This window comes from Diorhabda sublineata, chromosome 10, assembly GCF_026230105.1.
Source record: "Diorhabda sublineata isolate icDioSubl1.1 chromosome 10, icDioSubl1.1, whole genome shotgun sequence".
NCBI classification, from domain to species: Eukaryota; Metazoa; Arthropoda; class Insecta; order Coleoptera; family Chrysomelidae; genus Diorhabda; species Diorhabda sublineata.
Window position 1 is genome coordinate 17,332,503 of NC_079483.1, and position 144,179 is coordinate 17,476,681.

Here is a 144,179-nt window from a genome sequence, read left to right on the forward strand (position 1 = left end):
TTCATTACGCACACTGATAAAACTCACGATTTCAATAAGGAACCCTTCTTGAAGCATATTATCATATAAAATATTTTCAAAACTAGCTACACATTTTTTTAATGTATAAAATGATCTTCAAACTAGGTAAATATATAATTTAAAACTGTAAACATCATTGTCCGTGATATTAAGCATATATTCCTCTACCTAATTAGTTCCGCTTTTTCAATGTTTTTGTTTTTCATCATCTACTAGAGCATATCTTATAATGTTTTAGTTAAACAAGATGAAAGTCGGGAATTATTTCGAAAATTTGAATCAACCGCTTCTCACACCGTAGCACACATAACATACCAAAAAGAAGGTCAACTTGTATGTAAATATCGGCAACACAAATTTAGTTCTGCCACCTACCATTCGTGACGCTAGTCTAATAAACATTTGTCATTACTGTCAATGTCAATATCGTGTTTTTGACTGTAGCTCTCAAGTTTATATAGTGACGAGTTGGAAGCAAGTCATTGCCTATTCACATACAATACAGACATCTGCCTTGAGACAAATTATTCTTCATGTGATTCAGGAGCTACAAAATATAAATTTGAAAGTTGTTACTACAGTTTGTGATCGACTTAAATCATTTAACGTACTTTTATTAACATATATATGCATTAACAAACTTTTTTGTGGTTTTTATAACTTTCCTTTGATTTTTCTTCAGTTTCTTAGCAATTTTCTTCAATATCGAAACAAAAACGTTCATCCTTATATACGCTTCCATACCCATTAATTCCTCTCCATCAATTTTCTTTTACATCCATTAATTTTCATGGGTTTTCATTTGGTTTCTGCGGTTTTTATAGCTTTCCATTGATTTTACTTCTGCTTCTCGTTAATTCTATTCAATATCAATCAATTTTCATCCATTCTCATCATTTTATACTAAATTTTCATGGGTTTTCATTTGCTTTAGTTGGTTTTCATGGCTATCCCTCGATTTTCTTTCAGTTTTTCAGCAATTTTTTTCAATATAAATAGATTTTCATCCATTTTTATCAGTTTTTACTAAATTTTCATGGATTTTCATTTGCTTTCGTTGGTTTTCATGGCTATCCTTCGATTTTCTTTCAGTTTTTCAGCAATTTTTTTCAATATCAATAGATTTCCATCCATTTCCATCAGTTTTTACTAAATTTTCATGGTTTTTCATTTGCTTTCTTTAGTTTTCATGGCTTTCTTTTGATTTTATTTCAGTTTTTCAGCAATTTTTTTCAATATATATAGATTTTCTTCCATTTTTACTAAATTTTCATGGGTTTTCATTTGCTTTCTTCGGTTTTCATGACTATCCTTCGATTTTCATGACTATCCTTCGATTTTCTTTCAGTTTTTCAGCAATTTTTTTCAATATAAATAGATTTTCATCCATTTTTCTCAGTTTTTACTAAATTTTCATGGATTTTCATTTGCTTTCGTTGGTTTTCATGACTATCCTTCGATTTTCTTTCAGTTTTTCAGCAATTTTTTTCAATATCAATAAATTTCCATCCATTCCCATCAGTTTCTACTAAATTTTCATGGTTTTTCATTTGCTTTCTTCGGTTTTCATGACTATTCATCGATTTTCTTTCAGTTTTTCAACAATTTTTTTCAATATAAATAGATTTTTATCCATTTTTATCAGTTTTTACCAAATTTTCATGGAGTTTCATTTGCTTTCGTTGGTTTTCATGGCTATCCTTCGATTTTCATGACTATCCTTCGATTTTCTTTCAGCTTTTCAGCAATTTTTTTCAATATAAATAGATTTTCATCCATTTTTCTCAGTTTATACCAAATTTTCATGGAGTTTCATTTGCTTTCGTTAGTTTTCATGGCTATCCCTCCATTTTCTTTCAGTTTTTCAGCAATTTTCTTCAATATCCATTCATTTGTCTTCAGTTTCCCATCAATGTTCTCCAGCATTTGCTTTGATAATTTGTATACTGTCAATTTCACAACAAACAGTATATTAGAAGTTAATAATACATTTTGAATCAAAACAAAAAATTCTTCCTCATGTACGCTCATGAAATTTTGCCGATTGATTAATTGCCCTTCCAATTTTTTTTATACACAAAACAATCAAGATCTTGTGAACACCATGAATCATTAAAATTCGCGTCTCTTTCACTTTTATTAAAAAATTGAACTAAATTTTACATAATACTAAAGATCAAACGGATTTTTGTTCAATTACGGATAATTTGCTACTTTCTCCCGTGGAATAGAATCTATTTTACATAAAGAATAGGGATTACTGGAAGGAATTATTTCCCTGTTACGACTATAATCCTTATATTCGTATTCTTAACACATCGATCAAAATCTATTTCACACGATACTAATAAACAATGCTCGTAAATAAATAATAGACTTTATTCTGTTGTAATTTATCGGTTTAATCAACGTATTAGTTTTTATTTCTCACGAAGAAACGCATTATTCGATAGGGATAATTTGAATACTAATTTTTCATATGAACGTGATTTATTCTAAGTATTCAGAGTCGATGAAATCGATCTTCACCCCCACAGTAAACATCGTTAACTCAAACATTCACATTAAAGACGTTACACGAAGATCTACGGACTATTTTCGATAAAATACTTGACACCAGGAGTATACCATCAGATTGGTAAGAAAGTATTTTGATTCCAGTGCAATACAAAAACTTTTCACTAAATTTTTAGCGGAAGAAGTCATCTGGTATAACGGTTAGATCAAGACCGACAGTTAGAGTGTTTGTGTCAACAATGTTTTTAATACTTTTCATTTCGTCTGTGGAATTCCAAGGAGTATGCAGATTGAGACCACGGAATCGGATAACTTCTTACCAATGAACGAATATCCACCTTATCCCGACCCTTCTTCTTGATAATGGCTCCAAAGTGGGACCCGAAACGTCGAGAATTTTCAAAATTGCAACATTTTATTACTTTATACATATTTCTTAATTATATCTGACCATAATTCCAGTCCCAGACGATGAATACATTCGAAAGCTCGGAAAATATATCAAAGTTAGTCCACTTTGGTGTTTCCTTTCCACGTTCCCAATAAGAAGCCGCAATATATTCCAGTAGGCTGTACATTTCAACTTCAATCTCTGAAGACGATTACTTTGTTATCGAAAAATATTTAAGAGCAAATCGGTTACGGAAAATGGTAAATTTTATATTATAAAAATCGAGATCTATTTTCAAAAATCGGTTTTATTAACAAAATTTGAAAAATAATTTTTAAGGCCCACTATTTTCCAATAAAATATACGGCAACGACGCACTTTTGTTCAGTTCAGTAATTTTTATAAGAAGAGTGATAATTTGATAATAAATATTTTATTTGTAGAAATTATTAAATTTTCTCAAAAAAAAAATATTCGTGGAAATTATTTCCTTTATTGGTAGGTCAGGAATATTAAAACAAGTTTGTATATTCGAAAATTTATTTATTAAAATATCAAAGTAATAATTTTAAACAATTAAATAATAAACATTAGAAATTCAGTATAAATTACAAAAATATCTTATTACAATATACTGTATATTAAAAAAATACTGCATTTTGGTTATTTTTCTGAAATCAATGACCAGAAATGATTAACAAATGAATAGAGGGAAATATAAATAAAATAATAAGAAAAACAAAAAAACAGAGTTTAGAAAAGTAATGAAAAGGGATTGAAAGAAATAGTGATTATGTGAAATTGATAAAAAAAAGGAAAATAAAGGAAAAATTAGAAAAATTGTGATTAATGGAATTAGAACATCATTCTGCTTATTCGTTTGAAAGTTTCTGACCAGAAAAACAACTAAAGACAATATGGAAATTCAATTAGTCATGAAAAGTAGGTAAATAAAGGAGTGAAACATACACGAGACGAAAAATAATGAAAAAAGAAAGGAAAACAGATGCAAAAACCAAAAAAAACAACAAAAGGCAATATGAATAATTCATTAGCAAAAAAAATTACGGAAATTAGGGAAGTGGAATATACACAAGACGAAAACTAAGAAAAATGTGGAAACAAAAGTGAGGAAAAGGAATTAAAAAGAGCAGTAAAGGAAATAAGAAGTCGACGAAAACAGAAAATGTGAAAATAAAGGAGAAATAAGAAATGTGTGATTAATGGCATTAGAACATATTTGTACCCATGCAGATTAGAGCAGAAAAACAAGAAAAAGTAACATGAATATTTCATTAGTCAGAAAAAGTAAAAAAATAATGAAAACGGAGAGAAAACGGACACAAAAAAGGAATGAATATGAATTAGGATGAAATGTAAGGAAAATAGGCAACAATAAGAACAATAATGTGGATATTATGACCATCCAATGCTGCAGACCAGAAAAACAATAAAGAGCAACTATTAATTTCATTAGTCAGGAAAGGTGGAAAAATATACAAAAAAAAAGTAGAAAAAAAGTGGCAACAGTAGTCGGAAAAGCTAAGAAATTAATACAAACGAAATGAAAACAGATAAGAAAGTAATAAAAAGGAATTAGAACGAAAAGTAATGAAAATAAATAGTTGATACAAAAATTGGGAAAATGAAGGAGAAAGAAAGAATGTCGAAACAAAGACATTAAAATATAAATGTGCCTATTTGCATAAAATTGGTAAACCAGCAAAAGGTAAACAAGGTAAGCAACAAGACGAAAAATAATAAAATGGAATTATAATACAAAGTGAGGAAATACGTAATACATATAAAAATTTAAACAATAATGAAGGAAAAAAAGGGAAATAACAAAATAAATGTACCAGAAAAACAACTAAAAGGTGAAATGGAAAATGACTTAAATAGAATAAGCAGAGAAATTGAAGGATTGTGAAATAAACATGAAACAAAACATAATAAAAACGAAGAAAAAGGAATGAGGAAGTGTTAAAAAGGAATTATAATGAAAAATATGGAAAAAAGGTGTCGAATAGATATAAAAATTGGAAAAATAATGGAAGAAGGTGAAAAAATATTGGCGCAACAGAATCGTTTTGCCCATTCACATAAATTTGCCAGAAAAACAACCAAAAGGGAACATATAAGATGAATTAAACAGAAAAAGCAGGAAAGTTGAAGGATCATGTAATAAACATGAAACAAAACATAATAAAAGCGAAGAAAAAGGAATGGGGAAGTGTTAAAAAGGAATTAGAATGAAAAATGAGGAAAATAGTCATTAAATTGATATGAAAATTGGAAAAATAATGGAAGATGGCGAAAAAATATGGAAGCAACAGAATTGTTTTGCCCATTCACATAAATTTACCAGAAAAACAACCAAAAGGGAACATATAAGATGAATTAAACAGATAAAGCAGGAAAGTTGAAGGATCATGAAATAAACATGAAACAAAACATAATAAAAGCGAAGAAAAAGGAATGGGGAAGTGTTAAAAAGGAATTAGAATGAAAAATGAGGAAAATAGTCATTAAATTGATATGAAAATTGGAAAAATAATGGAAGATGGCGAAAAAATATGGAAGCAACAGAATTGTTTTGCCCATTCACATAAATTTACCAGAAAAACAACCAAAAGGGAACATATAAGATGAATTAAACAGATAAAGCAGGAAAGTTGAAGGATCATGAAATAAACATGAAACAAAACATAATAAAAGCGAAGAAAAAGGAATGGGGAAGTGTTAAAAAGGAATTAGAATGAAAAATGAGGAAAATAGTCATTAAATTGATATGAAAATTGGAAAAATAATGGAAGATGGCGAAAAAATATGGAAGCAACAGAATTGTTTTGCCCATTCACATAAATTTACCAGAAAAACAACCAAAAGGGAACATATAAGATGAATTAAACAGATAAAGCAGGAAAGTTGAAGGATCATGAAATAAACATGAAACAAAACATAATAAAAGCGAAGAAAAAGGAATGGGGAAGTGTTAAAAAGGAATTAGAATGAAAAATGAGGAAAATAGTCATTAAATTGATATGAAAATTGGAAAAATAATGGAAGATGGCGAAAAAATATGGAAGCAACAGAATTGTTTTGCCCATTCACATAAATTTACCAGAAAAACAACCAAAAGGTAACATGGATATTTTATAAATTATTAGAAAAATCAATAAAAAACGAAAAGGAGGAATAAATATCATAAGGAGGAATAAATATCATAAGGAACTATAAATTAAATAAATATAACTTTACAATGTTTATTTATGTACATCAATTTCATTAAATCAATGATTATGTACATTTCAACATCAAAGTATCTACATAAAATTTGTTTATACAAAAGTTCTACAATGAAGGTATAATCTATTTGGATAAAATACAATATGCGAAGACGAATTATTTTTTATAGAATTATGAAAAAAAAAAGTTTTTTTTAATCGAATAATGTTTAAAAAGTTTTAAAAATAAATGTCCCATTTCAGAAATGATAAAAAAAACGTCGAAATCAGAAACTTCGGCTGTTATCCTGAAAATGACGACAATGTAAAAAATTATCATTTAAAATGCCAACTATATACAAGATTTGAATTTACTAATCAGTTTTCTTAAGAAATAAACAATGTGGCGATTAAAAACTTCAAACAACTACCCCAAAACCAAAAGGAATAAAAGATAAAATTGGTATGATACAAAATGATCCTAAGATAATTGTTAAAATGCGGAAAGAGTAACGTAACAGAGGAAACTTCAGAAATGGCATAGAATTAAAGAAAAGATTAATACCCAACGAAAACTACGTACTGGGGAAATTCCTGGAGAAGATGGAATAGAGAAATACAGAGAACAAATGAAAAAAAATCGTCAATTCATCAATTTGGAAACAAAACAAGATCCCAAAGGAATGGAATACCAATACACAAAAAATGCGATAACACAATCCCTACAATAGACCAAAAAACATGAGAGCTACACATAATATTTATACATTCTAAAAACGCGTTTGACTCAATAAATAAACAAGAATAAGACGAATGGGAGGAGAAAATATAATGAGGTATTTAACAGCACGAAGACTAAAATGGGAAGAGGTAGACCAAGAAACACCCGAAGAAACCATTTTGAAAAAGAAACCTGCATCATAAAAGTAAAAGACTGGAAAGCAAAATGCAGAGACGGAAAGCTGACAAACGAAAACTGTAATAAAAAAAAGAGAAAAGGGAGTAATTCACCCCAATAAAGAGACGTGTAATCCAAGAGATTCATTTTTGTTTATATATTGCAATTTTAAATGATTTTCAAATTTCAGTTTTTAATAATTTTTTTCTTCTCCAAATGATAAAAATACGAATAGATGGTAATTTGAACCGAACATGATAAAAATAAAATTATCCATCATAAAAATTAATTTATCAGTTATCCAAATTGGATTATACCTTTCGTATTAATAAATAATTTTCGTATAAATAAAATAAAATGAATAAATCTTCTACGACGTTCGAGATAATCGGATAAAAAAAATCAAAAATTTCTACCATTACGCTGTAAAAAATTGATATGAAAAGACTTATATCCACTTTATATTATTTATATAATTATATTTTCACTTATCCAGCTAAATTTTTTTATACGGACGAGTTACTATTTGATCTTAGTTAAAAATACCGAGATACAGAGTTCCAAAGTTGAGAGAAAGACTTAAAGACGTTAATTTATTAGCTAAAAAATGAGTACCAAATTAAATTTCAATAAAAAATTAGTTTTCGGTGAAATTAAGTAAAATAAGAATAAAAATGAGTGATAGAATCGATTTATTCATGATTCGATCAATTCATTAATCGATTACTTGATTAAGGAATCGATAGCTCAATTAATTAATGATACAAGAAATAAATAGATTAATAAAAAACGAAAAAATAATTCGATAAATTGATAAAAATAATTATAATCTAATTAATTAATAAATAAACTGAATCAATGTATAATCGATTAGCTAATTAATTTATGAATGAATAGAACAACCAATTGATCTATAGATTCATAAATGAGGTAAAGAATCGATTGATCAATCAATCAATCAGAAATCGATCAATAAATAGAGCAATTAATCGATTAATAAAGGAATTTTCAAATAAAGCAAAGAGACGATTAATTGATGAAAGAATTGAGCATTGAATGAATCGATCCATGAATTGATAAATAGAGCTTATAATCGATTAATCATCAAAACTAATTTAATAATGAGCAATCGTTAAACCAATGAGCGATTTATCAATTGATCAATAAATTTATGATTGAAAAAATCGATATATCAATGAATAAATGATTCGATTAATCGAGAATACAATGAAATAATGTATCAGTAAATCGATTAATCAAGAATTCGATGAACTACTAATCGAAGAATCGGGTAATAAAAAGAGCGGCGAATCGATTGATGGATTAATTAATCAAGAACTTAATGAATCGATTGTGCGATAAATCAACGATTCGATTAATAATGAAAGAATGAATGAATACATTTAGTTATGAATTGAGGAACGGAGCAATTAATCGATGAATAGATTGATAAGAAAAACAAAGAATCGATTGATAGATTAATTAATCAAGGAATTCGATGAATCGATTATGCGATAAATCGATTATTCGATTAATGATCAATTCATGAATAGATTGAGTTATAAATTACGTTTCTTTGTTGGGATAATATTCGGAATAGTTCGTTTGCGCTTTCCTCTTGGACCACTTGCCCGTCGTTACCTTCGAAGATGAGCTTATTGGAATTAAACGGATTCCTTATATGCCTGTTGACAAAAAAAATTATATTATACAAATCCGGTAAAAGAAACATTTTTTCTCGTTATATTTCCGTATCTGTACGTTTTAGGAACATAATGAAACACATTTGTTTATCGTTTTCGTTGTTGTTGAATCCATTTATCGAGGTCTCAAATGTCAGAAATTAGTACTTCTACTAATAATTGGATTAGTTGACTTCCAGTTCGACTTGTTGAACCGGTTTTATGAATCGAACAGGAGTTTTTTTTGGGTAGGAGGCTCATTTTTTCAAGATGGAGACTTGGAACATGATGAAACACATTTATTTATCGTTTTCGTTGTTGTTGAATCCATTTATCGAGGTCCCAAACGTCAGAAATTAGTACTTCTACTAATAATGGGATTAGTTGACTTCTAGTTCGACTTGTTGAACCGGTTTTATGAATCGAACAGGAGTTTTTTTTGGGTAGGAGGCTCATTTTTTCAAGATGGAGACTTGGAACATGATGAAACACATTTATTTATCGTTTTCGTTGTTGTTGAATCCATTTATCGAGGTCCCAAACGTCAGAAATTAGTACTTCTACTAATAATGGGATTAGTTGACTTCTAGTTCGACTTGTTGAACCGGTTTTATGAATCGAACAGGAGTTTTTTTTGGGGAGGAGGCTCATTTTTTCAAGATGGAGACTTGGAACATGATGAAACACATTTATTTATCGTTTTCGTTGTTGTTGAATCCATTTATCGAGGTCCCAAACGTCAGAAATTAGTACTTCTACTAATAATTGGATTAGTTGACTTCCAGTTCGACTTGTTGAACTGGTTTTATGAATCGAACAGGAGTTTTTTTTGGGGGGAGGCTCATTTTTTTAAGATGGAGACTTGAAACATGATGAAACACATTTGTTTATCGTTTTCGTTGTTGTTGAATCCATTTATCGAGGTCTCAAATGTCAGAAATTAGTACTTCTACTAATAATTGGATTAGTTGACTTCCAGTTCGACTTGTTGAACTGGTTTTATGAATCGAACAGGAGTTTTTTGAGGGGGAGGCTCATTTTTTCAAGATGGAGACTTGAAACATGATGAAACACATTTGTTTATCGTTTTCATTGTTGTTGAATCCATTTATCGAGGTCCCAAACGTCAGAAATTAGTACTTCTACTAATAATTGGATTAGTTTACTTCCTATGCGGTTTTTTTATTTGTATTTAATAATTGAACGAGTTTTTATATTGGGGGGCATATTTTTTCAAGATAGTGGCTAGGATGGAAAAGGGGAAGATACTATTGTTTTCGTTTCTATAAATTTAACCTTTATTAACATCCTACAGAGTGATATAAATATTTATTTGGCTATACTTCCGTATCTGCTCGGCTGATAAACATACCAACACGTTAGTTTACCGTTTTCGAGTTCGAAGAATCCATTTATCGTGATACCAGATAATAAAATTAGTAAGTTTTATCAATAATTGGATTGGTCGATATCCGGTGCGGTTTTTTGAAATATATTTATACAGTGAACGAAAGTTTTTATATTGGGGGACTCATTTTTGGGGGGTAGGCTTGTATTAAGAGGGATACGACACTGTCGTTCCCATGTTTACCAAATGACCTTTCAATTACATCAGAAAATGTTCTTGTTGTTGTTAAAGACTCAGAGAAACACAGGTTAAGTTATCTTAATTGGTGAAAAAATATTTTTCTATGAAAAAATTATTAGTAAAACAGGAAGTACTAGATTCTGACAACCGGAAATGGATTGTGCGACCCCGAAAACGGCAAATTAACGTGTTTTTCCCATTTATTTCAAAGTTATCATAAGAACTGAATAAAGCGCATTATTTTTCGAATAAATTCAAGTTTTAAAAAATGATTTTAGAAGCAGTTTCGTTCATAAGTTATTTTTAGATACGGTATCGTTTAAAAGTTATTCCGTTTTTCAATTATTAGTAATAAAATTGTTACTTACATTAATTGGGTGTAAGGAATTTCATTTTTGTATATCCATGCTATCTTCCCTTGTGGTTTCGCGTTAAATCGTATATATAAATGTAGAAACTTGGCAACTCCTTGAAAAGCTTGACTATTATTGGCGGTAAAAAGCAAATAGACCGTTTTATGAAACTGAAATTGAAAAAGGATGTTTTCCTAAATAGCGGATCGTTTCAAAAAAATTATTTCATTATCTAAAACAAAATACCCCGAAAACGGTATACAGTATGAAGTTTTCCTTTTGTTGGTGTAAAATTGAATAATTTTTGAAATTTAACTGAAAACTTAACCTCAAAATCAGTACGTTCCACCAATTAGGTACGAATTTTATTACTACTACCCTCTATACATAAAATATCAAAATTTCACTTCAAAAAGTTTTGTAGAAGACTACTTGGTACGAAACGTGTAACTAACGCCCTCTATACACAAAGTATAGAATTTCACTTGTTTTTCACGTCAATCTGGATAATTTTTGGTTTATTTCAATTCCACTCCGAAAAATTCATAAGAATCAATCAAGAAAAAGAAGATTTTCCATAAAAATTGGATCAGAAAATTTAACCTCGAAAATTTAGGTACAAAAATTACTTGATGGAAGCATGTAACTAACGCCCTCTATGTCGAAAGTATTGAGGTCTACTTGTTACACGTTAAACTGAATTATTTTTGATTTATTTTAATCCTACTCCTGAAAAGTTATGAAGATAAGGCAAGAAAAAGAAGAAATGTTACTTAGAAACTAGAAATTAGATTAAAAACTCTAGTCTCAAAAAGTTATGTACAAATTTACTGGGTACGAAATGTGTAAGTAACTGAAAAATCACAAAATCACGAAGATAAGACAAGGAAAAGAAGAAGAAGAAGTAATTCTATAGATATTGGATTAGAAAATTTAGCCTCAAAAAGTTATGTACAAAACTACTGGGTACGAAACGTGTAACTAACTGAAAAATCCCGAGGATGAGGCAAGAAAAAGAAGAAGTGTTTCCATAGAATTTGAATTAAAAACTTCAACCTGAAAAAGTCATATACAAGACTAGTATATAGAAACCGTGTAACTAACACTCACTTTACTCAAAATAATATTTTCGTAATTTATTCAATGCAACTTTTGACAAGCCATTAGGCTACAACAAGAAAAAGAAGAACAAATTAGCCCAACCTCGATGAGTTTACGTCGTTAAGTTAAGGAGTTACCTCCCGGCCGAATTCCCAAGAGATGGCACGAAAGCTGGACGTCCACTTCTCAAAAGGCTGAATAGTAGAAGAAACAAGACCAAATCTTAAGAAAAGAGAAAGTAGCTGAAACACCTGATTTAAAAAGCTAAACCATGTTTAGTCAAAATGGTATCGCGTGACGCCTGTAAACCAGCGTCAAACGTCAACGTGAAATTCGAATACATTTTTATTGGAAATTCGAAATTTAAATATGTAGTGATAGTAACATAAAATTATTTTTTAAATCATTTTGAAAAATGTAAAAGGCCACAGCAACCGGTTGGTGGTATTGACAGTTTAAGCAAACTACTATTTTGAGGTTAGAATGACTGAAAATATACGAAATACATAGAAGGAAAATCTCACGATATCGTTTAAAGAATATAAGAAACAAAATGTGATTTTTTCCTTGAATAATAAATAACCAGTTGTAGATTTACCAGCAGGCTGAGTGGGCTGTAGCGTAGAGCAAATTTTTATTCCGGTACATTATTGCTCACACTGAAAATTGAGGTTTGAAGAGCAGAACGTGATAATTTTGGAAAAAAGACAATGGAATTGAGCGTATAGAAAGTACGAACTAGATAAATGAAAAAAATTTTATTAAACACTTAATGAAGATATTGGAATGGCTGCTAGTGATTTCTTCAGAGTTAATATCCTAGTAAGTGAAAGAGATTTATCTAGAAATTCTCATTTCTTATAGAATTGAAGTAGAATCCGAATTAGCGAAATTGTTCATACCAGAGAAGTTTTTCTGGAAAGATTGAATAACTTAACTATCGACTTTGAGTCAAGAAATACTTAAAGTTTTAGCTCTTTTTTGCATAGCACACTAAAAAGTTTTCAATATGGCAATATGATTAACGATTTTGATGTTAAACTGTGTAATGAAAAATATGCATCACCTTACTACAAAAGTAATGCATGATTCAAATTTGCTAAACACAATGACTTTCAATAATTCTTTCCAGGGAAAATATTCAAGATTCAAGGTTTTAAAATCGTAAAAAATTGTTTTGATAAAAAATGCAACAGAAGATTAATAGCCTACAAGGGGCCAATCTTTAAATCAGTCACTATAAATAACACAAATGTAATGGATGAAAATGTAAAATAATGAAAATATGATCACAGCATATTCACTAGAAAACTGCAGGTGTTTTATTGTTTTGAATGCTACATTGAATAATGTTAATCGTGCTTGTGACATTATTAACAAATTAGATCGTGATTATGTAAGTTACCTACATCTAACCTTGAGGAAACCAGAAACTTACAGTTGAAGATTGTAAAATAATCTAAATTGTCTTAATTTTAGGTCTCTTCTGTTTCAAAATTAGTTTTTTTTATGAAAATTTGACGTTTCAACTACTTTTCAGTCTTCATCGAAATATTAAGATAAGAAGGACCCTTTGATGAAACTCTTGAAGTTAAGTTTCTTATACCAAATAGAAAGATAAAGAATTTCTTCATCTATCCCATAGTGAATGTCATTATGCATGATAAGTTTGGAACAAATTGTGGAAAAACTGCTTTAACCATATAAATCGTGATGAAGAGGCTACGAATTTCCATTGCAAATGAATCTAAAATCCTATGAACTTTAAAATAAAGGCAATTTCTAAATTTCATTTTTTTTGTTCCAATTAACCCCATTGCTTGACTTGAAATAGTATTTCGCCCCAAAACAGGGTCAATCAATTATTATTATTATTTTTAATTAATATAATCAAATCAGATGCTTATCCAATACATATTTCAGCAGCCTTATTGACTACGGTCACTTCCCATAAATTTTAATTTTTTTCGATAATTTTACAAAAAAAAAATATAAAAATCATTTGAAGGAAGTGGAATTTTTTTTCGGATTTAACGAGAAGTTATATAGAGATAAAATGGAAAAAAAATTGTATTCACCTTTGGATAGAATTATATTAAATTATATCTATACTTACTGCAATAAAATATAAAATCTTCTTTTCGGTATGTGGAGCAAAAACCCATTGTCCCGTTTGAAAAGCGATTTCGATGCTCGACGTCTGCGTCGGTTTGATCAGCAAGAAAATGTTATTAGCATCAAATAAAGCCAAAAGGTCGTCAGATTTCCATGGGACATATGATGTTGGTAACGGTAGTTCAGGGCGTAAATTTAAATTTTGAACGGGTGCGGTTAATGGGTTTGGATGACAGTTTGCAATTGCCTTCAATAAAAAAAAACTACTAATTAATCAAAGAAATATTAAATAAAATGTCACTCAAACGAGACTAAAAAAAAATAATTTTTATCGAAGGCGTTGTGTTGTAATTTGGAATTTCTATAACTGGTCCTTCGAGCCTTCATATACGGCTCCAAGTACCAGAAAGATTAATAATGTGAATGTTGATGTATTAAACAGTATTTTCAGGTCCATTTTCATTGATTTTTGAAATGTACTGTACTTAATTCAAATATAAATAATTGTTCAATAGTATTGAAGTCTAAAAAGTGAATCAACTTTTATATCTTCGTTATCCATAAAAAATTCCATTAAAACTTGTAGTAAATAGGTAAAAAGGTGCTTTTATATCAATGATTTTGAAAATATCATGTTCAGATCAGACTGAAAACAATAATATTTGCAAGAGGAATCATTTCAAGGTATACCAAGGAACAAGTAACCTATCAAAATTTAATATTAATGGAAATAAATATTTTAAAGTCGTCTCTATTATTGTCGAGCCTTCTGCGGAGAGTTGGTTCATATTATCCGGCTCAAAGGACCACACAATGTAATTTTGAGTGGTAAAAAACAAAGTATTCAATGAGTTTATAAGAACTTCAAGTTTGGACATTTATAAATCATTCAATACTACCTTTGTTGATATTTATTCTGAAAACACTGTTTATTATATACCACTACACTCACAATTACATTATCTGGTTCTTCAAGCCTCACAACCCGACTCGATGGACCAGACAGTGTTAAGTGTCGCGGTATATCTCTCCAATTAACACCTTGGAATATTTTTATGGTGTGAAGAGACGGAAAATATCAATATTGTAGGAATTTTGGAATAAAATGTGATTTGGGATAAATTAACTCGATAAGGTAAAATAAATAAATATCGATACAAAACGTTACTATAGAAACAACAATTAACAAAACACGTTTATTATTCTTAAGAACTATCAATACCAAAAAAGGTATAAGACATTAAAACTAAAAATGTAATAATTTACAAACTATTTCTTTTTTGTCCTCCAATCTATTTTATTTCGATTAATCCAATAGGAACTACCTACCTCGGAGGGAATTCTTCTCGTAGTACCGGCATACGATCCGTACTCGCTCCTGTATTGGTTCTGGTTGCTCCTAGGAGCGTTTTGGTTGCCGTGAAAACTTTGATAGCTGCTCGAACATTGTCCAGTTTGATTACGAATTGGATTCCTGTTTGGCTCATTGTCGCGCCAAGAACGTCGTTGAATACATTTTTGCGGTAAAAAGAATTTCGGTCTGTCACCGACATTATCGGGCATTCTCAATTGCGCGTAAGTTTCTTCCGATTCCAAAACGTTTCTCAACGTTTTTATGGCTAATTGATCGAAACTGCTGTAGACGTACCAAGGTGTTGACATTACTTTGTTGACGATAAGATCGAGAGCGTTTCTTAAATATATAACGCTATGATCAGGGTATTCGAAATCGACCCAATCGTCGATGTTTAGAACGTTCATGGAAGGAGCTACGACGTCAATGCCGCAAACCAAACCGATCTAGAATAATTAAAAAAATAGTATTTTGAACAACGCTGCCATAAAAGAGTGGGAGTGAAACTTACAGTTAAGGTAGTTACAGCAGAAACACCTCGTATGAGAAGACCATTACGATGTTTAACCATTTCATCGTAAACTAACCAGGTTGTAATTTGTTGATTAGCGCACGCACTGCTCAAGTGAATATTCACTTTTTTCTCCCTCCTAAAAATCAAGTTCTATTAATTTTTTTTCGATAATAATGATTGTTTTTAGATAAATCCATGTGACAAAAAAAACAATACTGTACAAGTGTTTCCTAAATCATCTGAAATATTGTGATTCCTATAAACATGTGTGATAAGTCTTGTCGTTAAGGGTATTGATTTGTTTGTAATAAATGAAACCTGACTGTGAGTGAAATTTATACAACGTACAAACTAACGCAACAAACGAATCAAAAATTTTTATCATAAGGATATTTTGTGTTAAGTTAGCGAATGGTAATGCCTTAGAGGCTAGACGTATGTATGTCCAGCGTTATGCAAATAATCGTTTACCATGTTCTACGATTCGATATGATACGTTTACTAAGAAACATATTCGTTTTTTTGCTAAATCGAGAACTTTTCTTCTTACAATGGAGTGACGTAGCGCCCACTACAATATTTTGGATTACTTAGAAAACACCCTATATATTTTCGATAAAAAATACCAAAACTTGGAATATTACAGCAAAATTCAAAATAATTTTTAGAAAAAAGTTTCAAATCACGTAACAACTAAATCGTATTTTTTTAAATCGTAAGATAACAAAACCCTTTTTTCAAAAACATTACAATAATCAGAAAAGAACGAAACATTATAGGTATGAGTAGTATTTTATAATTTTCATTATAATAAAAATTTTTGTATTACCTAGTTGCCAAATTGTTTTGACAAGGATAAGCGAGATTTGGATACGACCCAGTACAAATAATAGCTTTAACCATAGGCCAACAATTGGCGTGTTTGTTAAATTCATCCATGTTACTATTCTGCGGTATGAACTTAATGGCTCTAAGCTGACCTAGTAATTGACTTCTAGTTTCCAAAATTAGATTCATCGTTGAATTACTTACGAAATATTCTTCACAAAATCGCGTTACGTTTCCGGATGTCGACATTTCCTGCAACGTAAATTCGATTTAGATTTACAGTAGAAAAATCAAAATTGGCGCAATTTCATTTTGCTTAAAAATAATTCAGTTTCACAGTACAAAAATCAAAAGTATCACAATTTTATTTTGCTTAAAAGTTATTTAATTTACGGGATAACACTATGATAATAAAATCAGTCTGATAGGTTACACTGATAACGCCTTCTCGGCCTTTGTTGGGCTAAAAATCTCATTAGAGGTAAAACTAATTCATTGGAATGATTTTGAATACAATGAACATACTTCTGGGAGGATGGAATCTTTTTTCGTTAACAATTTCACTTAAAGGTCACAAACAATAATGTTATTAGGTATGTAACATGAAGCATTTATCTTTGACCCACTTTTTCACACCAACAAGAAAAAAGAACGAAATTGATATATACATAATACAAATACACTTTCATTCACGACATTATCCATCCTTCAAACGTTTCCAAAATTTGAATCAAGTTTTAGTAGAAATTATCATGTTATTACCTGCCATTTTTTAAATACTTGTAAATATAAAACATGATCGCTCAAAACACCGTTGATTAAATTTTTTCTTTTAGAAGCTGCCACACTTTTTAAATTTGCTTGAGGAGGCAACTGGAACGGATCCCTGCAAATATAGAAATAAAGATAAGTGTCTTCAATACTTTAGCCCCTTTTATATTGTTGCTAAATTGTCTTGATTTTATTTTTTATAACCAAATGTAAGTTATTTTTATATTCCATGATTTGTTATTGCAGTTTTATTTTGTTAATCATATTGATGTTCGTTTGATCTATTTTCTAAATACTGAGATGTCTGTCTTAGGTAAAATCAAGTTATTTATCTACATACAATAAAAAATTGATGAAAAATATATTTCCGATCTGTTCAATTTGTTGTTGAGAAAATAAATAATCGATGGATTATTGAAACCGAGTTTAACTAATTGTTTAATAAATATTCTATTCCAAAGTAGTTTTAATACAAAAAATATGGTCAACCATCATTGGTTAGCGCGAAGATACATTACAATGGTCCTCAGCTAACGCATTTGCCCGAGTACCAGCCTGGAAAAAGAGTTAAAAGATGGAAAAGGGTATAAGTCATACTCATATGAATGGAGTACTGGCTAGTTTTACTAAAAGCCAAAATACGTTCCAAGTTTCCAAAATATAAAGGTTTTACTTACACTAATTGCGCTACATTCTTTATTTGAACTAGAAAATTTTCCTTACTTGTGACTTAAAGTTGCTACTAAAGTGAGGATAGGTTCCAAACATCTGAATATAATGCCATATATAAGCATTTTACCCAACTGCGGTTCGATGGTGAGTTGTGACAAATAAGCGCCCAACCTAGTCAAATCTTCTTCTTTATCTAAAGCGCCCAAAAATTGCAAATTTTCAATAGCAACTTTTATAGAGTTCGCCGAAGGGGCATCGGGGGCCAAAGAAAGGAAATTGTTGATGTTCATATCGTCCGGGGCAAGAATTTTGGCATGAAGACATAGTTCCTAAAACGAATATCAATTTAAAAAAAAAATAAACACCAAAACCTAATTAAAGTGTTTATATTTATAAATTCATATTACCTCCAAAGAAACTCTTAGAATCTCAGGTATTCTTTCAACATCCATATTATCATATCTCTGTTTAGAATACAATCTAAAACACATTCCAGGACGGGTACGACCAGCTCTTCCTTTTCTTTGATTCGCACAAGCCTGAGAAATCCATTTTGTTTGCAACGATGATACTTTATTGTACTGAAAACATAATTAGACATAAGATGTTTAGCACCGCACTATAAATATTTAAAAGATTATTTCAGGTTGTTCTACTTTGTGTCGAAACGACGGTTGTTCTATGTTATTCTTAGTTTATTCTATATTGTTCCATAGCGATCAGTTGAAAAATTATTTTTCACAGAACAATTTAAAATAAAATAAAAACCAGAGCCCAAAAACACTGCATACATGAATTTATAGATGTAAAGCTAGCTTTCGACTGGGTTTGGATTATAACTGAGACAGAGCAGAAGCATGAAAAGAAATCGAGTTAATTAATACTACTACATTGTCTGGTCTTTCGAGCCGGACATTTATCAAAGTCCTTTAGAAGGCTTGAAGGAGATTACTGCACATATGAATTTTTAGATGTACAGCAAGCGTTTGACAGGGTTTGGAATACAGATATTTCATACCTAAATGTAATAGAACTCCATATGTTTTCTGAATGAAAAGAAATTAAATTAGAATTATTGGAACACTCAACAAGGTATGAGTGTTGGGGTAGAACAATAATAGCAACAATGACATAATTTACAATGTAAAAAAAGGCAAATGGAAATTAGAATCTACTTACAGCATCAAAACATTTTTCTTTGGCTTTACCGACATCTATCACAAAAACAACGTCATCTATAGTAATACTTGTTTCGGCTATATTTGTGGATAAAATGATTTTTCTTTTATTACCCAACTTCATAAAAACGTCATTCTGATCTTTAATATTCATAGAACCATGTAAAAAGAATATTCTGTAACTGCGGCTATCAAGACCAGAATTAACGATCCCATCATTGCACAACATTATTTCATCGTAACCAGGTAGAAACACCAAGATGGAACCTTCTAATCGGCTATAATGTATGAATTGAATCAGATTAACTATCAATGCGTAATCGATCATGTCATCTGGTGTAGTTCTATCATACAATTCCAATAGGCGTTCCCCTTCTTTGGAGTTGTCTTCGTCTTGGATGTCGGAACTTCTTTTATGCTTCACATATTCCAGCAATCTCAATATATCAGGGTTTCCGTTAGCATAGTCAAACACTGTTTTGTGAAGTTTGCAGTGTACGTCCAAATTTGCACCTGTAAGCAGCATTGATAGTGGAATTTACTATATAAACAAAAAATTTTATCATATAAGTACAATTTTAAAATGAAATATTAAACATAAGGTCATAATTAATCAAGCCGGTTATTATTTGAAGAAATTGAATCAACTAACAATGTAACATTTAAATAGAAAAAGAAGTAATTAAATCAAGTAAATAAATATGTGCTTCCAAAAAAATAATTTAGTGGAAATTTTGATTTTCAATTTCAGTTCAGTTAATATTAAATAATTAAGTAAAAAACTCACCCATATTACACAATCTGCTAATAAACTCTTTATCAGCAAGATGAGCTGCAATCATCAATGCTGTTTGACCAGTTTCGGAATGTTGATAATCCACAGAAATGCCTTCAGATATAAAATACATCCCTAATTGAGCTGTAGCTTCCTCATAATGTAATCTATAGTCATAATTATCAGAAAAATTCAAATATTCTTCCAATGCCTCATCTACATGAGGGTGTGCCACTGATTTTTTCTCTACATCAGTTTCCACATTGTACACACAATTTTGGGATAATGGAAATACTTGTTCATTCTTTTGTGCTTTTATCATTCTGTCGGACATATATTTAGTATTTGCAAGAACATCTTCCAAAAATAATGTATTTATTTCGAATAATCGACCAGGTATTGATAATACTTTGACATTACCAAAGTATTCGACAAATTTATTGGTATTAATAGTTGCCGACATAAGGATAATTTTCAATTCGGGATAATGGTGAATATTCTGTTTAATACAAATTAACAAAAAGTCGGCCAGCTTATCCCTTTCGTGGATCTCATCTATTACAATATGGGTGATATTCTTAAATGAATCAGTACCACCCATTAAATGTCTTAAAAATACTCCAGTCGTACAAAAAATAACATTCGTATTTAAGCCATACTTTTGTTCAAGCTTAATATGATAACCAACTGTTGCTCCTACTCCTTCACCCCTTTCAAATGCAACCCTTTCTGCTGCAGCAACTGTTGAAATTCTTCTAGGTTGTGTACAAATAACTTTGCAAGGTTTCTTCATTACTGCTGCTTCATCTATGATGTACTGAGGTATCTGAGTGGTTTTGCCAGAACCTGTTTCTGAAGCGAGTACAATTACCTGATGATTCTTAATGGCTTCCATAATCATCTCTTTATTTTCGTAAATTGGTAAATCTTTTCTCGTATTATAAATTTCTTCTGAAGGTTGACCTAAAGTTGGTACAGCCACATGACTATATAATAATCGTCCAGTTCCCTTATATACGCTGTATGAGCTTGGCGTACACTGCAAATCACTAGGGTTGGGCATTGCAGTATCAACAAAACTGTGTAGAAACTTTTGAGAAGTTTGACTAGGCGTGATCATGAAAAATTGATTGGATAATTGTTCGCTCTTTTTTTTTATATGGAGTCTTCTGTCCGGTTCTTTACCATATGATTTTGAAATGATATTCATCTTTTGTGCCTTATAATGAATATATTTTCTTTGTAAATTATTTAAATCTGATGAAAATACATATTCGTTTTCGTCGGGATTGTCCACAAATTCTTTAAAAATGCGGTCTATCTCTATACGCATTATTTCTGGAGTACTCTCAAGACAATTCATATCGAATTCAACAGATTTCTTATTTCTAAAATGTCTCGAATTGAAACTAAATCTAAAATAAAATATTATAGAATAAATATTAGGAAATTCCTTGTGAAGTTAATAATAAAACAACCCCTAATAGTTTAATTATTGATAAAGTTATGTGCAACATAGTTGAATTCAAGTCAGTGATGTTTATTGAAAAAAAAAACAAGTAAGCGATCATAATTATTTCTTTATATTATATAAATATTGCTTGGGGTTAAGGTGAAATATGAAAACCATCGATTTTTAATGCAATAATCTATTGTATTGTATTGTTTGTATCATTTTAATAGGATTTGGTATGAGAAATCATCTAAACTAAACCTGCAAAAATTCAGGTAAAATTTTTTTCAAACTGAAAATGGAATGGAACAGTGATATAAAAAAATATTCGATACTTACTTTTTCTGTTTATTTACTGTATTATTCATGATTAGCTTCTATTGTATTTCTTTCGATATGAGAAATAAATTTTTCTTTAAGATATAATAATAAATAAAAGTGAAATTAATGTCTAAACCATTTTTTTCTTTGATTTAATTGAAAAGTAAACATGTTTTGTCATATATTCAAATCAAACTATTTCAGTCATATTTAAAAAAAATTATTTATGAACCAATGTGAAACGTCAAAAAATGCTGTTTAGTTTTGACGTATGTTGCGTTCGTTTAGTATGTTTGAAACTACTAGAGCACCTACAAGGAACTAATTCTTGAAAAATTTTCAAAAAATTTGTTATTAGATCAAATATACTGCTTAGTCATTTTTTGTGAAAAGCATTTATAAATCTAATAAAATATGCAATAACAAAAATTTTTGATTTAATTTAACTTTTCAACAAATAATAATTACTGTAATTCTTGTCATGTTTAAAGCAATTTAAAACGAATACGCATTTCCTTAATATTCTCATTATAGAATTGAGAGCTCATTTTAAATATATTTTTATTCTCTACACATTATCTTATCTCGAAATTTAAATTAAAAACTTTTTTAAAATTTTCAACGAAAAAAAAAACTTTGAAAGTGATATTTTCGTGTCAATTGTTTTTGCCAAACAATTGGGAATCGTCTGGATTGTCCACATCCGAAAAAATATGGAATGTCACGATAAACAACTTATTGTAAAATTTTCACCAATACAGAGTTTAAAATGACCGACAATAAACAGTAGCAGCAAAAGCAGGACGTGAGAGGCAGAAATCTAGCCTGATATCGAACGCCAAATACCTATAGCAACAAGATAAATGCCATTAAGTTCAAATTTTGAATTTTGTTCCAGCAAAATTCTAAAATTCCGCCATCTTGAAATTTTGCCCCGATGTTTTGATCTCTTCTTTTGACAGACCTAAATTATCAACTCACTCCAGCATTTTCAAATATCGAATAGTAATTCATTAAACATTAAAAATATTGATACCAAATAATACTATAAATATATATTTATTCAAAACTATTAAGCTACTTCCTACTTGAACAAATATCATTTTCCCCTGTTTTCACGTTAATATATATCGATTTTCTTAGTTTGGGTTTTATTGATTTTTCAAATCGATTTTTATAGTGAATCAATACAAAACGATAAAATAATATTCAAAGTAGAAATGATTCTGGTGAATACTCACGTTACCTTTTTTTTTGAGACATAATGTATGAAACTAATCACTAAACTTTTTTCAATAATGGCTACCCACTATGACTCTTATGCTATATTCGATGCCTACCCTAATAAAATCAGGGTAAGCTTTTTTTGATGAACATTTGAAAGTCACGAAACACTTGAAACTTAGAACGATAGAATTATTTACACATTTGAATCTTTGTACATGATTATCTTTGATACGATTTGCTTCCATCAACCCTACTCAAAATCGACCGGGAAATTTACGAGGATGCAGCGTTTTTCATAACCTACTTTTCCTTGGAAAATCATTGGATTCGAAAACAGCATTAAAAATAATTAAACATATATATGTATAAATTTTTTTTTCTAACAAATTTATTTCGTAGCTGTGGTTCAACTTATTCATAACATTTACCACAAACAATCGAAATTATTATATATTTAATATTTTTTAAATATATTTCTTCGTAATCATATATTAATAACAAAATAAGAATGATCATGCATTTATGATAAAAAAGTTTATACAGACTTACATTTTTCTTTCCAACAAAAAGCTTGACCCACTGACTGCCCAAGCGTCTATATGTAACTTTACCGCGTCTTTTTATTTCTGCTTCTTCCCAGGAACCAATACTCAAATTAAATCGTTTTATCACTACTAAACACCTAATCTCCAAAAATGCACTTTTTAAGAAACTTTTCGTCAATATTAACTAACGATGGATGAATATTTTAAAATTTAAATGATTCTGTTCCCTCACAAATATTCAAACTACTTTAGACAACGCTGTTACATGTTGTCAACTCCACAACGCAAGTTTCGGATGGATCAAGGTCAATTTTATACTTTTCAGTTAGTAACAAAGATAACTACATATATGAGTTTTACAATTATATGTAAGATGGCGCTACAGTCGATTGTGGCAAATGGTTAAGTTATTAATCTAAAATAACACCTTAAATTATTTTAAAAAAATTGATAATTCCATATAACTATATAAGAATTTAAGATCTCATCGGTATCATGAGTTTTATATTAAATGTAAATACAGGGTTATCCACTATACTTACTAGTCTACTATCAAAGTAAATTTTGAAAATAATGTATAAAGGGGCAGACTAAATAAAAATATTTGATGTATCTAAATCTTTTATCAGAAAATTGTTTTAATTGAAAAAAGTATGAGGTTATAACCGAAAAAATGCTAGATTTTTCACAACAAAGATTCAGAATGTCGATAAAAATACTTATTATTTAATGTGCATTCTTTTTCTACGATCAAAGTTTTTGTACAAAAAATCAGAGATTGTGGAGCTGGTTGTTGTGATTCGTAAAATATTTGTAAACTCTATATTTCAAACTCTTTATTATAGAAAATAATATCTTCACCCGGGGAGTAGAAGACCTTGTCATGGTGGTGGAGCTTGAATGTCTCAATGACCTCTTAAGCTATGCCGACGGCAGCTTATATTGCTGGTAGAATCAGACAGGTTAGTGTGAGAAGTACTCAGACAGCGCCGAACTAAGCGTCCGAAACTGACGTAGAAAAGTTTAACATCAAGAAGAATGGAGGACAGAGTGAAGATATTTATAAAACATATATAACTTCGAAATTACTGGTGTAATTCTTGTATTTCATAGCACATCATTTTGAATAAATAAACTTCAAATTTAATATTGAGTATACTGGTGTAAACATTGTCATATTATATAGTTAGTTTTATAGCTTTATAACAAAAACTATAAGTAATCAATCGATGTTTATTAAATCAGTAAATTATTAAAAAAATAACCAACTAAGAATGTTCACTCAATACATTTTTTCATGCTAACGAACTACCTATGTTAAATCTAGTTGGTTGTATACATTTCAGGCGCAGTTAACTAATTTCCTGCTGTAAAAAATATTAAAACAAAACTAATGATTAAATGCTTATGAAGTACTATTTTTTCCGTTATTGAAATGATATTTATTTTTTCTCAAAACACTTTAATTCATATAAGTGAACTTCAAAATTAATGATATTTAGTATAGGTAACATGCGCAGACATATTGTATAACTGGTTGTATAGCTTTTAAAACAATGCTCTAATATATTGAATAAAAATAAATAGAACAAAAATAAACAGCTTATGATTTATTATTTAAATGTTTATTAAATCAATAAATGAATAAAAAAGAACCAACTAAGGATGTACTATTAATACATTTTTTCATGCTATCGTAATGGCTATGTTAAATCTAGTTGGTTGTATATCTTTCAGGCGCAGTTAACTAATTTCCTGCTGTAAAGATATTAAAACAAAACTAATGATTAAATAAATGCTTATGAAGTACTATTTTTTCTTTATTAAAATTATATTCATTATATCTCAAAACACTTTAATTCACATAATTGAACTTCAAAATTAATAATATTTGGTATAGATAACATGCACAGACATATTATATAACTGGTTGTATAGCTTTTAAACCATAGCTCTATATTATTGAATAAAAATGAATAAAACAGCTTAAGATTTATTATTTAGGAGGTCCATTTTTTCTATTGACCATCTACGAGGGTTTGGAATTAGTTCGATCAGATACATAGAACGATAAAGTGCAGAGAGCAATTGAGCATTTGTTGATTGTTGTATTTGAGGTTATTTGATATGATTCTGTCCTTTAGTATTAACAATACAGGAAAACGATTTAGATTCCAGATTACACTGTCTTGCACTGCACTGGCTGAACTGACTATAGACCCAGAGCAAACAGTACAGTGAACTGGGTGAACTATTTCTCTTGCACTGCTACTAAGAACAGCGACACTAGAACGCTTTAGTGTACACTTCCTGTACTAGTTATGCCAGTGTAGCAAATAAGAACAAACCTCAAAAGATTGCATTGCATTGTACGTTTTATTGCATCATGTTAATCGGGCTTTAGTAATATCGTGTAAAGGGTTGTATAGATTCCAGGTGCTATTTCTTATTTTCTTTCACTAAAAATAAATAAAACAACTATTAATTCAATATTTATATTTTATATGAAATAAAAATATTATAATTCATCTGAGTACGACTTCATATGGTATAATTCTGCGTTATTAACGTCTGCCCATACGGATTCTGGATATAAAGATGTGGTTTTTAACAATCTAATATCGTCACTATCGGTAATATTCAGGTATGTAAGTTCATTCCCCTTTGTCGGCATCCATTTTATATTCTCATCAAATGAAGGTTCGCTGAAACAAAAAAGTAAATAATACGAAGTCCTCTGTATACGTATGTTAAAAAAGTGTAGAATTCGCTTACTCTTCGGTGATGAATGTTTCAATCAATCTCTTGAAGTTTTTTCTCATTTTTTTGTCACTTTCTGAAAATGCGTTCAGAACATAAAAACCATATGCAAAAACAGTATCATCACAATGTGAGACTCCTAAAAAAATAATTAGGAATATTTTATCGCAAATTCCTTAATCTTATTGCGGAAATATGATATTTGTTGTTTTCTCATCGTGTAATTTTTAGGTTATCTAATATGAAATGATAATATAATAGTTTTTTTAAAGGGAATGATAAGTTTTTACTTTTACCTCCTATATTTTTGGTATTGCAGAAATATTTAGAAACTTTATTAGAACTCTTATCGTAATTGAAATAATAAAAGTATACTGGTGATTCCATTGCTTCAGATTGAAGTTTCGTAGCAATTTCTACACCAATAGTGAATAATCGATGCGAAAATAACTAAAACATAAAATTCCAGACGATTTTTATCAATACTAAATATAATATAAATGATTAATTTAAATGAAAGACCTCAAATCAAGATTATAGTCAGACATTGTTGCCAATTTATAACATCACTCAATAAGTCGTGTGACTGCCACAAAGATGGCGCTGCCATTGTCAAATCCATATGACGTTTATGAAGTACCAACTTTCAAAAGACTATGTGTCAAATTTCATGACATTTCAGTAAAAAGTGACAGCCGTTTAAGTGAAGCTACTTTTGTTATTTTCAACACAATTTTGTATGTTACATTTATCATTGCTTCTTGATAAATAAATACTGTACAAGCTCAGCAACGGCTTCCAAAGTATTATCTGGACTCTGATTCATCGAAAAAAATCATTTGTTATTGGTTTGCTGAATTTGAACGTGGTCGTACAGACACCGATGATGGTGAACGTTCTGGTCGACCAGAAAATATCAAAAAAGTCCACAAATTGGTTATATTTGGTATATCTTGAAATTACGTGAGATAGCTAAGGCCGTGAAGATATCAAAAGGCGGTGTGCTTACAATTGTGCATGAACATTTTGATCACGAGAAAGCTTCTTTCAAAGTGGGTGCCGCATTTACACAAAGTCGATCAAAAACAACAACGTGTTTGGCCATATTTACACGTAATGAATCAAATTTTTTGTCTCGATATGTGACAATGGATGAAACGTGGATCCATCATTTCACTCCGGATTCAAAACGATCATCATCTGAGTGGACTGCAGCTGGTGAACCACGTCCGAAGCGTCCAAAGGCACAGCAGCCAGCTGGGAAGGTTAAGGCTTCAGTATTTTGGGATGCCCATGAAATATTCTTCTCCAGAAGGGTTTAAATGCAAAAATCAAGGAAAAACGGCCTGATCTGTAGAGGAAAAACCACTGTTTCACCAAGACAGTGCAACGATGGTTAAATTGAACGAATTACACTTTGAATTGCTCCCTCATCCCCCGTCTAGTTCAGATCTGGCCCCCAGGGACTACTGGCTATTCGCTGATCTCAAAAAAATGTTCGCCGGTAAGAAATTCAGCTCAAATAAAGAAGCAATTGCTGAAACTGAAGCCTATTTTGATGCAAAGACTAATCCTTCTACAAGCATTGCATCGAGAAGGTAGGAATGATTGTATTGCTCTTGAAGGAAATTACATTGATGATTAAAATGGATTCTTAGTGTGTTTCGTAGTTAATCACACGACTTATTGAGTGATGTGTTGAAATATCACGAGTTCCATAACAGATCGCTCTTCTTAGGATTTATGAACGAATTGATGTGTCTATTTGAGTTGGATGTCTTGAGGTTTACCACTCTCTATCTTTATCTACTCGCCGTTCAAATTAAAACTTGTTATTCTTCTCTTTTGAACGACTCAAAACTTCAACTTCAAGGACACATAATCAGAATAGAGTTAAGAGACATACACAGAGTGATATACCTGCATCTCTAATATTAACTCTATGTCCAAAAGAGATAATGTGACATCGCGATGTTGCCGCTTGTATATAACGAATAATACGTAAAAAATTCGATAATTAGACATCTTTTGCCCAAAGCGTACGATAAAAAAAATATAAAATCCATCTTACCTCAACAAGTCTATAAAAGTTTTGTTGATTTATATCTTTACCTTTACCGAAATAGTAATCCTTTAACTGAGTGGCGACTTTAGATCTTTTTCCCATCGGTAAAGTGTAGTTGTAATCGAGTAAAAGCTGAGCTTTGTCCGAGAAATTTTCATTAATTTCCTCCAAATCCTTATCTTCGCAATAATCTAGAAATAATATGCCAAATTCATTGGATCGGAAATAAAAATATTGATGATGTTTCAGTTTCAGTATTTTAGAATTTATTTTATTAACAACGGCAACGTCGGATTTTTTAACAGCCTGACCCACGAAAATTAGTTATGTCGCTGATTTTCTGGATTTATGTAGTACTGAGGGTGCTCTATCAATACAGTAAAACATCAAAATTTTGGTTGCTAAGCGATATATTTTTGTTTAAATTATCAAAATTCAGAATTTTGCAAATAACTCGAAATCTATGGCAAATTTCGGAAAAAATAAACAGATCAAAAATGTAGTATAAAAAATTTTCTACAAAAAAGACTCCTTGTGTTTTTTCCCTAAAAGCTGTCATTTCTTTGTAAAATGCGCTCAAACTTCGCAGTCGCATCTTACTAAAAAGTTTTCGCGCCGTGTAGAGTCTGACTCGTTTTTCGTTTTTGGTTTTTACTTAAAAACTTGAATACGTCGTAGTCTTTCATATGCATCTGGTCTGCGACAGACTTAAGGCAATAAAGAAATAATTAAGGTCTATTTTATAAGGTTTCATTTTGATACCTTCTAATAGCTTTCATTTTTAAAAATATTTTCATTTTCAAGCATCGAGTAATTTATAAAAAGTTTGATCATTGAATAACTTACATCCAGCAGGAAGTATTCCTTCGTCACGAGTAACAGAAGCGATCCAAGGAGCATCGAAAACTTTTTTATTTTTCATCAAGTCATAGGGGTGCTCTGGTAAAAACGGGTTTTTCGATTTATCATCAATCACCACGGCGAATGGAGAAAACGGCATATGACCGAATTCCAAGTAATAACGAATTTTATCGATAATCACTGTGGCGGGTCTCGTTTTTAAACATTCTTTAATTTGTTTAGTCGATGAAATCGAGCACCCAACATCGTCTGCTAATCTTTTCGCAAAAACCAAAGGATTTTCCTTTATTACCCATGGATTGATTGCGGTACCACTGTGAGAAATTCCTTTTGCGAAAAGACCTCGAGATAAAGGTGACAAATAATGAAGATGAACACTTGCTCCACCAGCAGAATATCCTGTCAACGTTACAGCTTTTGAATCGCCTCCAAAGAATCTGATATTATCTCTAACCCATTTTAAAGCTAGTACTTGATCTTTCATCCCGTTGTTTCCAGGTATTTCCTCATCTTCAGTACTCAAAAAACCTGAAAATTAAGTTTTTTTTGTAATATATCCAACATAGTTCATTTAATTATTTGCCTAAATTTCCAAAATTTCCATCATTAAAAATATACTTACCGAATGCACTTAAACGATAATTAACAGAAACCAAAATTATGTTTTTAGAATCCATTAAAAACTGAGAATTTGCCATCATATCACCAGAGCCCATCATGAATCCTCCTCCATGAAAATGTACATTGACAGGATAACTTTGGTTTACATCAATTGTTTTACCAGGAACGTAGACGTTGAGGTACAGGCAATCTTCAGTGCCTATAATAGTACAAAGAGATATATCAGAAACATACCAAAAGAATTTCCAGACCTGGCAATACTTCAGAAGAGTTTAAGAGAAGAAGAAAATGATAAAAATGTAGATAATAAACATTAATAAATACCTAAATATATTTTTTGGTTTACCTAAATGAAGGTGAGAAGTTAATGGGATACTAGAGGTGTTTAGAAACAAAGTACAAGCACAACATCAAAATAAATACCTTCATGTTTCAATACATTAATGATTTGATGTTTTTGGACGGTCAAGAAACTGTTAACTTCCTAATGGGGCTGAAACTAGTGACCACAGAAATCAGACAAACGCGGAAAATCTAGTACTGAAACCACCAAGGAGTTTAGGTCAAAGTCTTTATCTTTTAATCTGGTGTTGGAAAAAATTTAGCAAGATAGAAACATTCAGACGATTTAGCTTAAATAACCAGAACAAAGAAAGAAATGGAAAGAGCATCCATTAAACTAGAAGAGGCTGCAAAAAATTTGATTGTTATAGAGGAATTCATAGAGCTTAAAGATCGGATAAAAAATTGATGGTCATTGATAAAGAAAAAATGGTTGGATGCTGTTTTGAAGGATAATAGAATTAGAATTGAAGCACAAAATCACAACTGGTGGAGAAGAATTGTGAAATCTTATGAATATAAACAAAAAACGTCTATCAGGATAATGCCAGCTCCAATAAAGCACGTCAAACAGCTAAAAATTTAAAAGGGAAAAACATCGAATTATTGCTGTTGAAGACTTTCAGAACCATGTCTTTACTATATCAGCTTCGGAGCAAATCGAACTTGTTCATTTCGGCTTTAATTTGGAATTTAAGGAACCATGGTTGATATTCATCCAACACTCGCAATTACACTGTCTGACACGAGTTTCGAGAACCAAGTTATCGTCTTCGGAGACTGAAGGAAAACTGTTGTAGTGTTGATATAAACAGTGTGTTCAATACTAATTTTTTTTTAATAATTAGAAGGAATCCCTCACAGCTCAAATTTCAGCTCAATCAGAAGTAGTTCAAATTACAAATTCAAATTTTGTGTCAAATAGATATGAAATATCTAAACTAATGATTCGTACCTAGAATTGGAAGATCTCCTTTTAGATTTGTCTGCAAGCATATGTGTGTATTTGTAGCATCCCATACTCCTAACCATGGTTCAATGGGAACGGGTTCCTGCGAATTTAAAAATTATTAACACAAAGTTATCGTCGATGTAGTAAAGATTTTCCACAGAGTTGAGCCCAGTACTGTTATCTTTGGTACTCCACGTCGTTATCTGCTCCAGTGATTATCTTTCTATTCGACAGATACGATTCAATGATGCTTATTAAGCTTTCATTGATCCTTCTCAATCTAAGCTCATCGATAATGTGTTACCACATAGGCGGCGATGGGCAGATGAAAAGATTTCTGCTTCTGCAACTATCCTGCAAACCTCTTCTATGAGAGTAGTCTTCCTTTCCTGAATTCGAAGCCCAACAATTAGTTTCAAGCTTTAGAATTTTAGTAAATCACAGTTTAGTTTCTTTTGATGTACTTTTATTATTATTATTATATATGCCTTTCATAATATATTCTTCAACATAGTCTCCATTTTTTTGGAATAAGTTTGAAGGCGGCTCTCAAAGCTTTGTATTCCAAAGACGGAGAAGTCTTCCATCAATCCGTTGAGGAACCGAGTGATCTCTGCTGCTCTAAGCGTTCCTTTCGATTGTTGAGAAGGTGATAAGTGACTCCATGAGATTTGAGCAGTTCACTGTTGATCTCCTGGAGAACCGAATCCGAAACTCCGTTCCTCCTCTTCAACTTCAACTTCAGTATGTGACCAGCAATAAAATAGAGACTACTGAATGAGCCCAGAATTTAAAAATAGAATTTTCTAAGTATGTAGGTAATGTAGTATGTTTTTACACTACTAGAGTTACTGTTTATTATTTTATTAGAGTAGATAATTTGAAATATGTCAGACGTTTACATTGAAATGAGTTGATCTTACCTCAAATCGTAGTTCGCCTACTGGTGGTTTGGCAAATGGAATTCCTTCAAATGAACTGTAAGGATTTCCTTCAACAGAAGTTTTGACAGTACCACGAATTATCCCTAAGGGCGTCTCCACCTCTGGTCCTCTATCGTCACAAATACATGCTGTAAGATAAAAAAATTCTGGCATTTTCGTAATATACTGAACTTATTCGCTTAAAAAATCACTTCCTGAATTTCGCCTCATGAATTTAGAAACACCTCAATGAACTGATAATAATACTACTATAAGCGCTGCTTTACTGTGTGATTCCGAATATTAAGCCTCCTTCTGAGCTTTTCTTGAGACGTCGAGTTCTCATACTACATTTTTGATGGTCTGCTTAGTGTTCTTCGTGTGTTTGGTTTCTAGTTTCGTCTCTTTGTTTTCTGTTATTCTTTCACATATCATCACATCTTCAATTCTTGGTCCTGACTTCTAATTTTATCTCTGACGTCTTCATTTTAGTTGTCTATTATGACTTTCCTTCTAATTTAGTTGCTTTTTCAATTTATACATGACGTTCTTTTTGGCTATTTTCATCATTTTATCTAAAATGTCTTAGAAACATGTTTTCGTCTTCATATCCGTACCATCCTCCGTTTGCTTGATGATTTTTTGGTCGTTTCATAAGAATTGTTCACCTCTACAGTTCTGAAGGTCACATTAAACATGAGGAATTTACTTACAGCTGATATCGCATTGGAATATTTGGAATTTCACCTAGTTGTTTACTCTAATTATCACAAGCGATAAGATAGGAAAAAAGTTAATTTTACTGATAAGGTAAGTACTTCAAACAATTATTTTTTGTATTTACACCTAAATCCGGATACAATTCAATCTATTTATAACATACGTAGAGTTATTGTAAATACATGGATGCTATCTTTGAAAAAACATCTAAAATATATTAAGTGTGAAATATGAAGATACTAATCAGTTTTAAAAGGTTTATTAGTACATTTAACGTTAATTATCTAAAAATCACGATATATGTAATTAGCCGTCGGTTATCGTTCTTAAATTAGATTAGATTAGGTTAGGAGAGGTTAGGTTAGGTTAAGTTAGGTTATGTTAGGTTAGGTTAGGTTCGGTTCTACTCAAGATTACTATTTATACATTTTTCTGTGCTCTTTCAACACCCCCGCGATACCCCTTGATCCTTTTTTTACCCTATTATTAGGGTATTACTAAAAAAATAGTTATTGAATTTTCAATTTTTTCATATATATTTTTCTATGATAAAATAATAATTACTTATCGTTACGTCAATTAACAATTATAATTGTTCGTAATTCTACTGATTTAATTTCATATATTTTTACTATTTAGCTGTATTTTTTGTTTATATATTTTCAAATAAAATTTATAATTTGTTAACACGCGTAATTCCGAAAATGTCAAATTTAACCCTCTTTATCTTTTAACAACTGAAATAATGTTCCCCAAGTCGAAAGGGGATGATTTTTACATAATTACCAATTCAACAATTTAAAATTAAAACGAATTACTAATTTCGGTACCGAAACGATTCGGACATTGACCAGCTAACAAGCTCTATAGACCGAGCGCTGGATGAATTTGAGTATGCAAAATTTGAACTCAGAAAAGCAAATAGATTATGATTCGGAATGTTGTCGTATTGATCCCGACAGTACAAAATGGCGTCCAAGCGCGTGCGCAATCTATGAATACTAAGCGATATTGATAAATCAAGATGTAAATAGTCTATGAGCTGCACCGTACAACGTATATTTTTATGGTGGCGTTCAACTAACAACTAATCGTGTTTGGAATTTTTGTTTTTATGTTAACTATAGGTATTTGAAGTACGCTCACGCTTCAAATTATGGATATCCGGAATCAACCATTAAATATAATTTTTTTTAACGCTCTGTTAGGCGCGCGGTGATTCGTAACGTCGTTAGTCGCGCTTCATCTGACAGATACATGTGATTCAAACATAATTGAAATGCATAATAACAGTTCAAATTTAATTAAAGGTAAACGGAAAAAACACGTTAATAAGAAAAGGAAAACATTTTATCAAAGGGTGTGATTAGTAAACCAATCTTATTAATTTGTATAGTTGCAAATTGTTTATTTGAATACTATAACGTATAATTATTAAAAAAAAACATCATTGCTACTAGACTAAGAGCTAGGCCGGTTTTAGTGTACGATCTGCATCTGCCTTCCATATAAAGCTTGTAAAAATGAAAAAAACAAACATAAAAATAATTAAACTTTCCAGTAAATATGCCCACAAATTATTATCGAGAAAAGATGATATCGATATGATTTCAATTGGCAAATGATTGTGCATTTTTTTGCATTGCAAAATATTGAGCCCTTAACCAATTCTCAACGTGGAGTAGGTAGGTTAAGATCGTGGATAGACGTGCAACGCCTTTCTTGTATGCTAACGAATTAGGCAAATGGAATCAAAGATGAATGAAGAAGGAAGTTCCTGTATTGAGCCTTGGTGTTTAGTCCGAGTAATTATCTAACAACTCTCTTTTGTAGTTTGAAGTTTCGCTCAAATTGAGTCGCACCACACGTACCCTAGATGCTACCCAATAAGGGCATAAAAAATTGTTAAGGAGGTGGATAAGTACAGTTCTTTGAAAACTGATCTCAGCGCAAATCAGGAGGAACTTAATTTTTTAGATAAGGCGGCAATATGTAACTCCTATTTCAAGGAATTGTCCACCGTGATTTAAGGGTGATTAGGTCACTAGATATGGACCCCTATCAGGGTTGTTCCAAGAGAAACTTGTATCGTTTACAAATGAAAGACGAATATGTTCATGGCAGCTTTGTAGTTCTAGTATTTTTGCTAAAAATGCCGTTTTTGGAACTTCACATTTTCAAATTAACTAAGGGCTAGTTTCTTCACGTTCTAATAAAGTGCCAAATAATTATTAGCCACATAACTTTAGTACGAACTTTTAATTCTCGAATAAATTTTTACCGTTTCTTCACACTAGTTGATTTAAATCCGAACTAACTAATAAGTTTTTGTCATTTTATTTTGTACCCAACAAATAGTCTGTTGGTAACACTATGAAAATGCCTAAATAGCAATCGTCCAAGTATTGAATAAGGAAAGAAATAACTGAAAAAAAGATCGTCTGTTGACGGTTTTGGGTTAATGTTGAAGGAATTAAAATTGATGGGAACATCTTAAACAATATTAGGTCTGCAGATGACACTTCAATACTAGCCCACACCATTCAAACATTCAACAGCTATTAAACAGAGTAAATACTATCAGTGAAAATTGCGGACCAAAAATGAACTACAGTGAAACGAAATTCATGGTAATATCGAAAACTAGTATTAATAATGTGTCGCTGTCAATTAATAACCAGCCCATAGAGAGAGTACACCGTTGAAGTATTTGGGAAGCTGGCTGAATGACGAATGGGATCCAGATGAAGAAATTAAGACAAGAATAGAGATAGCCAAGAGCACGTTTAAAGTCGCTTCTCAAAAGTAATGACCTTAACCTGAGAAGACTTTGAAGGTCTCCAACATGCTTAAGGGGGAAGCTTTTGAAATGTGGCTCTTTAGACGGATTCTTAAAATACCATGGACGGAGATGCTAAGACGAATGAACAGAGAACGAGAACTATTAACAATTGTAAAGAGAAGGAAAGCTTCCTACTTTTGCCACATTTTTAGAAATCAAAAATATGCCTTGTTACAGCTGATCATGGAAGGGAAGATAGAAGGTAGGCGCGGCCTGGGTAGAAAAAGATTTTCTTTGTTGAAAAACCTTCGAGATTGGTTCCGTGTACGTGATGTCGTAAATATAATACGCATGATTGAAGATCGAGAGGATGATTGCCAACCTTCATTAGAATGAAGCAGGCACTGGAATAAGAAGATTGTTGAAGTAATCGCTAGTTGGAGAAAGATGTGTCGTTCTGAAAATTATAGTTTATATTGAAAATAATTGATAGAAAAGGAGGAAGAAAACGGTCAAAAAATTTCATCTTCGGACCAAAAATTGTAATGACGAACGGAATAAGCTGGTTCTTTTGGAATTCGCTGTATTTCCTCAATCAATTCTTCATCAAACAAATGTTCTAAATCTTGAAAAGCATCCATATTAACTAATTAATTATTTATATGACGAATATTTCCAAAAACGAAATAATCAAATATAGGTATAATAAACAAACAAACCACTTTTGATGTATAATATTTTAGATTAAATTTCTACTAAATCCTAATAACTCATTTGGCAAATAACTCGATTTACTCGGAGGTTTACTTAATTTGAAGGTGAAGACACCGAATTTTTGGTTATTCGGTAAATAATAGTTAGTAGGGACTTTATTAGGGAGTGAAGAAACCCGACCTAACTCTGACTTGAACATCTATCACGGAGGCAGCTCCAAAAAAACATCCCTGGAGTGAACCTCGCAATTCCAAAGCTCGCTAAAATGAATGAATGAAAAGTTTCCATAAAAATTCTCAAATAGATTTTAAGTAATACAAAATTATAACGCATAGATGCTTAGGCATTAGCTCGATCATGTAAATGCACGTGCAAATATTAAAAACAAAAAAAAACTAATTTATTTTCAAGGCCTGCCAAAGCAATTATTACTTAAACGCAAATATCCTTTGATCTCGATATCATTTTTCTGTTTTAAAACTTGCATAATATCGTTAATTCGTTATAATTAGCACGTTGATTTTGCTTGTCAATCCGGCATTTTTTAATTCGATCAATATAATTTACTCTATGAAGCCTGCATTCACTTTATATTTAGGGTGTTTTATCCCATCAATCTCATCGGGTTGGGAAGGGTAAAAAAATATTAAGAGGTCAAGAAATATATAAAACGCCTCATAAATAATCTAGGTTTCCAATGTTAACTTTGTTATTAAATAATCATAAAAAATAAAGCCTCAATAATCGTCTTTCATGGTTCTCACGCAACGTTCAGCAAGCACATTCAGATCTAAGTAAAACCGTTTTTTAGGCTTAGATTAGTGGTTACAAATCAGAACCTCCAGAATAGTCAGAAGTTTAGTTGTCTGGCAAACGCCGTTGTTATTAATCCCGAGAGATGTAGGCTAAGTAACCGCCAACATTTAAAAATTGCAAACAGCAGTTTCGCTGTCCTTTTCGCGGAAAATCTTCGTCGAAAAATTTGCATGGTCATTCCGTCAACATCGCTGGGAAAAGTGTGTAGGGCTGAAGGGATATTTTTGTCCAAAATTTTTGTGTTTTCTTTGTTGGGCCAGATACTTTTGGGTCCATCCTAGTACAGTACTAACAGAAGAAAACGTAGAGGTACATCTCTTTAAAAGATTCAAACCAAACGAACTAGATTTGGTTGAAATATAAAAACTGTCAGTTATAAAAAAGTCTAAAACAAAATCCTTATTGGAGGATTCTTCTCCATTGCCATCTTTAATTATTATAGCATGTCCTATTTAGACAGATTGTATGTTACATGGGGTTGAAATTCAAAATTCAAATTGTACGAAGATTATTTCATCTTGAAAATACGACAAAAAAATGTTAACAAACCCTGTCTCGATATTAAACTAAAAAAAAATTCACACAAACTTAAAAGTATAATTTTTTTCAATAAATTCATCTGTAAATAAAGTTTTTTCCTTGGTTATTATAACAAGGGAGTTTTCTCAGATATATTACTATTAATTAAACTTAAATAATTTCAAAATCCAACATACCTTGAATTGAGAATAAAACTATAAATATAACAGTAAGGAAATACATATCTAAACCGAACTTTTCTGACCGATTTAATAATAGGAAATGTTTATGTTTTGACTTTTTATGCAGGTCATAGCAACAGAAAAACTGAATTAATTTCAGCACCAATTGTACCCAGTGGCGGCGTATTACCTAATCACTCGACAAAGCTAAAAAAATATTACTATATACGATGGTAGTTAGATGGAACAGTAACTTAGAGATATTATTTTTTTTTCTTATCTTAAATATTATCTTAAATAAGCAGACACATTACTTTACAATTTATTGCCTCGTCCGCTTTAATCACCTGATCTGTTTCCCTCCAACTATATTCTATCCCCAAAATCGATAATTCCAAGTGTAGTATGCTGCCGTGCGTTGTTTTGCTCAAACAAGTCTTTTGCCGCCCAGTTAGGAGTGACTTGTAAAGGATCATCAACGTAACACCCAACTGAGTGAATTAATAAACATGAATGGGGATCTTTCTCCAAACGATTACCTCCAACAATCTTGTACGATTGCGATTCAATAGCAAATCCAAACAGAACAGCGATTATCAGGGCGCTGCCGTACTCTGCAGAATTCGCAGTTGGCGACAGTGATTGTCAGTCAAAGCAAACGGGAGTCGCAGAGAAGTTTCATGGCGCATATTAATAAAAAACAACAGAATCGCGATTATCAGAGCGGTGTCGTTCTCTGCACAATTCGCAGTTGGCGATATTGATCCGCAATCAAAGCAAACGGGACTCGAGGAGAAGTTTCATGGGACATATCAATAAAAAAACAACAGAATCGCGATTATCAGGGCGCTGCCGTTCTCTGCACAATTCGTAATTAACGATATTGATCCGCAGTCAATGCAAACAGGAGTCGCAGGGAAGTTTCATGCGGCATATCAATAAAAAACAACAGAATCGCGATTATCAGGGCGCTGCCGTACTCAACAGAATTCGCAGTTGGCGATATTGTTCCGCAGTCAATGCAAACAGGAGTCGCAGAGAAGTTTCATGCGGCATATCAATAAAAAACAACAGAATCGCGATTATCAGGGCGCTGCCGTTCTCTGCACAATTCGCAGTTGGCGATATTGATCCGCAATCAAAGCAAACGGGACTCGCAGAGAAGTTTCATGCGACATATCAATAAAAAAACAACAGAATCGCGATTATCAGGGCGCTGCCGTTCTCTGCACAATTCGTAATTAACGATATTGATCCGCAGTCAATGCAAACAGGAGTCGCAGGGAAGTTTCATGCGGCATATCAATAAAAAACAACAGAATCGCGATTATCAGCGCGCTGCCGTTCTCTGCACAATTCGTAATTAACGATATTGATCCGCAGTCAATGCAAACAGGAGTCGCAGGGAAGTTTCATGCGGCATATCAATAAAAAACAACAGAATCGCGATTATCAGCGCGCTGCCGTTCTCTGCACAATTCGTAATTAACGATATTGATCCGCAGTCAATGCAAACAGGAGTCGCAGAGAAGTTTCATGCGACATATCAATAAAAAAACAACAGAATCGCGATTATCAGGGCGCTGCCGTTCTCTGCACAATTCGTAATTAACGATATTGATCCGCAGTCAATGCAAACAGGAGTCGCAGGGAAGTTTCATGCGGCATATCAATAAAAAACAACAGAATCGCGATTATCAGGGCGCTGCCGTACTCAACAGAATTCGCAGTTGGCGATATTGTTCCGCAGTCAATGCAAACAGGAGTCGCAGAGAAGTTTCATGCGGCATATCAATAAAAAACAACAGAATCGCGATTATCAGGGCGCTGCCGTTCTCTGCACAATTCGCAGTTGGCGATATTGATCCGCAATCAAAGCAAAAGGGACTCGCAGAGAAGTTTCATGCGACATATCAATAAAAAAACAACAGAATCGCGATTATCAGGGCGCTGCCGTTCTCTGCACAATTCGTAATTAACGATATTGATCCGCAGTCAATGCAAACAGGAGTCGCAGGGAAGTTTCATGCGGCATATCAATAAAAAACAACAGAATCGCGATTATCAGCGCGCTGCCGTTCTCTGCACAATTCGTAATTAACGATATTGATCCGCAGTCAATGCAAACAGGAGTCGCAGGGAAGTTTCATGCGGCATATCAATAAAAAACAACAGAATCGCGATTATCAGGGCGCTGCCGTTCTCTGCACAATTCGCAGTTGGCGATATTGATCCGCAGTCAAAGCAAACGGGACTCGCAGAGAAGTTTCATGCGGCATATTATTAAAAAAACAACAGAATCGCGATTATTAGGGCGCTGCCGTACTCTGCAGAATTCGTAGTTAACGATATTGATCCGCAGTCAAAGCAAACGGGAGTCGCAGAAAAGTTTCATGCGGCAGATTAGATCCATGAACTCTAATATAGAAATAAAGGTTATAAATAAAAAAACTGTTATTATTTTTCAATATACTCTTTCTGTACTTCCTCACAATTTTCGGAATGTCTGACTCAAGATTCTATGCCAATATAAAATATACTACTGGATAGTAAATTAATCTTAGCGGTTAATATTTAGCGCCTCTCGGTTTTAGAACTGATATAACAATTTCTTTGTTCGTAATTTTATTCTCTTAATAAAAATTGTCACTTTTTTTAGTCTAATTAATTATGAAGGCTTATTTTGTTACTACACTTTATTGCACTCACACTGCTTGTCTGTTTGTATAGTACAAATTTTGTTATCAAAATTTAATTAACTTCCCGTTAATCAATCAACTTGATATTTGCATACTTACTTATTTCCGATAACAATAATTGATTGAATATCTGACATTCAATTGACCAAATAATTTCAATTAATTAATTTAATAATTCACATAAAGAAATTTGTTATTGACTTCACCAACAGATGACAGTAGTAACAATTATACTTCCTATATAGATTGCAAAAGATAAAATAGAATAAAAATTTCGGTTATAACATTTTTAATAATTGTTGGAATCTTGGAATTAGCTATTAAATACGTGAATTATTCCGCTACTCTTTATGAGAACCATTAGAATCTGTTAATCATATAGTTAAGTGCCTCAAAGTTTCCCTTATTCATGACTACGTACCACTCGAACCCCATTAACCCCCCAATATCTTTATCTACTGATTTTATATTTATTTATAGTTATTATTGTATATAATAAGATTTAGCATTTAAGGCAGCTTGTACACTAAGACTACGTTCTTAATATTTTGATATTCGATTAAAAAATCGTATTTTTTCAAAGTAGTGAATTAAGTTATGTTAACTTTTGGGACTAATTATTATAATTTAAATATAAATTCAGGAAAATATTCTTTTAAAACCACACTTTTTAAGAGATTTAAAAGTGCACTAAAAAATTAAAAATAGGGGTCATGGCTCGTAGCCACGGTCTTATATACAGGTCTTGAACAAAGGGTAGAAGGGTGACTTTTGCTTTTATTATTTCGATGAACAGTTTTGGAATTCTGTACAACAATTTGGAGAAATAATCGTCGTCTATTTGGTTCCATTGGTTTCCCGGATATTCCAAAGATGTGAAGTGGAAGTGGGACACTGCTTTTTGACTTCCCTGTCCAATTCGTCCAACCACAACTCGAGCAGTACATTCTTCCTTTCCATTTTTTTTTCAAATACTCTTTGCACAGCTTCGAAGAATACTTGGAGTAGTTGTCATGCTGGAAGATAAATTTTCTACGGATCAGACGCTGGCGACAACCTCTACATTTAATATTTTTTCATAGCTTTCTTTCTTCAAAATCCCTTCTACTTTTACCAGATTTCCAGTTGCCGTTTCTTCAAAACATCCCCAAACCCTCTCCAAGCCTCCGCCGTGTTTTGCAGTCGGCATTAGATTTAACATCCACTCTTCCTTTGACCTGCACATAAACACTGTTCTAATAGATCCAAAAACCTCAAACTTTAACTCATCATAAAATTCTCTTCCAATCTTCATGCATCCAATTTTTATGTTCTTTAGTCCACTGCAACCTTTTAATTCCAATTCAAAAGTATTCAGAGGAAGATTCATTGATCTGAGCTGCTGTCTGAGAGCACGTGATCGACGATCATGTTTACTGATCAATACAATATGTTTATCTTCAGCCGTTGCAGGCTTTCCAGCCCTTTAAAACGTACAAGTTCGAATTTGCGAGAACGAAAACAATTTGTAAACGAACTTCACTTAAAGATGTCTAAATCGAAAAAGTATGAATCCCAGCACGTCCCAGCGTCTCACAGGGCTAACTGGGACTAAACTACCATCATAAACACCGAAGAAATAATTCACAGTTGAAGAATAATAAAGAAATAAAACAAATAGATTATTATTTTGGAATTTAATAAATTGATTATGGGGTGGGTAAAAACTTTTGATCCGTAGTGTAAATCTTCTCATGAAGCGCCCATACTTTTGATATTATTATAATTAGTTTTTCATATCTATTATTACCGGTACAATTCTTATCCTGTCCTTATTTTTCACTTTTTAGTGCACTTTTAAAACTTTATAGAATGTGGTTTTATAAAATATCATTTAAACGTTTATTGACTGAACGGATCAGTTTTATTTGCTTTGCAGCTAAACCGACTCTGTTACTAAAAGGTCATTGCCTATCATCTGGAAACCAGTGTGCGTATTTTTGTATGCATATAACTTATCTTTTACGACTTTTTCTCTATAGATTCAATTACATTGATATTTTTTGTTAGTTGTATCTTGAATTTCCTCATAGTGTTACTACAATGTTGATGGTTTTGCAACTTATTTTCATATTTATTAGAAGTAAGAATCTACATAACAAACATTTAATTTTAGTACATTTATTACTTTATTTAGACTTCTAATTTATAAACATTAAGTAGACTGGTATTTTGTACACAAAATATTGAACTTGAATAATATATTTTGTCTCTCTGAGAACTAGAATCACATGTAAAAAATTTTATGTAAAATTCCAAAATGGTAATTTTATACTTTCGCGGTCCCTTCGTTTTTTGGCTCTAGAAAATCGAAAAATCATCCGATTTCTATTATTATTTTTTAAATCCTCTTTTTTCCATCGGATTTACGAAAAAAATTATGGAAAGAAAAAAATGAAAACTTATATTAGTTTCAGGGCTTTAAATGTTCATGAGAATGCACTCAATCACGTATAATTGTTGATAACTTTTTTCCTAATAATCAAATGAAGTTGTTATATTTTTTTTCATAATTTACATAAAAAAAACAAATTGGAAAAAAAATTATAGAAAAATGTTTATTCATCACGTTTTTACAATTAAAAATAGTCAAAATATCTCTTAAAATTGACCCACATAATCGTTTGTACCTTTTTTATTAAGTAATCATTAAAGTTTTATTAACAAAAATATTCTTAAAATTACTTATTGTAATCAAGTGTACAATATTAAAAGTTAACTTTGAAATATTGAAAAATTTTACCATTAAAAAAATGAATTAACAAACATTTTTCAATTTTTTTTTCCAAAATGTTCGTTTTTTCGCGTAGATTAACAAAAAAATACATGAACTGAGTTTGATGTTTTGTAAAAAAGTTATGAACGATTTAATGCGAAGAAGTGCGTTTATGAATACATTTAAACTCATAAAACTATATTAAATCTCTAGTTGAGTTATTTCCCATAAATTCGCCGTAAAAACTAAGATAAATCCATCGAAATCGGATGATTTTTCGATTTTTTGGAGCCAAAAAACGAGGGGACCGCGAAAGTATAAAATTACCTCCAAAATCTTTAAATCTCTAATTTTTTTTTAAATTATGACACAAACACTTAACTTTGGAAAGTTGTCTTTTTAACAATTTTATTCACTCGTTGACTACAATGATGAATGATAAATTTGTATTTTCACATAATTTTTCTTTATTTCACCAGGTGTGTAAAGAACATTCTCAAGGGCTTAAACTATGACCTTTAAATAACGTTACGTTCATAAATAATAATTGAAAATAATACAAAAATTCACCAGTTAGAGTAGAGCTACTTTTGCAGCCAATTAGTGGCCACTTCAACATTTTCTCTTATTCAATCGTATGATTTCATCAATAATTTCAAAACAATTATTATTTTTTGAAACTTTTCCTTTTATCTGTGCCCCTACCATTTCAACCGGGTTCAGCTCGCAATATGGTGGTCAGCTAACCACCGTCATTCCACGATTTGCTGCAATTTCAAATTTTCCTTCATCAATATCCTTTTTACTGTAAAAGTATTCATGGGCGGATCCCTCGATTCATTGCTCTGAGCTGCTATCTTCACCAAAACACGTCTTGGTCCAAAAAATATAAATCTTGCGCCTCACTGGGCTAACTGGAACTAAACTACAATCATAAATACCGAAGAAGTACTTGTATAAAGTAAACAAATAACTGACACTATTATTTTTGGTTTGTAAGATGTTTATGGGGTGGGCCAAAACTTCAGATTAATTATTTTTCCCTTATATATTATATCGAATAAAAGTTTATTTAAAAAAAAATATCAAATATTTGTATTTTCAGTTTCCACATGTACAGAATACACTCCAACTTACGTTAAACTCCCTTTGGGTACTATTGAAGGTTATGTTGGTAAAACTGTCAAAGGAAGAGAATATAATGCCTTTGAGGGTGTACCGTACGCAGCTCCACCTGTTGGCGACTTAAGATTCCAGGTACTGAATCGAAAACTTATTATTCAATAAATTTTGAATGAAAATAATTTCAGGAACCTGTTCCGCCAAAACCGTGGCTGGGAATATGGAAAGCCAGAACAATTTTCAGATGTATTCAGTATTATCATTACACACCTTCAGGAGAAGATATGGTTATTGGTAAGATTTTCTATCTTAAATCTAATTTCAATTGTCCTCCTATGAAAGTAGACACTTTTATAACAAATTTGGTAAGTTGAGTAAGTCCAAACAAAACAAAAAATACACTTTTGAAACATTGAAAAGTTTATCTATTTCCAAATCGTCTTTGTCGTCACGTTGACATAACTTTAGTAGCAACTAGTGCGTATTGAAGCTATTAGTTGTGGGTTAATTTTAAATGCAGTACAGAAATTACTTCTTCATTCCCATAAAGGAAGGAAAGTTGCAGCGGCTCACAAAAATATATGTGGAGTTTATGATGCTGATTGCTTACCAGCGCTCACGCGTCAGTATTGCTATCAAAAATTTCGTTCTGGAGATTTTTCCCTCAAAGATGAGCAACTTTCTGGTCGGCCTACCTAATTAGATGATGACCAAATGACCGAAGAGGCTACCTGCATCATACACAATAATTGAAAAACATTTACAATGTCTTGGGCTAGTTAAGAAGCTTGATATTTGGTAACCTACCTCACGAATCGAAAGAAATTCATTTAACACAAAGAATCAACATTTGCGGATATGCACTTTAAACGAATTTAAACCCTTTTTTGAAAAGAATCATCAGTGATGATGAAAATTGGATCCTGTACAGAAACATAGTTAGAAAACGATCACGGAGCAAACACGATGAACCAGCACAAACCAAATCGAAAGCTGATAAACAACTTGCTGTCAGTTTAGTGGGATTACAAACCAAACGATAAATTGTGATGTTTACTGTCAACAATCAATGAAACTGGATGATGCAAGGCCTCACACATCTTTGGCAACTGATAGAAAACTATTGGAACTTAGCGGGGAAGTGATACCACATCCCCCATACAGCCCTGATCTGGCACCATCAGATTACTATTTATTTCGTAGTTTGCAGAATTCTTTGAATGGTCAAACTTTCACGATGACCTTCAATCGCACCTGGTTCAGTTTTTTGCAAAAGGTTAATTAAGCAGGATAGAGGCAAACTTTTCGATGTCCAACCTGTAAACATATTTGTTTACGTGAAATATTTCTTATATACTCGTCCCCGTACAATATAAAATATCAAAATATACAATTTTGTAATTTTGAACAGCATCAAATTCATCTTTTGATTTTTCACTTAACATTTCTTGTTTGACTTTATGTGGAAGTCCTTCATTACAGTCCGGGCCTGTCTATAGTCTATGGCAGAAATATTACGAACAATATTTTTTTTTTATTACAACGCGTGCTAAAATAAATATATTTATCTATACAAATAATAAATAAGAGTTTGTTGTTTGTTCCTTTGAACGCGCTTATCACAGAACCTGCAAGTTCGAATTAAAAAATTCTTTTTGTGTTGTATCCAAAACGGCTTAACCGATTTTTATAAAATTTTATATGCAAATTTGCACCCTTAAACTATCAACTCCTATTTTCCCATCGCGATTCATACTTTTTTTTATTTAATCCGCAGATCCGCAATAGGTTGCAAGATGGCAATCGAATATAATAATTATAGTACAATAAATTCTTATGGTTTTTACTCAATTTAATTTTATGTTTCTTCCTCGTCGATTGATAGGAAATCCCCGCCAGGTGTCTACCGTTCTCACCTCTCATCCAGCAAACATCTCGTTTTACTCACTATACAGTTTTCGGCCATTTTGTGACAGTTATACATATCATTTTGATTTTTCTGTGTTTTTTATCATTAATTTCCAGTGCAATAATTATTAATTTACAATTTGTTAATAACTGAAAAGACAGTTTTTCCTCTCATGTAAATAAACACGTGTTGTAAGCTGCCGCCAACAACGGTCATTATCGTACTTGTACATATTGTACTTAACATTTTTTGAAAATAGTTTTAAATCAAAACAGAAACGTGTACGTGTTTGATAAATATTCGTGTTCTATTATTATGAAAGGTAAGTCAAATAATAACTAAACGGATACAATATTAAATCACTATTTTTCACCAATAAATATTTTAATTTGATTTATTTGTAGGTTATATGTATAATCAGCAATGCCAGCAAGACGCAAACGCACCAATTTAGAGTCATCGACAATCAAATTTAGAGTCAGTTACGTGAATCACAATCGCAAGAGGCACGAAATTATTGTAATCAAAAGTCAATGAGAACAAAGAGAAACGCGCAGATTCATAGTCATCAGACGTAGAGGAATTGACCGACAAAACAATGCAGATGTGCATGAGACAATTAGAACAAAGAGAAACGCGCAGATTCATAGTCATCAGACGTAGAGGAATTGACCGACAAAACAATGCAGATGTGCATGAGACAATTAGAACAAAGAGAAACGCGCAGATTCATAGTCATCAGACGTAGAGGAATTGACCGACAAAACAATGCAGATGTGCATGAGACAATTAGAACAAAGAGAAACGCGCAGATTCATAGTCATCAGACGTAGAGGAATTGACCGACAAAACAATGCAGATGTGCATGAGACAATTAGAACAAAGAGAAACGCGCAGATTCATAGTCATCAGACGTAGAGGAATTGACCGACAAAACAATGCAGATGTGCATGAGACAATTAGAACAAAGAGAAACGCGCAGATTCATAGTCATCAGACGTAGAGGAATTGACCGACAAAACAATGCAGATGTGCATGAGACAATTAGAACAAAGAGAAACGCGCAGATTCATAGTCATCAGACGTAGAGGAATTGACCGACAAAACAATGCAGATGTGCATGAGACAATTAGAACAAAGAGAAACGCGCAGATTCATAGTCATCAGACGTAGAGGAATTGACCGACAAAACAATGCAGATGTGCATGAGACAATTAGAACAAAGAGAAACGCGCAGATTCATAGTCATCAGACGTAGAGGAATTGACCGACAAAACAATGCAGATGTGCATGAGACAATTAGAACAAAGAGAAACGCGCAGATTCATAGTCATCAGACGTAGAGGAATTGACCGACAAAACAATGCAGATGTGCATGAGACAATTAGAACAAAGAGAAACGCGCAGATTCATAGTCATCAGACGTAGAGGAATTGACCGACAAAACAATGCAGATGTGCATGAGACAATTAGAACAAAGAGAAACGCGCAGATTCATAGTCATCAGACGTAGAGGAATTGACCGAAAAAACAATGCAGATGTGCATGAGACAATTAGAACAAAGAGAAACGCGCAGATTCATAGTCATCAGACGTAGAGGAATTGACCGACAAAACAATGCAGATGTGCATGAGACAATTAGAACAAAGAGAAACGCGCAGATTCATAGTCATCAGACGTAGAAGAATTGACCAAAAGTATGTTAGTCATGAAGATATTAGAGCATCAAGATCAGGCGAACAAATCCAAGAAAACAATGAAGACGTGCGTGAAACACAAGGTATCAGATGATCTAAATCAACAGAGACAATTAGAACGAAGAGAAAAGGGAAGATTCATAGTCATCAGACGTAGAGGAATTGACCGACAAAACAATGCAGATGTGCATGAGACAATTAGAACAAAGAGAAACGCGCAGATTCATAGTCATCAGACGTAGAGGAATTGACCAAAAGTATGTTAGTCAAGAAGATATTAGAGCATCAAGATCAGGCGAACAAATCCAAGAAAACAATGAAGACGTGCGTGTAACACGAGGTATCAGATGATCTAAATCAACAGAGACAATTAGAACGAAGAGAAAAGGGAAGATTCATAGTCATCAGACGTAGAGGAATTGACCGACAAAACAATGCAGATGTGCATGAGACAATTAGAACAAAGAGAAACGCGCAGATTCATAGTCATCAGACGTAGAGGAATTGACCAAAAGTATGTTAGTCAAGAAGATATTAGAGCATCAAGATCAGGCGAACAAATCCAAGAAAACAATGAAGACGTGCGTGTAACACGAGGTATCAGATGATCTAAATCAACAGAGACAATTAGAACGAAGAGAAAAGGGAAGATTCATAGTCATCAGACGTAGAGGAATTGACCGACAAAACAATGCAGATGTGCATGAGACAATTAGAACAAAGAGAAACGCGCAGATTCATAGTCATCAGACGTAGAGGAATTGACCGACAAAACAATGCAGATGTGCATGAGACAATTAGAACAAAGAGAAACGCGCAGATTCATAGTCATCAGACGTAGAGGAATTGACCGACAAAACAATGCAGATGTGCATGAGACAATTAGAACAAAGAGAAACGCGCAGATTCATAGTCATCAGACGTAGAGGAATTGACCGACAAAACAATGCAGATGTGCATGAGACAATTAGAACAAAGAGAAACGCGCAGATTCATAGTCATCAGACGTAGAGGAATTGACCGAAAAAACAATGCAGATGTGCATGAGACAATTAGAACAAAGAGAAACGCGCAGATTCATAGTCATCAGACGTAGAGGAATTGACCGACAAAACAATGCAGATGTGCATGAGACAATTAGAACAAAGAGAAACGCGCAGATTCATAGTCATCAGACGTAGAAGAATTGACCAAAAGTATGTTAGTCATGAAGATATTAGAGCATCAAGATCAGGCGAACAAATCCAAGAAAACAATGAAGACGTGCGTGAAACACAAGGTATCAGATGATCTAAATCAACAGAGACAATTAGAACGAAGAGAAAAGGGAAGATTCATAGTCATCAGACGTAGAGGAATTGACCGACAAAACAATGCAGATGTGCATGAGACAATTAGAACAAAGAGAAACGCGCAGATTCATAGTCATCAGACGTAGAGGAATTGACCAAAAGTATGTTAGTCAAGAAGATATTAGAGCATCAAGATCAGGCGAACAAATCCAAGAAAACAATGAAGACGTGCGTGTAACACGAGGTATCAGATGATCTAAATCAACAGAGACAATTAGAACGAAGAGAAAAGGGAAGATTCATAGTCATCAGACGTAGAGGAATTGACCGACAAAACAATGCAGATGTGCATGAGACAATTAGAACAAAGAGAAACGCGCAGATTCATAGTCATCAGACGTAGAGGAATTGACCAAAAGTATGTTAGTCAAGAAGATATTAGAGCATCAAGATCAGGCGAACAAATCCAAGAAAACAATGAAGACGTGCGTGTAACACGAGGTATCAGATGATCTAAATCAACAGAGACAATTAGAACGAAGAGAAAAGGGAAGATTCATAGTCATCAGACGTAGAGGAATTGACCGACAAAACAATGCAGATGTGCATGAGACAATTAGAACAAAGAGAAACGCGCAGATTCATAGTCATCAGACGTAGAGGAATTGACCAAAAGTATGTTAGTCAAGAAGATATTAGAGCATCAAGATCAGGCGAACAAATCCAAGAAAACAATGAAGACGTGCGTGAAACACAAGGTATCAGATGAACTAAATCAACAGAGACAATTAGAACGAAGAGAAAAGGGAAGATTCATAGTCATCAGACGTAGAGGAATTGACCGACAAAACAATGCAGATGTGCATGAGACAATTAGAACGAAGAGAAACGCGCAGATTCATAGTCATCAGACGTAGAAGAATTGACCAAAAGTATGTTAGTCAAGAAGATATTAGAGCATCAAGATCAGGCGAACAAATCCAAGAAAACAATGAAGACGTGCGTGTAACACGAGGTATCAGATGATCTAAATCAACAGAGACAATTAGAACGAAGAGAAAAGGGAAGATTCATAGTCATCAGACGTAGAGGAATTGACCGACAAAACAATGCAGATGTGCATGAGACAATTAGAACAAAGAGAAACGCGCAGATTCATAGTCATCAGACGTAGAGGAATTGACCGACAAAACAATGCAGATGTGCATGAGACAATTAGAACAAAGAGAAACGCGCAGATTCATAGTCATCAGACGTAGAGGAATTGACCGACAAAACAATGCAGATGTGCATGAGACAATTAGAACAAAGAGAAACGCGCAGATTCATAGTCATCAGACGTAGAGGAATTGACCGACAAAACAATGCAGATGTGCATGAGACAATTAGAACAAAGAGAAACGCGCAGATTCATAGTCATCAGACGTAGAGGAATTGACCGACAAAACAATGCAGATGTGCATGAGACAATTAGAACAAAGAGAAACGCGCAGATTCATAGTCATCAGACGTAGAGGAATTGACCGAAAAAACAATGCAGATGTGCATGAGACAATTAGAACAAAGAGAAACGCGCAGATTCATAGTCATCAGACGTAGAGGAATTGACCGACAAAACAATGCAGATGTGCATGAGACAATTAGAACAAAGAGAAACGCGCAGATTCATAGTCATCAGACGTAGAAGAATTGACCAAAAGTATGTTAGTCATGAAGATATTAGAGCATCAAGATCAGGCGAACAAATCCAAGAAAACAATGAAGACGTGCGTGAAACACAAGGTATCAGATGATCTAAATCAACAGAGACAATTAGAACGAAGAGAAAAGGGAAGATTCATAGTCATCAGACGTAGAGGAATTGACCGACAAAACAATGCAGATGTGCATGAGACAATTAGAACAAAGAGAAACGCGCAGATTCATAGTCATCAGACGTAGAGGAATTGACCAAAAGTATGTTAGTCAAGAAGATATTAGAGCATCAAGATCAGGCGAACAAATCCAAGAAAACAATGAAGACGTGCGTGTAACACGAGGTATCAGATGATCTAAATCAACAGAGACAATTAGAACGAAGAGAAAAGGGAAGATTCATAGTCATCAGACGTAGAGGAATTGACCGACAAAACAATGCAGATGTGCATGAGACAATTAGAACAAAGAGAAACGCGCAGATTCATAGTCATCAGACGTAGAGGAATTGACCAAAAGTATGTTAGTCAAGAAGATATTAGAGCATCAAGATCAGGCGAACAAATCCAAGAAAACAATGAAGACGTGCGTGTAACACGAGGTATCAGATGATCTAAATCAACAGAGACAATTAGAACGAAGAGAAAAGGGAAGATTCATAGTCATGAGACGTAGAGGAATTGACCAACAACGGTCATTCCGAAGTGGCATGTTCTCGCATAATTAATAATAAAAATATGATTATTTTTGATGCGTAGATACCTATCAAGTATTTTAATTTGAAATATATTCGTTACTTTAAGATAAATAAGATTTTAATAACTTTAATAAAGCCTCCTTTCAATATCTCAACGCTTTTGATTATACCTACACACTTATTGTAACTTATTTGTATTGAACTAAGAAAAATATTTCCAAGATATAATTTATATGGCAAAACAACGTTCACCGGGTCAGCTAGTTTATTATGATTAATTTATAATTACTGTCGTAGTTGTTGGATATTTTTAAAAGTTACAAAACGCGTGAAGTGAAATAAATAAATTTATCACACTATTGAGTAACGAAATTCAGATTGAGGTCAATATGAGATCAAATGCTCTTCCTATTATTTATAAATAAGTCAATGGAAAAGTTATATTGTTTACGGACGTTCTTCATTTATATATTTATCAGTCATAAATGAAATTAAACAAAAAATTATATAGATAAAACTATTAATATCGTTTAATACAGATTAGGTGTAGTTTCACGTTCTTCCGGTTTCTTTTCAAGTTTATTATGGAAATTTTTTGTTCGTATAATTTAACAGATAACTTTGGGATATCATAAGCAGTATATTATACTATTTGAAGTATGTTTAAAGTTCAACGTCCACTAAGGCGCCTTTCACACCAAACGAATCCGAATCAATCTGGATCACTCCGAATCAAGTTGAATCTGATTCGTCATCTCCACTCTTTCACACCAGCTGAATCAACCTGAATAATTTTTTAACTCTTAAAATTAATATCTCCACGTCCATCTCGTATGATTGTTGGTTCAAGACTGACCGGACGAGGAATCTGACAGATTGAATCAAGTGCGACCTCGAATCAAACCTGTTTGAACCAGATTCGTTCGGTTTGAAGGCGGGAAAAGAATCCCTTCACATTTAAACGGAGCGCTCGAAGCCGAATGTTGGTCAATCTGATTCAACTTGATTCGGAGTGATTCTGATTGATTAGGATTCGTTTGGTGTGAAAGGGCCCTAAGTATCAAACAATACGAGTATGAAAAGTAAAGGTAAGAAGAACTGTCTCATGTGGGTATTGAGCTCAAAAATTATCCATTAGTATACAATAGCGCTCTTCAAAGGAGAAAACAACTACTTTCCTGGCTAATACCTCGACGAATATTGAATTACATCTCCTCTGAAGAGCGTGATGTCAATCACAAACAACAACAAAAAGATCAATTGACATGACGCTCTTCAGAGGAGATTTAGGTTTAATAATATACTTATTATACATAATTTCAAAATTATTTTCCAGGAGACGAAGACTGTTTATATCTAAATATTTATACACCCAACTTAAACACCACGAAGAAAATGAATGTTATGGTTTTTATACATGGGGGAGCGTTTATGTTTAATCTCGGTGGTGTGTTTGGTCCTCAAATATTCCTCGATCAGGACGTGGTTTACGTCAATTTGAATTACCGGCTAGGACCTTTAGGTGAGAATACAAAAAATTATCTAAAAGTAAGCAAAGTTTTTTGATATGACATCGATATGAAAAAGTAGGAAAAAAACTCTGCAATTCATGAAATTTTATGTTTTATAACAATTCGTGGCCATTTTAGGATTTCTGAGTACCGAAGACGAGTTGGTTCCAGGCAACAATGGAATAAGAGATCAAGTTCGCGCTCTTGAATGGATTCAAGAAAATATCGAATATTTTGGTGGTAATCCGGAGTCTGTTACCATAATGGGCATGTCCGCTGGTGGCGCTAGTGTACAAACGCATTACCTCATCAAACAATCAAAAGGTAAAAATATAATAAAATGATTATTTCAATTTATTCATTTATTTATTCTTTGGATACAAATCCTTCGATTTTTCATTATCCTTCCCACAATTTTCTTATCCTTAATGTAAGTTCTTTTTGTCGAACCATTTATTCGGGTTTGGAAATAATAAATCGTCACTCGAGACTAAATACGGAGAATAAGGTGGATGTGGGAGCTATTCTTGGTCTAATTAATAGATTTTTACCACGGAAACAACATATATCTGCACCCTTTTGCAAAAGATTTTTTTTCTTTAACAAATGGCTTCTTCTTTTTCCAAAATTATCGTCATCGAATGGTTTACTTTTTTGGAAGTAGTCAATTTAGAGTTTACTGCGTATATCCCAAACAAATGGTGATCAGTAGTTTATTGGCTGATAAACCCATCTTGATTTTCTGTGTTATCGATTTACCTCGGAAAACCCACCGTTTTGACTGCTGTTCGGTCTCTGGTTTGTAGTGGTGGGTCCACGTTCGTTCACGGTTTCGAAACAATCCGAATAATATGACAAATTAATTCAATTAAATTCGATTCAAGTAGTTTCGATTTGAATAAATTTGTTTTTATTTGATTCGAATGTGGAATCGATTCGTACAGTTTCATCTAAATCCATTTTGATTTGAATCCAAGTGAGTTGATTCTTATATGGAATTGATTCGTACAGTTTCGATTTACATACATTCACTAATTTGGTTCTAATATTGCATCGATTCATAATAGTTTCGATTTATCTATATCCATTTTAATTTGTCTCAAGTAGAATTAATTCTAACGTGGAATCGATTCATATAGATTCGATTCATGCAGTTTCGTGTAACATAAATCCATTTTAATTTGATTTTTATGTGGAATCGATTTATATACATCCGTAATCCATACTAATTCGGTTCTAATGTGGAATCGATGCAAGCAGTTTCGATTTATCTAAATCCATTTTGATTGAATTCAAATGCAGTTGATTCTCATATGGAATCGATTCATAATAGATTCACGCAATTTCAATTTATCTAAAACCATTTTAATTTGCCTCAGGTAGAACTGATTCTAATGTGGAATCGATTCATATAGATTCGATTCATGCAGTTACATGTAATATAAATCCATTTTAATTCGGTTCTAATGTGGAATCGATTCATGCAGTTTCGATTTAACTAAATCCATTTTAATTTGCATCAAGTAGAACTGATTCTAATGTGGAATCGATTCATATAGATTCGATTCATGCAGTTTCATGTAACATAAATCCATTTTAATTTGATTTTTATGTGGAATCGATTTATATACATCCGTAATCCATACTAATTCGGTTCTAATGTAGAATCGATGCAAGCAGTTTCGATTTATTTAAATCCATTTTGATTGAATTCAAATGCAGTTGATTCTCATATGGAATCGATTCATAATTGATTCACGCAGTTTCTATTTATCTAAAACCATTTTAATTTGCCTCAGGTAGAACTGATTCTAATGTGGAATCGATTCATATAGATTCGATTCATGCAGTTACATGTAATATAAATCCATTTTAATTCGGTTCTAATGTGGAATCGATTCATGCAGTTTCGATTTAACTAAATCCATTTTAATTTGCATCAAGTAGAACTGATTCTAATGTGGAATCGATTCATATAGATTCGATTCATGCAGTTTCATGTAACATAAATCCATTTTAATTTGATTTTTATGTGGAATCGATTTATATACATCCGTAATCCATACTAATTCGGTTCTAATGTAGAATCGATGCAAGCAGTTTCGATTTATTTAAATCCATTTTGATTGAATTCAAATGCAGTTGATTCTCATATGGAATCGATTCATAATTGATTCACGCAGTTTCTATTTATCTAAAACCATTTTAATTTGCCTCAGGTAGAACTGATTCTAATGTGGAATCGATTCATATAGATTCGATTCATGCAGTTACATGTAATATAAATCCATTTTAATTCGGTTCTAATATGGAATCGATTCATGCAGTTTCGATTTAACTAAATCCATTTTAATTTGCATCAAGTAGAGTTGATTCTAACGTGGAATCGATTCATATAGATTCGATTCATATAGATTCGATTCATGCAGTTACATGTAATATAAATCCATTTTAATTTGATTCTTATGTGGAATCGATTTATATACATCCGTAATCCATACTAATTCGGTTCTAATGTGGAATCGATGCAAGCAGTTTCGATTTATCTAAATCCATTTTGATTGGATTGAAATGCAGTTGATTCTAATATGGAATCGATTCATAATAGATTCACGCAGTTTCGATTTATCTAAAACCATTTTAATTTGCCTTAGGTAGAACTGATTCTAATGTGGAATCGATTCATATAGATTCGATTCATGCAGTTACATGTAATATAAATCCATTTTAATTCGGTTCTAATGTGGAATCGATTCATGCAGTTTCGATTTAACTAAATCCATTTTAATTTGCATCAAGTAGAACTGATTCTAATGTGGAATCGATTCATATAGATTCGATTCATGCAGTTTCATGTAATATAAATCCATTTTAATTCGGTTCTAATGTGGAATCGATTCATGCAGTTTCGATTTAACTAAATCCATTTTAATTTGCATCAAGTAGAACTGATTCTAATGTGGAATCGATTCGTGCAGTTTCGACTAATATAAATCCATTTTAATTTGATTCTTATGTGGAATCGATTTATATACATCCGTAATCCATACTAATTCGGTTCTAATGTGGAATCGATGCAAGCAGTTTCGATTTATCTAAATCCATTTTGATTGGATTGAAATGCAGTTGATTCTAATATGGAATCGATTCATATAGATTCGATTATTGCAGTTTTGATTTATATACATACATGTATGTGGTGGTTTGTGATCGATCATAAACGCCCGGGTAAATCATTTGTTGAAAATGATCATTACACCACTATTTACCATAGATATTGATGATGCACGGAGTTCATAGACAATTTACTGTTATGTCTGATCACACCTTGTACTATATGACCCCCTATTTTTCATGTACTGATTAATATTTCAAAAGAATCTACTGAATAAATAAAAACTCCCTTTTTGTTAAAAAAAAAAACAAAAATATGCGATTAGAATATTTCAAAGTAGTCAAAGAAGAAAATTAAAATCCAATATGTCTCCAATATCAACTCAATTCGTTAAAATTAACATTTTCAGGTCTATTTGCTAAGGGTATATCACAGAGTGGTACTGTTTTGAACCCTTGGGTACTCATGGAAGACCCATTGAAGAAAAGTCAAACTGTAGCGTCTCACGTCGGATGCCCAACGGAAAATAACGAAGAAATGGTGAATTGCTTGAAAACAAAACCTGCCAGACAAATCGTACATACGATGAAACATTTTCAAGTAAGTAAACTTGGTTTTTTTTAATATTGTAATGTTTGCCTTCTAATTTATATAAACTGTTTTTAACAATGGGGTTCTTGGTATTCTTGGTTAATCAAATTTCTGGATCATTGATCAGTTATTAGACTCAGATTTATGGGCAAATATAATGAGTTCCCCTTTACAAACACCTAGGACATAACCTCAAAACTTCTATCTACCTTTTTAGGACGTCACCAACATAACCTCAAAACTTTTCCCTAATAATATAATAAATATTGAAATTTTTATTTTCAGCCTTGGCTGTATAACCCCTTTTCACCGTTTGCATTAGTAGTGGATAGTTGGGCAAAGGATCCCATATTTCCTGAACATCCTTTGATACTTCTTCGGAAAGGACTTGTTAAAGATTTGCCATGGATAACGTCGTACACTTCCTCTGAAGGATTATACCCAGGATCAGGTAATTCCCGTAAAATATAATGAAAATGTGATAACTAAATATAATAATTTTTCAGATTTCTATTTTGACGAATATTTGGATTATTTGGACAAGAGATGGAACTATATAATGCCGTATATTTTGCATTATAACGATGTGGTACCTGCTTCTCAGCTCAATCAAATAGGTACCAAAATCAGATTAGAATATCTGAAAAATAAAGAAGTTGGCAAAAGGAATTTCGAAAAATTCATTCAGGTAAGTTTCGAATTTTAGTTTTCATTCAGGTTCCGATCCTTTGCCGTATTGTTTTCCCTTTTCTTCCTCCTTCGTGTACCACTTGTTTTAGTCAGGTTTCCATGATTTTCCTTTCTTTTTTAACTTGTGTATTTTCGCATCTGTCACTTTTCCTATTGTTTCCTATTTGAGCTTTTCTATAATTACCTCATTGTCCTCAGTCTTTTTGTTCATTACTCAGGTTTCACTTGACCCATGCCCTCCACACCACTGGCAGTATTCCCTCAATTATGGATTTTTTTAATGCTCTCAAAGTAATAAACGAAACCTGATTCAAGCTTTATATAACCCCACTAGCATTAGCTCCCAAAAGTAACGTCTACGTCTACTGGCTTATGCTCAGTAACTCTTTTCTCATCTTTATGTTGTAAGTTCGGTTCGGCACGCGTTTCCAAAACAAACAAAACCATTTTAATTACAATTAACTATTTGTCCTGTCAGCTTCTTCTTTATCTGCACTAGCAGAGTCACCAAGCATGACAACATGTTTAATATCAGATCTCTTTGTGTTACGATGAAAATTTCCATCATAACATTGAATGCCCAAAAATTATATAAAAGAACAAGTTCACTTCAAGTTGATCGTGCCTGGATACTTTTTTAATGTCCATTGCATAAAGATAAAACATTGCTGTCAAAAATAAGCAAGTGTCACTATCAGTAAAATGAGCTTGAAGTTGTCATTCCGATGTTTGTTGATCATGAATTATATCACCTTGATTTATTTTCAATTTATTTCATCAATAAAGAAAAAATCATGCAAAGAAGGGTTAAACTTTACAAACTGGCCAATGGTAGCCTTGCATTCTAGATAAACCTCGACTGTTTCAACTTTACGCCACTGGCCAGTTGTATCCTTGAATTCTAGATATAAATTACATATATCCTAGCAACTCTAGCATCCTTTTGAAGATTTTCGCCTCCACAAAAAAAAATTAATGAATTCCATATTTCAGATACTCAGCGATAGACTTTTCTTAAGAGGTATCGAAACTGCAAGTCGTTTACAAGCAGCCGCAACTGAGTCACCAGTGTATTGTTACTATTTCAATTATAGAGGCGTCAATAGTAAATCAAATTTCAGGACATACTCAGATGTGAATCTTGGTAAGTTTTGTAGTCTATTATAATCTGTAACAAAGACAAAATTTAGTATTATACCAAAAAAATGTTTTTTTTTGTTTCCACATCTCCCTGTTCCACTTATACCGAATTGTTTTTTTCTTTCTCATTCAATTTCTTATTATAACAAAATTCTTGGAAAGTCAAATATAGGTAGAGAGCTGGGGTTTACCATTACAAATAAAATTTTAAAAATTTCCATCGATGCTATGTGCCAAAGGTCAAATTTCAAGTTTGTTTGGATTTTTCTGGAAACCAGTAAGTTTTATCAAAAAAATTCAAACCGCGATATCTCAGGAATGGTAACTTCTGGGAAAAAGATCATACAGACCATTTTTGTAGAGAATTTTGACATCTACAACATATTTTCATATCTTTTCTTAGTCCGGCCAATTTAGACATAAAAATAGTGGTCAAATAACAAAAATTCCCGGAAAGCCAAATATTGGTGGTGGGGTTTACCATTACAAATCATGTATTAAAAATCCCCATCGATGCTATGTATGGTCTAAACCTAAAAAAAGATATAAGAACATTTAGTTAAAATTCTTTCAGAATTCAGAAAGTTATCTTGAGTATAGTTTCAAATTTTAGGGGTATCTCATGGGGATGACACTTCGTACATTTTCAAAACCAATATGGATACATTGTCAACTGAAAATGATCGAGCGATGAGCGATATTATGATCAACTTGGTGATTTCCTTCATGGAAACCGGGTAAGATTTTGAAACATTTATAATAATACAGTCATTTGGTAGTTTCACCCGAAAAAATTTCTGGGAGCTTTGACCTTCGTGAGAGCCCTCTAAACTAGAGCGCTCTCAGTAACTCATGTTGTCACGTCATTATCTTCAGTTATCAAGGCCCTAAAATATTTGATCTTGGAACGTGGTTTGGAAGGTCGCGGTGCTCCTTGAAGTTCTTATCTATTGTTCCTCCGAGATTCGTTCAGAAGCTCCTTGCGGTATCTTCTAGTAAGAAATTGATTAGTGTTGACGCTAGTGGGTATCCCTGATGCAAGTAAAAACTGTGCCTAGAGACCCCGATACCTTCAATTACTATATATATGCCAGAGGCATTCCGCATTATCATTCTAACCATACATACCAGCTTCTTTGGGAAATCTAAGCTCACTAGGTCCTCATACAGCTGGTCTATGAGGATTCTGTCGTGGTGAAGATCAACATTGTACTCGTAGGTTTCCTCTAGAGTCTGGCGGAGCATAAATATGTGATCAACTGCAACGCTCCACTCATCTGGCATGTCTTCTAAATTAAGAGGATCAGTTCGTAGAGGGCGTATTGTGAAGGTATTGTGAAAATGAATTTTTTGACCAAAATGCTCGTTGAAGTACAATTTGCAACGTTACATAAATTGTAGGTATCTGTCTCTAGTTTAATTTTGTTTTTACCATAAAATGAGATGGTAAAGTTGAAATTTGGAAAGAGTATATTAATATCTTTAAAATTAACAATTTTCAAAGCTCCCGAAACACTTTCCAAGTAACATTTATATTTCGAACCAAAATGTAATTTATTTTTAATTTTAAGCAAACCCAACACTTCCACCGAATGGAAACCGTTGCCCAGAAATCTTAAAGGTCCGTGGGTACAATTACGTATAGATGGTCCTGAGAAGATATTCATAGAGGAAAAGACTGATATCGGGAATAAAAAATTCTGGGAAAACCTACCGTTCGCGGAAAACGAAAACCTTTTCCCTGCAAAAGATGAGTTGTGATAATTCATAAAAATTCAGTAAAATATCTTTAATTTTATATAAATAATAATTTTAATAGAAACTTTCTCGAACGACTTAACATGTTTATATTATTTAAAAAAAAATATAAATAAAAATTAAATAAATATAAAATTCTATTGCGGCTTTAAATAACTATCATACAGTCACTCCTACTTCTCCTAGTATGTCCGATAATCTTTCCAAATGTACAGAAACTGATCCAAATTCTTTATTACTCCTATTTAGCAATTGGAAGGCATTCATATACTCTAATTCCGAAAATTCAGGTCCCTTATCTACAATACCGTTAAGAATATCCTGAAATAAAAAACAAATTATTACCTACTCTATTAATAAATTTCAAATTACCCAATAACATTATTTATATGTTCTTAAAATACTGAATACACTTTTTACTAGCACTCATAATTATTATATTGCCTTGTCCTTCGAAGGTTCGTTTCTGTTCATCTTTCAACAGCAAGTTTTTCTTCATATTTACCATTGTTAATTATCGAATAGTAATTTAATATTTCAAATTATTTTTAATAATTTGTTACACAGGTAACATAAAAATGAACCACTGAATAAATATTTTCAGCAATACGAATAAAAAATTATTATTTTGTTGATAATAATTCGACTTACTTCTGGTGTTAAAAAGAATAACTCGAAATAATGTCTGGCGTGATCCAAAGCAACTTCTCGACTCATCGTTATATTTGTCAATGTTTGTTGTAATGTAAATATGTTTCTACACATTCTTTGGATACCTGCTTCATCAATTACATTCATATATTGCGCTGAACTTATCAATATTTTTGCTATTAGATGACCGAGCCCTTCGAATATGTACTAAAATAAAATAATTTATAATAGGGAGTTTCTAAAAATGAATAATAAAATTTTTTATTGATAAAAGATACTTTGCAATGTAAAATTAATAGATAAATTTAGAAATTCCATAATTTTTTAATGGTATGCAACACTGCCCCCAGAAGAGTTAATTATAGGGGAGGCAAAGACTACTAATACTCATCTTCATAATATGTTTCGTAACTTTCTAAAAAATCATCACAGCCGATATTTTAGGGGCCCAAAAGAGCTAACTGACAATAAGGACGTTTTTTAGATATATTTTTTCAGTTTGGAGTTATAATAAAAGAAAAAACAAACAAATTTTATAACAAGATTTCTGTATGATTGTTGAAAATTTCAATTTTCTTTAATTAACAATTTTCACTTCAATAAATGAAAAAAAAACGTACATGTCAATATCTCCATAATGGGATTCCTTTCATATAGAAACAACTATTATTTTTTGGTGAAAATGTATAAAAGAAAAGCCTCTATAAGTAAAAAAAAAATTGGTGAAAATCTATAAATACATGTTTCACTGTATAAATAAAGCGAAAAGGAAATATTTGGTCTGAAATAATCAATAAAAGTACCTTGCATTTCCTAGGGTGTAAACTATTTGCCATGGCTTCTTCGACATTAGCTAAAACTCTGCTTAATTCCAAAACTTTAGGATCCGGTTCGTGATTTTCCTTATTATAATGCGTTTGAGCTAATAAATAATAAAAACATTGAACTCGCACCTCCAAGTGAAGTAGCAAAAGGCACGTATTGGCTAATTCGTCGAATTCTTGAGCTATGCTAGTTAACTGTTGCAAAATAGAAGCCGATACAGGCGAAGGTCGATCCAAATGGTTATTGTCCGGTTGGGGAGGTGACAATCCAGAAGGTTCTCGTCTAAATTCACTAGCGTATTGAAACATTCTAATCGCAAACCATTCCTGCAAAACAGATAGAATAAAAAAAATAGATCAACACTTTATATCAATACACTTACCATACTTTCTTGAAGCTGGGCGAGTTCTTTCAGCAAATTCATATCGGATAGGAATTCACCTGCAGATACTCCACCTTCTCCGAGGTTACTAGCCAACATTTCGGCTTCTCTTCTATTTCTCATTCGAACGTCTTCTGGACTTTCCTCTTCTGATGGATGTTCACGTTTCAATAACTTCTTATTTCGTTCACCTCGCGCGTGATACTCTTGTTGTGCTTTCAAGTTCAACCAATTGGGCAAAGACCTATAAAAATACAAAATAATTTATAGTTCCTCAAATTTTATGTGACATAGATAAGAATGTCTTGTTCAATATACTGAGTGGGATTGATCTAAATCACAGGAGAACCAAGGAGAAGAAAATTTAAGTTCTAATACAATTCTAAAATAAAGTAGAGCCCTTTAAATAACTTAGAGAAGAAAAAAAATGAACCTGATGTCTTTTGAAAGGTATAACAGAGATCTGAACTCTATATAGTAGACTAAGAGGCACCAGGAAGCTTGAATAATGCCAGTAGGTGTTTGTAATACTTCTCAAGGAGATAAAAATGAAATTATGAGAGTATCGGAAGACTATGGGAATAGCAGAAGACATCTGACTTGTTTTTGTTATCAAAATCAGTCTGAGCTGTGTCCAAAGAACAGTAGCAGCTTGAGGTAAAAGGTAAAGGCAAGGTAAAAGGCAAAAATTTCCGATGCAAGGATCAAAATAAGTCTAAATGTACCGAATACTATTTTGAAGAGTTCTTATAATGTACTTCAAAAATAAAAAAGAAGTCAGTTTAGCACCATTATGATATTATGAGTTTGAAACTCATTCATCAGACACTGTATAGAAGATGAAATGTTTTAGAAGTTCATCGAATGTTGAAGAACTTTGAAAAACAAAACTGATGTTTCTTTGAGCATCTGGTAAAGTCCAGTCGAAATTAGAAAGGCACGATTTAATCTACAACAGAATAAGAAACAACAAGAGGCTATCAGAAACAAGAACTAAACCATAAAATCAGTAGAAGTTATTTTTAAAATTGGCTATATGAAGAGAAAAATAAGTCTAAAGGTACCAAAGATTCGTTTGAAGAAAAAAAGATGTAAAAGAAAAGAAAATATAGATAATTAAAAACAACAACTAAAATAAAATTGTACACATACTTACTTTAGAAAGCGACTAATGTCATCATCTTTAAGCCAGGCAGCACTACAAATTTTCTTGTTATCTTCAGATTGGGGTTGTACTATTCTTCTATATGCAGTATCACAGATTTCTTTATATTCTTTTAAGGCTTTACAGGAATATCCTGCGATCATTTCACTGTACAAAGGCAACGCTTTCAATATCGCCTTCCATTCCCTTATACATCTTTCTACTGTTACGGTACTCTAAATATGATAATAAAAAGAATTAGAAATTAATTATAATAACATAATTGAAAAGGTATATATACGTACCACTAATAAGGGCTTATAATCTGAAGTAATATCTAAGAGAATAGTGGCTTTCCATGCATCGGATTTTCTAATACAGGATTCTATTTGATCTAAAATCTCTTCTGATTTCCGTTTCAGATAAACGTTGTTGACATAATCAGTCAGAAATTCGTATAAATTGGAATCACTGCAAAAAAAATTAGTTACAGAACGATATATATACAAAAAGAGTTTAATCAGTCCTTACCTTTGTTTTTTAATGCCCACGGATTGATCTAATTCATCCAAGAAACAAACGAAAGGTATATATAGTACTAAAATATTATTTGGATGAGGTGGACATATAAGTACTTTATTCTTTTGTACGGATTTCAAGGTGCTACTTAAACTTAAAGCACTTGACGAACCATCAAATTTGAAAAGTACATTTTTTTTACTAAAACACAATCAATATAGTATCATTTTTTAAGGATTCCCTTTAATAAAACTTACTTTGGTTGTTTGCGTCTTGAGAAATATGAAGATATATCGCTAATATTATTTATATCGTTCAGTTGCATATCATTAGACATGTATTGGATGTCTAAATATTCAGATAAAAATGATTGCAACTAAAAAATATAAAGAAATAATTCAATAAGGTGTTGATAGATATAAAAATGAAATAGTGTGCAGGATAAACATTTTAAAACAAACTTCAGACAACTCTTAATGAAAAAAAAATGTGAGAAGCAGTACATTTGAAGAACTGAAAGCAACACTTTTCGGTTGGGTAAGTCGAGTGAGAAATGATGAAAAGCATGTTTCAGATTCTATTCTTACTGCAATTTTCTGAACTCCTGGAATTTGAGGAAACATTTGACACCTCATCAGGATGGCTAAAAAGGTTCAAAAAAAGCCATAACATAAGACAAATTAAAGCTCCAGGCATAATTGTAGTAACAATGACTTGCAACCTCCCAGTATATTAATTCAACCAAACTAAAAGATGGTTAAATCAAACAATAATTTAGAAATGGTTTGAATTCAGTATTTATTCTCCAAGTTAGTTTCAAAATTTACCCCAGAAAGCTATTTATTAATTGACAACGCCCCATCCCAGCCAAGGGAATTAAAAGGGAAATATTTTTGTAAAATTTTTGCCTTCCAATGTCACAGTCTTATCCAACCTATGGATAATCACTTCAAATAAGAGAAAATGCAGAACGAAATAACTGATAAATAGTATTGAAAAGGAAATTGATGTTATAGCATTCTTCAAAGATTATACAATTTCGACCATTTACGATGTAAAGTGCCTGGAAGTCATTTCAGAAATCAAATGACATGTCTTTCTTCATCTTGTGAAGCTGAACGTAGGCGGAAATAAAATGAAAAAGAAAGTGTTAAAATCCTAACTACTATAATTGTAGTACAAAAAAAATATTCATCCATATGTTTTATAAGGAAAAGTTGACTTACAACAATTTGAACTTGTGACCAAAAATAAAATGTATCATATGTGTTAATTTCAAGCTTATGAGCTTTTTTCGCCTGCTCTACACAAGTCATAAATACATAGTGGGAATCGGCTACTTCCTTATATTGTTCAAATAAAATTTGTACGAGTTCCTTAAGCAATAATCTTTGGTCGCTTACATCTACTAAATTTTTAATGTTATTTGTTGTTCTTTCTATGATTTGCTTCAAAGAAAGTTGCATTTCTTGTACTATTTCCTAAAAATTAAATTAATACAAAGAATATTATGAAAAGACAATGTAGTATACTCACTTTAACAGCATATGGCAATTTTTCTAATAAACACAAGCATTTAACAAGTATGGCAACAAAATTACTACGATTTTCTTCAGGATTTGATACATCTAGTTTCTCTTCTACATCAAAATTATCACCAAATATGGATTTCTTTTCACTGCAAATAAACAAAATTAAACATATGAGCTATAAGAAAAAAATATTCACCTTGATGTGTTATTGAAAAGATTTTTCGAGATTGAAGATTTCTTTCTGCCAGACCTCCTAAGTTCTATACTTCGTTGCAGAGGGGAATTCACAAAGAAACCTTCTTGTGCAGAATTTTGTCTTCTTAATGCTAATATATGCTGTGATGGTTTAACGTACAAATGTTGTTTTAATTCTGATAAAAGTTGAACATGTAATTGCTAAAATAAAAATCGATTAGTGCATCAATAACGCACACCCTCTTTATTCTCTACCTCTTTCTTTTGTTCCAATTCTTGTCCCAGCTCTTTCAAACTCTCCACACCTTCCAATGTACCCTTACCTAAATTTACAGCCTCTACTAATAAATTTGTGGCATGTAAGTACTGTTTTCTAGCCATATAAACTGAAAGGCTATTCGGAACTTCATTCATTTTTTCACTAAAAAAATTTTTAATCAAAATGTAAAAAATACTTTTCTTCTTTATAAATTGATTTTGAATTTCTGGAACCAATCACAATTACACCTCGAAACTTTTATAGGTCATGCAGTGTAATTGTGAAGTGGTAGTAAACAGAATTTATTTGTCATGAAATAAAAAAATGTATGTAGAGGATAATGTTGAAAAAACTCTTATAATAGAGCAACCTTGCATCATATCCAGTAGTTCTGAGTTTTTACTAACTTTTAAATGATATTAGCAGTGGCAGATTTGCTTATTTGCTGCCTGTAGACTATTCATATTTAGACGCATCTACTGACCTTAGAAATTAGATCACAATTATTTAAACTTCATTTTTCATGAAATGACTTATTCACACTATCATTTTAGATCTTATTGTTCTGCTTCTTTAAATAAATTCTGTATTTCGTTAATGTTATTTTAATTTGGCTTTTCCACCAATTATATAATATATAATATAGTATAACTCTTTTACTTTCAGGTCGATTTGTTTGCGTTTTTAATGATATGATCTCCCCATATGTCTCAAAATACATGCCTAAGTATTTCGTATTGGTAGCTTGTGATATTTGTACATTGTTCATAAAAACACTTGGGTGGATTTTATTTCATTTATCTTGATTTTCAATTTGCTCAACCACGTTTAGATGTCATATAACTGTGTCTGCAGAATCCTGGATTCTACTATACTATGTATAATACATATTATAACAATGGCCCTAAGATGCTCCCCTGTGGTACATTTGCTTTTATTGTATGATTATCGGAAGTGTTTTCATTAATTTTCATTCAGAACTCTCTATCGCTTAGGTAAGATTTCAACAGTTTGAAGTTCAAATTGGAAGACAATTTTTGATTTTATAAAATAAGCTTGTGTGCCAAACCTTGTAAGAGTCTAAAAAGGTGAATTTTTTTTTCTAGTATCTGATTTACTGTGTAGCTTATTCATGTGGATTTGTTGTATAGTTGAATGTTCCTTCCCGAATTCAAACTGGAATGATGGTATCCATTCCTCAATGTTTCAGTCTGAGTTTATTCTTTGTAGTAGTAATCCCTCAAGGACCTTAGACAGGATTGGCAGTAAGCTTATTGGACAATATGAAAAGACAATGTTTGGGTTTTCTCCCTTTTATGGGATCATTATTATTTCTGCAGTTCTTAGCAGTTTTGGCCAGTAAATGGAACATAAAATAGGATTAAATATGTGGGTGATAAGTATTGGTAAATCCTTTCTCAAAGAGTAAAGTCGACACATACTTTGTATTACACACACAGTTTAACAACAAATAGATATTTTTTTCTATTTATACAATGGTATTACAGTTTAAATTGAATTATAAAAATATTACAATATATTTTAGCAGGTCCTTCAATACTCAAAATCATTATTTATATCATTATATGGAATCTTCTTCATTAGATCTGAGTCTATACATAAAAGAGCTAGTAGAAATTTCATAACTCTAATTTTTTCTAATTCTGTAAATTAAAAAAAAATTAAAAATTTGTAGTTCCATGAAATCTGCTGCTTTAAGATACAGTCTAATCAGCCTGCTGGTAAATCCACCACCGGATGATGGTCCAAATACCCAATATATACATAACTAAATTCAATTTGCTAGATGAGTTGAATGAAAACATAACTACCAAAGCATTATCAATTGTGGGTTACTAAAGAGTTCCACTGGACATTTCTATTGGTAAAACTTGAGTTATTCACACTAATAAATTAATGAGAAGTCAGAACTACCGGAGTTTATCCAAGGTACTGTCTTAATATAGAAACAACTTACACTTCTTCAATTAATTGCAGCATATGCTTATATTCTAAACCTTCTAGCCACAAATTTTTCAATTCATCTCTTTTACAACCCAATTTTCTCTTGCAATCTTGTAAACTTTCCTTAACTTTCTTTATTTTTTCTCTATTTATCAGAACTATCTGCGATATGGACCCAAATAGATGCATTACCTGTTTTAATAAATGTATTTTAAATGCCTAGTAAAACATAGATATTTATATCATTAAAAGATTACTTCTGCTCTCACTACTAGTTAATAAGTTAATAATTAAAATAGCCTTGATTTTAATAATTATACATGAAATTCTACAGTTTTTTGATTCATTATCTATGAAAAAGATTAAATTTACCCCTATAGAGCAAAAAGCTAAGATTAATATGAGTGTACATCTTATATTATTCAGTATTCAACTCACCTTGGTCAAATCATTTTCATGTTTGGAAACAAGTTCGTCTAACCTTTGGTCACATATTTTATAATCGTTTTCCAATTTGGCTTTTTCTCTATCCCTTTGTTCGTTAGTTTCACTTGCAGATAACGTTCGAATTACAGACATTAGAAGTCCACTCTGAAAAATTTAAAAGTAGGTGTACTCATATAACCTAAATTAAAAATTTGAATAATATATTAATTACCGTTTCTTTGGCAGGTTTGACCCCCCTAGGGGGCTTGATAGGGGGAGAAAGATCCATTTTGGAGTAATTCAACCCTTTAATAATTATCAAAAAACAATAACACCCCTTTTTAACACCATTACACTTCTTCTCTTCTGAAACCATGTATGTCAAATATCCTAATTATATTCTGCAAATAGTGTATTTAGTACATATTTCAGAATAATATCGATGAAATTCAATTAATAATTTTGATATATAATAATATAATACTATAAGTAAATAAAATTAGATTAAGCCAATATTTCAAAATGTATTATTATATGCTAACTTCTGTCACCACACTCACGACCAAATTTTTAAAATTGGAAGTAGAATATAGCCATACTTTGTTAAAAAAATTGTCACTATAGTGGTTGCAAAATCAAAACATTAAAAAAAGGTTTTGGATTTAAGAATTTTATCTTTAATAATACAATGTAATAAGATGACGAGCTATATGATGGGTTCAAATAGTAATATTATTATCCAACAATTTCAATAATTGTACTGATTGTTACGTCATATAAAATGTTTATAAATAAACTGGAGGAGCCACCAATACCTCAGTAAGTAATCAAAGAAAACAGGCGCGTAAATATATATCAGTAGAGGTATAAAGTTGAAAATTATAAAATTTTATGACCCTTGTACTTTATTTTTAGTGTCCCAAAAATGTCTTACTTCAGCCTATTTTTAAAAACAGAATTGACTTGTATACCAAATATACTAAGTAAGTGCTTAGGAAATTATTACAATAATGCTTTATGCAATGGTGCAACTTGGGTATTTGCTTTTTGGTGGATGTTACATTTAGGTTTTAACAATTTTTTAAATGTAAGTTGAAATTCCTCTAATCACTTATGTACTTTAAAAAATCTGTAACATGCAATTTATTCAAACGAAGCTTATCCATAAAATAAGGTTCCCAACGAATTTCCACAATGAAAAACATGTTTATTGGCATTGAATAATGCATATTCGGAAAACTCAGACTTCCCTTTATTTTTCATCATAATCAACATTTAGTTCAATGTGCTTTTGGATTCGATTTACCATCTTTTTTATGCCTAAGTCGTTAAAGTCTGCCCCAGCGCCGCAAAGACAACTTTGTACTGGGGGTGAAAATCAAATGAAAGCTCTAGCATTTATGGTTAATAAAACCAGAATGCACCTTGTTGGCAGCTTGCTGGGGGGGAACTGGAAGAAAGGAAGCAAAGGTATATGTCAGTCTTGCTAAATCTTAAGAACCTTAGTTTATGGTTAACCCTCGTATAATAATAATCATTTACTATTTACCATTGATAAAAAATATTAATATATCACATAAGAAGTCAAAGAAAAGCTTTGTGTTAGGTCAATACAACAATTGTTCAACAGTAACCATCTTGAGCTATTTTGAAACAAAATTACAAATACAAAATGAAGTAAACACATAACATAATAATACACACAAGTCGCATATGTCTTGTTATCTAACTTTTGTTTTCAAATTGTTTATTAAAAAATATCTATATATTTTATTTTAACCATTTCAGGCATTATTCAAAAAATTGAGATTCAAACAATATGAACGCGATAGATTAATAGAAATTTTGTGGTATTTAGGATTTTATAGTACTGCTGTTGTTTATTGTGGAGCAGCACTTTCTCAAAATGAAGTTGAACTATTCAACTTTAAAAATATGCGAGTTCCATCTAGTACCATACTCCCAACGCAAGTGGTACTTGGATATACATTAATTTTGACATTTTATTTACATACAGCTTTTTGGGAAGGAATTACCAAAGCCCACATTGTCAATATGTTTGCTTATATGTTCCTGTTTTTCTTTATGCTGTCTTCATATATATTGAGGTAAATATCTTCAACTGTAGCTTTTTAAACAAAATGTCTGCTCTAAAATTATCAGATTTTGCCTTACCTTGAATATTTTTCGTACAACAAAGAAAATTGAGTTTAAGTCAAACCTTCCCCCTCACTAACCAATCAAAACTACCCCTGAAAAGTCCAAGGGTACTATAAGAGGAGGTATTTCTTCCAGTTTTTCTGAAACTTGGCACAATGATAGTTTAAAGTCAGCTAATTTAAAGTCTCACTAGGACATCAATGGGGTAGCTAAGTTGCATAAGTAACTTCACAAACATTCATCAGTCAATTAAGGCAAGATTAAATGGTCCCGACAACTTGAGATAAGGTTGAACATTCCTGGTCACTTGAGTCAAGGTTGAACAAGGTGTAGCAGTCCAGTCAATTGAGGCAAGATTAAATAGTCCCAGCAACCTAAGACAAGGTTGAACATTCCTGGCCACTTGAGTCAAGGTGTAACTGTCCAGTCAATTGAGGAAAAATTAATAGTTCGGACCACTTAAGGCAAGGTTGTAGAGATCCGGCTACTTGAGGCAAGGTGTAGAAGTCCAGTCAATTGAGGCAAGATTAAATAGTCCCGGTCACTTGATTGAAAGATTGGAAGGGCTTTGGGGTTTCACATCCAAATCAATCAGAACTGCACATCACCTGCAATTTTGTTTGATTTTTTTTTTAATTTAACTTTAAATTTACTAATAAATGATTTATATTTCGAATGTTTTCTCGAGGTTTAGTATATACTTTTCAAGACCTTACTCACGGTAGAACCAAATGGTTACCATAAAAAAAATAGCTCCCAATGCGCCTCTATATTTGAATAATGAATATTATTCAGTGTATATATTTGTTTATTCAGCTTTTTTTCTACAACATGACTATTATTTGATTGAATTTAAGATGTAATTGTATTTTTAGGGTTGTGGAAATATCATTTTCCCTTTCAGCCCTAATAAGTATCACGCAGATGGCTTTACAGATCACAAGAGGATTTTTCGTAGTATTGGATCAAAAATCATTTTATTACAGATTATTTATAGCAGCTTTATTTGTTGTGACGTTCGCTATACAGTAAGTTAACATTTAAAATGAAATTTATACCATAAATTAATCATGTAAAATATGTATACAGCCACTTTTATTAGCTAATACGTGTCTTTAGTAGGTGTTATAGGTCCACTCGAGGGCTAGTTCAGTTTCAAACACAGTTAGACAAGTAAATTGACCTACACTTCAATATCTATATGATAACAGTTATATATTTTAGTTAATACCTGCTTTACCATAATTTTTAGATTCCAAGGTCATTATTTGATCATTTTACTAATGATAATTAATTGTAACAGACTGATAATGACTTATTCATCAATAAAACTCAAAGATTAACTTACTTGGTTAGGTTAGGTTAGGTAATTGATTAATTGTAATACACTGGTATTGACTTATTCATCAATAGAACTCAAGGATTAACTTGGTTTTACATTTTCTAAAATTAATCGTATTGTCCTGCCTTTATAACCAATATTAAATATTAAAGCATTAAACAATTTATATTCAAACCTTACAATTATTTTTCTACTCATTAAATGCTTATACTTATAGTTTTATTGATTTTTTGCAATAAGGGATAGTTTCCACCCATAAGAGTAATAAGCACATATCGACATAGGGTAGATTTTGAAGGATAAGTCCAAATTTTCATGCAAATCGATGCGGGCAGTCAGGACTATTATCCACTAGTTTGATTAGGACTGAAATTTTGGCTATTTTTGATTTTTGGCTAATTTTTTTTGCCTTTTTTTAAAATCTGTATTTTTCTTCCTCGTTTAATGTTTAAATGAAAGTTGTTCAATGTGAAATACACATTAATAAAATTCTTCTTGTCGGTTGCTGTTGTTTTTTTTTGAAATAATTTTTCTCGTACCACCATATTTATATCTTTTTTTTATATCTTTTTTTAGTGTAGCCATTTATTTAGTCGTGATACCTCTAACATTTATCGTACCGCTTGGAATCAAGATAATGTCAGATTATCCAAATATTCTACTGTACTTTCTATTTTTCAATATATTAGCTTGGTTAACAGCAGAAATATTTCAATCGGTGAGTATTTCATTTTAATATTTTTTTCTTGTTAATACTCATAAATAATATTTAATATGTTATGAAGAGTGAAAATAATTAAAATTTTCATATTTCGAAGTTGCCATTTCTGGAATAAAAACACAATGTTTACTACCACTACACCAACACACAGTTACACCATCTGGTCCTTCAAGCCTTCTATAAGTGATTCTATGTATGTATAGTTGAGAGTGTCATATACATTGGAACTCAAAAGATATTCTGTGGGCATGCTCAGTCTAATTGTCAAAGTCTTCAATTTTTTTTTTAGAAAATTTTAATATTTGGGAACCTCCTAATAGTTATAACTGTTCCTATATAGCCTTATGCCACAGAAGGGTCAGGTCCTATAAATGGTTAATCAGTCCATACTATTTCATTTTCCTCCATTCCAGTGTACCCTGGAACCCATGGAGGGTTACTTTATTTTTTTGCATCTAGTTCAGGCATACTGAAAACAGTATGGATCTTATAGCATTAGAGCTAAGAGCTAAGGCTAAGGCTTTTTAGTTATCAGATATGTTGTTAATATCCGGCTCGAAGGACCAGAAAGTGTAATAATATTTATAAAATCTAATCATTTCTCAAATAGCTTAAAACTAGTGAATTTATATAAACTGGTTCAGGTAGTTTTTATATTCCAAAATTTGTTTTAAATATTGTTTTCTACTACCATAAAATTTTTGGAGGGAAAATTTTGATGTTTAATAACCCCCTGAGAGTAATAAATGTTCCTATACAGCCTATACATACCAGAAACACAATAAATCATATGGGACACTGGTAATTTTTCTGATTATTTCCCCTATAGTTATGGTTTATTTTTTAGATAATTTTCAAATTTTCATACCATTGGTTGTACCATAGTAAAGAATCTCAAAGAAAAAATAGTATCAATAGCACTGAGGGTTACGAACAATTGAATAAGACCAGAGGTTGCTCTATTAGTCATATAGAATGTTCTTTGTTCCTTCCCCGAGATGACCTGGCCTATGAAATCCAGAGGGTGCGTAGGGAAATTGAAGAAAGAAAAAGCAAGTAAGTTTTATGTTAAAATTTACCCCTTATAATATGAAATAAATCAAAAAATATATTTTTTTTCAGATTGATAGCGCTACAAAAACCGAAAAATACATTTGTACAGACCCTTAAATGTGAGTATTATTTTCATAATAAATATTCTACTGAATATGTTTTTTCCAGACATGCTTACCATCAATAAAAAAATTAAACAGAGACGTCGTCGTTTATCCGAACAATCTGAAAGCTACGAAGATGACGAAGGAGGGAAATTACTTTCGAATAACGTTAAAATAACAGAAGATGCATCGGATTCAGACAGTGAAAATGATAAATTAGATATCGGTATCCAAAAAGTTGACAAAATTGGTTGCCCGAACGTTAAAGAATCTGATTTACAATTTGATAAATACAATGATACCGAAAAAGGTGATACAAATGATGCACGTGATTCAACTGGTGATTTATAATCATAATTAGTTAAAATTTTCTTCCTCTCCGCATGCCACATAATTGCTTTTGACAAAAATGAAATTTCTCGTGGGTAAATGGTCTTGTTCTGACAGATATTCAGTTGTCATAAATTGTTTTTAGAACTAAAATAAACAAACATAATTGTGTCCTTTATTTTGCATTTCATTCCGTCCACATTATACAAATTAGAATCAGTTTTCGTCATCTTCTACTGAATCGAAAGCAACTTCTTCGTAATCCCTTTCCAAAGTTGCCAAATTTTCACGAGCCTCGCCGAATTCTCCTTCCTCCATACCTTCGCCTATATACCAATGTACGAAAGCCCGTTTGGAAAACATTAGATCGAATTTTTTATTCAGTTTTTTCCAAGCGGATTCTATGGCCGTTGTATTCGATAACATACAAACTGCTCTTTGGACTCCTGCTAAGTCGCCTCCTTCGACTACGGTCGGAGGTTGGTAATTTATACCTACTTTAAAACCAGTTGGACACCAATCGACAAATCTGACGTTACTTTTTGCTTTCATTAACGCTATGGAAGCGTTTACGTCTTTGGGCACCACATCGCCTCTGTAGAGTAAACAACACGCCATGTATTTACCTAAAAACGATTTAATAATCTTTAAATTTGGAAAATATTACATGCCGGAGATTTTACAATTTGTTTATCCCCTCTAAAAGGTTCTCAAATATAGTCAAAACAATCTAGAAGACTCCAGAATATTCGATAACTGATTAATCATAAAGGCCAAGTCAAAAGTAAAAGAAGAATCACCTAACCAAATGAATAAACACTCTAGTGTCCTGGAAATCTATTGGTATTAACTAAAAGTGGTAATTAATAAATAATAATAGGTGAAAAACAATTAAAAACACAATTAACCATCGATATAATAAAGAAAAAATGAACTGAAATAAATGACCAATAGACGCTATATAGTAATGTGGAAGTATCGAGATGGGCTCAATACTACCAACGGTAAAATTTACCACGGACAGAAGAAATCAAATAAAAGTATGAAAAAATATTTTGAGTGTACGTAATGAGGAGTAGAAACACATAAATTGAACAATAGTATGAATCAAAACAATTTGCTTGAATATCTGGTAAGCGGAAGGCTTTAGAAGTACTCAAAACCACCAACAGTTTGATGCAAATGAAATTTACCACAGTCAGAAAATCCCGAACACACTGTTTACCACTACACCAACACTCACAATTACACTGTCTGATATGCGTTTCGATAACAAAGTTGTCGTCTTCAGACACTGAAGGTAAACAGAAGGGTGGAGGGTCTGAGATAGTTTGGAGTTGTTGAATAGGGAAAAAATTTATAAAATAAGTGGACATATTGAGTTAGGAAACATAGGAATTTGACTATTTCAGACCAGGAAAATGTCTAATAGTTAACAGTCTGTGATGTTTTAGTACTGCTTTGATGGCGCCAGGAGGAAACTTGTGAAAAAATACATAACTCTTTTGGAAAATAGTATAATGTCTTCTTAAACTTTTTTAGAGATCAAAATAATTAAAAAGGAACCACATAAAAGTTTACAAATAAACTAGGAATTGACACATTGGGATAGAAAATAGAACTTGAACAATTACAGACCGGGAAAAGGTCTTCTGGTTGAGAATGTATATTGGTTTGGGGTTGCTATAATGTATTCAGGAGGAAATAAAGAAAACTATATTGTTTAAAAATGCCTTCTGTAACATGTTTAATAAACAATATATAAAATTGGAACCAAAGGCATAAAAAACAAATAAAGGAACATAAACAACAATTAGGAATGGACATATTGCATAGTAAATAAAGAAATTGGACAATTGAAGACCTTCTGGTTAGGGGTCTGAGATAGTTTGAGGTTGTCGAATAGCTTCATGAGAAAATTTATAAAATAATACAAAACTGTCTTGGAAAATAGTGTAATGTCTTCTGGAACTTGTTTCACAATCAAAATAATATAAAAATGGACCCAAATGCAGAAGAAACCAAATAAAAATTTACAAAAAAATCTAGGAATAGACGTATTGGGAGAGAAAACAGAACTACAGAGCAAGAAAAGGTCTTCTGGTTAGTAGTCGGTGAAGGTTTGGGGTTGCTGTGATTTTTTCAGGAGAAAATTAAATAAAAAATTGAAAACCACCTTGGAAAATAATGTAAAAATACCTTCCGGAACTTGTTTAACGAACAAAATCATAAAAAAGATCGGGAGAAGGTCTTCTGGTGAAGGGTGTAAGATAGTTTGGGGGAATGAAACCAAATGCATAAGAAATCGCACAAAAGTTTACAAACACACTAGGAGTGGACGTATTGAGGTAAGAAAGACAAGAATAGGACTTGTAAGAACGAGAATTTTTCTATTTACCGATACCATAAACTAACTCACCTTCTCTTGGATCGCACTTGACCATTTGATTTGTCGGTTCAAATAGTTCCGCCGTTATCTCCGCCACCGACATACCTTCGTGGAAAGCTTTCTCTGACGATACCACTGGAGCGTAGGAGGCTAACGGAAAATGTATCCTCGGATATGGTACTAAATTTGTCTGGAATTCGGTGAGGTCGACGTTTAGAGCTCCGTCGAAACGTAGAGACGCGGTAATAGAAGAAACTACTTGGCTAATCAATCGGTTAAGATTGATGTAATCGGGTCTTTCGATACCGAGTTTGCGCCTACAAATATCGTAGATCGCTTCATTATCTACCATAAAGGCGCAATCGGAATGACCGAGCGTCGAATGCGTGGTCAAAATGGAGTTATACGGTTCCACGACGGCTGTACATACCTACAATATTAAATAAAAAGAATATCGATAAAATAACTTCATAAAAGATTGAATAAACATCAAAAATATGGATTTTCTTTCTACTTTACCTGAGGAGCGGGATATACAACGAATTCTAATTTACTCTTTTTTCCGTATTCTCCGGAAAGTCGTTCCATTAATAGAGACGAAAATCCAGATCCGGTACCACCACCGAACGAATGAAAAACGAAAAATCCTTGAAGACCGTGACAATTTTCAGCCAATTTATTCAATCTCTCCATAACAATATTCAACATCTCTTTACCGAGACTATAGTGACCTCTAGCATAATTATTGGCAGCGTCTTCTTTACCGGTTATTAATTGTTCGGGGTGATACAATTTCCGGTAGTGTCCAGTACGTACTTCATCTAGAATCGATAATTCATATAACCACGATACAAGAAAATACCGAACACACTGTTTATACTACTACTAAACCAACAGTTTACCTTCAGTCTCTGAAGACGACAACTTTTTTATCGAACCGTGCGTCAGAAAGTATAATTGTGAGTGTTGGTATAGTGGTGGTGTAAGTTCAGTATGAATTTCACTAACGGTTCCAGAAATTCCAGCTTAGATGCAAGAAAATAGTAGAAGAAATATTTCTTACCGACGACAGTTGGTTCCAAATCTACCATCACTGCTCTAGGTACTAGCTTTCCATTTTCCACTTCGGAAAAGAAAGTTCCGTAACAATTATCGGACACAATTTGATCGGTTTCTTTTATTGTTCCATCTGGTTGAATGCCGTGTTCCAAACAATACAGTTCCCATGTTGAATTACCTATTTGTACACCAGCTTGACCGATATGAACCGAAATACATTCCCTCTGAAATTATCAATTAATTTTGCGTATTAAAATCACATTTAATATAGTTCATAGTAGCTTTGTGGGCGGGCAAAGGGCCGTCGTGACCCACTTGAAATTACCAAAGGCCGATGTCCTTTGAGAAACCGATCAGGCGCTTTCGCTTGAACATTTTGGTGTCCCTGGACAAGTCATGAAGCTTGTCCAAATATTTAAGTTGCGCTCGTGTGAGTGCTGAGCACTCACAGTTGACGTCGTCTACAGTTTAATCCTCCTCCATACAACAGCGGATCGTGCGTGATGTCCTTGGTGTGGAAAGAATGTTTTAGATGACCGTGTCCGGTTAAAAGTCCGGTCACGAATTTCGCACTATTGCAGCAATTGTTTAGTAAGAGAGGCAGAAGATCCTTCTGTGTGCCCAGACCGTTAAAAGACGCGATAGCATCACAGAATGAGTTCTGGGCCTATTGACGAGTTCGCGGATGCTAATCTAGCGAGTGGTGAGTCCGTTTCGTCGTTACCCGAGTGACTGGGCACTCAAACGAGCTTAATATTGCAGCTATAACTCACCACTTCTTGTAGAACTCCAGCCTAGAGCTTACTAGAGCTCTAATATCTGTACTTTACTTTGGGGTGTCTTCCGCAGAAGCCTAAATTCGTCTGTTTGGTTAAATATTTAGTAAAGCGAGCTTAACAAATTTTCAAGTATTAGGGAATATTATTCAATATTCTCATGATTAACCCATGATATATCCACGGGGGGTTGTATTCCCCAATTTGGCTTGAGGATCATAGATAAACATTATTTACGAAAGGACATGATTTCTGCTTTAATTCTTTTGATAAAGAAATTAATTCAAATGTCTGATTGCATTAAATTAGTTCAAATATCTGATTGCATTGAATTAGTTCAAATGTCTCATTACATTTATAATAACTTTGTAAGATGATATTTACAGGAAATTATAAATAATAATAAAAAATTCAAATGAATACATTCCTGTGATTGTGATTTAAATGGAGAAAATTTTAAAGATACATTTAACAAAATATAACAAATTAAGTGCAATTTTGGGATTTTTATTTTGGAAATTTCAGGTGGCCTTTTAAATCAGATTACGAGCTAGAAATATAGAAAATAAAATGTTTGAATATATTTTTTACATCCTATTGAAATTAATGATTAAAAATAAATATTTTCTTACCATTGTGTTACTAGAATTTAGTTTTTTATATAAATGTGGTGATTTTCACTAAAATTTAAAATTTTGGCCAAGACTACGAATTTTGAAAATGATTTTCTTCACGTCACATATGACGTTACTTTGTCGCCGCAGTTACGAATTTTCAGACTACCAGATTTTAATAAAAAAAATATACAATTAGTTTAATCTTAATTAACTAGTAAGTTATCAGTCAATATTTACTAAAAAACCCAAATTTTCCCTTACACTGTAGAAGAAAAATACAAAAAGTAGTCATAAAAAATGAATTTTACAATTGGTGAAGGAGTACCAAAAAAATCGATATCTGGACGGTCAAATACATAACATAAACGACAAGAATTTAACTAAAATTGTTTCATATCTATTTTCTGTTCCCACCACCTCAATATTTACTATAAGTTTTTTCAGTAATTAATGCTAATTGGCGGGGGGATAGAAAAGAGCATCTATTAATTTTTATGAAAAATGAGCTCCTCATATTTTAATTTCGGTTATAATTGTGGTTAGGCGTATGAAGTTTTCAAAAAATATTGTTAATTAGGTAGTTGTGCAAGTTCTAAAAAATATGTATTTAAAACAATAAATGCATAAAATACTGTTCATTTTTCTAAAATACTGTTTAATATTATTCATAGATCTGAATATATTTTATATCTTGTAACAAAAGTTGGTAACCCTTGATGTACATTTACTACAAGTCTCTACTAATTTTGACAATTTTTATGTGTACATCAGCCTAGAGACATGTAATTTTCACATTCAAAAGTGTACAATGGTCTAGAGGAATTGGATAATTTTTTTGTTTCCATTACTTTGGGAAATTTCCTTCTAGTTTACTGCGAAATTTCTCAAAAAGATGATCAAATAATGTCATTTTGAGAGGGTCCTTACGAAAAAATCTAAGATGAGGATAAATTATGTTTGCATGTACACCATATAAAATAAAAAGAAACTTATGCTCCATACTAAAAGAAGAGTAATTGTTTTTCATTTCTTGTGGATAAATAAATAAAATTGTATATAACAAATTATTTATTTACTTAAGCTACTTTTATTGGATATATAGAAAGTTGTTTGATATATGCATCTAATTTCATCTTGAATAGTTCAGATTCGATTGGTTGCCCTAGTTTACAAAGTGGATTCTTCACTACATACTCCACATAAATCTAAAATAACAAAATATAAATGTGTACATAAAACTACGTAAACGTATTAAACTTACTTGACTATATAATTGTTGAAGAATTTCTCTAACTCCAAGACTATGTGGGTCAGTGTTTAGAACAAATTTCAATCCGGATGGTGTTTCAAAGAAATTGAGAGTGTATTTAGATGTTCGATAAAATAAAAATCCTTCTTTAGGATCAATTGGTGATATTTTGTTAACGAATGATTTTATCGAAAAAAGCATACCATACATAAGTTTAGCTTCCTAAAAATATAAATAGGGAAGAGATCATCTCAAATAAAAATGATAGATTACCTCTTCTCTAGTCATTCCTGATTGTTTAAATCTATTCCATTCTTGATAGTATAATAGAATTCCTGATTTATCAAATATATAAATGTTATAAATAGTCATTTCATATATTTAATTCAATTTTATTTATTTCTTCTTCTTTTTAATTCTGTTTATATGGGAAATACAGTGAATAATTTACTTAAAAATATGTATGATGTTACTACAGAATTTTAATTCTTGTCAACCTATTCAACTGATCATTCAAGTAAAATACTAAAAACCAATTTAGTTAAAGATATATTACCTTTATCATCTAGTATTTAGAACTTTATTGTATAATTTAATCATATTAAAAAATATGGTGGATGATAACTCATTAAATCGGGAAATAATCGAAGATGAAATTTGACAGATAAATTCTAACCTGTCTATTTTGTTTTAATTTTTAAGAAAATGGCCCATTTTTTAAAACGCGTTTGTTCACAAGTATATCGATGTTCTCAGTTAAATATTTCAAATGTTCTTTATAAGAATACTCCATTTTTATCATTGGTATCTTCGACGCAACATTATTCCAATACAACAACACCTTTTGAAATAGTCAACAGTGCTGTAGAAGAAAATAATAATAAAAAAATTATCGACAAAGTGAATAGTCTTGTAACCAATAAGGCTCACGGAAGACTCTTTGCAGTCGTTCACGTTGCAGGTAAACAATTCAAAGTCACCGACGGCGATGTTATTGTTATTGAAGGATATTGGCCGCCCGATGTAGGAGACAAAATTACTTTAGATAAAGTACTTCTAGCTGGGTCAGCCGATTTTACTTTAATCGGTACTCCGATAATAGAACAAGGTCTAGTTCGAGTGGAAGCCACAGTTATAGAAAAAACTTTATCACACACAAAAACACATTTTAGGAAGAAAAGGAGGAAGCAATATATGCGAATACATTTCTATAGAATTCCACAGACATATTTGAGAATAAAAGAAATTAGTATTCAAGACGAAATTAATAATCCAAAAGATGTGAGAGGATTAGAAACTGCAATATTTTAATTATTATAATTTCTTCAATTAAAGTTTGTTATTTATATATCAAGTTTTTTCTAATATACCTATCAGTGTGACTAAGACGTCTTTATGAAATATTTTTATTTCCTAAAATCTCAATTACATTATTTTGGTACAATTTTAACTACATGCCAGAGAACCAAACAGTCAGACTTTTTGGAGTGTAAATTACTCTAAAGGTGTATATTCGTGGCGTACTCATGCAATTATGACGATTACCTTTTTGAATCGTTATATCTCAGAAACGGTGGCTCATAGGAAAAAAATTATGATACGTTTTTTGTAGATAATTTTATGATTTACAATTTTTATGATAACACTTACCTTACTTTTTTACCTTTGATCTTGAATAAAATTTTTTCCATACATGGGAACGATGGGAAATTTCAAATTTTATTTTAAACAATTTTACTCATTCTCAGCTTGGTGGGAATTTCTGTTCTTATATTCTTATTTATTTAGAAAATTTTTTTTTCTAAAAAATAGCTAAACTTAATTAAAGGCTATATTACATATGCCCTTCCTTTCAATTCATGCCCTGGCTTCAGTTTAGGTCTTCATTTTCTATCCAGTATGCTTCCAGATTCAATCCCTACAGTGCCTAATATTTTAGAATTAAGTTATCTGGATTGAGTTAGAATTTCTAGAGCACTTGGTGTATTTATACTGGACACATTGTTCACCACCACTAAAACTATGGCTTTAAAAATCCATTCAAAAAGGTCCTTTGTAAGTTTATATGGGAAGGTTTGTTGAAGTTAGCTCTGATATAGGAGTTGCTCCTCTACAGGGTTGTAGTTTTAGTGATTACGTTGTGCTGTTCTGGTTGAAAGGACAAAAAGCGGATGACCAAGGATCAGAAGAAGACGAATAGACAGCTCTAGTTTAAGTAAAAACGATTCGTCTCAGTTTGGAGTTATATTTTGTGTTTTTTTGGAGAATTTTTTTGTTTATTTTTAATTTAAATAAGGGCAGGTGGTTGCATTATTCCTATCGTCGGCCATTTGACTGGTGAACTGGTTCACCAGGTTACAAGGTATCACGACACTGAAAATAGACTTTGTATTTAGTTTCTTCTTCCCCTCAAAGAATTTCTGTTACTTTTGCTAAACCTAATCTCATCAGGTTCTCAGATGGTAGTTCACTATAATCAAGTGAATGCATCTTAGTTAGATCTTAATGCATTTTATACCTGGATGTATTACAGTTCCAAAGGGATTTTTCGGAGTGACCTTTTAAGTTTCTGACTATCGTTTATTGGCGTTTTTCTTCAATTATTTAGTATTATTTTTTGTCTGCCACCATCCTTATTTTTCATTCCAGTATGACTGATTCTTTATTTTTTTGCACAATTCCCTTCGCCAGAGATATTAAAATCTTAAACAAACATGATTAAACTGTAATATATATTTTTTTTAAAAAGAAGCTATAAAGCTGCATATTATTGTGCAAAAAGTTTAAATACATATTTAATAAAAAAACTACATAGACAACACAAAATGAAAAATAAACTTATATAAATAAATTAGAAATTATTATTTATCTATAATTTTATATCTTAATGAAGTAATAAACTTGAGTGGAAAATAAGTTAGGAAGTTATATAATCACAATAACCTTGAGTTCAAGAACTAAAATGTTTTTCTGTGTATAGCTCTTTGTCCTTCCTCGTCAAATTCTCGTTTTGAGACCCACATCTTCTTGAATGTATCTAGTGATGCTAAAATGGAACCTCCTATCCAAGTAGAGTACAACCTTTCTTGAGGAGCAGATATCTGAAATATAGTTCTTTCATTTTTGTTAAATGTATTGAAAATAATCTAACTCACCTTGATTTGTGTTTCTTTTGGAGACATCTTTTTTATTTCTGAAAGCAGTCTATCCCCAAATCCTTTGAATAATGTCGAACCACCAGATAAAACTATATTTTTAAACAACACTTTTCTCAAATCCAAATCAGACTTTTTAATAGAAAAGAGTAAAACTTCATGTATTCCTTCGCATTCTTCACCAATCATATCAGGTTTGAATAGAATTTCAGGCGCTCTGAATCTAGCTGGACCTACTTTTATAACAGAACCATCCGGAAGTGTATAATTGATTTGTTCAGTTTCAACAGATTCCTCTTTTATTGGATTGTTCGATAAGTAACAAGCTTTTTCTTTTAATGTTCTAACTGATTCAAATTCTGCTGTTGTACGGAATATAATACCTTCTTTACGCAAAAGCAACCTAGGAAAATAGAAACAATCGGTTTTTTTTATTATATGAGAGTTCGCTGTTTGTAGTACCTTAAGTATCTAGATACATCCCTTCCTGCAATATCTGATCTCATAATACTATGAGGAAGTGCAAATCCTTCATATATAGGCACAGAATGAGTTACTCCATCCCCTGAATCTAGTACTACACCAGTAGTTCTACCAGTAGAATATCTAGAAAACATTTTAGATCAATTTTCACAATAGTACAAAAGTTTTAAATAGGGGTTCTTATTGTATACTCTCCAAAAAAATTAGGACATGTCTTTTTATATTCCAATTTTCTAATGGAGAAAAAATATAACAAAAAAAGAATTTGATATAAAATCTAAAAAGCAAGTCTTTCTTCCTCTGGCATTGATTACAGCTAGAAAGTGGTTGAGAATGCCTCAAATCTCATTTTTTTCATTGTAGTTAAAAACTTAATATTTTTCGATGAGTTACATATAGATAGCTCATATAAATTATGAGATGAATCTGTCTCATAATTTATCATCCCAAAGAGGCTCTATAGAATTGAAGTCAGGGCTGCTAGCTGACTAAAATTGATTCAAGGTTATTTCAGAAAATTCTTGAGCATTTTTAATTACAATTAACTTAAAATTTTTACAAAGGAACTGAATGGTATGACTCATGGTTCTAATATAAATATTGAGACCCTTCCATTCAATGCCTCAAATCTCATTTCTTCCATTGTTCTCATCTTTCAATAACTTAGATACAGATAGCTCTTGAGAATTATGAGGCAGATTCAAAACAGTCCCTATATCCCAAATCCATAAGATTGAGTTCAGGGCTGCTAGCTGACCATAAAGTTCAAACTCTTACAATTGGCCAAGCTCGTTCAATTTTTCTAGGCAATCCCAAAACTAGTTTGGATTTTGTGATAGTGGAACTTCTAATGGCTGCTTGGCTAGTGGATAGGATGATGATCTCCTTTTTGCAATAGTTCTTGAGATTTTTTATATAAATTAGTCATTAGATTTGCAAAAAGCATAGGTAGGTTCTTGAAAAAAACTTTATTCCATGTAGAAATGTCGAACAGAGATGAAATTGAGCCATTTAAAGAAATTCAATTGTTTTATGCAAAATTTAAGTCAATTAACAAATAATGTTAATTTTGATGGGGTAGTTTATTTTTCAACAACACCCTGAAACAATTAATCATCTTTAAAAGGTTTTTCTTAATTCAACTTTCAGGGAAAAATGTAAGCAGTGTTCAGCTTCTACTGATTTTTCAATGTATAAATTAAAATATCAAAAGTAATTCCTGCTGGTTTTTCAAATGATATTCATTCTGTCAAATTATTATACTATTTTCATGTATTATTACTCACAAACTAAGTACTGCTTGCATGGAAATAAACAGGGCAGGTACATTAAAAGTTTCAAACATAATTTCAGCTGCCTTTTCTCTATTTGGCCTAGGATTTAAAGGAGCTTCCGTGAGTAATACGGGGTGTTCTTCAGAAAAGGTAGAGAGTTGGTCTTTACTGTAAATATAACTCCAAATTTTTTCCATATCATTCCAATCTGTAACTATACCATGTTCCATAGGGTACTTAATCGATAGCAATCCTCTGTGTTCTTCAGCTTTAGGTCCAATAAACAAGTCTCCTTCTAAAGCTCCTGCCATTACTCTTGTATGTTTAGGTCTTCCCACACTGGAAATTTGCATATTAATACCTGGTGTTTGAAATATAAGGCACTTACTAGTTGGGAAATCTGCATTTTGGGATTTGTCCGCCGGCGAATCCCGCTTTAATAACACCAGTTCCCTAAAATAATGATTTTGAAATAATAATATAAAACTGTGGTTCTATTAGCCTCACATTATCTATCACAACAGGTTGGTTAACGATTACATCGTATGCCTCCATATTAGTCTATATATACTGGAATAATATGAGTCTATTCGTTTAAGGTATTTATTAATTTATAAGCCGTAATACAGGGATTTTCACCTTCTCATTACAAAAATTAATGACGATAAAACCTATAAGCCGTGAATGATATCATGCTAAATGTCATTAATGTCAACTTAGTTAACCTACCGTTATCTTCTTTTTTATATATATTCTGCCTGGTTATGCAGCCTCCAATAAAAAAAGTTTTAAAATCAATTGCTGAATTTTAAATTCGAACAATAGTCAATAGAATATAAGATAATCTGTAACTCATTAATTATAATACATGTTACGACTAAAATTTTTTATTGATAGTTTCAGTTTCAAATACTAGATGGTACCACTATTACAATAGACAGATGTAGAATTTTTTAGCATATATCATTATTTTTTTCATTTATTTGAATTAAAATTTAATTTGATTATATTATATTTGGTACAGTATACAAAATACAATTATAATTCAACTATTATAATCTGTGTGTTTCCCTTCATGGGATTAAAAGCTTTCAAGTTTGATAAATAGATGGCGCAAAACAAAATTGTGTATACAATATCACACAAATAATGATCTGATATCAATTTTAAATTATATATAAATATGAATGAGAAAAATGTTGATTTGTTCAATTTCGATTGTATTTTTTCTTCTCCTTTGACTGTAAATGTTAAAAATTGTTGTTTTAATAGTATTAATGATATTTTAAAGTCAACTCGTAAATATGTGATATAACACGTTTACCAGTTAAAACGTGTTGAAAATAATATTTTTCGATAACTCCTAATGATTGTACGAATAATATAATATTGAAATAAAAATTTGCTTTAATTTCGAAAAGTTTATTAAACGTGTTTAGAAAAAAAAAAGAATTGGTTGAGAACGCAATAAAAATTTGACATAACGAAACATTAAGTATATCAAATAAATGTTTGCAAATTAAGCTTAGGGAGACAACTACTTAAAGATAAGAATGAGTAGGAGTAAAAAACTAATTATTAAGTAATTTACATTTTTATAGTTCTAATGAGTATTAACATTAGGATGTTGAGAGTGGGGTTGATATGAATTTTAATTTTCATTTGAAATTCATGTCGGTTACAAAGTAAAGTTTACGGATACAATAGATTATTGAATATTAATATTTATAATTATCAGATTGAACCAACTGGTTCGCCGATCACCTACTTAATAAAAAAGTTATTGATCGAAATTGTTTTATCTGTGAATCTACCATTATTTTAAGGTAAGTGTCTAATTTTTTTAACAGAAAATAAGAAATTTTTGTTCAATAAAGTATTTTGAAGAATAAACAGTGTCTACTACTCCGATTACATGTAAAAATAGCACGTTATATCAATGGCATCATAAAAACAATTTTTTAAAGTTCACTATTATCAAATTCTTCGTGTATGATTTTGATTTAAATTAGTGTTCCTTCCAAATTTATTTTTTATATATTATCTTATATAACATAACCTTATTTTCCTTATTACATTATGCTTATGACATCAAGTCAATAGCTAAAAAGTCGTAGATAAAAAGTTGATGATATTTATCGAAATATTTGCTCCCCTATAGTAGGAAAAAAATATTTAAATAATGAACTATGAAGTAACAGTTAGCCATCACAAAATTATGACTTTGATTTTAATTTATTTCGGTATGACGTTAAGTTTAAGGTCAATTGTATGGAGTATACATACTCATACTTTTTATAATATTAATCCGATGTACTGTTGGGTTCGTAATGGAATAATGCATGTCAAAGTTTATCCAAACATTTAAAAAACAAGTGAACAATTCTTTTTTGTACGTCCCATTGTTTGTTGTAATCTCAACTAAAATAAATATTGATTTTGATTTATTCAACTTTTTCAAACAAGCTTTAAATCTTCCTAAAATAAATTAGATAATTGTTGTATAAAAAATATTTTAGACGATTTATTTGATTTTTGTTGTGAAAAATGGATAGTTGAATATCGTTAATTGGTCACATTTAAGTATAAAAATGGAAAAAAATTCGATAAACATTTCAAAACAAACTGAAAAGAAGCACACTGAACATAGTTGCGAAGAAGGATGTGTTTGGCCGCAAATTTTAGCTATTCTAGTGGGTGAGTTTATTTCTTATTATTATATATATTACCACCTGACTAAGATTTTGTCATTCGTTGAAGGATAAACAACAGTTAAGTCCGTGGATTATCAAAAGCATGTGCGTATGAAGCTCAGTATGCAATTCCAGCTTTATCGGTTTGGTAGCATTTTTATTCAATTTTCTAATTAAATGAAAAAATTTTCCAGTGAGAAACGTTTAATAAGGATTCTTAAATATATTCGCATTTCTAGTATATGATTGTAACGGTCCTAATTGCTTTGTTTTTAGATAATTCTCTATAGAAAAATATTAAAAAAAAACGCTTTTAATAGTAAAGTATTTTTGTGATAAATTTAGATTAGAAAATACGGCGTTGATAACCTTTGATTCTTTTTAAAAACCACGAATTGTTTTCTTTTGTATTGAAATAAAATATTAAGTGTACATGGGTATTTTTAATTGTTTATTAATAATAAATTTAACAAAACAATGTGAATAAAAAACGCACTTTTATCTGAAATTGATAACTTTCAGTTTCCGGCACTGTTTTTTTAAAAATAATATTTATTTTTATCTTAAAAACAATTATCAACAATCATTAATAAGAAAAAAAAACCGGCTTATAAGATGGAAACTTACTTTACTTAATTAAACGTAATAATCAGAAACTTCGCTTCTCAAAGTTTTCCTTCTACGAGAAAAATCAGAAACTGGAAATATACTCGCAGACAAATAATAAGCACTCATACGAATTTATTGAAATTTCTGGAACCGTTGGCGATATTCATACCGAATTCACTACACCAACACTCACAATTACACTGTCTGACATGCGTTTCGATAATAAAGTTTTCGTCTTCAGAGACTGAAGGTAAATTTGATTACAATTAACTCGAATTACTTGTTTTATACCACTAATAAAAGATATTCACAGTTAACAAAAATATATAAGGAGCAAAACTATTTCCCGTACAACAACGAATTCTTTGAACAAGTCGACAGTTTGAGGCTGAGCTGTTTCTGAGTCATTTTGAAAAGCAAATCAGTCAATTCATTTCGGAACTCAACTCAAAATATCCGTGCAGGTACATTGATTGACATAGATTTGAGACATCTCTATTATTTCCAAAATGAAAAACAAGAAAAAATTGCTCTTTATGCCGTTTATACAAAGGGATTGGGAGGAGTATTTAACAGAGTGGACTGGTTTATAAATCCAACGATACATTAAAACAATTGTTGGGTAATCCGAAGGATAAATATCAAATTTGGAAAAGAGTGGAGAACGGGAAGTATATTGGACAGACTAAAAGATCCAGTAATGTCCGGTTTAAAGAGCATTTAGCTCATTTGAAATATGGAAAAACCGAAAAATCGAATATTGCCGATCATGCTGCCAGTTATAATTGAAATTGCTCAACCTAAGAACAGATTAAATAGGGACAAGAGGCCGTTTCCTTATTGCTTACTCTATAATTTAGTAGTCAAGGAATAAATGTAAAGATTCCCGCCAAGGAAGTTTTCCCACTAGAATTAACTTTGTCGGGAGAAGGTTTATTGGTGGGAAAATTTAACATAAAATAGGTAAGTCAATCAGTTGTAAATCTTAGTAACCTATCAATTATGCTGCTTATTAGACTTGATAGTAGACAGCCATTTAAGGAGAATAAATAATAAAAGTAATAGAAAAATGAAGATATCAGTCAGCTGATCGCATTTACCTACTGGTCTACCAGAGTAGAAAGGATCATACCATATGACGACGACCCGATTAATTCCATCACCATGAACAATGATGTGATCCGGGTTAGTTTCCAAACATTCAGATCCTGATCCATAGTTTAAATAGAGCCTGTTCGCATTAGACCAGGATTTAATAGTGGTGTGAACAGCAAATAAAGTGAATTTACCATTAATTCGTAAGTCTGAAACAACATTAATGAATACCAAAAAAAGAATTTGGCCTTGAGATACCTCACTACCAACTGGTGAATTACTCGAAATTTTACAATTAGCGCTTACCAGTTATTTTCTAAATTCAAGGTAAGATACAAACCATTTGAAGGAACACCTCGGATAACATAATAATCTAGTTTATTAATCATAATTTCATGATCAAGATGCGTTATTTTGATGTAAAACACTTTTTTTTTAAATGCGATCAATTTTTTGTAGTTTCTTCCTTTAAATTGGCGAGAAATTATTGGTGGAACCTAGTCGATTAACACAGTATTTTACGACTATTCCAAAAAAACGGTGGACACCACTTTTCCCGATGAAACCATCTTTGTATTTTTCGGAGACGGTTCGCCCTTTACAATCTAATGTCTTGACTATTTTTTTGATGGTGGATCCAAGTTTCATAAAAAAATCGACTCATTTTGCTCGAACCGTGTCAGTAAGTTCTGGGAAATGTTTGTTCGCGAGGGAGGTTATTCTTGGTGGACTCAAACGCTCTTCGCTAGACACGACCACATTTGAATTCAGCGAAATTACAAAAAACTGATATCGCTTGAAATTTATTGTCAAGTGAGCTATATATTTCATTAATAACAGAAAACATCATCAAGTACCTGCATTTAAAAGGGTTAAGAGGTAAGGAATTCTACGAAGATATGTTTGATAACCTTGGTGATCAATGTCCTTCGTATGCGTGAAAAATTGGACTGCAAGCTTCAGAAGAAGTATTTTTCATTGAAGATGATGACCGATCGGGATCAGTGCCTGAAAATATCGATGCAGTTCATGGCAGATATCTGAAGCACTGAATATTTCATACTAACGCGTTCATCATATAGTCATAGTCAATTTGGACATGAGAAAAATTGCTACAAACTGGATCCCCAAATGAATGAATGTTGACCAAAAGCGTGCAAATCTAGAAGCATCGCGTCGATCTGTGCTCGATTTGAAAACAATGTAGACTTCTTAAACCGAATTGTTACTATTGTATCGATGGATGGCGACACTCTGGTTCTCCAAGACCTAAGAAATTTCGTGTCCAAAAATCTGCTGGAAAATTTTTGGATAAGGGTAGAACAATAACTGGAGATTACTATTCGACATTACTGACCACTCTACGCAAAAAAAATTAAAGAGAAAAGACGCGGAAAGCTATCCAAAGGTGTTTCGGACAACTCCCCTGCACACAAATCTCATGTTGCCATTATTCACCAGATTTGGCTTCGTCCAACTATTATCTCTTTCCTCAACTTAAAAAAAGTTTAAAAGGTCGTAAATTTTCTTCCAACGAGGAGGTAATAAAAACTGTGGAGGTCTGGTTTGCAGAGCAAGAAGAAACGTTATTTTTGAAAGGTCTAGGGATGATGCAGAGAATATGTTGATATTGTAGGTAGTTAAATTATTGAGCTTACAAGATTTCATGTTCAGAAAGAGAAGGTAATTGACGGTTTTTCACTAGTCTTTCATTTATCTTTCGAAAAGATTGGTAATAATGTAATAAGACGATAGTTATTGGTGTTAATTTTTTCGCCACCCTATATGGTATAAGCGGAATTTATTAAAACTTTGACATACTTTTAAAAAATAATTATAATGAAACAAATAGAGCATGTGATACATTTTATAAAATAATAATACTTATTAATAATTACTATGGATATTTATTTATCGTCCCTGGATCCGCCTCTGATGGTCATAGCTGACTTGATGATTTACACAAACTGTGTGAGTTATGACCTACATTACCATTCATTAATTAGTATACTATTATTGGACGTAAATTCCTCACAGTGATTATTATATTTTTTAGGTTCGTTACCAAGTATGATGGATGGAGTTTTGTTCGTTTGGACATCACCCTTCATAGTGAAATTAGTCGAAGATAAAGTGAATTATGACATTACCGAAAATGAAGCTTCAAAATTAACTACGATCCAACCGGCAGTTATGGTTGTTTCCTGTCTATTTTTATTCAACATATCAGATAAATTGGGAAGAAAGAAAACTTTACTGTTGATGAGCATACCTCAAATAATAAGTTTACTGCTCGCTGCTTTCGCTAAAAACATTTACGTATTTTATGTTTCTAGAGGTTTTGCCGGCATCGCAAGTTCTCTTATGTGGTGTTCGCTGCCTATGTACATAGGAGAAGTTGCTTCTCCGAAAGTTAGAGGCGTATGGGGAACCACTCTAACTTCTTCAGTATTCGTAGGGCAATTTTTCGTGAATGTAATCGGTAGTTATTTCGATGCTGCCACAACATCTTATATTTTCCTCCCAGTACCAATTTTATTTTTTATATTCTTCACGTTTATGCCGGAATCACCGTATTTTCATTTGATGAAACAAAACGAAGAAGCCGCTAGAAGATCGTTGATGTTTTTAACGAGAAAAAAGAATGTAGATGATGATCTGATTAAATTGAAAAACGATGTGAATCGTCAAATGTCTGAATCGGGTAACTGGAAAGATTTGATTAATATACGAAGTAATAGAAAAGCTGTTTTGATTGCATTCTTTTTAAGATTCTCTCAACAGTTTTGCGGAACTTCAGTTTTGTCCCAATACACGCAATTTATACTTGAAAAAGCGGGAGGTAAATTAAATCCGCAAGTTTCCTCTATACTCTACAGCGGGTCCGGTCTTATTTTTAATTTTTTCGCAGTAGCTTTCATAGTAGATCGATTCAAACGTAAAATTCTTTACGCTTCATCTTTATGTTGTTGTAGTTTGATATTATTCGTCTTCGGAACATATTTTTATGTAGATAAATACTTACCTGAGCTTGATTTAAATTCGATTAGTTGGTTACCGCTTACCGCTGTTGTTTCTTTCCGATTTACTTTTTCATATGGCGGTGCAGTCATACCGACCTTGATGCTTGGCGAATTATTTTCTACTAGTATTAAAGCTAAAGCCATGATGGTGTCATTATTTGTTTTTGGTATCAATTTATTCGCAGTTAATATGATATTTCATTTATTGACTTCTAGTGTTGGAACGTACGCTCCGTTTTTCTTTTTCGCTTCAATTACATTCGTTATGTCTATATTCGCACTTTATTTAGTACCGGAAACTAAAGGTAAAACTTTGGAAGAAATTCAAAAGTCATTTAAGCAAAAAACTGAAGGATGATTAAGCACAATGAAGTTGATTGTATCAATAAATGAACGAAAACAAAAATTCATTGGAATTTTGAGATATTTGATCATCTTGGTTTCTTGAATACATATTTCACATAATTATTAAAGTTTTTAGTTTTACAAAACAACACATTCCATACTCTACATCATTCGACGTTTTTTTTTTGTTAAAAATAGTCTTCGAGGTCCTTATTGTCGCTTTAACTTCTTCCATATTTAAAAATCTTTTCGTTTCCGTATAAAAATGAGAATAATCACAAGGAGCAAGGTCGGAAGAGTTTATTACTTTTATTTTTGTTTTAGATGTAACGTATGTCAAGATAGTTTTGGCACAAAATATCAATAAATCAATTAATCTTTTCTTATTTGCCATTTAACGACTTATTTGTGTCTTTATTTAGATAATTGTACGTTTGTTTCTTAGTTTTTTACAAGCTTTTGTCTACAAATTTGAACAATCTTTTATCAATAAACCATTTATCTATATTTCTCTCTCTAAAAAAGTTAATAACTTGAGCTAAATGGAAGGGGCTGTGTTCCTCAACATCATTTTCTACGAACTTCTATTTCACGATTTTTTCTAAAAACTCTACTACCTCATTCATACATTTTGCCTGATGAAAGTGCCCAAAAATCGTTAATTTGACGAGCCCTGGGTAAATTGGGAAGGCTCAGGATCGTTTAATTTAGTGAGACAATTGTAAATCTGTCTGTCTGGAGATCCCTCTTGACAAAATCGCGCACCAGATCAGAGCTTTGTCATCGAATTTTGCTTTTTCTTTATGTTTTTCATTATCTTCTATATTGTTAGTTTGAAAACCATCGCTTCCTTTCATCTCCGAATTGGTAATTGTGAAGTATTTTTTATCGTTCATAACAATAATCTTTCCATTCGTAAAATGTATCCGCCTTAGTTGAAAACTGTATTCGTGCTAATTGATTTAACCTCGACCTCCTTGAATTTATATTTACGCGGTAATTTCCTTAGGGAATCCCAGACTCTGTCTTTTGATCTTCTCATCAGACTTTCTTGGTTAAAAATTCTTGTTTTTTCATTTTTTATGGGATTTAGACATGGTATTCCTTCTTCACATTCAGTTATAGCACGGTAAATGTTGTATGTATATACAGATTTGGGGTCTTGTATACACTGAGATCCAAAGGATCTATTGCGTCCCCCTTTCTTGCTGCGATACTGAAGAATCCAGTGTTTACAGCTGATCTGTTAATCCCACACCTTTTACAATGTCTAGAATGTGGGATGACTTTAATTGCTAGAGATCTTCATCTTCTATGTCGAGCGCTCCCAGGTGGAGAGCCCTGGAGCTCCTCAGTGTTTAACACTTCGAAAGAATGTGGAAAGAGGTTTCGTCCTCTGTGCAACAAAATCTACAGGGGTATGTTAAGGCGAACTCCTAGTATTCGTAGATTGTTCTTATTTAGATTGACAAATTTATCTGGATATATTTTCCTAGAACAGTCTTTGTCCATTTCATCCGCTGTAGGTTGTCCCAATAATTGGTTTTGCTCCTTTCTACCTTCTTTGTCTATTTCATCCGCTGTAGGTTGTCCCAATAATTGGTTTTGCTCCTTTCTACCTTCTTTGTCTATCTCATCCGCTGTAGGTTGTCCCAATAATTGGTTTTGCTCTTAACTACCGTCTTTGTCCATTTCATCCGCTGTAGGTTGTCCCAATAATTGGTTTTGCTCCTATCTACCTTCTTTGTCTATTTCATCCGCTGTAGGTTGTCCCAATAATTGGTTTTGCTCCTTTCTACCTTCTTTGTCTATTTCATCCGCTGTAGGTTGTCCCAATAATTGGTTTTGCTCCTTTCTACCTTCTTTGTCTATTTCATCCGCTGTAGGTTGTCCCAATAATTGGTTTTGCTCTTAACTACCGTCTTTGTCCATTTCATCAGTTGTAGGTTGTCCCAATGATTGGTTTTGCTCCTATTTACCTTTTTTTCTAGTGCTTTTTCCATTGTTCTGCAGCTTATAGCATAGAAGGGTTCGGGTCCCATGAAGATCTTGTCTGCACCAGCTTTTAACGAACTTTATTTTTCTTGCCTAGCTCCTATAATTTTTCTAGGCAATCCCAAACGAGTTTGGACGGTAAATGTTGTTGCGTGGGATATTTTGGTTTTGAAAAATGCGAACCACGTCAGGCTTAAGGATCTGTCCAACCAAATTATAAATCCTTTTTATATTTCCAACTGATATAAAAAAGGAGTTGTATTACTGATATCAAGAAAATCAATAATTTTTTGTTTACGAAGCCATTTTACAACTTATTTTTAAACTATTCCAAATTTTCTAAATTTCCAAAACTATTGCAACATACGTTATATCTGATAATATGTTTCTTATTTTTATTAAATTATTTATTTATTTATTTATTATATAGTACAGTAGATGCTATAATATCATCGTATGTACACTTCGAGAGATGATTCCAATATTTTAAATACAAAATCTTTAGAACAAAGTAGATAGTAGATTATATATATTTAAATAAATTCAATTACCAAAAGTTGGGATGTATTAATCTGGCCTTCCTTATAAAACATATGGTTATTAAATTTTTGCCTATAATGAAGATACACCACGTCAAGTCACATCATCAACTGCTGGAATACTAGGAGATATATCACAAATTGTCTCATTTTCACACTTAGTATCTTTCTTAAAGACCGATCTATCCAGGTCGTTATCGATGGACACAACTCAGAAAGGTTTGAGGTCAACGCTGGTGTTTCCCTTGTCTCCTGTACATCAACGATCTACTTAACGATAGCACCCTGAAGTCGTCGTTAAAATCAACCGACCCAATAAACTAGGCTAATACCCAAATTCGTAGACAGTAACAGATCACCACCACCACCGATCTTGAAAACATTCTGGAGTTTATTGCAGTAAAGACGCAGGCTGCTTCTTTTACAAAGAAGGCTAGAAGGCTAGTACTGCCGCTCAGATTGATCTTGCCTGAACATAAAATATCACCATCACTGCAAATTCCCTTATTGGGTGTAAGCAATATGATCTGGCATAGTCACGTGGGCGATTTAGTCAAGGCAGTTTCACAAAACGTGGAGGCCTCTTTTAGACCAAAAAGCTATATACTCCGCAACAGTTTCTAATCCTCTACAAGGCGTAGATTAGTCTATCTTTGGAATATTGCTCACACAGAAGCAAGTAACTCGACTTGTAGTTAATTCACAGTTGAACAGAAACTTGGACAGCTTAGAGCTTAGAAGAAAGGTCGCCTACCTGACTCTGTTACCTCGATACTACCATGTCAAATGCTCTTCCGAGTTTTCTAACATAATCAAGTCATTCTCGAACATTACGACCTATAGAAGTTCAAAATCCACAGGCATTTCCACTCTGCGGACAAAAAAAACTTTTTTTCCTTTTAGCTTTATAATTTCCTATTATCACTCAACAAAGACTAAAATCTGTTGATGAAGCATTGAATTACTTTATCCAGCTCAGCACTTCTTAATTTCGTGATGGATTCAGGACATAATAAAAGCAATTCGAAAGCGTTTAAAACATCTGAAGAAAACCAAATCTGCACATACAATATCTAAAAGTGGTACATATGAAGATATTCTAAGTAAGTCTTTGTGGTTTTCGATTCGTTTGGTCTTTTGGTTTAACAGCCACAAGCTCTAGGCTTTTATCTTTTACTATTTGTGAAATTATTGTCAGGTCGAGAGACTCTTTTTGTATGATTTAGAGCAAAGACAGTTGACAGTGATACAACAAAACGTATTCAACAAATAAAATCGAAATTTCAAGTTTTTATTGTTTGGACCAAAGCTTCTGGGAAAACGTTTTCATTCGCTTGATTAAAAAGGAATCCTTTAAACATGACTTATACAAAAGTTGTAGACGAATACAAGATTCCCATTGTTTATTGTTATTAATTAAATCATCGTTGAAAAACTTACACTATTGTCTATTTCTCAAAATAATCCCCGTTGTTTTCCGCCCACTTTTGAAGAACAACGCAAACAAATAAATAGACTTTCCTAGAAATTATTTAGAAGTAAAACTGTAAATAAATCGCCTGCTAGTGGAAAGAATATATATAAATAAACATCAAACGAGTGAAAGACGCCACGCGAATTCGCCGAATTTTTAAAATTCCATAGTAGCTGGACAGGACCGGCCTTTTTCTTTCGTAACAATACTTTAATTTATTTACAAAATTTAAGGATGTTGTTGAGTGTGACATGTAAGTTGCTAATTGATCTTTAGATTTGATTTTAATGTTAATACAATGCCAAGTAACGATAACTAAAAAAATTCTTATTGAACAAGGAAACTTATTGAACAGTTGGTGAATTGTAGCGGATGGTACTAAAAATATTTTCAAGGAAAAGTAAGAGAGGTGTTATTCATACGAGGGATGGAAATATAGGAAATACTCCTCGGTATGGCTGGAATTGTGGTTGATGGTAAATTGGTGTATACTGCAATAGGCTGAAATGAAAAACAAATAAATAAAAAAAGAGTGAAAAAGAGAAAAACTACAGAAACAAACAAAGGTTTCTCCATTGAATGGTGGGTGGATTGTTTGTGTTGAAAACCCCTTTATCCACATAGTCTTCAATTCAATTGGAAATACGCAGCGAGATAAATTAAAAAAAGCAATAATATATATTATGCATTAAAGTATTAGACAATGGTATTTTCATTTTTGATGAATAATTCTAAGGAAGCTATATATTTTCTTATCAGAATCTCAATGTAAATAGGAAAATATTTCATTTTGACGCAAATGTTATGATTTACATTGCTAACATTTGATTATGTACATAATTTAGTCTGCTATACAAATAACAATCCTTTGTTTTTATAACATTCATTTGAGATGACCGATTGTCGCGAATGTCATCCATTATTTAATAAAAATAGTTTGTGAGTATATAGTAATAAAATTTGTATAATATATAATGAGGGTATTATTTTTTGAAAGACTTCTACGTAATAAATGTAAGATTTACGAAAAAATCAATGCTGAGAGTGAAAGTAAAAGACCCAGGATTATGTAGACGAACCACTGTCAAAATGATGGCAATTATGTTGAGGAATTAACTTCGCTAAAAGTTTAATTTAATGTTTACTAGTCAGATAGCAATGACTGTACAAAGTGATCTAAGAACTATACGGCTTACCTCTTCTGGTTTTAAGAATAGTTAATGTAAGTAGTCGTAGCCTATGTCGATGGACAGTCTTGCACTAAGAAACGACAAGAGCTGTCATGAGTTGTTCTTCGGGGTCTAAATCACATGCCAATAACTCTCTCTAGCTCGATTTTGCTTAACAAAAAAACCTTTTAGGTCCAGTTTGTGGAATGAGAAATCTATTCGATTGTTTCAGACCTCCATATTTCTGAATTTCTTGATTATGGTTTGATTACTTTTTGGGAAACCCATAAAATATCGTTCCAGACGTCAGCAGCTCTAGGAATACCTAAAAAAAATAGTACATTTGGTGAAAATAACACTAAACAACACCAAGAATGAAGTAGCTGTCGAAACTATTAACAGAGTTGTTTAACCTTTTATCAAAAATATTCCCAGGTATAAGTTCATACAAATAAAACGAAAAAGGGTCTGGAAAAAATGTCTCTACTATTTAAAAAGAAAGCAAAAGAAAATGGACTATGCAAGAATGAAAAAAAAGACCAAATATATGGAGATGGGAAGGAATTTGAATAACTTCAACCAATCAAAAGTGAGAACAGAGCAAAACTGGGAGTAAAGTCCAGGAGTTTAAATATCTGAGAGTGACAAACCAAGAAACTGAAACCAGGGAAATCGTCAAAGGAGTATAAGGACTATTAAGATTGAGTGAAAACGAAGAACGAACACAGAGATCAAATTAATTTATGGTCAAGCTGAGAGGGTTTATGAGATCAAAGCTAGAATGAACGCAGATAGTTGAGCGAAGATCCCTATTAAGGAAAGCAGAAACGAATAAGAAAAGAACAAAAAAATAGATGCAAACATGTGAAGAGGATTTAGAAAGCAACTTCTTCTTCTCATGCAATCCATTAATGCAAATTTACGTTTTGATTTTCCTTTATTTCTCTATATCCCGATTAACTACTGTATATTGTGTACGCTAGTCCTTTGTCTGATATTTCGCAACCAAGACAATTTGCTTCCTCCGACCCCTCTTCGGCCTTTGATCTTGCCCTCAATAAACAGTTGAAGGATTGATATTTCGTATTATATGGTCTAGAAAGTATAGACGTGAAGCGGCTATGTACTAAAATAATTGGAAGAAAGCTGTAGAGCGACTTCAAGCCTGAAGATTATTATGCCCATTGAGCTGTATATATGGATTGTAGTCCTACACAAGGAGTAGTCCTCTTGATCCAAATTATTAATTGCTGGTACCCTGAGGTGACCAGGTAACCACATCAAAGTGAATTCAGAGATTGCGTGCATTCTCATACTAGCTTTGACCCAATGCTACAAAAGTTAAGTGCTTGGAGAGCTGCTGGGGAAAATGGAAGCCAAAAGATTCGTAATAATATTAATACCGATATTACTTCTCTTTCACTTATCAGATAACATATCACAAGATTTAACGCCATAAACTCTAACTTCAGGAAAGAATTGAATTTACTATAGTACAATAACAAAAAAGAATGGAGTAATGGAGTAAAAACACCATTACTAGATAGGAAGAGGGTGTATCGCCTCGGAACAAACCACTTTGAGAGATAGAACGCTTCTATGATATCAGCACCAATACAAAATTAGAACAAATTGTTTATAATTAATGAAGAAAAGATTGGATAATCGAAAGAACACAATAGGGCTAATATTAATCCCCAGCTATGTACTAAAAGTTCTAACAGGAGATTGCGTTCTTGATGGACACTTCAAGGAACCCAAAGAGGTGAATAAAGAGACTGTAAATTTTTTGAAGCTCAATGTTTGACTCCTGGCAGCTTACTGTATAGAACTGAAGTCGATGGTGCTGAAATGTATTATTAAGTTTTGAGACAATCCTTGGAAAATGAATGTTGGCTGGGGTGCAATAGATTTCTTAATTTCTTAATCATTCTTGTTATTTTGAAATATAAAGAGATATTTATTTGTAAATTAGGTGAACACCCTGTAGTGTTTTTCATTACAAGTAAAGTCCAAATTAAATACAAATCTGTTTGACTTTTCAAATTTGTTTTATTTTATTAGGAAAATTTTATGTAATCTTGAAATAAATATAAGATTTTCATCCGTATATAATATGAAATAATTTAAATGGTTTGTTCAATTGTTTATGAACAATGGATAATTGAGTTATATTAACTTTAAACATGACCCAAACTACGCAAATCACGATAAAACCGAAGCAAACTGGAAAAACTGATATCAAAAATGGTTTCGAGGATGCATGTGTTTGGCCTCAAATTTTAGCTATTCTTCTTAGTAAGTAAATTTATTTTTATATTATTTTTTCCTTACCTTAACGTGAATGTCTCAACGTAAAATTTGGTAAAAAAAACTATCAGTTTTCGACAAATACGAGGAATATCAAAAAAGTTTTTTTTCTGAGTTGATTCAAACCTTTTGAGAACTGATGAAAGATTTAGTACAAAGTGTTATGAGATTTTTTTGATTTAATGTTTCAAAAAAATGGTAACACAAGATTTATTATTCGATATTATTATAAAAATTTTGATTTTACTGCTTATAGTGTGTTATTACGTTCGAAAATAATTTTACACATCATTTATACTTAAAAAAAATGTAATGGTGTGGATTTATATACTTTACTTATTTACTACATTTTTTTATACACTAACACTAAATACAACTAATCAGTATTCACTCACACTATCCACTAAGACTTAACTATTCACTAAACTATGTCATAACTACCACTTTATATAATTTATTTGAATTCATTGTTTGGATTACTTTTTTATGTCGGTGTGTTCATTACAATTTCAGATTGTTTATTAACTACTACGGCAGTTAGAAACTTATCTTTTCACACTTTATTCATATCCAAAATGTTCGAAATTTCTAATTGCTGTTAACAAATAAAAAAACCTTAGAAATTGACTATAAAAATTGGCTATGAAAACTGTATAAAGAAATTGCTCACGAATATATAAAAAAACATAATATAAATAGCTTAGTTCCTAATAAAATAATATAAGAGGATCGGCTTCATGATCTACGTTCGTGATTCCCAAAATGGACCAGTTGACCACCAGGGGTCCACGGGAGAGTCGACGGAGGTCTACGTGGCGCGAGAGTAAAAGTGGGGGTCAAAAATCGTAAGCGGGGGTCCTTGTAAATTTATTTGATAGATTTCTAAAAAGTAAAGTTGGATGGAGAACTTTTTCGATTGGCCAGCTTTGCTTGTTTGATACCCACTCACATCACGATCAATTACAATTTAATTGAAAATTGGTTTAGTTGATTTTATTATTAAATAATTAACCTTATCAAGCAATCCATTCTAACCTGTTTTTTCAAAAAGTGTTAATCCGTTGTCGAGACTTCACAATGCAAGTTTCTATAGATAGATATCTAATCCTCAATTTTTTTTGATATTTGGAATTGGGTAGTAATGTAGCTTAACCGGATCCACCAAAATTTTGAAAGTGGTCTATGAAAGAAAACAGTTTGGGAACCAATGGTCTACGTCAATGGACGATAAGTAGAAAAAACAAATTCAATAATTTTTAGTTTTCACCATTGCTTTCAAGGTTTGTCTGGAGTCGATGAATGAGTTAAAAACTGTATTCCGACACTCTGAACCATCATTTACGACCAAAAGCGAATTCGTATGGATATTCTTCAGGTCTTATAAACCTAGTTTAAGCAAAATGAGTTTGATTTTGGCATCGATTCATAACTGTAGATCAAACCAGAATCTTCCACTATACTTTTGAAACGAAACAACGACTCTTTCCTTAAGTTTCATTTGCAGACGAAGATACGAGGTCTGGCTATTAAATAACGAGACTGGTTGCGAAAAGCGAAAGCAGCGCTGGAAGTCTTCTTTGGTGAGCGCCTTTAGAAGCTCTGCCGGTTTTTGCTTTTCCGCTTCCATCGATTCAAATCTGATCCCTTTCAAAGCAGATCTTTTTCTAAACTTTCCAATCTGAAATCTTAGCCAATTCGTTGACGCAAGAATTTTTGGTCAGGAGTCAGATTTTTTGGCACCAACTTAGCACAGACTTTTGTTATGTGTAATTCCTCGTAAAAACCTAATCGTTTATTTATCGGCAATCATCCAGCCTCATTCGACGATCTGCAAGCACAATTTGGTTGATTTTGGTCACTGTTTCCGGAGATGAAACAGTCACAGGGCGACTTGGGTGCTAGTCACCTTCAGTTCTCTCCCGGCCTTCACTAAAGTGTTTACACCACTTAAAAACACGCGCACGAGATGGAGAATCGTCCCTATAGGCCTCTTGCAAGAACTTATAGCACTCAGTTGGAGTTTTCTTCATTTTAACGAGAGCTTGAGAGATTGATAAGTTGCTCCTGTTACACATGGTTTTCGGAACGAGAAAAAACAGGTTCGTTTTAAGCCGCTACACACTATAATAGTGACGGAAAGCGTTGAATGAAAGCTTTATGTGCATACTATGATTAGAGTACACCTACATTGGATCCGTATTCCTCCCGAACTGATTCGATCCGATATCTGACGACCCTCAAGTCCGACGTCGTCCGACGTGTGTGTAATTTGGTCTTAACTTGGGTTGGATTTTGTTAGAAACAAACATCCTACTGAAGACTTGTAGCGTCGGGTATCAAGTACTGATCTGGAAACGAACGGCTGTTGAATCGGAGGAAAAAAAGATTGTAGGCACTTATGTTAAATTTCTTGTGTTTGGCATGCCTCTGATGGCCAGGAGCACTCGGATCGGATCGGATCTGGCGAAATACAGATGCAGTGTAGATGTAGCCTTACAAGTATAAGATACGGGATAAAATTTATGTATGTGCAGCGAATTATGAAGTATACAACAACGTTTTCAATTGAGGAATTTTTTCAATCTCAAACTTTCTTTTTTCCAGGTTCGTTGGCGGGTATAATAGATGGAGTATGTTTCGCTTGGACATCGCCCTTCATTGTAAAATTAGTTAATGATAAAGTGAACTATGATATATCCGAAGCTGAGGCATCTCAATTAACTACAATCCAACCTGCCTTTATGGTTATATCCTGTCTTTTTTTATTCAATTTGACCGATAAATTGGGAAGAAAGAAAACGTTACTTCTAGTAGGATTACCACAAACTATCAGTTTAATGATTGCAGCGTTTGCTAGACATATTTATACGTTTTATTTAGCTAGATGTTTCGCAGGTATTTCTAGCGCTCTATTATGGTGTTCGTTACCTATGTATATCGGCGAAGTTGCTTCACCTGAAGTAAGGGGTGTTTGGGGGAACGCCATAGCTTCTTCGATGCTAACCGGACAGTTTTTTGTAAACCTAGTCGGAAGTTATTTCGATGTTAGTACAACGTCTTATATTTTTCTACCGATTCCAATTTTGTTTATAATATTTTTTATTTTCATGCCGGAATCACCGTATTTTTATTTGATGAAAGGAAACGAAGAAGCCGCTAAAAGATCGTTGATGTTTTTAACGAGAAAAAAGAATGTTGAAAACGATTTTATATTATTAAGAAATGACGTTCAACGACAAATGTCGGAATCGGGTAGTTGGAGAGATCTGATAAGTATATATAGTAATAGAAAAGCATTAATAGTTGCGATATTCTTAAGATTTTCTCAACAGTTTTGCGGACCGTCTGTTTTAAGCCAATACACGCAGTTTATTATAGAAAAAATAGGAGGTGCAGTTAATCCACAAGTATCATCGATGCTTTATAGTGGATCCGCAGTGATTTTAAATTTCTGTGTAGTAGCTTTTATCATACATAAATTTAAACGACGAAATTTGTTCGCCGCGTCTATATTAGGTTGTTGTGTAATTTTATTCGTTTTAGGTACTTATTTTTATGTCGACGAATTCATACCGGAATTTGATTTAACTGCAATCAATTGGTTACCGATCACTGCGATTATTATTTACCAAATTTGTTTTTCTTTTGGCGGTTGCGTCATACCGACTTTGATGCTTGGAGAATTATTTTCTGCCAGTATTAAAGCCAAAGCTATGATGGCGCTTTTATTTCTTTTCGGACTAATGTTGTTACTATGTAACGTTCTATTTAATTTATTATCTTCTAATATTGGACCATACGCTCCGTTTTTCTTTTTTGCTTCCGTTACTTTCGTAACGTCGATATTTGCGCTGTATTTAATACCCGAAACGAAGGGTAAAACTCTAGAAGAAATACAAATGTCGTTAAAAGAGAAAAAATAAAAGTTGTATTCAAATTAATACACCATTGAATTAAAAAAGACACTACATTGTGAAAAATATACAAACAACTGATCGGATTTTCATTTTCAACAACAGATAAATTGATTTATGAGAAAATGTTTATAGTTTGTTAATATTTTTTTGCTTCCCACGTTGGCGTTGGCCACGCTAAATCGTTTTTTGACCCGCGTACTCAGCATTAGAACAAAGTTGGCACCAACGCTTGTGGTACAACTACACACACATTTGTTGTATGCTGCACTGCACAAAATTTATCCTACCAATGAAATACGATGCTTTATCACCAAAAGTTTAAGCAAGTTAATCGGCACATTACTGTTGGTTTAATCCACGTCGATTTAATTCCATTTTTTCACCAAGACGAATGCTTCAAGTATCTATAAACAACTTAAATATCACTTATATGACAACACGTTTTGACGTTTTGTCTACGTTCATCATTAATATGTCAAACTTTATGATGTCAATGTCAGATTTGACACATTCATATCAGTGTTGCCACATCTCAAAACTAAAGTAGCCACCTTCGTTTATTGAATTCTGTAGTATTTCTAAGCGATACCCTGTAATTATTCATGACAATTTATTGTTAGCGATGCAAATAAAGTTTAATTATATAAAGTAAGTAATTTTGAATTTCCTTAAATATATTTCACGTTCAGATAGTATGATCGCTGCAATTAAGTGCGGAAATAACCGCCACACTTATTTAATTTTACGGAAATGGCAAACTCCTAATGTTTCTAATGATATCTTATATATTTATCTTTGTTTTCGTTCTTTTTTGTATATTTCGTTTTTGTTAATAGCATAATACAACTTAATTCTAATCAACATTTATGTCTGCTTCTTGTTTACCTTCTTTAAACAGTACTTAAATCATAAACAGCTCGTCAAAGTATATTATCTAAGACATAATCGCCATTCGATTTGCTTCGAGTACAAGAAACGATGAATTCTGAAAACCAAAGTTAACCGAAAAGCTTTGGCAAACTGTAAATATTCAACGAGTAAATCCCACAATTTCTCAGAAGGATAATAAGTTAATTTGGGCTTGAGTATTTGGTAAGATTTTTTGCATATGATTTTCTGAATTTCTTCTTGATCTTAATCTATTTTTTTGCAACTAAGAGGTAAAAACATACTTACCAGTAAGCTAACTGAAAATCAGCAATACCAACCGATATTGGCAGCAGCGAAAGTGTTGAAAAGAATGGTTTTGCCTCTGATAAGTCAACACACTACTGGTCAGTTAGAAAACTACTAATCAAAAACTGAAACCAGTTTAGGTTTCAGTAAAAGTGTTAAAAATTGTAAGCTTAATTTTTACCCTGCACTTTCTACAGTTACTAGTTATTTATACAGAGTGTTCCAGGACATTGAAATAAATTTTCTTATACGACTCCCCGTTTCTGAGTTATAGGCATTTAAAGTTGCGAAATCAGATCTTCTAAATTATACATTCGAACAATATGAATTTTTGATGTATGATTATTTAATATGTAATGTTTTTGACGAGATAAATAGTTTATAAACTACTATCTGAAGGCCAGAGTTAACAATAGATTTTTAGATCGTTTAGATCGCCATAAAGAGACATTCTGAGGAAAATTATCATAGATTGTAATCATTTATTGAAAATACTTATAGGAGGTATTAAAACAAAAATAAACATTGTTTAGTTCTTTTTTATCATTGACAGCTATATGTCAACCATATCTAAAACTTCTCTTTTTCCTGGAATTGATTCCGTATCAAAAATTTTTTAATTTTTATGATTGAATGTATAATTTTTTGATATTTCATGGTTTGTTAATGCAGTTTTATTTTGTTTATCGTATTGAAGACCTTTCAATATATTTTGCAGATACTGAGATGTCTGTCCTATGTAAAAAATTATCACAAGGTAATTGATATACATATAATATTATTTATTTTGTTTTTGTGTGTTCTAGATTTCAGTTTAGTGAAATATTTGGAGAATATTTAGAAGTGCCCCCCCCCCCAAACTTTTTTACTACCCTTCAGATCCTTTTAGGGGATAAAATAAGTTATATTAAGGTGGGCGAAATATTTTTCTAAGGAGCGGTTGGAAAAGATAATATTATTTCATTATTAAAAAGTCATTTAATACTTATTATGAATTTTCAACAATGTGGTTAGGCGTCTAAACAGAAATTTCGCGATGTAACCATCCATGTAATAATCACGGCGGCCATATTTTGGCATATTATCACGTGCATCACGTCAAACTCGCCCCACGTTTTGAATGTGTGCATCGAAATCAGAATCAACGAAATTACAAATATGTTTAACTGTCACGTCCTCGATACCTATAATATTAAATGAGAAATACATACATTTTTTACGATAAGCTTTCAACGATTGACCTAACCTAACCTTACTTTACCTAACCTAACCTAACCTAATCTAACCTAACCTAATCTAACCTAATCTAACCTAATCTAACATAAAGTAACCTAACCTAACCTTTTTTTTTTGCCCTGAAGTGGGGTGGAAGCTAATGCCGTCCTCACAGTGGACTGTGCAATGCGGTGAGTTTTGTGTGGGACTCTCACTTTACTAAACCACCCTCCTCTTTTATCCATCCTTTGAGTTGTGTATGCCGGGAGGACAAGTTGTTATATCATTGGCGCAACCTAACCTAACTTAACCTAACTTGTGATGTGCTATTGCTCTAGATGACCGCGTATTCTGATATGATGGGATAATTATTGACATTCAATATACATAAGATAATGAGTGTTATGCCTGAAAATATGTGTTTCCCCCACCGTTAAAGTTAAAAATTTTGAAGTAAGTTGGGGGTGCAGCTCCTATTTCGATAATTTATTATGTCATTTACGATTTATACCGGTATTACATTTGTCGAAAGAGTTCGACAGTTGTTGGGAGAGTTTTTGTTTTGTTCCTTGATTGATTTTGGTATCTGTTTGTCCTCCATTTTTTCAGGATTTCTTTTAATGCAGCTTCCGCTTTTTATTTTGATATTTACGTTGTAGATAATCTATTGATTAATATAAATACGCAATTTGTCAAATAGAAATAGAAAAAAACGTCAATTTCAATCAGTTTTTTTTTAAAAATTATTTTGTTATAAAAAAAATTAAAATGGAGACGATTTATTGAGAAAAAAATATCAGTTTATACTCGAAAAATCTTTGTGAATAACTTGTATTGTATAATTTCCATATTGGTGTAAAATAACTCTGTATGTAGAATGTTTCAGCTACATAATTCAGATTTATTATGAAATCCCCTGTCTCCTACCGGGTTGATCGTCTTCGGCGTGATTGTAGCGGTTCATCCGCGATCCTGCATAATATAATCTCCCTGCAAGAAAGTGTCTGTTGTCGATGAAGTCAAAGAAAGCACGCGTGGTAAGTCCGCAAACCGGTCATATGGCGATCGGTGGCCCGTTCTCTATCATGCCATGCCAAAGCCAAAGCCGGAGTTCAGTAGTCCCTCGGTCTACGTAGAGGAGAGATCAAAAATATACACATCGCTCGTCGCGACAAAGTGCGCGCTGCCCTTACGACAGCATGCGGGGCTTTTGCGCGCACTACGTGCTGTTTTTTGTGGTGTTTTTAGCCTCGAAAAGGGTTGATTCTATGCAAGATACTCTTTATAAGTGTCTAAATATAGAACAAGATATGTGCAGGTGTTCTAAGGACCATAAGGATATCTATTGCAGAACTGCCAGCTTCGAGAAAGTACCGCAAAACTTACCAGTAAATATTTTGAAATTGTGAGTCCTTTATAATTTGTTATCCCTTCAGATATCCTTTGTATTTTTACATTATGATCAACATAGACCTAGGTCAACGTAAACTTGAAATTTAAATTATATTCAAAGGAAGCGGTTGAAATATTACGATTTGTTAAATTGTTTTGATTCAAATGTACTAGAATTTCTTTTTTTTTATACTAGGTTTTTGATCTAAAACCGATTTTTTAACCTATAGAAGACTTATAATGTGAATTTCAATCCAACAACAGCACAAAAATCTTATTTTTCTAAAAAATAATATTGTAACTAGATACCCATTTTTTGAACTAAAATAATGCATATTAAATCTTGTGATATTGTGGAAAAAAACGATTATTATTTTTTCAAATAGTGTGTACTTTTCTATCAAAAAGAATATAAAAACGAAAAATTTTACTTCCACTACGAAATATCAGAAAACCAAAAGCTAAGAGTTTAAACATTAAACATATAAATTATCAGCGAAATCATTTCTTTTAGAGAAATCGTTCGATATAATTTATTAAAATGAAATGTACAACATTGAAATAGATTGGACACGGCTTACGAAAAAGAAGATGTAGAGAAAATACTCTTCAAACTACTCTTAAAATGAATGTTCAACCATATCCTAATTAATTCACACAATCAAACATCAAATGATGTTGAAATTAGTACAGGCTCTTAAAAGTTTTAGACCACCCCTTAATTTCAAAATATACTTAAACAAATTTATTTTTCATATTGTCAAGCGAATGTCGAAACGAAGTATTACAAACCAAACCAAACTGTGAATTATTTTTTTGGTGTTTATGATGGTAGTTTAGTCCCAGTTAGCCACGTTAGAACGTGATGTGATTCATACTTTTTGGGCCAAGACATGTTTTGGTGAAGTTAGTATAGTAATTCATACTTGAAAAGTTTAAAATGACTAAAACCATCGTAATTAAACTCTTGCGTTAATCGCAAGTCCTTATAGTCTAGGCAAAATACTTGGACGTGGACTACAACGTGAAAAAATATGCATCCACCAGGAGCTTTGGCGACAGAAAATGTTTAGGACGGCCTCAAAAAACCACAATATAGCAGCTTAGATCAATGAATCTAGCTACCTTTGAGTACTACAGTGTAAAGGAGATTGAGGAAGCTGGTCTTTTTGGAAGGGTGGCAGTGAAGAAACCTCTTTCAAGAACATAAAAATTGGACCCATGAACATGAAGTGAGTTTTATGGAGTGATGAGTCAAAGTTTGAGGTTTTTATCTCCAACAGAAGAGTGTTTGTGCGCTGGTCAAAGGAAGAACGGATCCATTTGCAATCCTGACTGTAAAACACGACAGGAGCTCGGTTATTTTGACGGAAAGGCCATTACAGATCTGCTAAAAATTGAGAGGATCCCAAGCATTTCTCTAAGCTGTGCAAAGAGTATTTGAAAGCATTGGAAAAGGAAAATATACTGAAAGTAATGACTAAGCCATTGCAGTCGCCAGACCTCAAACTCATTGAGTTGTTGTGAGACAAATTTGGCAGGGAAGTCAGAAAGTCGTTGTGAACCGAAATAATAGAAGCAAAAGGGGCTGTAATCAATAACATTTGTATGTATCTAACAAATACCGATTATAGTTTTCTATATTCTTATATATATATATTGTTCTTTAAAATATTCCTCTCTAACGCAGAGATTAATTTTACAGAAGAAAGAAGAGTGGAAAAACATCTTATTAGAAAAAAATTTGGAATTTGATTAGATTGATGCCTAATCTTATTAAAGATATTGTAATAACCAGAGGTGGTTATTACCTATTAATAGAATAAAATAACTATATTTCTTCCAATAATAAAACAAATATTGAATTACTTTCCAAATGGTAAGAATTATTCATTATACAAGTTTTATTTTGTCCTACGCGTTTCTTAGAAGCAGCGACGAGTATTATGAAGCAACGAATGCGACATATTGTCTTATAAAACAAGGTAATACAAAATTTTTCCTATAAAATTTGTTTGAATATAACATTAGCAACATTGTGGTAACTATAATTGGGTGGTAACACTCATAAAGAAACTAGATAATTCATAGTTCATAGTTGTGGGTGGCCAGGGAGCCGATGAGTACTTAGACCTTCTATAGGCCCGTCGAGCCCCATTTGACGTTACCAGAGGCCGATGTCCTTTGAGGAACGAATCAGGCGCTTTGACTTGAACCCTTTGGTGTCATTAGGCAAGTAGTGCGGTTTGCCCAGGTGTTTAAACCGCGCTCGTATGATTGCAGGGCACTCACAAATAACGTGGTCTGCGGCTTCGTGCTTCTCCATGCACCAACGGCACTCCGGATCGTCCGTGATGCCCATGGTGTGGAGGTGGCATCTTAGATAGCAGGTCCCTAGTCGGATTTCACGCTTGTTTAATTGGAGAAGTTGTTTGATGCGAGACGCAAGTGGTTTATCTACATGGGCGTTCGCTTGTCTTATGCCAGGTGTTTCTATCCATCTCTGACGAGCCCACCTTTCGAGTAGATTGTTTAGAGACGAGATGGCAACGTTTTTGGCTACACCAAGGATGGGTTCTGGTCCTATCGGTGAGTTCGCCGATCCCAGTCTGGCGAGTGAGTTCGCTTCGTCGTTGTCTTTGTTGCCCGAGTGAGCGAGCACCTAAAAGAGCAGCCAGATTCTGTAGGACTCTGTTACACTCCAGCACTAGCCTAGAGCACATCTTTTCAGCTGTTCTAGCTTGTATGGCAGATTGAGATTATTCAATTTCTGTTCCTGTAGCGTCGATTGAGTATCGCGCGTCCGGATCACAGCGAATACCTCGACCTGGAAGAAGTTGGTTTGTTTCCCAAGCGAAAAAGATTCGCTTTTATTGGGGTGTCTGCCTGCTCCAACAAATCAAATTTTGCGTATTGTACTAAGTACGACACTTGTTTACGTATAGTACTGACTATATTATGTGTTTATTTCGATGTTAGGTGTCAATGTCCTTTAAAAAAGATTATAATAAACATTCATAACACCCTAGTCATTATAGTTTGTTTTCAAATTGATACGAGCACTTAACTAATTTGAATTATATCACTAAAAAAGTTACTAAATTGGGAGCGTTGATATGAAATACTAACCACATTAAAATTATTCACAAGGTGAATAATAGTTAAGCCAACACGTTTGCTTTGGGGTTGAGCGGAAGAATATATTAGTACTAAGTCCATTTTCAAATTAGTACCAGAAAAACTTTTTTATTATCGAATTTAATAATAACATTTGTTTACAATTGACATGATTGTTGGATAAGATGTCAAAAACTCCGAGTTAACTCTATGTCGTTTGGCCAATGGGTAATTCACCTGCTTCAAATTACTTTTTAATATGAAAACAAGGTCTTGAACTTTGTATTTTTATATCAGATATGGCAACAAACTGAAAATCATAACCATACTTTTACAACAGATATCAAGATCTCAAAATTTCATAGTATATCTTAGGTCTTATCCAAGTTGTTATTGCTATAGTATTAACAAAAACTAAGGGATAAATAGCTGTTAATCTGTTCAATAAGGCCCATTTCGCACCAAGTCAGTCTAGTCCATTCAAGTTGGACGCTTTTGAATTAGAAATATTAAGTTGCCATAACCGTAAATCTGGTTTCATACTAAGCGGGACTTGACGGCACGCCTAAGAGTTGCACTGATTTTAATTGTTGTATTTTAAGACGGTCTGGGACTTTCTCAAGCTGATCCCCAAGAAACCGTACAAAATACCAGATTTAGAAAATAGGAATAAGACCAAGCAATGGGACCATGATTCAACAAGCAACATCGCGTTCTCAAATTTGCTAGGATCTTGTTAACCGATAACCCTTTCAACAAATAAAAGTCGTGTGAGAGTTTATAGGAGACCTTGTACAAGTTGACATTCGTTAACTGGTTGTATATGATGGGGCAAGTATTACAGTTTGAGAAAGAAAATACTTTCCCATAAGTAGAGCTACTTCTTACAAATCCGAATAAGAATCGAAATCAGAAGATGAACTGTTACAACTAACATTCAATCGATCATTTCATCAATAGCTTCCGGCTTTTATTGCTTCCAAAAACAAATGTTCAGCATGACTCATTTAGAAAAATTAATTTTTCTTGAATCTTGCCTTTATTTGTGCTTGTCTGCAAAAGGACATATTTTACCACTGATGTCTAGAAAGGTGGTGTCGTTGATAAACAGAAGAAACAAAATAGGGCCTAGTACTGAGCCTTGGGGTACTCCACATTCTATTGGCTTGCAAGAAGACATCGTTGTATCAGCCATTACAAACTAGCTTCTGTTGGTAAGGTATGACTTAAACAATGCAAGAGGTGTTTCCCTGAAGTCCTATTACTGCATTTTATTAATTAAAATATTATGATTAACACAATTGGAAGCCTTAGAAAAGAGTGGTGGCTGTTTAGGCTAGAGTAGACATTATTTAGGAGGGAGAATCATCATTTGTACATTTGTTACTTATGCGGATTTTTCTCAATCTCTAGAAGTACATCCAACTTTATTTCATCAATAAATTGAACATTTTTACCTGGGTTTTCAATATTTTCTACATGTCCAGTTTAACGAAACTATTTTTCAATTTTATTAACTGTAGACTGCGAAACGTGTTGACCAGGGTATTTTTTAGAAATTTGACAAACATCCTTTTGATTTCTTGTTTATTTGGTTTTTTGACTGATATTTTAGTATCTTCAAAGATTTTCCCCTGATGATGATGATTTCTAAAGTATATTTTAATAGACCAGGAAATATTGCTGATTTACAAGTTAGGAAAACGGAAGAAATTAACAAAATTACCTCTGAGGACGTACAAAACGTTGTTCAAGTATTCCAAAATCGCTCCGGGTATTGTCAGGAACTAAATGGTAGTCATCATTATTATTTTTATTTAACGTTAAGTTTTGTGATAGAGACATTATCAAATTATCACATCTTAGAAATTAATTTTCTTAGTTATGATTGCACCAAATTTGAAAAACTTTACATTGCTGATCAGAGGACTAAAATCCCTTTCCAACAAGGTGCAACACGTCCCCCTTTTTATCACAGTTTGTACGGATTTTTTGTCCCCACAACCTTAGTATCAAAAAAAATCTAATTTTCTTGTACTATTAACCCATATTTGTGTTATCATAATAATTATAAAAATAATTTCGATTTTTATCTAGAAGATCTGTATAAACATTGACATTTTCATTATATGTTTATAATAAAAGTTTCATAATGATTTTATCGTGAATATTAATAAAAGTTCTACACCTTTATGATCCTCGATGTATAAGTGTTTTGGCGATCTAGTTTTACCTTCAACTCACGTGTTTTGCATAATAAATTCGATGAATTGTATTCATTATTTCAACGTCATCAAAAGAAAGTGAGAATATTTATCTATAATAATACCACGTGTTATTGTCAGAATTATATTGAAAATTCTGTCGAAGTATAATACCAAAATTGTTTCTTCTGAATAAATATTCTCCAACATCGTATTAGAAAGTTCGAGATTTTTAAATTATATATTATTTATAGAAGTATAATATTCGAAAAGCTTTCGCAAACACAGTAAGCGAATATAACATATAATGAAAAACTTAAATTCAAATTCGAAATAATTTGAATAAAGATTTTTTCCATAATCATTTAATATTTTGATTTTAGTGAGATCTTCATGCCTGCACAGAGATTTATGTTGGGTTCTAATTTTGTCAGCTTTAGAAAGTTGGTACTTCGTAAACGTCATATAGATTTGACAATGGCAATGTCATCTGTCATCTGTCAGTCATACAACTTATTGAATGATGTTATGAATATGAAGATAGAAATGGTGACAATAATTGTTTTGCACTTTTAGTTAAATTTTTGCGAGTTTTTCTTGATACTGCATATTTAATATATAAGACAAATCCACTGAAATTGGCTGCATCATCAACGTTGGAAAATCAATTTCTTTTAAATCAGAAAATATTTGCGTTAAACGAATGTCAAGTAGAAAAATAAAGATTTTTACGAATTAAATATTCAGAAATAAATGAATTTGGCTGATAAAGTCAACAATAACAAAAAGTAAGCTACTTTAAATGAAAGCATAATTTTTAAAAGATTAAAAATAGTAATTTTTCCTTCCTTATTCATCTTTGACTCCGCTATTCACTTAGGATCACGGAGCACGACCCACGACGTATCTAGTCCACGTTCAGAATTAGTTAAGGGCTCAATATTTTACAATGAGAAAAAAATGCACAATCACTTGCCAATTGAAATCAAATCGAATTCAAATTTTTTCGAATTTTGGAATAATTTGAGGCATATGTATGTATGTATATTGGAATTTTATTGTATTTGTATCTTTATTTAGTTATTTTTTTGTTTGTTTTTTTAGTTTTTACAAGCTTTTGTCTACAAATTGTAACAATTTTTTGACAAATTTTGTGTAATCGATCATTTCTATATTGTTCGTGTTAACTTTTTCTTTTAAATTGAACCGTAATTATAGAATAGATTCCATTCGAAACATTTTATAAACAAATTGAATAGCTACATAAATAACATTCCAAAATAATTCTTAGTATGTCATACGTAAGGTACATATTTGATCGTATCAACGTTGTTGCACGTAAATAAACTTTCAAAACATTTTTGCGCAATTTTGTTCTTCTCAAGTAAAACTAGTTTTACGGTTTCTTGGTACGATCTTGGTTTATTCGCTTTTTTTTAATTGTGTCGATGATTTTAACAGACATTGATATTATTTTAATGATTAATTATTTCTTCTGTCGATTCTAGTATAATTGTCTACATCAATTTTATTATCAATGCCATTTATTCAATTTAACTTTGTATGTTTAATAAGATGAATTGGGTTACGTTCATTCTAGTTTCTGTCGTTATTTCCTTATTTAGAAATAGTATTATCTCAAAAAATTAACGCGAATCGGTCAGCGAGACACAAAATTTGTTTTTTTTTCTACATACATCATTAAAATATGAAATTTTTAACCAATTCTTCTGAAGCACTTATCCAATCGCCTTCATCCTCTTTTCTTTAATCTCCAGCTGGACTATTGTTTATTTTTCGTATTAATAATTCAAGAATGAACTGAATCTTTGATCGAGTATCAGTTTTCAATAGATGAAGTCTGTTGATTTCAATTAATGGATAATAACAATAATTAAACCAGTTGTTCACTTTTTTTTCTAATATCGAAGTTGTTAATTTGTCATTAAAGGCTATTAATTAGTGAATTCCTTCGAGTTGTTTGCAAATATCTTATTTACATCATCTACGTAGAAGCGCAAGTCATTTTCTCATACGAGGGCGGGTTAATATGAGGGCACACGAATTTTTTAATTTCTCGCCTCAAAATCTGAACAATTCTGTCAATCTGTCAATTAGTTTGTCATTTATAGACATTGCTAGTTTATATACCTTGCAGTGGTAGAAGATTTTATTGTCTTTTAGAGCTAAAATGATGGATTGGTTGTCAAATGGCAAAAATTAATTCACCAAGCACTACTTTAAGTCTTCATTACTTGTTCATTGTCTGATCCCACTCCAAAGAAATAAGTCAATTAGTTCTCACAAAAACTGCTCTAGTCTCTAGGTTTCTACAATCGAACAATAGGTGGCGTTAATGACTTGTGGCAGCACTGTATTCTTGAACATTGACATTTGTTACTGCCAAGCCAGTGACAATTTAGAAATTGCCTAAGCTGTTGAGTTGTTGATAGTGAACGTTTAAAAAGAACGAGTTTGGGCAAAAATGGAAATCCGTGGAGTATTACGGATGATTATCTATGATTTTGAAAAAGACCTCACTGATATCCAGAAGGTCTATCAGAACTGTGTCATCGGCACTTTGTATATTGTTGATCTTAGAAGGCTTTTCGAAAGAAGAATTCCAACTAAAGATTAAATAAGAGTGGGGAGAGGACATATCCTGACACCTTTAAGAATTTTCTATGATTTTAAGAGTTCGTTGTCACCTCTAACTGCAGCTGATTGGTTCCAAGTTTTCAATACAGCGTATATCTTTTTGGTATCAGTTTTTGAACGAGTTTCTGATGTTGCCTATGTCAAAAGTTTCTTTGTAATCCATAAAACATATAACTACATCTTATTTCGTGCAACTTCAGTCCCAAATTTAATTATTCATCGATATAATTAAGTTTGCGCTTTATTTTTAGATATAATAGTGTTGAATGCGCATTCAACTTCCATTTCTTTCATGATACGATTGACAAAAGGTATGAATTGCCCTTCTAACATCAATTTCCTTCTTATAATGTGATAAATAAAGGACATGAATTGCGCATTCAACATTTATGTCATGCAATATCAGTCTTTAAGTTAATTATTCATTGATATAATTGAGTTTGCGCATTGTTTTTAGACATAATAGTGTTGTTTGCGCAATAAACATCCATTTCTTTCATGATGTGATGAATAAAGGGCATGAATTGCGCTTTCAACCTTTATATCATGCAATTTCAGTCTTGAATCTAATTACTCGTTGATATAATTAAGTTTGCGCTTTATTTTTAGATATAACAGTGTTGTATGCGCATTCAACTTCCATTTCTTTCATGATACGATTGACAAAAGGTATGAATTGCCCTTCTAACATCAATTTCCTTCTTATAATGTGATAAATAAAGGACATGAATTGCGCATTCAACATTTATGTCATGCAATATCAGTCTTTAAGTTAATTATTCATTGATATAATTGAGTTTGCGCATTGTTTTTAGACATAATAGTGTTGTTTGCGCAGTAAACATCCATTTCTTCCATGATGTGATGAATAAAGGGCATGAATTGCGCTTTCAACCTTTATATCATGCAATTTCAGTCTTGAATCTAATTACTCGTTGATATAATTAAGTTTGCGCTTTATTTTTAGATATAACAGTGTTGTATGCGCATTCAACTTCCATTTCTTTCATGATACGATTGACAAAAGGTATGAATTGCCCTTCTAACATCAATTTCCTTCTTATAATGTGATAAATAAAGGACATGAATTGCGCATTCAACATTTATGTCATGCAATATCAGTCTTTAAGTTAATTATTCATTGATATAATTGAGTTTGCGCATTGTTTTTAGACATAATAGTGTTGTTTGCGCAATAAACATCCATTTCTTTCATGATGTGATGAATAAAGGGCATGAATTGCGCTTTCAACCTTTATATCATGCAATTTCAGCCTTGAATCTAATTACTCATTGATATAATTAAGTTTGTGCTTTATTTCTAGATATAATAGAGTTGTTTGCGCATTCAATATTATATGATAATTGGAAAAAAGAAAATTACCATTCAAATTTATATATTTTGCAATTCTAGTCTTCAATTTGATTATTAATTCAATTGAGTTAGCGCATCATTTTCCAATTGGCTTTATAACACCCATAGACTATTCGTTGAATTTTTGATCAATAATTATCAGTTTTAGGTTAGTTTTCTCACGTTTTAGTGTATGATTAATAACATCCCTTACTTGTTTATCGTATGCAAAGATGGAATATGGAATTGGATTAAATTTGATGCAATCCTTGTTTCTTGTGTTGTATGTTAAGACATTTTGGGTAAATATTAATTTTAAATGATATAAAAACTTTTTTTTTTCCATGATCTTTCAATCCGAACCTTTCTAAACACAATAAATCTTATTTAACTATGAGATATGGGAAAATTCCAATTGTTAATGGGAACGTATTTCAACATAAGAAGCGAGAAACTGCATATAATATTCAGGGTATCTTCTTGTCGAAACTTGATAAGTCAGTTATACGTTCCCATCAAAAACGTTCAGCAAACCGGAAAATATGGGTCGTTTCTGGAAAGAATACAAAGGAAAAAGGGTGGTGCAATAAAAGATTAATAATTTTAGTATCACTTAAAATGGCAACGTATAAAGTTAATGTCGGTTGTGATAAGGTGTAAGGTAATTAGGGATTTGCATTCGCGAGATCAAAAGATTAATTGTCGCATTAGATTCGAATTGCCAGAAAATTAGTGACCATTTAATAATTCAACTTTAACGTATAAAAATATCAGATTAAATAAAATTATCTGTGATATACAAGGTGATTCCATAATTAACGTAAATATTCTAGAGAAGATACAAGGTTTATTAGATATACTTCTACTATACTCTTGTAATAGTTTTGGCATCAAATCTATCAGTTGAAAAATAGGTTATAAGATCAAAATAGTTTCGTGAAACAAAAATTGTCTAATTTCTTGACATCTTCACTACGCTGTTTTTGTTCTATCATGAGTAAACGCGGCACCCATCTTGCGCACAGCTGTCTTAAGCTTAAATTTTCAATTAATATACGATGTACAACACTTTTTAAAACGTCTTATGTCTGCTGGCTCGCGCACTTTCAGTCGACCATCCTTTACCACTTAGTGGATTAACTTCAACATTTCTGGAGTCGACACCTTATTTGGTCGACCACCGCGATGCTGGTCATGCAGCCTCGTTTAAACTGTGCTACCCAATATTTTACTGTTGATAACGAAGAAGCAGATTTATCCAGAGCAGAATCTAGTTCAGCTTCTCCATAGAACAGCTGAAGGCCTTTCAAATAAAAGTATTACATCACATATCGATAACCAATTTCTTCCATGTTAACAAATTTACTAAAAACGTTCATTATTGATGGCTACTAAACAAATACTAAGCAACGTGGCGTCTTCAAACCTGGAATATGCTGTATAGATTCTCTAGGTCAGATCAGGTACTTCTGGATCCATCTTCGTATTCCATTTTTTCTTTTGTTAAGTCTTATTTTAACTGTTGACTGAAATGAAAGATCTGTTGAGTCTAGAGCTCTTAGGACCTGCTCTACTGGACCGATATTGATGATCAATAATTAACTAATAATTATAGTTAGAGGTAAGGATTACTTAGGTCAAAAATTTGACCAACTCAATAACCTACAAAAGATCGAAAAGTTTGAAAATATCCGATTTATTCTTGCATACGAATATTCCTGCATTTTTCGTTTCACTGCTACTACCATTTCGTGAGTCCGTGGTACATTCTATTCTATTCGGAATCCGATACAATAAAATTAAATTAAATTGTACACAGCGACCTTCGCAGGAAGCGGAGCAAATGATTAAAATGTGAGTTCAAACTATTTTAGATCAAAGTTATCTGATTTTATTACTGTCGATTTGATGTTAAGATGTTCTATATACTCTAAAAGTTGGAGAAAACTTTAGTAATTATTGAAACCATTATTGAGAATCCGACTCTATTATTAGTTTCTTATAAAACAATTTTCGTTAGTTTTGAGACAAAAACAAAAATGACAAACGGATGTAATAATTGTTTAATAGCGGAATTGGCATAGTTTTGGGAAAATTTTGTTTGTGAAGATAAAAAATATCAAATTCGAAGTTTTAGCCAGTTCAAAGGAGAGACAAATATTGATGGAATCATAATATAATCAGTGTTGAACAGGAAATAAGAATAGACGACTCCTAGAATGAATATATTGAAATAACAACCATCGTTACATACAGAAGAAAGAAATGTATCTAAATAAACATATTCTTAAAAAAACTAGAAGAGTTTCGAAGGGTCAATTAACAAATATCACAATTCAAAAAGAGAACCAACAGAAATACGATGTATAAACATTTTAGGAAGCTCTAGGAAAACACGCATTGTATTAAGAAATAAATGCAGAACATCTATAACTAGAAAATATAATATTTACACATAAATTTGAAAAAGAACACTTAGGAATAGTGGCATCAAAAATTTCTGGTCCATTCTCAGAAAAAAAATTAGATTAGATTATTTTGGGAGTCTTTTTGGACCTATACCTAAAAATATTTATTCTGTACATGATTTTGTATCTCAGTGCTCTTCTTTCAAAATACGTAGACTACTCAAAATTAGCATTACTTCTTCGAGAAACATTTTTGCTGGGATGTCCAAGACTGCTCACTCACGAAATCTGCAGTCGTCGTCCTTTTAAGAAGATCTACCAGGAGAGCAACCACCAATGTCATTTCTGGACCTCAAATTTTTCACCTGATATGGTAATGAAGCTGTCTAAAGTGTTTCTCCAGTAAGACTCTCTATCTGATTCTCCATCCATTAGTTCGTTGTTGATGTGCCAACTAATGAGTCCATAGTAGAGTTCTGATCCAAAATAAGGAGGAGTTGCTCCTTTTTTGACAAAACTGTTTCTTCAATGCCTAATATACCCTAGTAGCCTCATTAGGGTTGGTTTTATTTATCTAAAGTTCTTAGAGTTGTTTACACTCATATGCTAGCTTGGAGGTGACCTCCAGGTCATTTGGTTATCAGATAGAATGTAAAATGTAATAATATGATAATGATGGTATGCTCCAAAGTCATACTTTTTGCCCTCGGGCTCAAATAAAGGTTGAATGAAAGAATACATTTTATGATAAACTACTATCGACAGAGTTAGCGCCGATTGGTGAACCTAACATAACTAACTTTAATGAAGATGAACATTATCAAGTAAAGGTTGGATTTGTTCAAAAAATTTTATAGAAAATTTTTGATTTCACATTTTTATTTGACGTATTTACCGAGCGGCTGTTGACTATTAATTTAACGCAATTTCTGTGCGTCGCAAACCATCGCATCCTTTCGTAAAATGTCTCCCTTCATTTAATTTTTGTTTGAACCCGATCGCAAAAACTGTTACCTTGGATGACACTGTCATTATTGTAAATAACGCTGCAGCGGCGACGTCGCAAAATGATCTGACGACGTCGGATTCTATCGCAAAACGTGCTCCAAGGTAACGGATTCCAACGTACCCATTGGTGGGTACTTTCTTAAGTAACTTTCAAATATAAGTTAAAACGTTGTAGCTGTATAAACTGGAAAATGTTCTAGGCAAATTTGAAGGTGTAAACTGAATTTAAATTCATTGAAATGGAGACGAGATTTGGAGCTCCCCTATACGGATTGACAACTTTGAAAATTGAGAATGGTTATTGTAATAATTGCAAAATGATATTTTCTTCACTATATCAAATCCCACCGAACAAAATTCAAAGAAACGATTTTATCATCTTGAAATTCGTCCTTGCAGATGATTTACCGCAATATTTCTTCATCGTGTGGTTACTTAATCGAAAAGATAATACACACCATCTTTTGATGGTAATTTTATTATGTTTTCGAAAGGAAAGATTCTCTCTGTAACGGACGTAGTGGACGTTTTGCATTGTTTTCACATCATCGGTGATTCAAACGTGATTAATTATTCACTAAGAATGATTGTGACATAAGTTCCATCGGCATATTTCAATCACTCTACCATTATGTTTCAAATTATACATATAAAAAAATGAATTTAAAATACAGAGGTCGGTATAAGTCAGCCAACAAGGCATCGAGAGAAAAAAACGCATCGTCACAATGGGTTTATTAAAAGGAATTACAAAAGGGATTCGAAAAAGGGTTACTGTGAGTGTTCAAGTTGACGTATGTCAAACTATGAGTTTCAAATTCTTTTTCAATTGCAGTTCGGAGGTCGGGAAGAGTGTGTGATGCTCTTCCAAAAACGCTTCCCACAGGAAGAAATCACAAGGTCTCAGATCACAAGACGAATTCTCATCTGTATATCCATTCACCAAATTGAACTGCTGCACATATTACGCTTAGTGCGGTGAAGATCCATCCTACATGAAATAACGGATGTTAGCGATTGTTGGATTTGTCCACGTAAATTTTCGAGTATTTCCAGAAAACTTTGACTCGTCACGTGACCTTTAAAAAGTAAGGACTCACGAGACCTCCCGCGTTGATACTTAACTACACACATACCTCAGGTAGGTTTAGGTCTTCTTCAGTGAAGACATGAGGATTCTGATCGCTTTTACCTACCTACTCCTCGTTCAGAATTAATTAAGGGCTTAATATTTAACAATGCAAAAAATGCCCAATCACTTGCCGATTGAAATCGAATCGATATCATCTTTTCCCGCATTTCGGAATAATTTGAGGGCGTATTTACTGGAAAGTGTCTTCTATTCTAATAATATTTAATTCCGGGCATACTGGTTTAATTTTGCTATGGACTTATATGCTAATTATTACCTATAATTTTGATACTTGTTGTGGTTTTCTTCCGTATATTGAAATTTTATTGTGTTTTTATCTTTCTTTAGTTATTTTGTTTTTTTGTTTTTACAAGCTTTTGTCTACAAATTGTAATACTTTTTCGACAATAGAGCATTTCTCTTTCCTTCTTTATTTAGAAAATGTTTAATCACCGAAAAAAATTCCTTCATGAATTAAACGGTCGAAAGATTCGTAGTTCAAATTATTGTGGCAGTTTATTAGATCCTGATGCATTAGCAGCAGCCATAAGCTATCAGAAATTTCTAAGAAAACTTAGTGTAGCGGAACTTCATAAATCACAACTAACTATCAAACACACTTTAGAATGAAGCACCCTTCTAGTTATCACTATTTTATAGCCAGCAGATATTTTCACGCGTAGTTCAGATCGCCAGACCGTGAAAATACCGTGGTTTGTTTATAACCATTTAATTATGTTGTTAAAACATAATTCATCGTAATTTTGACGTTTGTTGCTTATTTTATTAAGTAATAAACGCGCGAGAATCGTTAACATGAATTGCTCTTCGATATTTCCGAACAACCTGTTTATACTGATAATACATTTACTCCAAAGTAAACAGAAGATAAAATAATGTGATAGATAATATTATTTCAGCATATGTATTATGCATTAATAAGCATAATCAATGACCAAGTGGGTGTAGCTTATTATGTTCAATAATTAAATTATTTAAACAGTTTAAACATTTGATTAGTTAGACAGTTCCACCCTCCGTAACCACTGTGTGTTTATTTATGCTTTTTAATCCTACATTATATTATAGAACCCAATACTGTTTAATAACTAACGTTTTATCAACTCTATAGGACAAGCGCCAGAGAACTAGAACTCTTAATACTACATTTTTAAATACCATCTTCATTGAGAAGTAAGCTCTGACTGCAGTGGATTCAACGCAACAACTTAGTAAATAGTGATACATCGAAATATGCAACGCACACTTGGTGATGATTCCTTCAGAAGCATGTCTAGAAACCGAGCTTTTCTGGTATAGCTATTTTGCAAAAGGGCGAATATCGCTTAGCAAGATTGCACGTGTTTTTAAGTTGCTTTTGGAAACATTAAGACAGTAAAATATATGATCTGTCGGTGTCGGATCCATAACAATAAATTTAATTTTATATGTCGTTATTTTTTTGACCTTTTGATATGTTTATGTTTCTAAATATTCTTAATATCAAGTCTCTTCTAATTTAAAATTGATTTCTTTTATTATTTCTTAAAGACAGATGAAAACTTGACGTTTCGACTTCTTTTTGTCTTTATGTGATATTGCCACTGAAAAAAAGTCGAAATATGATATTGACACTGACAGATTGTCAATGTCAATATTATATTTCGATAAAAACTAAAAGAAGACGAAATGTGATATTGATATCATATTGACACTGACAGACTGTCAGTATCAAAATCATATTTTGGCTAAAAGAAGTTGAAACGTCAAATTTTCATCTCTCTTTCAAAAATTATAAAATAAACTAATTTTAAATCAGAAGAGATCTAAAATCAAGAATATATAACATCGTTTTCAGTTAGTTTCACAACAATGAGATAATTTTAGCCATTTTCCAAGAAACTAGATGGCTATGCGATAACAGGGGGGCTAAAAAGTTCCTAGGTTAGCTAAAAAAATTTTGATTCAATTGTTCAATATAGTTTCGACCTTTCCACAGTACAATTTATGATTAGCTTCAAAATAAGTTTCAGTTTCGGCGATTGACTCTTCATCGGCGCCAATTTTATGGTCAGCGAGAATCCTCGTCAAGTATGAGAACAAGACAAAGTTGTTGGGGAGTAGATCTGGAGAATACGGTGGATGCGGAAGAAATTCGCAGCTCAATTAATGCAATTTTGTCATCGTTTTTATAGATTTATGTTCTCCTGATGAAACAGTCACTTTTTTTCCTATCTTTTGCCCAGTAGCGTCTAATACTAACATCAGATGGTCGAATTGATAGGTTTAAGCAGAAAATTACCCGTTCAATACCACCAAACACGTGACACCATCTTCCTTCACGTCTATACGGACTTGGCAATTGATTGTGAAGCGTCTAGAGGCTTCAATTAAAATGTCTTTCGCATATTATTGTCATACTTGATCTATTTCTCATCAGTTCCATTTAAGCGGAGTTTCACACCTAGAAATTAGGTCCCCCAAAGTATCAAGTTCTTTTTGTGCCTGGTTTCACGTCAAAATTGTTTTAAGATCAACGTTTCGTTCCATATAGACCACGTAAGATGAAATATATGATTGTTAAAGCACTTGTATCATGAAACTCCTTGCTTTTCAAAAAGAATAGAGTCCCTTCTCTTTTTAAGCGACGAACACGAATTAAAACATATGTAGAGACACAGTTTTCAATACCTTTATAATCCACTGTGTTTTATGCTCGTTTCTAAATCTAAATTTATTGATAAGAAAATTTAAAATCAAATATTGAAAACGTGTAGATAATCTTAGGAGTATTGAAAATCTGAAGAATAAAATTCAAAGAGGTCCAGGATGCATATATGGAAAACCTAATTCAATACGACGTGACGAAATAAAATTTTCTGATTGATAGCCTACTCAATTTCATTTCTAAACAGTGGCGACTGCTATTTTTAGATCTAAACCCTACTTCGAATAGATCTAAACAGTATTTATTGAATCCTTTACTATGGTAAGACATATTGGAAACTTACTTTCTTTTCGACTCTAAATGGTGACGGACTGTTTCCAAGTTATTTTAGGCGAAAACCTTACTTCGAATAGCTTCAAAAAGCATTCATTTGCTTTATTTTACAGTTACGCCAGGCCGACTTAACTAAAAAATACCGGGCGGACAATCGAGCAAGTGCTTGGTGCTGCTCAAAGATAGCTTCCACTTCACACTCCAAGCACGTAAGGCGCTGATTGGCTGGTGAAGATCACAATGCAAAGATCTGTGTATTCAATGGAAAGTCTTTCTAAGCGGGCTGTCCTGGGAGTTGCATTTCAGCCCTAATTTATTTACAGTACGATCTGCGTTAATCTAAATATTAAAAGAATATTTAAGCTTAAATATGTTGAAAGAATAATTTGGAATGATTCTACAATTTCAATGGATATATGGAGATGGCCGGATTAATTTGAAAAATTTTATTTAACGTTTCTCATAAGGAACAAAGTCCAGTGACCGAATCGTTATCGATAGTGGAAAGTTCATTAGATAAATTACTAAAATCGATTGTTTTCATGCTTCGAGAATGATAATCGATTTCAGAGACAATTGTTTTACCACACTATGGAAACATTCATTAATTTTACACGTAACTCTATAAGTGAAATATATCTCGAGTTATATCTACAAGTTTACGGTGATATTTTAAATTTATGTTCAAGATAATTTCACCGTTAATAAATATAAAAATAAACTTTTCCTCCTTTGTTAATTTTATTGCTATAATTTAAATAGAAGACGCGTATTTTGAAGATAATAAATTGGCTAAGTGGTGTGTGTATTTGGCTCGGTTTATCCGAGAGACTAGTCGTTAAAAGAAAACAAACTGCAACCAACTGTTGGTGATTGTTGAATTATCGATATCACATTTTACAAGAAGCGCGTTTCTAGAACGAAGATACTTGATAGGACACGGCGAGTGGTACCTTAGTTGAATTTGGATTTTAGGTCGCTTATTCATTGCATTAATATGAAAAACTATATGATTTTCATTATACTTAATTATTTAGCTTTAAGATGTTTCAGCTTAACCATTTTAATACTAATATAACTATAAAAATTGTCAAAATTTTTGGATCCCTTTATGTTAAATACGAAGTTTTGGATCCCTTTATGTGTATTGCAAAGTAATTATACAAATAAAATACACATATAAAGATTTAGGCACATTAATTTCAACACATCGAGTGTGTTCCCACTTTCATAAACGGATTTTCACTTCAAAATTTCAAATAAACCTTCGTATGATGGCAACAAGCGCGGATCCCCAAAACCCTGATTAATTAACTTGGTGTTTTGTTTCTTATAAAAGGGCGTAAGTAGCAATATGTAAAAGTACGAATTATTTCACACCGTGTATAAATGGAGCCAATACCTCCAAATATTTCCAATATCTAAGCAATACCTAATAAAACAAAAGTAAACTGCTCAGGAAATTCAAGACCAAGAAGTAGAAGAATCGAAAGAAGAACCGGGAGTCGGTCTAGGGCTCTGTGAATAAACGATTCAGGAGTTGGTCTAGTCGAAAGAATGAAATGTAAACTAGTAAACTTAAAAACCGACTAACTCGAAGAGTCGGTCGGATTTCGGGATAGACGAGATAAACGATTCAAAAGAATCGATTTTCGATTCACTTGCCCACCTGGCACCTGGCCCATCTACGGGACTCAGTCGCACCTCGGCACTCAAGCTCCTACTCTCGAGTAGTTATATTTTGTGGGTAAAAGGCTTTGGGGGAGCAATCGTCCTTATACTAATGACCCCCCTTTTGTCAAGACCCTGGATCTGCCCTTGGATGGCAAGGCAAAACTGAAGGTCATTGAGGCTCAAAATTACTTACGTGTAGTTAAGTGCTGAATATGTGGATAGAAAACACAAAAATTTGTGAAAAAAATATATTTATTTTTCAACATTATCATGTTTTAGCTCTATACACTATCTTCAACGATATTCATCTCGCCAATCCTGGAAAATATTTGACCACCGGCCATTTTTTCAAGTTTGGTAACAGAAAATAATCCGATGGGACTAAATCTGGCAAATAGGGTGCATGAGGTAGCGATTGAAACTTTAATTCATTACTTTTGATCATTGCAATGACGGATGTGTGAGCTGGTGCATTGTCTTGATGAAACACTTTCTTCTTAGCCAAATGCGGCCGTTTTTGCTTGATTTGTTTGCTCAAATCTTGCGATAAGTCTGCTACCCAATATTTAACTGTTGAAAATAAAGGATTTGAATCTATTTAAGCTTTTATATTGGTTGGGCTAAAGCCAAATAAAAATATTGTATCACGTAACGATGATTAATTTTTTCCATGTTCACTGGAACATTCACTGAACACGTTCACCATTAATGGCGTCTTCAAATTTGAAACATATCTTGTATAGATTCTTTACTGTCTTGTAGAGTGTTATTTTTCAAGCAACTACCGCTATCTCTAGGTCCGGGCAGGTACTTTTGGGACTATCCTCGTTAGTAAATAAACAAATATAACGATGAAATCTCAGTTACAGAGGTAATTTAGTGTTAAAGTGCTGGAACCTCAGCATGAATTCTTGTTATATATGTTTCTCACTTATTTAGGTCCTCAACTCAACCAAGGTTCACTATAGGATTAAGAAATTTATTTCCATACCAATATACATATACAAAAATAAATTACAATTGATTTGAATGTTTGAATGATATTATAGGTTTTTGAGAGAAAGATTAATTGATATTACCTTTCATAATAGCCAAAAATATATATACAGATTTGCGCTAAAAGAATTCTGTTCAATCAATCAGTTAAAAAACAATGAAATGTTTTTTTTTCTAAAAACTTATTTGCTTAATACCATTACCAAGTATGATTGAATAGTTTTATAAAAAACAAGCATTAAAAACGCGTAAATAAGTTAATTGTTGATGAAATAGATAATTAATTAACTGAAATCTTTAATTAATAAGTTATTATATGAAAAAATTCCAATTTTTGTGAAAATCAGGTAGAATCCTAAGAATAACCAGGGACAATTTAAACGGTATTCATTCTCATCAAACTGTAACAGACCAAAATAACCAAAAAATTTGTTCTGTTTGATCAACGAACTGTAACCTGTTACGCGTGTTAAGTTATACGAATCAACTGCTAATTTTTTCACGAATTTATAGCTCGGTTGAGAAATGGGTCGCTATTGTCGATTTACAGCCACTTCAAACTTTTATGATTTGTTATGTATCGAAAATCCAGAGCTCTTCATAAAACTCAATGATATATGTGGTATTCATAATTTTTTTCCAGTGATATTCAGCTTGTGTATTTGAAATGTTAATACCGGGATTATCTGAGAAAATAATATCCAACCGAATGGACAGAATTTTTATTTTTAATGTTCGCTCGAATTCTGTAACTTCGCAAATATAACAGATTAGTCATTGCTGACACCTTTTTTTATAACTATTTAAACAGCGTCATGAAGATGTTACCATCAAGTGTTTGGTAATTTTTCACAGAAATAAAGACAAATTTTTGCGCCGTGTCATAACCATCGTCCATCACATCACACCTGAAACGAAATAACCATCAAAACAATCGATTGAAAAGGGAAAATCGACTACAAAGAACGAAGAGATCGTTCCATCTTCAGGCAAAGCCACGGCGTCTGTTTTTTAAGAAGTGCGTGGTATAATTTTCATTGACTATCTTGATAAAGGAAAAACTATCTACGGTGAATATTATACGAAGTTATTGCAACGTTTGAGCGAAGAAATCTTGCAAAAATCGTCGTTGTTGCACCAGCTCACACATATTTTACGATGGTCGCAGATGATGCCTATTTTGAGTAGCTTGACGATTCTTAAGTTAGGTTACTTCTAGGACCATCCTCGTATTTATATTAGTAGTCATCTCGCTCTCTAGTATACTTGTATATTTGTTTGATTGATGTGAAACTTTTAATGCATCGTTGTTAATCAAACTCAACCGAATTTGGAGATTCTTGGATAAAGCGATAAATATTTAATAACCCCTATCCGTCTTGATACTCAAATTATCAATCAACATTTCAATATAGTTACAAAATCTTGATTAATTTGAGTTTGGAAAGAGAAAATAATCCTAAAGGGCTCAATATAATGTAAAATTCTTCAAGATTTATCCCACATTCAACCCAAAAAATCTTGACTTGATGAACTGTCTATTATAAAAATCAACCAGTACCTTTTAATGTTTTTTTTTCATTATATTTAGGGTTTTCTTCTTATTTTATCGACCTGTTGTAAATGAAGGAAGAAAATTACTCTTAGTATATTTTATAAATACATCCACTCTTCTGTTGAACCATTTTTGTGATGGTAACGCCACCTCAAGCATCTAAAATCATCTCCTACCTACCCTAGACCAGTTCCATGCATAAACAAAATATTGCGTTACCATAGCAACGAACAATAACTTAGTAGAAGTGTAAGTGTAAAGTTTGACATTGAAATTTTGTTTGGTTCTATAGTAGGCTAAGAATTTTTCAATATATCGTCGTATACTGACAAGAAGTGCTGAAGAAGTCGTCAAAACGTCCAAAACTTCGCTGACCAACGTAATGCCAACTTTTACACAAGAGACTTGGTAAATTTGCGACAAGGACTTGATGAATCTCTACAGCAATATTACGAGAAAGTCATAGGTCCTGCTAAATTAAATAAACAATCAACTTCCAATTACTTCCATAGCAGGATTTCGAGAGCCCTTGGTATCCACTATCATGCAAGAGGAAAATAATTTAAGATATGTCCAGAAATATGAGCAACACTAAGTCAACAACACCACTAAGTCTTCACAATCACCAATCTTCAAAATGCAATAGCAATCTTTATCTTTCAGACCACAACATCAAAAACAGGTGAACCAATTCACTTCACAAGATCAGAAAATATTGGAGCGTCAATGAATAATCAACAATTCAGTAGACCTTAACAACAAGATAACTAGAGCAATAGACCTGGAATACCCCAGGTGTACAAAGCTTCTCCACCGATCAGTACCAGTACTAAAGGTATAAAAAAACCGAAATTTGGAACCCTCAACAAAAACAAAACCCACCAAGTTTTGTTTCCGAAGAATTATTCAACATCGAATATGTTAACGGAAGTTATGATTATGACATTAACGGATTTGTAGATGAAACTGCTTACAACTAGAGTATTATCTAGAAAACCAGTTCTATAAATGTGATGTTCTTTTGTACGGATGCGGAAGTTGGACCATGGATGCGGCCACAAAAAAGAAAATTGATGCGTTCGAAATGTACGTCTACAGGCGAATGCTGCGGATATCTTGGACGGAATATAAGACAAACATAGAGGTCCTACAGCAAATGGGTAACTTCTCACGACAATCAAGGAGAGGAAGTTGCAGTATCTAGGACATTTACTGAGAGGCGAGCGATATGAGATTCCCCGCCTGATAATAAAAGGAAAGATCGAAGGAAAACGATCGGTCGGCAGTAGACAAAAGAGAAAGGCGACTACCAAAAACTTTTCTGACAACACTCGCCGATTTTCCTCGCGGGATCGATTATATCGATATTTAATTTGAAATATAATGAATCCAAAATAAATTCTGTCTATATTCGTTTCAAAAAGTTATGAAATTAAACGACAATCGACATTTTTCAAATACTTTCTCACAGAGAAAAGTTTTGAAATCAAGAAACGTAATGCGTTGTCAAAACATAAAATTCCGCGCTATTCTTTAAATAAACTGTCGTCTAACCGACACAGTAAACAAATCTCCAATATACTCGTCTTATTATAGCCATTCGTATTTGATTTTAATAAATGTGCTTTCCGATCCACTATTAATACATCTGGAGATGAAAATAATTATACTAATCACACCCGTCTAATTAGTGTGACGGGTGTTGGAGAAAGGTGCAGAATTCATTTATTTTTTTTTTCAGACTGACATAAGCGTATTTGTAGCAAAAGGAAATGCTTAATAACCTGGAAAGGGAAACGTCTAAAGTGTTTAGGAGTGGATTTAAGTTCCTCCTTCTTTCCTAATATCTGTTAACTTAATTGGTTTGTCCTTTTACGTGAAATTCAGGGACCTCAGTAAATTCTGTGAATTCTCCTAATTACTTAAGGAGGATAATAAACCGTTTTATCAATTTGAATAATTAGGAGAATCGATTATTACATTTCATCGTTCTTTACTCGTGGACTATGAAAACTTTTAAGCGATGCTTCAGGGTTGAATGTCAGGATATAGTTAAATGTCAAAAATTAGAATATTCAATAAAAAATTTTGGTAATTATCTAGATTAGGTTGCACCCTTCCGATTTCGTTAAAAATTTAGTATGTTATAGAGAAAATTATGATGAAAAATTTGATATATATATATGAAGGGTGGGAAAATCATCCCTTCACATAGTTTTCCAGCTTCGAAGTTCCAGAAAAAGAAAAATCATTTATACAACATAGTTTTGTTTCGCATGTCTTCATTACCGTCTTTTATCATAAAATTTGCAGTGAATTTAGTTTAGTTTGATCACCATACGATTATCGTTAGTAAATCTATCAATATTTGTTTCATTTTATTCGTGTTCGACCATGAAAAATATAAAATTTTATGAATTTTTGTGTATTGCTGTTTATTGATCGATATTCTATCAATATTCTTAGTTAAAATTAGTGGTTAGGTTAAGTTAGGTTAGGTTAGGTTAAGTCAGGTTAGGTTAGGTTAAGTTAGGTTAGCTTAGGTTAGGTTAGGTTAGGTTAGACATGCGAAGCTAACTATGATGTATAAATTATTTTCGATTTTTTGGATCTTCGAAGTTGGAAAACTATGTGAAGGGATGATTTTCGCGTCCTACATATATATGAATCAAAGCTTTCAGCATAATTATCTCTATAACATACTAAATTTTTAACGAAATCGGAGGAGTGTAACCTAATCTAGATAATCTAGATAAATAACTAAAATTTTTATTACGATACCTCGAGTTCTAACTTGCTAAAGATAATTACCTCAATGTATATTGAAATAAATATCACAGTAACTGCATCCGCAACAGACATAAGCTCTCCGATCCCAAGAAACCCAAGCCATCGTCTTCAAGTACCAGGGAGAGTACTGCTTTTAACTTAAGCTTTCCAATAAATGCTTTAGGGTTAAGGGGTCCGCCGAAAAAGCCTTTTATTTGGGAATAAGATTCACATTCACATTTGGACAACCGATCTGAAAGATACTCTCAGAGTACAAGACGAGACTGTCTTATCAAAATATTGGAAGAAATAATTTGAACGAATTCACCTTCTTACTTTACTTTATACGTTTAATACAAATGCCGATTCAGCCACAGGTGTACTGGTTATATCTATATTAACAAAACGCTCAATCCGAGCTGTTTATATAACTTCCAAGCCCAAAAATACCTTTCTAACCTTCTGGATCTCTAGTAGACGCTCCCTTTCTACAAAATCCAAAAAAAAACTTTCCTATTCTCCCTTCGGTTCCTAGTGAATGCCTACGAAGACCTTGAAAACTGTCTTGCATTCATTCACAATTTCGACGTAGCTATTAGGTAATACCACCTCATCCATCGTCGGTATCGCAGATATTTCTGTAACCTGTATAGCCGAAACTGCACCCGCATTATGTGAAGAACCGTTTGTTTGTTGAGTATTCAATTTTCTGATCTTATCATTCTATTGCACTGCTCATTACTAACCATCCTAAATTCCCCACAACACCAGCTCTGCAGAGGAGTATTTCCTATATCAGGGCCAAATTTAAAATTCCATGTCGGAATTTGTATTGCATTTTTCAAATAGACATCTAATAATCCTGATCTCTCAGTTATTGAAACCTTGTGGTATAATATGAAGAAAAAACAACAAGTCAGCAAGAATCGTTGAAGGATTGCGAAACCGACTCTAATTACGAAACATTGATAGTATATAAAGAAGAATAGAAGCAGTAATCAGTCAAAAAAAAAGGTTTAAATGGTCAAATGATTGGACACAGTCCTCAATTTCTTTATTTTCTGATTTCAGTGATTTTTTTCAGCATGCAAATTGCCTTTCAGTGGGTTATATTACTCAGAATAGATGTTGGTATCATTATTATTGTTTTTGATACTGAGAGTTTGCACTCATTCAAGTTTATCAAAAACTAAATAAATGAAATAAAATGATAATAGTACCTACACATCGGCAATTTAAATTAATTAATTAATTAATCGTTTTATCAATACTTTTTGATTTATTTGTAATTGAAATTCTGAATATTCGTTAACAAAAAGCATATTTTGAATCAATTTTTCACAAATAACTCGAAAGATTTTTTCGGAAAAACTGCCAGTTATGATTGAAATTTTTTTAACGAAATTTGGGAGCTATTTGGGAGCTGTGACGAAAATAAGATACAATCCCTTCATTTCATGAAAAAAAGTCATTTCTACCCTTGATATTGCCTCCCTAATTGAAATAAATTGTTATAAATTTGCAAATTCCTTCAATTGAATACAAATAATAGGATCAAGAAGTTCCAATGGTTTAGAAAGCTTGATTCTGAAAAAATATGGTTACAATAGAGAAAGCATTTTGCAATTTTTTGAAAAATATCTTTTATTAAACGAGGTCTGTGAACGATTCTCTATTAAAAACTAACAGTTCAATGTATTCCGCACCTTTTTAGCCTAATAAATCATAAATTTTTCGATAAAATTGTTTTTCAATCGACTACCTAGCTCAAAAATTAAGAGAGTTATACCCAAAACAAACACATTTTTTTAATATCGAAGCAAATAAATGTGTGTGAGTGTAATGGTGAAAAACATTTTCTTTGGTGAAAGGAAGTAAATATATATGGGTATATTATGGGTTAAAATACATTGGTAAAAGGCTGAAAATATAAATAATATCCTATAAATCATGATGCGATAGTTATTTTAATCTTACAGATGATTTTTTAATTTTCTAAATGCTTCAGCTTCTATTTTATCAATTTTTGACAATAAGGGGTGGTTTTCACCCCTTAAAATAATTTGGATATATTGGGATAAGGTAAATTTTGAAGTAAAGGTTGAATAAAACTCAATTTCAAAATTTCATGGGATTTACCATGCGTCTTGATGGAAATCTGAGGTGATACCATATTTTTATCGCTGTTCACTGGACCTACAGCTAAACTGCTTTTTTCACTCAAAATGTTACTTATCTGATGTTAATAATATAATATCATGAATAAAAAAATACTTACAACGTCTATAATCAATTATTTTTCCAGCTAAACTTGAAAATTCAGAAATTTCAATATTGTCCATTATAATTTGTCTACCTACTGAAATACAGGGTGTTTCGGGAATTGATACAAAAAATTTTTATGTCACAGCATTATTTTGACATCATCTACGCACTCCCGAATTTTTTGCTTCAAGTCCCAACATCCTGTAAAATATTGATTTTATTTTATTTGGTTTCGTGATTTGTAATTAATCATATATTTCTTTGATCTTTTATATTGAAATTGAAATGTATCAAATACTATCAGAAATTTATGGTAATTTTGAATCAATTTTCGTTAAAAGGTTAATTTCTTCAAAAAACATAGTTGGGTCAACTTTACTGAAACAGTGCTCATACAATTAGTCTTTTCAAAAAAAAATTTAATGTATGCTACGCTACTGACATGGCGCCTCCAAAATATCTTCTTGATATTTTTGATCTGTCAATTAACTACTACGAAAAAAGTAGAGAAACATTATGATACGATTTGGTAGCTTTATGTTGACAGATTTGAAAATGCGGTCAGACCGTCTCTAAATTAGTATTTATTGCTTTTGGCTGTTACACAAAGTTGTCGCGGATTCTGGTTCTATTACAAAACGCGTATTTTTTATGATTTTACATTAAAAACATGGTTAAATGTAATAAAAAGAACGCCACTCGAGTAATTTCCTCTTATTTTAAAATATTCCTTCACTCTTTCGACCTCTCTCAAAAGTTAAATCATAAAAATGTTCCTTAAATTAGAAAATTTCTTTGGAAAATTTTCGTAGCTGAATTTTTTATAATATTGTTGAATATTTTATCTTGGAATACTTGATATGTGAGTTATGGAATATTAACGAAAACAACCACATTAAAATTTCAATGTGGAATCGGCAGTTCAATAATTTAAATTTGCATTTCGCATTGTTAAAAAATCTATTGATTATTCTGTACGAGTATGATTGAAAAGAATAATTTAGACCGTACTACAAACAGAATTACTATTCGAAGAATTGATCTGAGCTAAAATATCAGGTAATAAGGATGAAATTATTACTTAATTGCATATTCTACATGAGAATTATCAATCTGCTTCGTTATTAACGCTTGCTAAAGCATCCAAACGAATCAGTACCTTCAATATTTGTTAAAAAATTTTTATTAATAACTGATAATCTTTTTGTGGACCCAGAGAAAGGTTTTATAAGGACTCGACACGAAGAAAAATGCATAATCAAAACAAATTTTTTTGATATATGACTTATTAGCAAAAAATATTGCATCTGGTTTCTGTTCCACGGGATATATGCTACAAGTACTTTTTCTGAAGATAAACAGCAATAAAAAAGTTTAGAATAAACAGGGTTTCAAGGAATTGATAGCAGGATAATAATTGATAACTTCAGAGATCTTTTACTACAAACAGGGCCTTCAGGATCGTGTCAGCGAAGGAACTACCAAGAAGGTTTTAAAGAAAATATACCTCCGCTAAAGCACCAAAACAACAAAAACGAAAACCTAAGAATATGTGGGCTTTTTCATTAGAGGAAGAAAGACTGGGGAAAATATAAACAACAAGTAAAAAATAACTCGGGAAGAATAGTAGCAAGGAATCCTTGAACAAATGGAACAGTCGAAAAACAAAGTAAAGAAGATTTTACAAAATAAGAATGAGAAATTACATGAAGAAAGTAGCAAAGAAAAAGTAGATAAAGAAATACGTGATATAAGTTGTAAAAAAGATGTTAGAAGAAAATATTTTGTTCATTTTAGAGTTATATAATCTGGAGAATTATGTTTTTTTTGTTAATAAAATTGAAAATTAAGGATACTAACTTTTGTTTGCTTTTTTCTGTTAGAATTATCGATTAAGATAATAACAACACACTAAGGGCATATCACCAACCTAATCTGGGAATATGCCCAGCTGTAAAGAACAAAAAAAAACAAAAGAAAACCATAAAAATTGATATTTAACTTTTTTCCCTAAAAAAATTATTTTATAAAGCAATAAGAGTATTTTTTGCATTAAGCAGAAACAAGAAGTCGATTTTTTCTGTGTTTATGGAGGGATCTTCTTGCCTTATTGCAAAATATTTTTCTGCAGTCAAAAGAAAATTAAGTGAATTTAATGGAAAAAATATTAATTTTAAACATACATTGTAGGAGTATAAAGTGTCGAATGTAAAACTCTTTATCAAGCTTCAAAAGTGCTCACTATAATTGATTATTATGACTAAAATGATCTTTAATGGAAATAGAATATTAGTATTAAAAATTTAATCGAATATGTGTGAACATTTCAAGTTTTAAAATGTTTTGAGATGTATAAATACCTTAACATTTACATTAAAAAGGTGTTGTGAGATTGTAGAATTATTCACAAACAAACATCGAAAAATATTTATCCCAGTCCTTTAGAGGAAGATTTTTCTGTATCAGGGACATTCCTGAAACCTTTTTATTCTGCATAAAAAAGTGACCATACCTCTTCAAATTAAAATCAACGTTATCTCTCTTTCACAACCGAGCAAAATCAAGAAAATAATGAAAAAATGACATCAGAAAATTCTTCTTGAGTCTTAAATTTTCTTAATGTTTAAATTTTTTAAGATCCTTTTTCTTATTTGTACCGCTACTGATTTATATGATGCTCGCGTTTAACAACTCGACGACGATGATTCTCCAAACATAAAAACAGATGTTCCCAGTAATTTACTGCTAACTGAAAATTACCTATTGCAAATGAAATGGTAGCTGACCTGCAATTTAATGCTGTCCATATTTTATCGAGAATGTCAATTCTCTTCATTTGTATTCAATATGATGCCTGTTGTTTATCTATTACGACACAACTTAAAGTATTTGCTGATACAAATGTTGAATTATTTCAATCAATTTTTTCGATATTTTCAATAAATTGGCTAATACCACGGAAAATAATAAATTACATCTCCTCTGGAGAACGTGATGTCATCTACAATCCGCCGAAATTGGCATCCCTAATGGCTCTAATTACAAGGAGTGGATCGTAACCACTGACTAGTTTCGACGTTGTTGCGTCTCTTCAGAATAGCGTATCGACCTCTAGTTCGGAGTCTTTATATATTTTTTTTCTTTCGCTCATTGGGACCATTTTTGATATAGTATTATGTAGAGTTATTAATTAATTGTTGAACTTCTTTGAATTTGCTATTTTTATTTTTTAAATTGTTGATTTCAAGATCAATCGTGTCTTTTAGTTTCTTTATATCTTTAACAAAATCAGTGATACTTATGATTTTCAATTTAGTTATGCAAGTGCCTAAAGTAGAAAAATTACAAAAATTATGAAGAAATACGTAAAATTTATGGAGCACCAACTATTACATTCTAGAAGTCTAAAACAAATTCAATCAAGAAGCTTGCCAATCAAGGGAAAATCGCCGCATATTCTTATTAAGATGTAAATCAGAATTCCAACAAAAAATTTAGTGTCATCATCATCATCATCAAGTCTTTGAATCCTTTGGATTATGGCTATCGCATTTAGCGCTTTAAAAACTGTTTTTGAAGTGGATTACTCCTCGTTTTCTTTTTAGTTTATCGTTTCTCTTGGCTACTTTTATTATTATTTTCCATTCCTTTCGGTTCCTGCATGTTATCCTCAAATTCTCTCTATTCAGTGCTGTTATGTCTTCCTCTATTCCGTTTCTCCAAGTCTTTTTCGGCCTGCCTTTCTCCTTGGCCCCAATGGGATCCATCTTCTCATTATATACCCAGCCCAGTTGAGTCTTTGTGCTTTTATGTATCTCACTATATTTCCCTTTTCCAGCTCTTTCTCTATTCCTTTGTTTTTCTTTGCTCTGTAAACCATATTAATTTAACAGATACGTACCTTGTAAAGAAATTTGACGATATTATGAACACAACTAAACATGAAAATAACTTATACGTAACTGCTCACAGACGTATGAAAAGCCCAAAACTAGAAGCATGAGCTTGAATGACAAAGTATATCAAGCTTCTTATAAAGCTTTAATGATAACTTGGACTCAGTTGAGGTACATTAGACTTCCTAATAAACGGAATATTCAACTTTCCAAAAGCTCTGACAATGTCCTTTCCATAATGAGCACTTGGTATATCTGGCTAAAACACATAATTTCCTACAGGATACTTCTCCTTTATGAACTGCATTAATTTAGATTAGACACACTCCTTTTCATATATTTCGGAGATTACAAAAGGACAAAGGTGTGCTGAAGAAAGTCCACGATAAGATATTGCCAACCATACCAACAGTTTCGAGTACCAACTTTTTGCGTGTTTTGAACTACACTTCTGAATTTACTTCATCGCCTTTCCGAAAATATTAACTCTTTTGATAAGATCGATGTCATAACTATCGAATAAAACATTGTACTACAAGGGGTATTTAAAAAGTAAGGAACAGTTTCCGTGTTCCAATGGCGGTATCTATGTCATATTCGGCTTCAAAAACAAACAAAAATATTGACACTTTGAATTATACAACACAAGGCTTTAAATAAAAAGATTTCCATCTACATAAGTAGAGCTTACAGTCGATTATGGCATTGCAGCTTATTTTAGAGAATAAAAGGAGTGTGCCGTTTCACTCCTGTCAAAAGTAGAATATGGCTCGTCGTCGATGATGATTTCCAAACCTTCAGCGTGGAAAAACTTGTTGTAAGGTCTCGTGCGTGCTCGGAAGTGCACGTAGCAAAAACCAAACAAATGAAATCGAGTTTGCACGTCAGTCCATGTGCGCCATTTTCCGTTGGTCGGATGAAAACAAATTTGTTTGTTTCTTTAATACGTACAAGTGCAAGCTCTCGAAATTTTGCAGACATTAATGAATGTTGAGAAGTTAATTGCTTGTGTACAATTAAGAAATGCGTCATTGTCAGCTTTTCCCTGGGTCTAATGCGTTCCCTAAAGTTGGAATAATTTTCAATTTTAGGTTTAATTTTATTTAGTCGAACGTTGACACACATATATATATATAACATAAATGTAGTGGAGTCCATTTTGACTACTCTACCCCGCGAAAACGCATCTTGAGTTTTGAAGTTTGTTCAATCTGTTGCTTCTCGGAGTATTTGGGTGCGGGTTTCCTTAATTTTTGACATACATTCTGTTGCTTTGAAATGTGGCTTAAATATTTCTTATTGATCTGGAATTTTCTGCCCAATTTTCGCAAATTGACTCGCACTTTTCACTGAGCTGCTTTAACCAAAGCATCATTCCTTTTTTGGCATTTTTGTTTGCTTTACTTCGTTACTGGTTCCAGAAGTATTTGGCCAAACAAAGGAAACACAAAATATTTGGAATGAAAAACAAAGAGTAGAATCTAGTTCATCTTTTACATTGGTTGGGATAAGGGCTTTCAAAAAATGTATTTTATAACAACGATGTCCAATTTTTTCCTTGTTTACAAATTCACTGATGGCTGAAAAAAAAATACTAAACAACATGGCGTCTTCGAACTTGAAACATATGCTGTATAGATTGTGTACTTGTGGTATTTTTCAAGCAACTACCTCCATCTTTAGGTCCCACCAGTTATTTCTGGGATCATCCTCGTATATCTCGTATTAAATATTTATTATTATACAATCTTTTACCTCCCTCATTTGTAAAGCATATAAAAGTTTGTGTTCTTACTTTCACGTCTCAAAATTCTCGTTGCAAGCGTATTTTTTATTTGATACAACATTTTTCATTCGGAGATTTTTTTAAATAGTCACCTACTTTTGAACTCTTTTACGATTATTCAAAGTTAACCGCAAAGAAAGACCTAAAGGCATAGACGTCTGCCAATTCACTCGTTTTTATTGACTATCTATAAATCTCCAGTCACGTTTTTGATATTACCTACATCAAATAACTACGTCTTGTATGTATCTTGCTGTTTTTTTTGTCATTTCACTTAGACAACATTTGTTTTATCCGTGTTATTACTTAATAAAGAAAACAGTAGCAAAAATGAAGCGAATTTGAATGATGACGACAAAGTCTATTAATCAAAATTTTAAAGGAAAGTTGGTGATAACAGACATATTACTTTTCATTAATTAGCTGAAAAATCCGCCATTGAGTGAAGTTAACATCTATTGTCTTTCATGATGCTGGATGTGATCAAGTAAACAATTTATTTTAAAAAAAGAATTTTGGACTTGAAGCTGTTTCATTTTGTCATAATTTATTGGGTGTATACCCCTCGTTAATCCATATTCAATCTAAATAAAGTATATTTCTTTTTTGGTCTTTCATTTCTCTTAAACTCCTCAGGTGATTTTTCCTCCATACTACAATATTGCTTTTTCCTGAGCGGCTGTAGTAGCAAATAGATGCGTGTGAAAATAATTGCCACTTGTAAATATCCAGGAATCTTCCTATTCAACCGCGATTTGTACAATGAGATTGATTTTGTACCATCATTTATAACCCAAACGTTACTGAAGAAGCGGTTACTGATGAGGCCTTCATTCAGTACAGAACATCTGATTGAGCTCGAAAATATATCACCAATAGAGCAATCTGGATATTCATCATTAATTGATAGTCAAAAGCCGACACCGTTTGGAATCTCCGAATCGCAAGCAACAAAAACATCGCTGGAGGTTTACCAAGTTGTTACGCTGAATCTGGAATGATGAGTTTTAGAAACAATTAGAACCTCCGACATCCACAAGCGACCAGTATGTTTATTGATCCGGAGCATTACGATCCTACCTTAAAGATCCTCATGGGAAAGCAGGAAACAGAGATCGCAAAACTGGACTACTGGACTACTGCACCACCAGAATCATCAGAGAAAGAAGAATGTTAATGCTTCAGTTAACAAAACTGCAATGATGATTCTGATTTAATATAAAGAATATTTTGTTGAGAGGTTTTTTCAATTGTTGAGTTTTGGAAGATAATCTTTGTTTGGTACGACTGATGATTGAGTTTTTTTCAGTTTAGTGAACTAATATTTATCCAAAATGATTATTTAGATTCTTAGATTTCATAGATCCTTAATTTGTTTTAAGTACATTTAGCTATGGTTGATTAATAAAGCTGTTGTTTGATGTGTAATTTATGAATTGAATTTTCGTGTAACAACTGTCTCTCATTACTGTTATAATCACCCCTACGAGGACCTTAGTCATCGATACCAGATACCAAGGATATTGGTTTCGATATCATTCCAAAGACAAAAGACCATGGATCCATATCAAACACTTCAATCGTTACTTATAGCTGTGTTAATGACTGAGCTAAAACCTTAAATTTAATTGGGCTGTTTTGATTTTTCTAGATTCTGAGAGGTTTTGGGATACTGAATAAGTCTGGTAACCTCTTAACAAAATTACGGATTTTCGAAATTTTGGTACTTGAAACTCAAAAAAATTTTGAAACGCGAATAATTCGAAAACTATGAGGAATCCCAAAAAAACCGTTGTAACAAAAAATGTAGTGTACAAAATTCTCTATAAAAAGTATCCCAAGTATTTGTTCCTAACCTCAAAATTTTCACCTTCAAATTAGTTTATACACTCAAAAATATTTTGAATCGCGAATAACTCGAAAACTACGAGGTAATCGAAGAAAAGTGCTGGAGCGAAAAATCTACAGCACAAAGTTCTCTACAGATTGGTTTCAGGATTCAAGTATTTTTTCCTAACTTCAAAATTTTCACCGTAAAATGGGTTCATGTACTCAAAAACATTTTGAATTGCGGATAATTCGAAAACTATGAGGATTTCGACACAAACTGCCGGGACCAAAAAATGTGGAGCACAACTATCTGTTCAAAATAAATTTTTTCCTAACCCTAAATTTCCATTATAAAATGGGTTTGAACGCTCAAAAATATTTGGAATCGCGAATAACTCAAAAACTACGTAGAATTCGAAAAAAAATGCCGGAGCCAAAACTGTAGAACTACCGACATTTTTATGAAAGAGAAACTATTAAGAAATCTTTGAATATTGAAATAATAATCAACCGAGATCGAAAATAGTGTTCATGATCGCGTTTTTCAAAAGTTAGTTCATTTGAAATCAAGAAATAGTTTATTGGATTCGCTTGTTTATATGGCGAGAGATGAAATATATCCATTGAAATTTCAACTGCTTATGTGGCCAATATACCTCTTCATGTCACAAGATTTTGAAAATTTCCCAAGTGGAAAATGATGCTTAACCGAGTAGAAAATAGAGATCTAAACGAAAACGAAGTAGTTTTCCAAGAGTTAGAGCGCCTGGAACGTAAATTTGCATTGAGGGAAATTTACTCAGTAACCGAAAATCTAGAAAATCAGAAGCGCCCAATTTAATTTCGGGCTTAAACCTATTTTACCTGTACTATCGTATCTATTGCATCTTCAAGTAGTGCTCAATGATGTTTTTGAAAAGTTTAATGCCTAATGAGTTTAGGGGCCACTGTGCTAAGTAATGAAAGTTGTTTCATTTTTGAATTCTAAAAATATGTTTATCGTAATAGATGTTGCCCTCTGAATGAAATATTTCAGGAGTAAACAAGCCTGAAATATTATCTCTAAACTAGCTCATAAAGACTAGAGCGCAAAATAAATACAAAAGCTCTTTTTTCTCAAAGTAACATCATCTGAAAGAAACACATATATCAAACACTATTCAAAGAAAGCTCTCTCCGTTTGTTATCCACAACTTTTTGCACACTATAAGAAATTATGGCAATAAATTGAAAGAAGAAATAGAAAAAGGTGAATGTTTGAAGGGAGATAAACTTCCTAATAAATGTTGTCCATAAATCTATCAAAAACAAATAGGACCAAGTTTTATTTTACTTTTATGTAAGTTGGTTTTTCATTATTAGAATTTTTTCTTTTCTCGTTTACTTCATCCATTATTAAGTAGTCGCTTGCTAGCAGTATGTCGATATATTAAAAAAGTTTCGGGATATTGAATAAATTGGGTATCAATTAATAAATGCTTGCGATATCCTCAAGATCCCCATTTCAGTTTTAGCAAAACAAATATTATACTATCATAAATATCCTTTTTCCCCATATACTACGTTATAACTTCGACAAACAATTTATGAGAAGCTCTTTCGTAATATACTGGGTGAGTTAATAAGCTTCTATTTTCCCGTTCCAAAATATTTGTTTTTCTATTGCTATTAGTCTCATTTTGTTTCCAATTTTCTCGTTTATTATCGTTGTTATTAGTGTTTCCATATTTCTATGAGTTTCTACAATGATTGTGATTTCGTCTGCATATAGTAAACTTTCCAAGTTTATTGGTATCATGTTAAAATATCCCAAGCTCGTTTGTTGGTGCCTTGTCCCTATCTTTAAATTTCTTAGTATCTCATCAATTGAGCTTAGATTGTTCTCTTGGTTTATCCCGTTTCCCATCATAAATCTCTCCGATCTTTGTCCATTCAGTTGTACCTTACCTGTTACTACACATTATGAGCCCCAAAATACTAAGATTTTGACCTTATTGATCCAAAAACGGCTTTTGCTGTCTTGGGAGTGTGTCTTTCAAATGAATTTTATCTACTTACGTATATCGACAAAAACATTCACTTCTTTCAAATTTTTGATATGAGAGAACTTTTGATTAGCATCAAATAAGCTCGGTACCCACCAATGTTAACCTAACAACTTTCTGTATATAAATCTGACAGATTGATGTGAAATTTTGACAGATTACATTAGAAAAATGGCAAGAAGAAACAATACAAAAGTAAAAGTCACTCTTGTATGAAACCGCGCTCGCATAAATTGGATAGTTGAAATTAATGAAATAATATTTTTCTTAATTTTATAGATCAATGCATATTATTCTATCTAAGTTATCTATAATATACGAAAATTTGTTAATTAAAGTAGCAATTCATATTTATATATCAAAATGAATCAGTTTATGTACGAGTATTAGACAGAAAAACACCCTATATATAATACTTATAATCCTTACATGGAATTCAGATCCGAAATTCGTGAGGAA

General features: G+C 32.2%; 11 protein-coding genes and 1 long non-coding RNA gene across 16 annotated transcripts; 6 read left to right on the forward strand and 6 right to left on the reverse strand.

Moving 5' to 3' along the window:
* Window positions 1-11,908: 11,908 nt before the first annotated feature.
* LOC130449663 (uncharacterized) lies at window positions 11,909-13,565 on the forward strand. Of its 2 annotated transcripts, XR_008910480.1 has the most exons (4): window positions 11,909-12,600; window positions 12,753-12,856; window positions 12,911-13,174; window positions 13,258-13,565. It is a non-coding gene; the product is annotated as an uncharacterized LOC130449663 (long non-coding RNA). The 2 variants fall into 2 exon arrangements; XR_008910479.1 differs by having other exon boundaries at window positions 11,909-12,856.
* A 1,188-nt stretch (window positions 13,566-14,753) lies between these two features.
* On the reverse strand, window positions 14,754-23,817 carry LOC130449662 (3'-5' RNA helicase YTHDC2-like). 2 transcript variants are annotated; one of them, XM_056787615.1, is made up of 9 exons: window positions 23,536-23,817; window positions 19,998-21,400; window positions 19,212-19,723; window positions 18,440-18,613; window positions 18,084-18,361; window positions 17,352-17,475; window positions 16,591-16,841; window positions 15,759-15,897; window positions 14,754-15,693 (listed from the first exon to the last, which is right to left on the reverse strand). In XM_056787615.1, the coding sequence occupies exons 2-9, from the start codon at window positions 21,346-21,348 to the stop codon at window positions 15,163-15,165; spliced, it is 3,360 nt and encodes a 1,119-aa protein (XP_056643593.1). In that variant the 5' UTR covers window positions 21,349-21,400; window positions 23,536-23,817; the 3' UTR covers window positions 14,754-15,162. The 2 variants fall into 2 exon arrangements, with proteins under 2 accessions (XP_056643593.1, XP_056643592.1); XM_056787614.1 differs by lacking the exon at window positions 23,536-23,817 and adding an exon at window positions 21,778-22,035.
* A 2,193-nt stretch (window positions 23,818-26,010) lies between these two features.
* Window positions 26,011-37,929, reverse strand: LOC130449758 (venom carboxylesterase-6-like). The gene is made up of 9 exons (XM_056787747.1): window positions 37,804-37,929; window positions 32,056-32,204; window positions 31,136-31,232; window positions 29,840-30,037; window positions 29,203-29,745; window positions 28,363-28,547; window positions 26,588-26,741; window positions 26,307-26,430; window positions 26,011-26,236 (listed from the first exon to the last, which is right to left on the reverse strand). Exons 1-9 carry the CDS (start codon window positions 37,847-37,849, stop codon window positions 26,050-26,052), a joined length of 1,683 nt encoding a protein of 560 aa, XP_056643725.1. The 5' UTR covers window positions 37,850-37,929; the 3' UTR covers window positions 26,011-26,049.
* Window positions 37,930-42,470: 4,541 nt separating this feature from the next.
* LOC130449955 (venom carboxylesterase-6-like) lies at window positions 42,471-60,579 on the forward strand. The gene is made up of 11 exons (XM_056788075.1): window positions 42,471-42,609; window positions 44,348-44,499; window positions 44,553-44,658; window positions 52,992-53,177; window positions 53,305-53,490; window positions 56,691-56,881; window positions 57,158-57,323; window positions 57,379-57,560; window positions 58,556-58,706; window positions 59,316-59,439; window positions 60,274-60,579. Exons 1-11 carry the CDS (start codon window positions 42,570-42,572, stop codon window positions 60,461-60,463), a joined length of 1,674 nt encoding a protein of 557 aa, XP_056644053.1. The 5' UTR covers window positions 42,471-42,569; the 3' UTR covers window positions 60,464-60,579.
* LOC130449954 (exocyst complex component 4) lies at window positions 60,501-68,859 on the reverse strand. The gene is made up of 15 exons (XM_056788074.1): window positions 68,591-68,859; window positions 68,371-68,523; window positions 67,946-68,124; window positions 65,964-66,129; window positions 65,710-65,909; window positions 65,518-65,659; window positions 65,208-65,462; window positions 64,239-64,357; window positions 63,994-64,182; window positions 63,768-63,933; window positions 63,475-63,698; window positions 62,319-62,562; window positions 61,915-62,262; window positions 61,112-61,318; window positions 60,501-60,781 (listed from the first exon to the last, which is right to left on the reverse strand). Exons 1-15 carry the CDS (start codon window positions 68,732-68,734, stop codon window positions 60,620-60,622), a joined length of 2,898 nt encoding a protein of 965 aa, XP_056644052.1. The 5' UTR covers window positions 68,735-68,859; the 3' UTR covers window positions 60,501-60,619.
* A 58-nt stretch (window positions 68,860-68,917) lies between these two features.
* LOC130449956 (uncharacterized) lies at window positions 68,918-74,246 on the forward strand. Its single transcript, XM_056788077.1, has 8 exons — window positions 68,918-69,177; window positions 69,274-69,445; window positions 70,147-70,466; window positions 71,394-71,546; window positions 72,437-72,578; window positions 73,429-73,637; window positions 73,704-73,753; window positions 73,803-74,246. Exons 1-8 carry the CDS (start codon window positions 69,140-69,142, stop codon window positions 74,087-74,089), a joined length of 1,371 nt encoding a protein of 456 aa, XP_056644055.1. The 5' UTR covers window positions 68,918-69,139; the 3' UTR covers window positions 74,090-74,246.
* Window positions 74,247-74,284: 38 nt separating this feature from the next.
* LOC130449957 (tubulin alpha-4 chain-like) lies at window positions 74,285-77,346 on the reverse strand. Its single transcript, XM_056788078.1, has 3 exons — window positions 76,977-77,346; window positions 76,488-76,887; window positions 74,285-74,694 (listed from the first exon to the last, which is right to left on the reverse strand). Exons 1-3 carry the CDS (start codon window positions 77,163-77,165, stop codon window positions 74,285-74,287), a joined length of 999 nt encoding a protein of 332 aa, XP_056644056.1. The 5' UTR covers window positions 77,166-77,346.
* A 2,580-nt stretch (window positions 77,347-79,926) lies between these two features.
* On the reverse strand, window positions 79,927-80,831 carry LOC130449511 (trafficking protein particle complex subunit 1). Its single transcript, XM_056787391.1, has 3 exons — window positions 80,432-80,831; window positions 80,171-80,380; window positions 79,927-80,114 (listed from the first exon to the last, which is right to left on the reverse strand). Exons 1-3 carry the CDS (start codon window positions 80,528-80,530, stop codon window positions 79,986-79,988), a joined length of 438 nt encoding a protein of 145 aa, XP_056643369.1. The 5' UTR covers window positions 80,531-80,831; the 3' UTR covers window positions 79,927-79,985.
* Window positions 80,832-80,863: 32 nt separating this feature from the next.
* LOC130449510 (39S ribosomal protein L21, mitochondrial) lies at window positions 80,864-81,506 on the forward strand. Its single transcript, XM_056787389.1, has one exon. The coding sequence runs from the start codon at window positions 80,864-80,866 to the stop codon at window positions 81,467-81,469; it is 606 nt and encodes a 201-aa protein (XP_056643367.1). The 3' UTR covers window positions 81,470-81,506.
* Window positions 81,507-82,761: 1,255 nt separating this feature from the next.
* Window positions 82,762-85,780, reverse strand: LOC130449724 (beta-centractin). Its single transcript, XM_056787700.1, has 6 exons — window positions 85,578-85,780; window positions 85,459-85,523; window positions 85,083-85,409; window positions 83,776-83,919; window positions 83,314-83,716; window positions 82,762-83,259 (listed from the first exon to the last, which is right to left on the reverse strand). Exons 1-6 carry the CDS (start codon window positions 85,623-85,625, stop codon window positions 83,116-83,118), a joined length of 1,131 nt encoding a protein of 376 aa, XP_056643678.1. The 5' UTR covers window positions 85,626-85,780; the 3' UTR covers window positions 82,762-83,115.
* Window positions 85,781-86,479: 699 nt separating this feature from the next.
* On the forward strand, window positions 86,480-95,386 carry LOC130449809 (facilitated trehalose transporter Tret1-like). Of its 3 annotated transcripts, XR_008910503.1 has the most exons (4): window positions 86,540-86,896; window positions 87,590-87,767; window positions 91,524-94,361; window positions 94,782-95,386. XR_008910503.1 is itself a non-coding variant. In XM_056787828.1 (3 exons), exons 2-3 carry the CDS (start codon window positions 87,662-87,664, stop codon window positions 92,846-92,848), a joined length of 1,431 nt encoding a protein of 476 aa, XP_056643806.1. In that variant the 5' UTR covers window positions 86,480-86,896; window positions 87,590-87,661; the 3' UTR covers window positions 92,849-95,386. The 3 variants fall into 3 exon arrangements, 2 of the variants coding, with proteins under 2 accessions (XP_056643806.1, XP_056643807.1); XM_056787828.1 differs by having other exon boundaries at window positions 86,480-86,896; window positions 91,524-95,386; XM_056787829.1 differs by having other exon boundaries at window positions 86,539-86,896; window positions 87,655-87,767; window positions 91,524-95,386.
* Window positions 95,387-100,128: 4,742 nt separating this feature from the next.
* LOC130449771 (facilitated trehalose transporter Tret1-like) lies at window positions 100,129-105,100 on the forward strand. Its single transcript, XM_056787769.1, has 2 exons — window positions 100,129-100,310; window positions 102,927-105,100. The coding sequence occupies exons 1-2, from the start codon at window positions 100,199-100,201 to the stop codon at window positions 104,243-104,245; spliced, it is 1,431 nt and encodes a 476-aa protein (XP_056643747.1). The 5' UTR covers window positions 100,129-100,198; the 3' UTR covers window positions 104,246-105,100.
* The last annotated feature ends 39,079 nt before the right edge of the window (window positions 105,101-144,179 follow it).

Bases quoted from the DNA above. Each gene is read 5' to 3' on its own strand.
- LOC130449954 (XM_056788074.1), bottom strand. From the start codon at position 68,734: ATGGTTTCAGAAGAGAAGAAGTGTAATGGTGTTAAAAAGGGGTGTTAT. The intron at 65,660-65,709 runs GTGAATATTTTT...GTTTATTTGCAG, and splicing joins CTTTTCAATAACACATCAAG to TGAAAAGAAATCCATATTTG. The intron at 65,463-65,517 runs GTGAGTATACTA...TTTAATTTTTAG, and splicing joins AATTGCCATATGCTGTTAAA to GAAATAGTACAAGAAATGCA.
- LOC130449809 (XM_056787828.1), top strand. From the start codon at position 87,662: ATGGAAAAAAATTCGATAAACATTTCAAAACAAACTGAAAAGAAGCAC. The intron at 87,768-91,523 runs GTGAGTTTATTT...TATATTTTTTAG, and splicing joins AATTTTAGCTATTCTAGTGG to GTTCGTTACCAAGTATGATG.
- LOC130449662 (XM_056787614.1), bottom strand. From the start codon at position 21,806: ATGAATAATACAGTAAATAAACAGAAAAA. The intron at 15,898-16,590 runs GTAATACAAAAA...CTTGATTTTTAG, and splicing joins CAAAACAATTTGGCAACTAG to GAGGGAGAAAAAAGTGAATA. The intron at 15,694-15,758 runs GTAAGTTTCACT...TAATTATTCTAG, and splicing joins CTGCTGTAACTACCTTAACT to ATCGGTTTGGTTTGCGGCAT.
- LOC130449724 (XM_056787700.1), bottom strand. From the start codon at position 85,625: ATGGAGGCATACGATGTAATCGTTAACCAACCTGTTGTGATAGATAAT. The intron at 83,920-85,082 runs GTGAGTAATAAT...AATGTTTTCTAG, and splicing joins ATGCAAGCAGTACTTAGTTT to ATATTCTACTGGTAGAACTA. The intron at 83,260-83,313 runs GTGAGTTAGATT...ACTATATTTCAG, and splicing joins CAAAAGAAACACAAATCAAG to ATATCTGCTCCTCAAGAAAG.
- LOC130449957 (XM_056788078.1), bottom strand. From the start codon at position 77,165: ATGTTGAATATTGTTATGGAGAGATTGAATAAATTGGCTGAAAATTGT. The intron at 76,888-76,976 runs GTAAAGTAGAAA...TTAATATTGTAG, and splicing joins TTGTATATCCCGCTCCTCAG to GTATGTACAGCCGTCGTGGA. The intron at 74,695-76,487 runs GTGAGTTAGTTT...AATCGTTTTTAG, and splicing joins CAAGTGCGATCCAAGAGAAG to GTAAATACATGGCGTGTTGT.
- LOC130449511 (XM_056787391.1), bottom strand. From the start codon at position 80,530: ATGACTATTTATAACATTTATATATTTGATAAATCAGGAATTCTATTA. The intron at 80,381-80,431 runs GTAATCTATCAT...TTATATTTTTAG, and splicing joins CAGGAATGACTAGAGAAGAG to GAAGCTAAACTTATGTATGG. The intron at 80,115-80,170 runs GTAAGTTTAATA...TTGTTATTTTAG, and splicing joins TTCAACAATTATATAGTCAA to ATTTATGTGGAGTATGTAGT.
- LOC130449956 (XM_056788077.1), top strand. From the start codon at position 69,140: ATGTTTATAAATAAACTGGAGGAGCCACCAATACCTCA. The intron at 69,446-70,146 runs GTAAGTTGAAAT...TAACCATTTCAG, and splicing joins GTTTTAACAATTTTTTAAAT to GCATTATTCAAAAAATTGAG. The intron at 70,467-71,393 runs GTAAATATCTTC...TTGTATTTTTAG, and splicing joins CTGTCTTCATATATATTGAG to GGTTGTGGAAATATCATTTT.
- LOC130449510 (XM_056787389.1), top strand. From the start codon at position 80,864: ATGGCCCATTTTTTAAAACGCGTTTGTTCACAAGTATATCGATGTTCT.
- LOC130449955 (XM_056788075.1), top strand. From the start codon at position 42,570: ATGTTGATGGTTTTGCAACTTATTTTCATATTTATTAGAA. The intron at 44,659-52,991 runs GTAAGATTTTCT...ATTATTTTCCAG, and splicing joins AGGAGAAGATATGGTTATTG to GAGACGAAGACTGTTTATAT. The intron at 58,707-59,315 runs GTAAGTTTTGTA...TTCAAATTTTAG, and splicing joins ATACTCAGATGTGAATCTTG to GGGTATCTCATGGGGATGAC.
- LOC130449771 (XM_056787769.1), top strand. From the start codon at position 100,199: ATGACCCAAACTACGCAAATCACGATAAAACCGAAGCAAACTGGAAAA. The intron at 100,311-102,926 runs GTAAGTAAATTT...TCTTTTTTCCAG, and splicing joins AATTTTAGCTATTCTTCTTA to GTTCGTTGGCGGGTATAATA.
- LOC130449758 (XM_056787747.1), bottom strand. From the start codon at position 37,849: ATGTATTTCCTTACTGTTATATTTATAGTTTTATTCTCAATTCAAG. The intron at 30,038-31,135 runs GTACGAATCATT...GTACTATTATAG, and splicing joins AGGAGATCTTCCAATTCTAG to GCACTGAAGATTGCCTGTAC. The intron at 29,746-29,839 runs GTAAGTATATTT...CTTAATTTTCAG, and splicing joins TTATCGTTTAAGTGCATTCG to GTTTTTTGAGTACTGAAGAT.